This window comes from Haliotis cracherodii, unplaced genomic scaffold, assembly GCF_022045235.1.
Source record: "Haliotis cracherodii isolate W230 unplaced genomic scaffold, xgHalCrac1.p SCAF_8, whole genome shotgun sequence".
NCBI classification, from domain to species: domain Eukaryota; kingdom Metazoa; phylum Mollusca; class Gastropoda; order Lepetellida; family Haliotidae; genus Haliotis; species Haliotis cracherodii.
The window spans coordinates 46316328-46438223 of NW_027266341.1; the positions used below are offsets into that span (position 1 = coordinate 46316328).

At 39.4% G+C, this 121896-nt stretch overlaps 4 protein-coding genes across 4 annotated transcripts in view; all 4 read left to right on the plus strand.

The window, feature by feature from the left end:
* Positions 1–6053, plus strand: part of LOC139449601 (protein shisa-4-like) — a 9715-nt gene extending 3662 nt beyond the window's left edge. The window contains exons 2-4 of the mRNA XM_071231070.1: positions 1272–1386; positions 2359–2546; positions 3057–6053. Coding sequence (XP_071087171.1) covers positions 1272–1386; positions 2359–2546; positions 3057–3325 — 572 coding nt within the window. The 3' untranslated portion in view covers positions 3326–6053. The remainder of the gene's footprint in view (positions 1–1271; positions 1387–2358; positions 2547–3056) is intronic.
* A 7352-nt stretch (positions 6054–13405) lies between these two features.
* LOC139449670 (uncharacterized) lies at positions 13406–34420 on the plus strand. The gene is made up of 17 exons (XM_071231156.1): positions 13406–13485; positions 15058–15147; positions 15816–15886; positions 22600–22740; positions 23073–23186; positions 23362–23610; positions 23740–23869; positions 25574–25778; positions 25871–26017; positions 27525–27873; positions 28521–28827; positions 29074–29197; positions 29402–29605; positions 30726–30932; positions 31149–31284; positions 32794–32905; positions 34132–34420. Exons 1-17 carry the CDS (start codon positions 13406–13408, stop codon positions 34418–34420), a joined length of 2955 nt encoding a protein of 984 aa, XP_071087257.1.
* Positions 34421–60907: 26487 nt separating this feature from the next.
* LOC139449671 (uncharacterized) lies at positions 60908–89378 on the plus strand. Its single transcript, XM_071231157.1, has 18 exons — positions 60908–61006; positions 77478–77570; positions 78034–78104; positions 78421–78591; positions 78773–78913; positions 79379–79492; positions 79671–79922; positions 80319–80454; positions 81872–82076; positions 82165–82311; positions 82530–82878; positions 83065–83371; positions 83558–83684; positions 83849–84085; positions 85579–85785; positions 85987–86122; positions 87380–87491; positions 88980–89378. The coding sequence occupies exons 1-18, from the start codon at positions 60927–60929 to the stop codon at positions 89281–89283; spliced, it is 3189 nt and encodes a 1062-aa protein (XP_071087258.1). The 5' UTR covers positions 60908–60926; the 3' UTR covers positions 89284–89378.
* Positions 89379–114090: 24712 nt separating this feature from the next.
* LOC139450791 (beta-1,4-mannosyltransferase egh-like) lies at positions 114091–120675 on the plus strand. The gene is made up of 2 exons (XM_071232632.1): positions 114091–114112; positions 119276–120675. The coding sequence occupies exons 1-2, from the start codon at positions 114091–114093 to the stop codon at positions 120673–120675; spliced, it is 1422 nt and encodes a 473-aa protein (XP_071088733.1).
* Positions 120676–121896: the final 1221 nt, after the last annotated feature.

The following is a 121896-nucleotide window of genomic DNA, read 5'->3' on the forward strand; positions in this document are numbered from 1 at the left end:
CTAAATCGTTTTTCCCATGCACTATTACGCGTTGGAACCATTTGTCTGATGATGCCATTAATGCATACACTGTTGGTGAATTTTAGATATTTTAAAAATATAATAAAAAACAATTTGTATATTGATCAAAATTTTGGAAGCAGATTTTGTCTGATTGTACATTCTCGCCTCAGATTTGGTTTTAGCGATCTAAATGCCCATTGATATGAAAGACACATTTCCGACAATGCAGCTTGTTCTTGTCGATACATGTATGAAAATGTATCACACCATTTCTTTTCCTGTCCCTTTTACAGTGATGTAAGACATGACTCATTCTTCTACGCTGAGGGAGTTGATCATAACACTATATTGAATGGTAATGCTAATTTTACAAAAAAAACTACGATTCTAGATATCTTAAAATCAGTACATTCATACATACTTCGTTCCAAAAGGTTTAAACTGACGCGAGTCTATAAATCCCGCGTATATATTAATTTTTCTACTCATTACACCAAACTGTTGTCCATGACAACTTACTCTTGGTAACATATTGAGTTTATCATCATGTATTGTTTTGTTTAGCGCCTTCATGAATATAACTTCTCCTGCAGAGGTATTACCATAAGCATTTTGGCTTGTCTACAGATCCAGATTTATTGAATTTCATCTGTTTAAATCATTAAATATCGGGTTGTTCAATATCAATTCTTTACACAGGCACTGGGTGATATTGTTAGCTGGTATTATATATTACTGCCTTATCTATAGCGTTTCGTTCCAATGAGTGAGTGTGAGCGAGTTGGGTTTAACGCCGCTTTCAACAGTATTCCAGTTATATCACGGCCTGTCAGCTTAATGTGGGAGAAAGCCCGAAGTGATGCATGTCTCAGACGTTTACCACTTCGGTGAAACCCACGAGCACGGGTATAGTGCTGACAAACCTAGAAACCTAGAACCGGGATTCGAACCCACCATCAGAGGTTTCTGGCGTGCCCAAGGGACGCAACTCTGCACAGCGAATCGCGGCGCCTCAGACGACTGGGCAACCCGTGCACCCTCGTTAGCTTTTTCCCTCTTAGATCACGGTGATGACACAGACACGGTGCTGATTGTACAAAAACATATGTTGGGATAATGTTGGTCGTGAACCCATGATCATCAGGTCCTAACATTATCTCGAGAGCTTGCCCAACCTAACCTCATGTGTATAATGAAAGTAGATGAGCTTGCACTCCCCACCACTCTATGGCATGTGTAGGCTGATGGTTGTGTCACTCTGCTTCCAGACGTGCTGAGTGTGCTGTGCAGCAGAACCACCTACACCTACTACTCCAGCACCACCTACTTCCCCTGCAACTATGGCTGCTGCGGCTCCTCCAGGACCAGATACTGCTGCTCCAGGTAACACAGGGGAGACACGGTGTGTGTGTGTGTGTGTGTGTGTGTGTGTGTGTGTGTGTGTGTGTGTGTGTGTGTGTGTGTGTGTGTAAATAAAGAAACATGTCAGCTAATAGCTACTCTAAACAACACTTTGAGTATGGTGGCTTGTCACCCAAGCCCAAGAGATTACATTAATAAATTAGTATCTCAAGTCCTGATTGCCTCAGCTGAAATTGAGTATTGTTCGGGGTTCAATTAGGAATTTATTTTTTATTTTGTAGATATTTACATAAGATACCTTTATTTCGGGGGCTACATGTTAATCTATACGATGGCATGCAATGACTTCATCTGTGCCAAGTTGTGATGTGCCAATAATAATATTGTACATGTAACATTATACAACACATTCAGTTTCAGATCGATAAAGACTGAATGGACCATCTGTCGAATGCTACAATGTATATTGACATATAGAGTAAATATCATATATATCCATGTACATGTCAGCTCAACAATGTCTAGTACCCTGTTCACACGGCCAGAAATACATATATAAGTATATTTGCATGTGGAGTAAATCTTCTCATGTATGTAAAAGTAAAGATACTTTGCGTTCGCAATTATATATTAATGTCGAGTGCACGTCCATGTTTTGCTCCACTTAAAACAAGAGAATCGATCATTTCTGCCTGCAGGATATTTAGACATGATGCACATGCAACACAGCTATATTTGGATAAGATGCCATTACTTTACACGCTAAGCAAACCTGGCCGTTGACATGGCCAAAATTGCTCACCATGTAAAGTTACCCATATGTAAATATCTTTATACATGACATCATTTGCTCGTGTAAATATACTCCTCGTGCAACGTTACATACATGACTCATTTGCTTACTGTAACTAACTTTCGTGTGTATAAATATTCATGTACGAACCAGTGTCCACATGAACGGGGTGTAAGTGAGATATATTCGTTATGCTGCAGTTCTACTGTCAACGCTCGGTTCAGCGGTGGCAGCACAGCTGGCATCGTAATAGGCATCCTCTTCGTCATCTTCTGCCTCATCATCATCACCTACTTGTGTAAGAGGAAGCGGTACTATGGACGCGTGATGAGGCCAGGTGCAGTTGCACCCCAGCAAGTGCAAACTGTACACGTATCGCATACATCAGGTAGTTCATATTACTTGCCAAATGTAAACTGAAACCCAGGAGTGCAATATCATGCCATACACTTCACGACTTCCCTCCATCTGGAGAACTGAAGATGCATTGTCGTCACTCCTTAATACACAATTGCAATTGAATTGGAGGCACACGATTTTCAATCGCATAAGGCGCAGTAATTTGTTGTGCAGATATGCTTCCGTTATGTGTGTCATAAACAGGTGATAGCAGGTTCGAATCCCCGATTCCCTCTCATGTTTTTTTCTAGGTCTTATCTTTACCATATCCGTGATCTAGGCTTCATCAAAGTGGTCAACTTCTAAACCGTGCATCACTTCCGGCTTTCCACTCACATTCAGCTGTAACATAACGGAACTATTGTTAAAAGCGGCGTTAAAGCAAATGCATCAGAACATGATATGCGCAATATATATTCTTCGTCCAGAGTTCATGTTTTCTGTAGAAATGTTAATAATAACATATTCACCACGTAACAATACCAATTGCTCGTTTCAGGAACAATGATGGGCCAGCCTCCTCAGGCCTACCCGCCCATGCATCAGCCTCCTGCCTACGGACAGACACCAATGTCATACCCCCAGCCTCCACAACCTATGCGCCAACAACAACAACAACAACCCATCCATTCTGCACCCTTGGACCCAGGCTATGTGCCCCCACCCCCGTCCTACAGCGCCCCACCCCCAGGGTACAATGCACCCCCACCAGCCTACAACCAGATACAAGGTTATCCCCCTGGGTACTACCCTCCAACAAAACAATAGAACATCGCTGGCATTTCCATAAAAAAATATATACTTTGTGATAGGAAGAGGCCTAAGTATTGTGGCTAAGGTATTATTACGATTCAAAGCTTGTTACCAAGTACAAAATAACGTTTTTACAAGAGAATATTTATACTTTTCATGCACATAAAAAACGATATAAACATAACGATTGAAAAGTCTGTTAATATGGTTGTGTGTTCACTGCGTACCAAGGACTATCATATAACAGGACGCTATATAATCACATATGTTAACTCCATTTATCGTCGTTGTGCAGCGGAGCAAGTGATAATCATCACAGACTTAAAGTCACATCGTGAAATACACCGCGCTATATAACAACAAGTGAATAAAGTTCACTCCTGCGACAGAACGCGCATCGTTCACAGCGACGGTAGTGGTCGCATCGGGTTTCTAAGTATAACGTTATTTCATAATAACCTTTCCTGCTGAAATGACACTGTACAGTAAACTGTGTGGAAATATCATGTAAATACGCACGTTCTTCTATCGATAATATAGAAAACACCTAAGCACACTAAGCACACAAAGGAAAATATACATTTTTTTACAGATGAACGCTGAGTCTGTACGTGGTTGGTATATTTTGAAACGTTGAATACTAAAATTTATAGTTTTGTGCAAAATTATGATGAGAGGTTCTCCATATCTTGATTTATTAAAGTGATAATTTGCCACAGAATGCAGAGCGATCCCTTACTACTTTTCATTATAAAAATACCTAATACCTTAAAAATGTAAGTGTTTATTAATATAGAGACAAGTGGACATCTGTAGCAATGCTAACAACCATCCTCGTCCCTTCTCGATAGTTACCTGGTTTACCGTGTGGGGTAAAGTCGTTTACTTTGTACACACAACACGCCACACCAAAGCACCATGTAGGTAAGGGCTCCATGTATGTCCCCATGTGTTTATAGTTTCCATACGTCTGTCAAATACCTGTTGTACAGTGTATCTCCGACTTGTGTACTCTATTATCCGTGATGGAATGCCCCGTGGGGATTCAGATCAGGGCTGAGACTGGGTCCCCGCAACCTATGGGGGTCGTAAGACACAACAGGTCTGACTCGGTCACGTGGTTGACTGCATGTCATCGTACCTTGACGATGTGGAGGGATGTTTATCACATTACACAGGGGGTATCTTGTCCAGACTCGATTGTTTACAGGCAACAGTCACACAGTTGGAATACTGCTGAGTGCGGCGTTAAACAAGAAACAGATAAGAAGTTAATGATCATTCCGTATCATTGACATGTGATGCTTAGGAGTTCCTGAGAGTAATTTATATAGTTACGGCCATAATAATATTACGGTAAATATATCAGTGAATGCATATACATATTTCATCCAACGTGCATTGTGTAATTTGTAGTCATGTAATATAAATGGAAAATAATAGACAATTGTTTTTTTACATTTTCTAAACTTTCCCTAATACTACTGTGCCTTACAGCAGTGTCTAACGCTCAGTACAACCAGTGTACTTGTATATAGTTTCCACCACAATAGTCTTCACATCCGGTGATTTATCTTTGTACACAGTTGCACATTAGTTTGTTATCACAAGCCGTATACAGATACTGATGTCATAGTGTGTCCATAGGTAGTTACCTGTCATTGCATTACACACTGATTCACGAAGTCGGGCAACTATTGTCTTCACACAAGAGTATAGTAGGTTAATGTACATAATATGTTTTCGTACAGAGAATCAACATTCAGGCGAAACAATATTCAAAGGAACTTTTAATTTTAGCCTTTGAAACAACAATTTACCTGTTTCAATATTTACGTTTAATCATAAATTCACCATTGTTGTAAACTGTTTGACTGTCATTTGTAGAAGTTGAGTTGGAAAGTAACAGTAAAGGAAGGATATTTTACGGACGACAAGTTCCATATTCTATTATGATGCGACGTTTCGGTACATATCCTTATACCGCTGTCAAGCAAGACAACGATATAAGCATACCTATAGAAGTTGCCATCGATGAAATATCCTGACTTTACCATTGTTATAACTGGATATATTTACCTGTGGAGACAATGTACGAAGTGCACACGTGCTATATTCAATATACTCACCGACAAAAGAAACGCGAATACCATTACATGTTGGTTAATATATGAAGAATTACTCATATTTAAGAGATATTAGATTGGTTCGATGCACAAATGAACATACTGGTATGTTATGTGTACCGACGCTCTTGAACGCAACCACATGTGACGTCATAGATCCATGACTCGAGATGCACCATTTGTCTCGCGCAAGATTAGCGTGTAAAGTTTAGAAATCACATGCAGCATATCGTGATAAAAATGTAGAGACTCCGTGGTAACACTTGACTGGTTGTCAGTTTTGTCATTGATTGTCACACACTGATTACATCTCTTCTTAACGTACATACTTCTCTATATGTTTCTATGGTTCGCGTTTCTTTTGGCGATGAGTATAAAATTCCTACCCACAGACGTCACCTCCCCTACTCCGAATACAATCACCGCACCAGTGAAAGACATTGCCTTCCACAGGTGTATATAGTGTATGTGTTCGGATGATATAGGGTTTGTATATGCACACATGCTAGATTGAACCAGACTGTGATATTTGTCAAGCATGACAAAATATATGATATCAAGTTCACAGAAGCTTGACTATCACGTTGAACTGTTGACTGAACGTTGTAAATAAAGTTTTGAAAGGTACAAATAATGATATTGTCTGATGTGTTCAGTGGAAAGAACTCTGGTTTTCCGGTTTGGAAGTGGTTCCCAGCAACCAAGGTTGGTCGTAAGAGTGCGTCATCGTATCCCGGCGGGGGGTCTTGTTGCTCATAATATCAAACATTTGATTGACTTGTCCGCCGTCATATTACGAGAATATTGCTGAACAAAAACACAGACACGCACAGACACACGGACACACAGACACACACTCACACAAACACATACACATACATACGCACGCACATTGTTGGTTCAGAGTGATACCCGAGATAAAATACCCTCGAAGTTCCCGTTGAAGGACCTAGTGATCAGTTTCCTTCCCAAAAGAAGCTTTTGTAAAATGCAACAACGCCATAATGAGGGAAACCAGAAACCGGTTTGTGCGAGCTTTGATTGCCCCCATTTGATCTCAAACCAAAGTACTATAAACACCCAAAGCCATTATGACCACCAGTCAGCGGGTCTTGCAGTGGACACAAATATATCAGCCTATACTACCCTCAAGCTTATCGTCATGCCGCGAGCAAGCAAAACAAGTCTTCATCCAGAGACATATGGTTAATCGATCATTATATTTACATCAGACGAAAATGTCAACCTTACTACACAATGGTTCTTGAGGGCTACCATATGAACATGAACATGAACGTATTGTTTTCAAACGAACATGTAGATTTCCATTATATATATATATATGATTTGTTGATGCTACGTCGTGTTAGGAAGTTTGTGTTTGACCCTATTGTTTGTGGCACCAAGGTAACGAGGTCCAGTGTGATTGTGTTCCGCACGTCTCACGGGAGATGATATATTGATTAGACTCTACTTGTCAGTGCAGTGTTTTCCCTGCACCATCAGTGGGGAGATATACGTGAACAATTGTAATGACTGCGAGGTGATGCTAGTCGCACCCAGATATTAAATGAATGTATTTTACGGTTCTGTCCGTACTGGTATTGTTTATCAGAGTCGGCATCCTTGGTTAACATACATTAAGCCCCTGTATCATAATCCCATCGGTGTGTAAACTACATGTTACTTTTTGTGCATTATCGCTGGTTTCAAGCGGAACCAATAATAATCATTATCTTACCTCCATGTCAGAATGTTTGTTTGTTTAACCCCGCACTCAGCAATATTCCAGCTATATGACGGCGGTCTGTAAATAATCGAGTCTGGACCAGACAATCCAGTGATTGATATCATGAGCATCGATTCACGCAATTATGATCCTATGACATGCATCAAACAAGTCAGCGAGCCTCTTACGAGAAGCATAGACGCCTTTTACGACAAGCATGGGTTGCTGAAGACCTATTCTACCCCGGATCTTCACGTGTCCCATGTCAAAATGATGAGATCTGATCGATTTTCGTGATCTTGATCTCTTGACTCGAAGCACAAAGCCACACGCTTTTTCCGAGTCAATGAAAGTCACGTGACATAGCAAGGGTAACCTCAGCTTAATCGAACAGCTATGTTCTATCAATTTTGAATTTGTTTTAATTCTTTCACGTTAAACCATGTCGGTAAGATAAATCCGTTGTAACAGGAGCGCTCGGGTACTCGCCCCGGTTCGTGGTATGAAACCTAACGCGGGACACATAAAACCATATGTACCCCTCGTGATCCTTCTTAAAAATTGTAATATACCCCCCACTGTGGTGTATTTCGATCAATTGGGTGGTGACTAAACATGATTATACGAGTGTTGTAGAATTGTACCTGCATAATTATGTGTACGTATACATATGCAGTGCAGTCAGAGCGTGATTTGAGTCCGGGCACTTCATATTTCAATACAGCAATAATTCAAAACAGACATGTTACTTAACGCCGAGGGTTATTTAAACATCTTGAAACACGCCATCAGCCCACATTACAGGGATAAGCGAGCGTAGTGAATGAAAGTGTCACCAATATTAAATCTAGATCACGGATGCCTGGAAAACATCAAGTCAGACAAACAGCATAAGCTGTTGACATCACGAGCAGCGGTGCCTTGCCACCGGGTCCTATCAGCAAGGTCACACGTCACAACCTTCCGATCCTCATCGGCTTGTATGGCAAGTATGGTGTCTATGTCACATGTCATTAGCCAGTAATCCCCGTTAGGTCGGGCATCATTGCCACACACAGTCCACGTGTAAAATAGTGGCCCGTTATTAAACTACTCTAACTGTAGATGCAACTGCGATCGCCACGCCGTTCCAGGGAAAACAGATGCACCGTTGGTCAAAGAGCTTCCAAGAACTAAACTGTAGGTGTGTTGGTCGATAAACCGAGGAAGGTATGGGCATGACCAACTTATACCCAAAAACTGGCGTTTAGTCATATATTTATATGTTCTATTTTATATGATATTTATACTGAACAAAATACCCAAACCTGATAGTGTTGAGCAAAACATTCCTTCAAACATTAATGTCTCCGGTATTGTTTACTTCACATCTTACTGACAGAGCGGAAACGTCAGGGGCATGGGGGTTAGGAGGTTCGGTATTCGTATATACAGGTTTACACATTTTCTTGGGTACGATAACAATCGAAGCATTTATGTGTTCTTCAGTGTGGCAGTGTGGGTGTGTTACTGTGAACCTGTGTGGGGGTTGATTACTGCACATTCCTCAGGGCTGTCTTTTGTCCAGAGATCACACACACCGGCTTTTGTTACACAAATGACTCGTGGTTTTGTGGATATACTTCTATCCACAACAGCATGTAAAGTCCACAACAAAAGATTACACTGTCATGCAATTCTTTGTATATGAGGCTCAGAACGCATCAATCAACCCGCATAATGACGCACGTGTCCAGGCGAAAGGCGATACTCTCCATTGGTAGTATCTGTTCATGGACATTACAATGCTAAATATCCCAAACCAGCGCTGATTGTAGCTAGGGCCCCGTACGGTCTGTGTGTAGACTGTATGTCGATTGAGAACCGAATATGGATTGAATGTGGTAGGCTCTCTTTACATCATATACTTTAGGATATGTTGTAAATAATCGAATCTGGACCAGACAAATTAATGTGTGACTACGTCATCAGGTGTCAATCGCCTTCGATACGAAGACACAATTTATGCTGAGTCATGTCACACAATACAACCACTCGATAACTATTACACCTATTGGAAACCTTACATAGCTTGAACTGAAGGAGTAATATCTGTAAACAACTAATGTGGCCAAAGTGGGTGTCTTGAAAAACATATTTTGATCTACTTTCACCTTCCTCCACATAATTAGAACTACAGCATGTCATTTGACAATATTCAAGGAACATTTCAAAGCGAAATTGGCACATTCTCGAACAGCATAATCGTTTACGAAACCACCGAGAAGCTGTAACGGTAGCCAAAACCATCGATTGCAAACAATGGCTCGCGCGAATAGAAGCATACTCAACCAAGATGAAACGCCACAACAGATGATAAACTCCACGATCTTCATTGTAACGTCTGGTGTCCCCCGCCGTGATATTGCTGAAATATTGCTAAAAGCGGCGTAAAACCATATTCACTCACTCACTCACTCACTGTAACGTGTATCTACTTCACAGGTAGGTTGAAAACAGCTGTATGGAGACATTCAAACAATGCGGTGCGCGCCTTCAGTCAAGGAATGGAAATGTGAAGACATCGACGAGAAAGAAAATGAATTATTTTCTGTAAATATATTCCTTAAGGCAATGCATTCGATTTTCTGGGAAGTATCATTTCACGTAAGCACGCAAGGTTCAATCCCTATTGTAAAGGCTCACAAAGGTGTCACTGAAATAAATATACATAAGCGTGTCCCTTTTAACAGGCCCAATGCGGTATAGCCAGTTTGTGTATCGATTATTGGGTCGTGAATGTAATGTCGCTATACGGTTCTACCAAGCCATGATGGCACATATACCTGTTAGTGGGCGTTTTGCTACGCATGTGGCTCTGACTATATATGTTGATAATGAGCCAGCCTGTGAAATGTAACCTTTGCCGAGTCGTACAGTGCACACATACTTGATTAATATCGACATGTGCTACTGGCAGTATATGTTTATGTTCTCTGGGTTGAATTTTTTTGCAACAATGTGGAGGCTACATGTACCTAGTAATCATACCACCTCATAATTAACTTACTATAACTTATATACTGAGTAACTGTCAAAACATCTATCATATTTATGTTTGCTTTATAGTTAGCATAGCTGATGAGTACAACTTTAGAATAGACTTCAGCATAGTTTATATCACTCTTAAAATATTACTTTTGCTTTTAGTTTGTATTGGTAAATGTGGTATAAACTTTATGTCAAGAATATTGACAAAATGGAGATGTGTATTTACAGACTCGATAGTTAATTAAACCTCGAGCCAAGGTCATTTACCACACTTATTCTCGAGGAATAGATCATTTTAAGAATAACTTACTGATTGATATTTACGGAATATCTGTTCCGATTGAGTTAATGTTTTAAGTTCCGAGTCTTGGAACGAACTAGCCAAACAGCATGAAGTAAAAATATTAATTCCTAGTGAGAATTACTGGAAAACCGTATCTCCCTGCGTAGTATTCTATAAAGCAAGTCAGCTATCCTTAGTGATATATGTGAGAAAAGTCACTCCAGTAATGAAACTCATAGACGAACCCACTGTGCAAATCAAGACATGATATGATGTCATGACGTCATGTTTGTTCGATGCGAATTATACAAGGGCGAACTCCAAACTTGATAATGTAGCCTAGGGAAAACTGACATTTCTTATCCCGAGCATATTAATTATATATATCCTTGACGTTTACAAAATGTGACATCTCTCCTTTACCTGATGTATTGTGCATAAGCTGTGGGCAGATCACTGCCGGGAAACGCAGCACCATCCTCTGTGACTACGGCTGTTGTGGTTCCATCAACAGCCGCACTTGCTGTGAAAATGAAGGGTAGGTAAAAGGATACATGATGTGTGTTGTATCTTGCCGGGAACGGGAATCCATCAGCTGACCGGGTCTGGTCATATCTATATTCTTGTACTGGTGTCCATTTTAAATAACATTGACATTCGAATAAATTTATTTTATTATTGTATAACGGTGTCATTTCATCTTACATGTATAATGTAACGAATTTATCATAATTATATACTGTTTTCTGTTTTAACTTCGATTGTATGATATAAGGAACAGATCATAGCTTGTTCTGTTGTATGTGTATTCGCGCGATGCAGGGCAATAACCTATTTACGTTATTTTCACAATCCAATACTTTAACAAATTTGCCCGGTTAAACCAGCACTGTAAACGTGTTAGTCTAGATATTTAAACGTCCGAGTATTGTAGTCTGTGAAATGGAATTGAAATAATTTAATGATAGACATGAGATATTAAAGTAAACGATCATATTAAGAGCCAGTTATAAAAACACAAACCATTAAACTAGATATATCCAGTCACCGTTGTAGCATATGTATATTTTTTATGATAATACATTTGCTGAGAACACACTACAGGTGATGCTACCAGGTTTTACTTATACAGAGTCGCCTGACTCTTTAGGATATGATAATTGTCTGTACAAGCATATTTCTTTTAATTACCCTCTCTTTTTCCTTTTAAGTTTATAAAGCTGTTTGTCAACGATGTGACGTCATTTTCAGTTATTCAACTTACTGTACAGCAATTACAATGGCAGTCAACATTAGAGTGGTATTACAATATTCAATGGCAATATATAATATAATGACATTGGTCATTTTCAAATCAAATACAGTGGTTATAGCAAAAGTCAGTGATAATAGTATATTCACCCAGCGGAGACAGTGGTCAAGCTTCCGAGGTTGATCTAGGCAGGGAATTAGAGGAGATGAGTGATCCACACAGGAAAGCTGGTCTTGATGTAATGAAACGTTTGAGAGATGCGTAAACACTCTTATCCGACTATATATACAGTACCACTAGCCATTGGAAACTTCTACACAGAGCCCTCACGAGTCCAGCGACACTGGCACATTCCACGTGTCTCTATAACACACTGTCACCGTAACCGGAAGTTTACACACCGCACTAGCAAATAAATACAGTAACTTCCTGACAACTGCTAACACTGCCATACAACAAAATAAACATACATGATACCACCTGGTCGTCTTCACAATGTCAACAAAGAACACGCATGAATAACATATGTCATTAAGAGCCAGTTCAAATAATATCTAGTACATTTCATTCTACATGCATACGTCTTTGCATGCACTCATTTACGCACATACGCATACATTGTCCATACGCATAAACATATACGCAAGTACCAATATGATGAGTCTATAATTACATGGGTTTACGCCAACACAGATTATGTATCTACTGCCTAGGTTTGCATGTATACACAAGTTATTTTGATAAAAGGTTGAACTAATTTAACCTGGTCGATTCCTTACATTCAATACATGGAGTAGACCATATCATAATTGATTAATGCCAAATGAGATAAAACAACTGTATACATATATCATTGATACACTGATAAAAAAACTTCTCCTCTTAATATTAGACGAAAATGTCAAGGAAAGATTTCAATATTTTCCAAAACAAAAGCGTCTTTCAAAAACTGGTCATACGACATGACAAGAGTATCAGGTATATGAAAACTACCAGTTTGATCTAAAGTTCGATATATAAGAAAACATTATCATCTCTAAATGGTACGGCGGATGGTAGAGGCATCATGGTATACACGACGCAAGTAAACCGATCGTTAAGTAAGCATTTGAGCCTCCAGGACATGACATGTACATCCCTTTCTCCGTGTTACACCGGCCCTCACACACAGCAGTATGCAATATGCAGCAACATTGCGAGACTAGACCATTTATATTATGCTGGTCTTGTGAGTGAGTAAATGTTGCTTTAAGCCACATTAGCAATATTGCAGCTATTCGCTACTAGAATTTTCCATAGAAAAAAACCCATAAAAATCTTCAGTCAATTATCACTGTAGACAATAAAAACTGACATTCAAAACTAAAAAATAAATCTTATCGTACAGTTTAATTTCCTTGAAATATGCTAAAGTGAAGTACTTTGACACGGTATTGAAAAGGTCAGAAATAGTTTTGAATTGTTTAAAAAAGTTGACGAATCAATGCGACATTCATACATGCCATGTTTGTCATGCACCACACGCCGTCACAGGCATTGCAAATCGTTCATAAAAGGCAGGTGTTATCTCAGCCAATCTATCTGCACGTGTCACTTGTTATAACTTGAATGTTCTTCCTGGTTCTGTCCCACCTTGTTTAAGGTGACACTGTGATCAGCTCTGCCAGATTATAAAATGTCTGTTCATAGCTTCGTCGCCCTTGGTTCTTGTTTTATGCTGATATTTGGTTTTAGCACAGGACTTCGAGAAAATGCGTAAGTAGATGTTTCTAACGTATTAATTCGCTTCAGCTAAAGAATTGTGCGTTGCAAAGAAGTGACACAACGGGTGTGGCTATATATGGATCACTGAGATATAGTGTAAAATGTTTGCCTGCATGTCGTCCTGGTACGGGGTGTACACATATCACACACTGTTAACGTGTCTGTGTCATCGTGTTTATGAACAGTAAACTACGGTTATAACGAACTCAAAGGGACCACTAATTTTAGTTCGTAATTACCGTAGTTCGTTACAGGCATATAAACAACATTTATACAACAAAGGGTCGGGACTAAAAAATAAGTTCGTTATATCGATCAGCTCGTTATAAGCGTGTTCGTTATAAACGTATTTTACTGTAAATGGACATCTGTTACATAGTCAGCACATCTATGTAATCCTTAAATTACGTACACGTATCACATTATTTCAAATATTTTCTTAGTATACGTCTCGATACAAGTGTGATTATGTGTAAGCACGTATTACACATGAATGTAATCATGTTATTGTGTAGACAGGTAGTTTGGAGATATACCTAGTGTATTTTGAAATTTGACGTCTCACTGCAGAATCGATACCTTCTTATTTACATTTGGAACCTCGCGCTAAAGAGCTAAATTCTACAATGACGCTTTCATGTGCATTATGAGTACAAAGGTCAGCTATCTTAGAATGTTCCGAAAAGGGGTCACAGGTAGTGTATAATGTAACATATATCACTGAAGTTCAAGATTAATATACACACAGTCTTACACTAGTTCAAAATAACTCTTCAAAAGACAACGTTTCCCAAAGTCATGTTTCAATGTCAGCGCAACCTGTTCCATATCTCCACTGCATGGTTCGAGACTATTGTGGCACTGACACAGTGGTTCGTGTAGGTCTTGCTTAACTGACCAAGCGCCTGTGCAGTGACTCCGCAGTGGACCAGGGAGTGTCGGGAGAAATGTTTGTGAGTGCTCGGGGCTTTTGGTACATAAAGCAGTGCTTTCAGGATTAATTGTAGACAGATACAATTTCAATGAAGCAACTGGACAGGGCGGAGTGCACTTTTCTAATGATTTATGTCACCTATATTATAGTGCATTTCAGTTAGAATATTACAGAACAAGTCACTAAAAGTTTCATGAACGTAATTATCATTTGTATGTTAACGATATGCCTTCCTTAAGGGTTGTCACCGCATCATCACACCAGTCAGGGATAATGTCTTGGATGAAAAAACATCCGATATCGAACGTATGCAGTTCTGAGGACAGTTGATATTTTCATTAACACGGTTTTTGTGTCAAGAGGTTTTAATCGGAAAAATTGTGACCTCACTATAACCAATCAGAAGATTCTTCAATGTCATGTAGAATACATGTGCATGAATAAACATAGAATAGACACGTATTACAGAATAACCGCCATGTTATCCTTTTAATGTGCGGATATATATTACGTCTCCCTGAACGCGTTGTTATGTCGCTTTATATTGCCTGTTGAAGCTCTGTGTTTGTATAAGTGATTTCCTGTACTGAGTTCTTGACGTTGTTGTTTTTTTATTTCGTTATCTTTAGCACTAACGTGGTTACGAGGACAACGTATTCCCGGGTGAGATACACAGCAAATTGCGGTACATGGGGCTGGAGACGTTGCACCAGATACAGGTAGGGTAATCCATTTTCTTTTTCCTTTCTACATGTATGTGTGTGTTACCGTTTTAATGTGTACTACATAAACAATACATATTTAGACATTGAACACGTGGGAATATATGTTTATTCGATACTCAACTTTTATTTGGATTGTATACGTACTAGACATCCATATGCACATGTTTATCATAGAATCACATAATGTATATTAACATGATGATATATAAGGTAAAGAAGAAACACATCGTATGATCACGACAGTATTGGCCCTTTAAATGATTATCTGTTGAATACTTTCCAACAGTTCCTTTATACAAAACTGTTCCTGTCATTATCCCTTTTATTAAAGTTTACTGTTACAGAGATATAGATATCTGTTATAGATATTTATTTAGATACCTTTCCTGTCACTGTGATAATGTCTAATTTTCTACATGTCGTTACCTATGGTTATATTAGTAAATGATTTATTGCCTTATGTACATGTTTTTATGACATATTTCTTTTTCATATTTTAGTGCTTATCAACTGTGCAACATGGATCTTCACATGGAACAATACAGTCTTATCTCATTTGATCCTTTCTTATAACAATATGAAGTTCCGTTCCGATAGTTTCCTCCAAATACCACACACGTATTGTTGTAACTGACCACATTGTAATAATACCTACATTTCAGGCGGGGGTCGTCTAAAACATTCCACTGCAGGACTGGGTACAGATCAACTGACAATATTGGGTGTCCACACGGTGAGTCAACAATCCCATACCTGTCCTTTAGTTTACACTCTAGTAGGGTATACAGTAATTCTTGATTTAGACTTGGTCCGATGCTGACATATATTCTCTCCCAGTATTCTCCCAAAATGAATCTAACTCAAGTCTAGATTCCCTCAGCATTGTTCTGAGCTCCATTTGGATTTACTTCTTTCATTTTGTAGATGTATATTTTAGGAATAAAATAACTTTATTTTTTGGACTAATTGCTAGATGAGGCGACGTCTGTGTCTCCCAAAGCCTTTTCTTGAGTTGGTAGTCACAAAATCTCAAAATCAGAGCAAGGTTACACCTATCGATGGCTGAAGGTCAGTGATATACCCCAAAATGACTTTAATAATAACAACGACATTATCTCTGGGACAATAATAAACTAAGCGCAAAAGAAAGGTTGGTTGGCCATTTGTAGTTTTCCTAAAAACAGCGATAACTGGTGTAAAGTGGGTATTGGGAATATGACTGCCCAGGAACAGGTACCAAAAAACACCCAACCCGAATGCGCCACCTTTGACGGCGCTCGTGCGGTGACAAAAAAGGGTGAAACAGGTTTCCCGCCTATGGCATAAACTGCACGTGCATGTTAGCTGTATAAATGCGTTCGTCTGCAGGGTATAACCACACGTGATGAAAGCACACAAAAGAAATGCCACGACTGTCACAGGAGCAGAGAGAGAGAGAGAGCCATCGGTATGGCCGAAATGGGGGCAACACAGGTCCAAAATTCCAGAAGGTTTGGTTGTACACCATTGACAGTAGCCAGGCTGATCCAACGGTACAGGCAGACAGGGAGGACACAGATACGGCTCATTCACCTGCGAAACAGATTCGTAACGGCGACGGCGACGGCGACGGCGACGGCGACGGCGACGGCAGCATTAGCGTTGTGACATCCCATTAGCCAACGTACAGTACTACGACGACTTCGTGCTGCTTGAATCCGAGCGTATCGTCCTTTCCGAGGAATGGCACTGACTGCTCAACATCGACGCCTGTGACTGCGATGGGCGAGGCTGGTTCGACGCTGGCAAGGCAGAAATTGGCGTCGAGTGCTGTTTACTGATGAAAGTCGGTTAACTTGTTTCGAAATGACGGCAGAGAACGAGTTTATCGACGCAGAAGGTAATGTTTGGCTCCAGTGTGTATTTGAGAGGTCCACCCATTCGGCGTGGGAGGTGTCATGGTGTGGGGCGATATTTGTGGAGATCAGAAAACTGATTTGGTGATTATACAGGGAAACCCGAACGCTGTGCAGTCCAGAGACCAAGTGTTGCAGCCAGTTACAAAACCAACAGCGGGGGACATTGTTCAACACGACAATGCCAGGCCCCATACTGCAAGAGTGACTCGGAACTTTCTAAACCAGCAGAACTTTGACGTTTTGCCCTGGCCTGCCCACTCACCCGATATGAATCCTATTGAACATCTGTGGGACCATCTTGACAGACAGATTAGAGCACGCCTTCAGCCTCCCGTCAACAGACAAGAATTGCAACAGGCCCTGAGATACGAGTGGCAGCGGATTCCAGTCCACGTCATCAGAAGACTGACGTCATCGATGAGGCGGCGTATCACAGCATGCACTGAGGCAGCTGGAGGTGATACACGCTATTGAACTTTTGGAAATGAAATTTCTTACCACACCATTGTTTACCTTTAGCTTACATTACCTGTGATTGCACGATTTCATTCATCAAACATTTGTTACCCCTACCTAGATTATATTATAATTCACAACAAAACCTCTTCTTGTTATTTTTGTATCGATCATGGAACTCGACCTATACTTTCTTTTGCCGCCCAGTTTATATGGTTTATTTGATGTTAAACCATGAATCTGGAAAATTATCGGGTCTGACTTGTCAATCATAATAAAAATAAATATTTCAAATCACAGTAATGGGGACAAAAGTGAGCTTGAATTTTGTTCCCTTTCTGTATGCGACTGTGATGGTTACATCCAATGAGTGGTGTCCCGTCACAATGATGCAGCGTGGTGGTGAACTAAACCTTGCAAGAATTGCTTCATTGTCTTTGCCATCTTTATGTAAGTTAATGAAGTAACTACGCTATACGCTTTCAATACCTGAATTATTATCCTGACAAGGTAATATACTAAACTTAACGAATATTGAACCTTGAGCAACTCATGGTCCTTTGTGAAGCTTCACTATAAACAGTACAAACAACAAACGCATTGTGTGTGTGGAATTAAATATGGGCGCAGTTTATCACAACATTTGTAAGGTTTAATAATGATAATAAAATGACAACTGAGCGCCGATATATCAGACGTGAGCAGCTCAGATTATAGATAGGAGTGTCTCACTGGGGTCGCCAGACATGAATAACCTACCTTATTGGAGACTGTTATCTGAGAGGGACATCACATCAACAAATCCATTCTCCACTTCAGATCATAACAATAGTCCTTTATGCCTGCTAGGGTATCGCATAGACAGGTGTGAAAGCACCATAATTATGATTGCTAACCCAACAATTACCTGAATCAAGATTATGTCCCCCAGCGTCCCGCCACCGATTCCATACCGCCGCCACAAATGTAAGTCAAGTAGAACTGTTTACTTCTACTTCATGTAAGAAAATAGCTATCCCCACATCAGAAGGTGAATGTCATCATTGCGATATAAGTTGGAATCGCTTGCCGTAATATCATGCTTAATTCGACGACACCCTTTTTACTCTCTTTCTCTTCCGTTCAATAGTAGCCCCGCACTGTGCGCCATGCCAAACCGTTCAAGGTAGCATATCCGACCACACCAGTCATGTTTCAGGCATAGACTCGGTGATACAAGAAACCACCCCTTCAACTTTCTTACTTAGGTCTACACCACTATCCATCACTACATCATTTTATCCAAGATGTAATACAAGTACCTGTGTGTTGAGTCTATCTTGATGCATGGTCTCAAGTCGTCCATCTTCATTCCTCGCTTGCCAAGCCACTTCACCTGAGCTCCCAGGTGGTCTAGTCGCACATTCTTGCCAAATTCTAACCGCCGAGATTTCGTCTGGGCCCAATACACATTGGAAGATCCGACGAACCAAATGTCTTAAAAACTTAGTTGGCAGGTTTAGCATACAAATGAAATGTGACAGTTCCTTACAGTAAACGTATTCTGATATATGTTTTAAACACATCCGATTTCCACCTTCCCGAACACTTGATGACGTCAGTAGGAACACCCTGCATAGCTGCAGATGTAGCTGCACAGATGCGAAAAGAGTGAGACTTGTATTTATTGTGCTCCAGACCAACAAACCCTAACGCTTTGCAAACCATTGAAGAAAACTGGTATCTCTTTACAGGAAGACCATCAGTATGTATGAAAAGGCTCTCTTGATGAATGGGGTCTGATATCCGAATACAATCCAGGCAATGTCGCTGGGCAAATTGAAACATCATCATGGGCTCCAACTTGCTGTTGAACTGCTCTCAAATCGGTTTTGGACATGCAAATTGTCATATCAAAATTCCATGAACTTAATAGCACATCAGATCGCAACAGTCCCTGATACGCTGGGCCTCACTGGCTCACCTACGTGCAAGAATCCAAAGAATGTCATGGAGAACATACTTTGAAACAGAATAGGCTCGTACATAGACTTTGAAACAGATTGCAAGGCTTCCTTTTATTGTTTTAGCAATGGTAAGGTGGTAGAAGATCTTGCTTCTGAGCATCTCTTCTTATTCCTTGTAACTTTTTGATGTGCCATAATGATGCTAATTTATTATATAAACTGATAGCTGAGATATGCTGATAAGCTGTTGCTAGAGATTGAGATATTGATATACGTAATAGCCTGTTGCAGAGTTGCGTCCCTTGGGCACGCCAGAAACCTTTGACTGTGGGTTCGAATCCCGGTTCGCCCCGATTATTTTTCCCGGTTTGTCAGCACCATATCCGTGCTCGTGGGTTTCACCGAAGTGGTAAACGTCTGAGACCTGCATCACTTCGGGCTTTCCTCCCACATTAAACTGACACACCATGATATAACTGGAATACTGTTAAAAGCGGCGTTAAACCCAACTCACTCACTCACTAATAGCCTGTTAACTTCGCCTTCCATATCTGCCATAAAGAATCTGTCAAAACCATTACTCTCGGTGATGACGATGTTAACCTATTCAGTATATGTACTACTGCCTGATTGTCAGATTTAAACATCACTTTCTTGTTTGTGAGATGTTCCCCCTAAAAATGAGCTGCCACAAATATTGGGAAAAACACCTTGAATGTGATGTCTGAGGTGTAACCTTAGAGTCGCCATTCCTTTGGCCAAAATCCAGCTGCTCACATGCCTTTGAAGTACAAACAAAATACACAATGCTGCACAATCTGTAAATAACAGTATTGATCTGGGAACACTGTAATACCATTATGACAGCTTAAAAACTCCAGCTATCTATTAATACCATCCTCCACCTCTCTAATCAGCCTGATATGATGATTTGCATCGTTTCTGAATCAGTTTCATTTCCAAGGAATGTCAAACAAGTATATGGAAGTATTGTCTTCTCACTAGCAATAGGAACTCCCAACTCATGACATAGCAACATAAAGGTGTCAAGAGCGCCTTGGCAATGATTAGGGTTAGGTGAGCTACCAAAACGAAAGTCATCCAAATTAACGTCCCTTGTTTCAACCTGCATTGAGTAGCCCAGTGTATAAAACTTCAAACACTACACAGCTGGTGCGGCATCCCATTGGGAGGCACATACCTACATAATAGTTTTCCTGGCAAGAAATACCCGATTTAATCTTCGAATTGCTGATGGTAGGGCGATGGTGTGGAGGCGCCGCCATGAACGTTACGCCCAGTGTTGTGTACAGGAAATTGACGGATTTCGAGGCGGAAGTGTCATTGTGTGGGGTGCTTTCTGTGGCAATGCACGTTCCAGGCTTCTTGTCATCCGTGGCAACCTCAGCGCTGCTGCTTACCGCGACCAGGTACTGGCACCAGAACTTCTGCCTTTTATGGCAGCACATGTACCCGGTTTGGTCTTCCTACACGACAATGCCAGAGCCCACACAGCAATTTTGACAAGGAATTTCCTTCAGAATGCGGGAGTCAACGTTATGGACTGACCGACGAGGTCTCCCGACCTCAATCCCATCGAACACGTCTGGGATGCTCTTGGCGGAAGTCTGCGCACTCTCCAGAACGAACCACAGATTTTGCAAGATCTTGGCACCATTTTGCAGCAACAATGGCGTCGTCTTCCCAATCATGTGTTCACAAGCATCACAAGATCCATGCGGAGGCGTTGTGTGGCAGTTGTCAACGCACATGGTGGCCCTACACGCTATTGAACTTGTGTGCCATCAGATTCTCGTGCTTGGGACTTATGATTTTAACTGTTGATGTTATTACCGAATACCGTAGGTGCTTGGAACAAATTATGGTTACCACCCTTAATTAAAATCCTTCTTTGGACATTAATGATTAAAAATTACCTTCTCTGATACATTTGTCCGTTGTATATCACATATGAGATTACTTTTAAAAATGTGAAGTTTTTAATTTGACTCAGTATACATGTTCATATCTGCACAAACTTCAGCTACATTTCGAAGTCATAGCATGAATTGAAGTCATAGCATGGAAGTTGGCGTTTTATCTGTCTGTTGGGTTTAACATATTGGCCTTGGTCTTGACCTTGCTTGTAGTATGGATTGATACCAGCACTTGATGATTGGGTTGCAAACATAAGCAAACGTTCATTATTGATGACAGACCATGGTTCATGCGGATTGTGAGCATGGCGAAGTCGAAACTGCTGATCATGACTGTGTAGGCTAATGACTGTGTAGGCGTGTCAAGTTATGTGCATTAATTAAACGATCACCTGATTCATGTCACGCCACAGTATATATTCCTACACCTGGAATGTTTATCAATCTCGTCATTTTTGTCTGTTTTGATATATACAACTGTTTTTGGTTAAACTATTGTAGATAAAACATGTTTTACGTTGTTGTCGAATTTAATTATAAGCATTGACTGTGTATTTGTTTAGGTTCATTGGGGTATGAATCGAAAAACCGATATGCAAACTTTTGTAAGAATAAGCTACGCGGATTTATACAGTTTGCACATCGGTTTTTCGATTCATACCTCAATGAACCGAAAAAAATACACAGTCAATTCTTAGGTGACTGAGTGTCACCGCTATCACAAGCTCAGTAGGCCTATCACTTTCTGGGTGGAAATTTACGGCCATTAATACTATCAAGCTCATGTTTCAAAACGCTAGTTTTAGACAACAATACATTAGACTAAATATAATTATAGACTAAAATATGTGTACACATGTGCCTCTTGAGTGTTTAAATGTTTCGGTACTCTTTGGGGAACAAAGAATTTCATATTGAAGGTACGTCTCCTGGTATATGCATTCGTGTTTTTCCAAATAGCAGGAGCAGAACATTGGCTCGTGGTTTGCAGCACACCTGGTGGTCACTGCTAGGGACATCAACATTAACACAGACCATTCCGTTTGTTATATACCATCCCGATCAATAGGGTTACACTGTATTACAGGATTTTAGTAGACAACAGGTTGCACACACGCTGACACACACACGCGCACGCACAACCCCACACGCACACGCTCGCACACACACACGTATGTGTGTACTTAATCCGTTGTCCCTCAATGTCAGTGTGCACCGCCATCAGCAACTGTGACCTAGAGACGTGCACCAGCAGCAGCAACCAAGTGTGTAGTCGCTGTGATGGGGTTGTGTCGGAGCAGGCAGGACACAGGGCATATGTGGCTTCTCCAACAAGGAAATCTTGCATACGTGAGTTTGTAATGAGTATTAAAATAGAATTGTGTCGCATAATGTATAATGAAACGAATTATGTAATTATGACAAGTATACAGGTTATAGTATTCCAGATTAGTTTGTTTTGAGTCTAGATATAAAAAGTCTACTTTATACATTCAATATCAATCAAACACTGAGAGACGTACAAATATGATCCCATACCTACATATCCAGTTTAGCTGTACTATTAAAGTTCTCTCGAGTTTAAAATTCTTTTGTTCTTGAAAACCTGATTTTGGTATTAAACCAGTTTTCTTTTGTATACTTTCTTACTCAATAAATTTAATCCAAGGTTTCCTTCACAGAGGCGTGTTCCTGGCGGAGTGACAGCACCTGGTGTTATCCCGGGACCTGCAGGAACGAGTACGCCAGCAACTGTGTCTGCTCCAGTGGATTCACAGGGAAACACTGCCAGACAAGTGAGACTTATTAACAGCCAGCGAAAGAGGGCTAGAGAGCCAGGCACACGTGGCGATATCAAATATCTGCCTTTTGGTACTTCTATTCCTAAAGATGTAATGTTTCTATAGTTCACTAACCTGATCGAACCTTTTATTTTAGCAGTTCATATGGTGTGTATGATTTCGTTTCTAGTTACAGCGAAGCCCACAATAAACTCCAACCTCCTACGACTGACCGCCAGCAATGGGGACGTGGCCGAGGCACCTCCCAACATCAGCAGTGGTCCATCTCAGTCCACCAGCTGGTCCAACATCAACTCCCCATCCAGCATATACTACAAGTTCACAGCCGAATATAGAACAGCTCCTCCTGCCAGACACGCCTTCGTTGAACGTTTCACAGTGGGCATTGTCGGTGGTAATACTTCCCTCAAACTAAGAGGTACGTGAGCGTCATCATCCACATGTCATCCCCTGACTAGAAAGTATATACCATGGTTTGTTAATGGGTATATCACCTGTATGCAGGATAATGATCATGACTTATGATATGTTTTTGTTCTGTTGCCAGGTCAAATTGCCTCCTTTCCATGTGGAGGAGTCAGCAGCAGCAGCCCGAACACAGGCCCGTACACCTGTGAATTAAGCAGATCATGGTCGTCTGTGCTACATGTGCCTCTACCCTTGCAACACAGAGATGTGTAAGTAGATGGATAATAATGTATGTAAACGATTACTAATCAGTGGTAAAGTTCAGATATGATACCTTCCGAAATTGGTCCCTTGATCCCTAAATACTGACACGCAAAAGAAACGCAAGTCGAGTATGCAGTATATATGTTATTTATTTTCAAGAAATACTAATAGGGCAAGATTGACACAAATTTGACTGAAGACAGTTTAATGGATTAAAAGGAAGATGACATAATTGTTTTGTTTTTTCAAATGTTAAGGGCTTACACAGTTTCGGGTCAATACCCAAAATGTCAGTCAATACCTGGTGTGACCACCATTAGCATTGATCACTGCCACACATCTCCTGTACATTGAGTGGATCAGACGAAAGCCCTAGAGATCCTCCTGCACACATCCAGAGCAGCTGTGCGTAGTTCATCGGCAGTTGTAGGGACTGGGCGCACATTGTGCAGACGCCCACAAGTGTTCGATGGGAGTCAGGTCAGGGCTGAGGGCTGGCCACGGTAGAACACGGATGTTGTGTTGTTGCAGAAAGGCCATGGTAGCTCTGGCAACATGGGGACGAGCGTTGTCCTGCTGGAAAATGTGTTGTTGATGTTGTGAAAAATATGGAACAACGTGGGGTCTGATCACTTGGTCGATATACCGCTGAGCAGTGACGCCGTGTCCCCGACCTTGACCAACATTCAGAAAGCACATGGGTCTAAGTCTTGCATTAAGTCCAATCCCTGCCCATATCATGATGCTAGGTCCACCCCGTGGATCCCTTTCCACAACATTTCTGTCAGCGAAACGATCACCTCGACGCCGCCAAATCTGACTCTTCCGTCTGCATGGGAGACACAAAAGCGACTTTCATCAGAGAAGATGACACGCCTCCACTCACGATGACCCTGTACCCACTGAAGCCGTGCTTGTCAATGCCGTGGTTGGAGAACAGGACGACGTCGGATCACAGTGTCCCGGCTAATGTGTCGATTATGTGTTCCTATGGTCTGTCGAGCACTTTCACTTGCAGTTAGGAACGGATGTCGCTGGTATTGACGGGTAATCTGCCGATCTTGTCGAGGTGTGGTAACCCTAGTACGACCGCTCCGAGGAAGGTCATCTGTGGTCTGTGTAGCATTGTATCGATGCAGGAGACAGTAAATTGTGGTATGTTAACGTTGAAATGACGGGCAACATCTCGGACAGACTCTTCCAAACGTCCAATAGCCTGGTTTTCCTGAATTTGAGTTAGGCGTGGCATTGTTGACCAAGGAGTGGTAGGTCCAAGAATCGGCCACAGTTCTATACCCACTAAAGTTCGTGACAGTTGGTGCATTTTCGATTTCGCGAGAAATGGGTGCATGATACCCACATATTCATTGAAATGGTGCGTTTTAGAGATTCGTTTTTTATGTTGCGTTTTTACTCGGGGCCTTCAAAATGCAACCAAAAATATTGATAACACCATCAGAGATATCTGACAGAGTTTTGCCGATATCCATGCAACCAAAAATATTGATAACACCATCAGGTCTCACTACATGCTAAAACTCGTATCAATTTATGGTTCCGTGTTTGTTACCTATTTGCTTAAATCCACTTGCGTTTCTTTTGCGTGTGAGTATAGTGTGTCGATAATTACCTGTCGTGTGTAAGGAAAGGATGCTTCATCTGTTTAAAACTATCAAATTACAAAAGACAAATTTATTCATCATTGGCAGCATTGAGATATCCAACATGGCCACCAATGGAGGGTATGTAAAGATCCGGAACAAGGAGCGTAACACACTAGCAACCCACTACTACATCGGTGCTGCACAGTCCCACACCTTTACAATGACCATTGACCTGGTGGCTCCCTATCACTGTACTGGTTCTACTGCCTGTGTTGTCAGCATGTTGTCAGCTCCCAATGTGATCACAGCTGTAAGTATAGAACACACCTGTGGTTTAGGTTAGTTATATAATTTCGTCAACTTCTTGACATAATCTTAGGTTTGTTTCATCATTGTTTTCAGCCGACAGTGAACCTCCGCTGGAGTGGCTGGGTAGATGATGATGCAGGTGTTGACCACTTTGTGAGGGAGGTGTATGAACTCCACGCTGTTGGGGATGAACTCAGAGATAAACGTTTAGTCGACACTAAGACTGTCAACAGGTCAAAGGTGATTGTTTCATTTACTTTACTCTGCATAAAAAACAACGCAAAAGTGATGTATTGTTTATGTATCACATAAATAATCAACAGATGGTAATCGATTGTTCAAAATTGGCACACAATATTGTCATTGACCCAGGTTCCATATGTTGCACATGGAACATGGTGAAGGTCATCTGTTCTCATTATCTTTTATGGCCACCATTAGAGTCCAAAACGTCCCATGGAAGCAATCAGATCCCACTCTGTCTGCAGTGTTTATGCCAACTGTCGGACGTGCTCGCAGTCGTTGATCCAGTGCATCCCATACGTGTTCGAATAGGTTTAAATCTGGAGGACCATGGCAGGACCTGGATGTTGTGATTCCTCAAAAAGGCTGTTGTCAGTCTTGCCATGTGAGGTCGGGCGTTGTCCTGTTGGAAAATGACGGTCGCTTGTTGCATAAAGGGAAGGACGTGTGGTCAAAGAATCACATCCGTTTAACGTTGCAATGTGTAGTTAAATTCCCCAGAACTTTCACAAAGTTTGTTCTACCAGTGTTTGCTGCCCACATCATCACACTACTACCACACTCATCTGTCCACTTCCTGTAAGCAGTTTTGTGCATAACATTCCCCGCGACGACTGTGAACACGACGTTTACCATCCGCACGGCGAAGCATAAAACGTGACTCGTCACTTCATCGCAGTTGTGGCCATACTCTGTGACCTTGTCATCATTGACGTCGCAGGCGACGATGTAGGTACGTCAAAATGACACCGCAAAGTGGTCGCCTAGCGCGAATACTTTCAGCGCGTAAACGGTTCCTCACTGTCTGGGCTGATCTCCTTCACAATCCTGGTATTTCCGTAGTCGTAGACTTGGCCATGGTGGCTCATTCACGTAAGTGACGTAGCCGTATAAATCTAGTGACACGTGGTCAATCGGATCTGGGAAAAACCTTGCTACGGCCAAAGACGATTCTCCTGTTTGCAGTCGGCCATTAGCGTTGTAGTCCAACAAGTGATGTTGCACGTGCATGTCATGTCACGTGGTTGTGTTTTTGCAATTTTTCCATCTTAACATCAACTTTCTGCAGTCCCTACTTCTTTCCACACAAATCAATCCCAATCCATGGTATTAATTTTGCATGGATATCGGCAAAACTCTGTCAGATATTTACGTTTTTACTGCTTTTGCGTTTCGTTTTGGCAGATGGAAATGGATAAGCTAACACTTAGTTTTAGACACAGTAAAAGTATATATACTACCATGGGTTTACAGCCTTGTCAACCACAAACACACAAACACATATCAACGTTTGATTCTGACATGTGCTGAATTTGTATGCGCGCTATTTCAACTGCACTGACAGTTAAGCTTTTTATATATTTTTCCCTTATTTGTTTCGATCAGTGTATATAATTTGTTTCACTATGTCTGTGTATCGTTGTAATTGACTTCGGGGATAAGGAAACCTGGTAATAATAATCGACAAGTTCAGACTGTCTACATCCTGTGTGTATTCTTTCAGGAGACAGACATCTTCGTGTTACCTTCAGTCGGGGTGTACTCAGTTGTCCTGTCTGCCTTTGACAAGGCAGGTAATCACAGAAGTGCCAGACGGATACTGATATATGATGGTAAGTCGACTGTAACAACTCAGGATAAAAAAGAACTCCGTGTGACGACAGCATCAGCAGCAACGTCAGAGTGGCAAACGACGTCATCAGCAGTGACAGTGGACTGGACCAACAGATACATCAACACAGTACATCACAACAACAAGTGGCTCCATGGGGTGGCTTCCAGTGGTGGTGTCGGCTCGGACTATGATGACAACGAGGGTGACAGAAGTGTGGCTGCAACCAAAAATGTTCAAGGTAGGCTCGCATCAGAAGGTTGCTCAAAAAGAACATACACACGTTCCAGAATCTAATGACATATAATTCATCTGTCACACATTATGACAAAACCAGCCGTCTTTCCTACAATAGCAGTGGTGATATTAATTCATGACACGAGAAGCTCGGACCGGAGGGTATCTGGGTTACAGTTAATCCCCTGGGTCCATGTGCACAAAGCCATAGCGCTACGACGATCGTAGACTTACATGAGCCGTTTCACTGAGATCGTTTTGTACAAGTAGACCCAGAACTCCAATGTTTAAGGGGATTGGTTGGTGAGCCTCGCTTATTTGATTGGTTGCTTGTCTCCGTACCCTGATGACTGAGGACATTGCTCATGATTCCACGATTATTTACCGGCCGACGTGGTGTTCATTTGTTATCTTACTGCGGATTTTAAAGAAACATAGCTGCAATTCTAAATTTGCAAGGTAGTTGTGAGTCAGTATACGTAGTTGACATGTGGCTCACTGATTAAGTAATTGAACATAATTTCTTAAGACAACTAAAGTTTGTCACAGAAGATATATATTTGATGTATATTCCATTGTGATTATTTAAGTGGATATCACTTATGAAAACAAACACCCAGATCATGTAATGAAGTGTATGTTTGTGACTAGGTATCACCAGTTTCCGAACATCTTACAAAATCGACCATAAAGGGGGATCGTTCCTCACCAGACTACCGGCTGATCACGTTTTCACAAAACAAGGTCTGAGTCAGTCACAAACAATAACACCCTCATTAGTGGATGGGGACACCGTACGCTTCTGGGTGCGAGCCTATGACATCAAGTCGGATGTGAAGGAAGAGCACGTGACAGTCCACATCGACACATCACCTCCAGTCATAGAGTACCTGTGGCTCTCCAGAAACGACAGCCTCAACATCAGCGTATATCGGGTGGAGGAACTTAATGATGTGATGTAAACATGTTTATGGTAGTTTTGTCCATGTGCCATTTGTTAATTCAGTTCTCATCTCAACCATTTAAACGGCACAGCGGGACAACACACATTGTTATATTTTGAATGTTTTAACATTGTGTTAAAACGAATTTGAGAAATATCAAGTTAATTCAGGAAACAATTATATTCATGAAATCAAATTAAAAATTACCTTAGATTGATATTGAAACAGCTTTTCTACCTAGCAAATCTATCTCATCCTAGAATGGAATGGGACATGTCCGATGAACACAGTGGAGTGGAAATGGTGGAATGGAGAATCGTAGAAAAACGACAAGATGAAGAAATTGTGCTGGCTGTCCATGACATCTCTATTCAAAGCCATCGTGTATGTCACTATTTTCTATTGGTATCCAGAATCCAGGTTGTCAATGGTGCAATGACCTGCAGAAAAGTTTGTATTATGCAGCATTTCTGTCCCTCAACCATTAGTACTCTTAACGTTCTTATTTTGAACACTCGAAACTCAATATAAACTAATAAATATAATGAAATGATGTCATGTTTGATGTTTAAGTAACGATGATTTCAGACCATGGATGACTGCAACACCATGTATGACACAAGGGATGGTAACTGTTATTGTACTCACGACGGCAGATGTTATCATCCCCACTTCCATGTGAAACCTTCACGTGACGACATAAGGGAAGTCAGGTCAGCTGATGGAAAGAAATACTGTTTTGAAGTCACAGTTACAAATCATGCTAAACTCAAAACTGAACAAGAAGTTAAGGTAAACGGCTTACACATTTTTAACGAATTTCACCTTTTATTGTATATCACATCCCCAATAGTATTAGCGGAATAGAATGGTCTTTGTTGCAAGTAACGGTGCTGAACTTACGATTACGCCGCCTACTCTAGAGTAACGTCTCATCCACAGAGAACCGAAGGGGATTATTACTGTACGCACTCGTAATATAATAAGCAAAGCCTCAGTTGTTAAAACACTATTGTGTCTACTGTTGATTAATGTGAATGTTTGTGGCTTTATTAATAAAGCAATATTTGAACGAAGGAATCATTGTAGAAGCAGGTAAACACTGACCACATTTTCACAAATGTATGTATTGTGTTCACAAATTTATACCGCCTGTACACAACCAGTTAGACTGCAAATCAGAGTATGGGAACATGGGTTTAAACCCTAAGAACAGTAGCGAATGACAGGAACACATGAAACAAAGCATCAATTTCTGAGTGCTGATGTGGGTGGGGGTGGGGGTGGTGGGGTGTTGGGGTGGGGGGGTCGGGTAGCCTTGTGTTTAAAGCGTTAACCCGGGTTCGATTCCCGACGTGGGTACAATATGTGAAGCCCATTTCTGGTGTCCCCCTGCGTGATATTGTAGGAATATTGCTAAAAACAGAAGAAAACCATACTCACTCACTCACTGATTATTGAAAATCGAGACAGAGCTATTGGGATGCACCAGAAGAGTAACAGCCTGCACATTTTAACTCAGAGTGTGATATGGAGGCTGTGGCACTGGAACAGTTGCCTATGCACGAAGACCAGGTTGTCCCAGGGTCACAACACAGAGACAGGATAGGTATCTTGTGAACCTTTCCATGCGTGGCCGATTTCTGACGTGTAAACGGTCCCCAGAAACCATTAGCCCAATAAAGCTGAAAATTGCGTTGCTTGTTATCATCAATGGCAGCATGCATGTAGGTGCGGTATTGTGGTTGGACTAAACATATACGTTCCAAGTTTGGGTTTGATATTTTGAATTCATGTGATTTGCCCCATAACCATGCTCCTAAGTTCTTTCAAAATGTATTCATGGCTATGTAAACATACATTCCTACGAACATGATAGGCTGATGAAACAGAACTTTAACAACATATTTAGATCACAATGGACGCAAGCCCCCCTCATTCTGGCATTGTCCACGATGGTCAGTCTGGGCACCCGGAAGTGGACTACCAGGACAGCCTACAGCTCCATGCCCACTGGGACGGATTCGTTGACAAGGAGAGCGCAATCGCCTTTTATCAGTACACCTTCGGTCCAAGATGTTTACAAGGAGACCTGTTTGACCTAAATAAAACCAAAAACGTTAGTCCTTTATTGTTTAAATGTAACAATGGTAGCTATATAAATAGCATTATCATATAAAGAATTCTAAGTAATTTCGGGAAATCGTTCTTCAGAATACATTTCCTTCAGTACAGTGCATTTATTCTAATGATAATACACAGTTTTGCATTCACATGTCACCTTTGAGGACACAGAGCAGGAATTACTATGGTGCTATAATTCTTGTTACGGCAGATGGAATCAACACACTCGACCGAAGTCACATGGACAGCACCCTCTTGTGGAAAGTTTTATGTAACTGTTGTTGCTTATAATAGAGCTCAGCAGAGAAGCGATGCCGTTTGTTCTGATGGAGTTGAGACGTGTAAAGGTACGTCAGACCTGGTGTCTCTGCGGTCTATTTTCTCTTTCCTTGTTGTAAAAACGTTCATTTCATTTTTCAGTAAGTACTAATTTAGAGACGTGCAAATCCACTCACGTCCTCAGTAAACCCAGTAAATCAGAAAGTACATAAGACCTAAAGTCTCTTCAATCTATTTTCCAATTCCCTGTTGTCAAGACTTCTGTTATTATTGTGAGCATTCCGATTTGCTTTCGAAGTTCAAATCCGGTTTTCAATTTGGCCGCAAGTGTGTAAACAGTTTATGCGCAAGACGAACAAAGCTTAAAAAGGCTTAAATAACTTTTGTGTAACTGATAATGGACTTTCGTACATTCACGATTGTTGAATGCATCATGAGGTACATTCACCTTTCAGTGTCTCAGAATCTGTGGCACCATATACAGTTTAACTCAACATAGATGTCTGCATCCACAAGACGTGTATTAAGTTGAATGTGTACAAAATCAATAATTTACTCATAATCTTAACCCAATGAAATGATTTGGTTGGTTGGTTGATTTGTTGTTTAACGCCGCACTCAGCAATATTCCAGCGATATGACGGCGGTCTGTAAATAATCGAGTCTGGACCAGACAATCCAGTGATTGATATCATGAGCATCGATCCACGCAATTGGGACTGATAACATGCATCAACCAAGTCAGCGAGCCTGACCACCCGATCCAGTTAGTCGCCTTTTACGGCAGGCATAGTCGCCTTTTACGGCAAGCATGGGTTGCTGAAGACCTATTCTACCCCGGCTCTCCACGGGTCCCAATGAAATGAAGTACTTTGGGAAGGCACATTATGAAGAGAGTGGAAACTTTGAGCGAATGATAAATACTTTCGGGAAGGATGTCACGAGAAGATCAAAGGTCACATTCACTAGAATAAAGATGCTCATTCAAAGCGTTTGTAGATATGTAGATATGTCGTGTTTGGAACTATGAACTGATATTCAAAAGGAGGCTTTAACAAGCTACAGTGTGCATGTAGAGTCGACTGTTTTACTACAAATATTTTAACAGACGTGCTAAAATGTCACTGTTAGTTATGATAAAGGTTCATATCTATCGTCAGTGTCCCTACTGAAGACTTTCCGTTCAGTTCCGTGTAATCTTTGAAATACAAAAATACAACTATGAATATAAATGTTATGTAGCCAAGATGGCAGCTTCCCTCACACAGGAACAATGTATTTTAGATCCAGTGGTAGTACAGTTTACAAATATGGGTACACCATCTTCTATTAGTAGTGTTAATCTCACCCCACATAATGGTCAAAATTAAGGGGTCAGATGCATTTTGCCGAAAACATATTTAATTCCTACCAAATCAAAGATACCATCAGAAATGTACTCCCAATCATTTATCAGACAGTAACGATTGGTAATTGGACATGATATTGACTATATAAATTCGTTATAAGAATACTATGTCATAATGCTCCTGAAATACGACGTCAATGGATTCTAACGTCAGTGCATTTTCCTTCAGCTAATCCAGTGGTCGGAAAAACCCTTGTACCGATAGTGTCGGGGACTGTGTCCGCCGTGGTTGCAGGTGCTGCCATCATCATTGGCGTTGTTGTCTGGAAGAGGAAACAAAGGTCATCTGTTCTCCTGAAATGCAATAAAATTCTACTTATCATATCATGGATATTAATATCAACTTTATCAACCAATAATATAAGATACACTAAGTCTTATCACGATCCGATATGCTGCTATTGTCTTTTTGTCAAATTGCGTTTTCAGGTGATAATAATGTTTTAAATTTGTAAACATGGTTGTTGTATGCATGATTACAGAAATGATCCGGAAGAAATCGCCTGTAAAGAATATAAAAGGGACAAAGAGATATATTCATCTTAAATTTGTTGTTTTACATTTCGGTCATAGTCTTAAAAGAACAGCAGCTGTCAACCATCTTCCACCACAAATCCAATAAGACCAGACCTGAACGTTATAATTATGTATATTCCGAAATCAGTTTAATAAATGAGACAATTCAGACACAATTGTAACGTGTAGCCGTCTCAAAATGGACAACGATATGACATATTGTTTCAACCAAGTACAGGGATCTTTACACAATACTTTTATGTACATTTTAACCATGGCTCCTTTGTCCTTGGCCGCACATTAACTAATTCAGTTCTCAGTTAAACACCACTTGGCAACGAGGGAGCTGTTTTTCCCCTTTAGTTTACCTTGATAATAGAACAATTTCACGAAAAGGTGTGTCTCCAGCGGGACTTTTATCTGTTTATGAACGGTGAAATCCGTGTCTTGTGCCGTACGTTTTATGTTATTCTTTCCACTGTACGTGTGTGATGTCGTTTTTCGTCCATAGAAACAAACAGAGAGAAATGAAATACACTTATCTTGATTAGGGCTATGTTTGCTCATGATACGCCCATCAACATGGGCAAGTCATATATAGGTGACTGATAAATGTGCTCCAGTTTGGCCAATATATAATTGTATTCTTGCCCCGGTAAGTGCATTCATAACCACAGTCGCCAAAGAGTGAGGTGCACGTGCGGACGGCTCAGGGAACATTGTTGACGGGCATCACACAGGGCCGACTCACACAGTATTCTCTCAGTTGAACATTGAGTTCTTGAATGTCTTTATGAATAATATCTAAAACAAAACACAATTGTTATAACAGTTTAGGTGCTAAGGTGTTTTGAATGTTGGCCATGTTTTAATAGGTTCACCCGGACCTTGGTTTCTAATCGTTGAAATGGTTAGTTAACTAGCCAGTTAAACAATTAGACACTATGTCCTCGTGCGCTAACCTGTACGTATTGATGTTTATGTAATACAGACGTCAACCGGAAAAGACTGACCAAACTGTGTACTACAACATAAGGCTACCAACACGTGTTAAACCTAAACAGATAAAACCTCGGGCCAACAGAAGTCAACCTGAAGCCAGCTGCAGGACGTATGACACGCTTGATTTCAACGCAGGCGCTGATGAAGAAGCATATGGTTCTATACAGATTCGTGGGTCGGGTGAAACAAGCATATATGAACCCATTGAAAGTCCTATATATGTAAACTGTGGCGGTACGTCGAGGTTTACACCACGCGTGACGTTCAACAGTACATGAAATGACATATACGAAGACGTCTGAACACAGAATGTCCTGCCACACAAACATCACTCTCAATCATAATCTTTGTTAAGAAAACATATACAAACCTCTGTTAAACAAGCGTTGGGGATACCATGGGTTAAAATAGTTCCAAGCAACCTATGATTGTATTGGGCGCGACTAAATTAATCGGGTGCCCAGGCTTGTTCATTGTGTGTCTCTGTAACCCAACGACGTGGATCTCTGCTAATTATGTCAATCACTGGATTGTCTAGAGCAGATTCGAACATTGTCATACAGCGGTCAAATACATGTACATTTATCTGGATACGGTTGAGGCTTACAAGAAACAAATAGAGAAATATTAGTCTGACCACTTTAAATAACAATGTTATGTCGAGTGCCATTAAAATACACGTATCGGATGGATACAGATAAAATCATATCCCCTTGAAAGAAAACATCCAACTGCTTCACCCAAGATGCAAACCCTCAGTAAAAATATAACGATCTGTTTTGCTTAGTATCTCATTTCCCGACAGTCCTATATTACAGCATCTCTAGACAAAAATAACAAGGATTACTGTAAATACATTGATTGATGTAATTGTATCATCGCGCACTGGACAAAAGTGCCAAGAATATTCGTTTTCGTAAACGTGGTCATCTGTATTTTGTCGGTATTCGAAGAAGGGAAGCATTTCTTCCAAGGTGTTTGTATTTTTCTTTTTTGTAAGATCTCCATTTTTTTGGTCCTGCGATACAGCAACTGCTCCACAACGAATATAGCAATGGAGTGAGTTTACTGGGAAATGCACTTTTGGAAAATGCTCAAAATTACGAACCAGGTATTACACATAATCTGACATACAATAGTCGTATTCTCGACAATGAAACGGCTTTTCAAAACAAACAATATTTTCTGCTACCTGCCCACCCCTTCAACAATTGTGCATCGACGTCGACATTCACAATAATGAATCACATTAACCTTCACAACTTGCTGATTATTGTTGGAACTGCCCATTGAACGTAAGGCGATTAATATATGTTGATATGGTAATATGATATAATATGACGTTTTTATCACTTTGGGATTGCGTAATTATTAATGGAGAACCAGGGACTTTGAAATGCAAATGTAGAATACCCTAATTATATATATACGTTTTCAAAAACTAAACTTGTTAAACTTGTGTTAAATAGTGATTTTTTGGTATTTGTCACCTTAAGGATTTTCAGTATAGCTCCGTGCACCGACTCGTTAGTATTTTTAATATCTGTTAACCAAAATATTAATAGCCAGTTGTTTTTAAACGTATAATCATATCGCAATATTCTTTCTCTGCCTGGTATACACTCAGCTGTGGTGTAGACAACCGTCAATCATATTGGCACCCCTCCTCACACTGTTTTAATGTCATATTGTTTATACGAGCCATGTCTTTGTTATCACATCCATTCCAATAGCTGTATTTCCCACAGCTGACTTTACCTCCCTCTCCTTAATCCAGTTGGTTTTATCGTCATCTTGATCTTTTTTATATATGAAAACATACACTCGCGCGCACGCACATGCACACGCACACGCACTGTGTTTATATTAACTGGACATAGACATATTCAGTAGAGTATTCACTTAATGGAAGGGCAAGGGGTTGCCCAGAAAAGGCGTAACAAACAATACAGAAGTCAAATAAAATAGAATTACTAAGTCGACGTAAAGTTCACCCAGATGCAGTGGTAATCTCCATTGTATTATACAGCTACCATAAACGAGCTGTGCAACTACAATATTATGTGTTATTGGTAATAACGTCGGATTGACAGAAGTATTCATCTACCCATTGTTATGAGAATCCATTATACATGTATATTTACTATACGTATACTAGTATGTAGAATATATTAAATGTACTTTGTTATCATGAAATGTATATTCCTACCTTTTCATATATTATGTTGCTTGTGTACAGATGGCCAGTGATCAACACTGACCAATTACACACTTCACTTCACATTGTCTATATGTAAGCCCTGGTAAGCTCACAGCCAAGTTAAGGCTGATGTTATGCAATTGTGGCTTGGCTATTGCTCAACAGGTAGACAAAGTGGTCAGTTCCCAGGTCGGGTTGGAGGTGTTAACTGACATGCCACGTCGGCAAGATTTTAAACTTTAATTGTGTATGCCATGTCGGCAATTTGTGATCTATGGTGTATTATGGATTACACGAAACATTCATTGGATCTTGTTTGGAAATGATGTGATTTTTCATCATAAAGTAAGACTGTTTTTATTGTGATTGATACTTGCTTTTGCTGTTTGTAAATAATATGAATCTTGATTAGACTGCCAGTATTAAATTATTTTTAAATTGTTGTGTGATCTCTCCTTGTTATGTATGGAAACGGTTTAGTGGATCCACACGTAACACCATCTACTTGCTCAACGTCATGGTTTGTTTCAAAGGTCGAACGAATTCTTAAAGATCAATTTATTCACAAGTAGCGGGAAAATATTCCATGGAGTTCCAAAGGTATATATTACCAACATTTTAAAATGTTTCCAAAATTTGAAAATTTTCTATTACTTCCGAAATACTGTGTATTACCAATTCCATAATTTCACATATCAAATCATCATTCACAAATCATTCCCAGGGCGCTCTTATATCTTGCCTACTATGTGTGAATTACCAACATCTGTTCACCTAAACTTTTGTGTCCAGATTCACTGTACATTATTACGTAAATGTGTCTAAATCACTTTAGTATGTTTCCAATTATTATCTATATTGAATAACTATTTGTGTTGTATATATTCTCTGTACAACCGTTTTTTTGGTGCTTTTGTGAAAATAAACTGCACTGTAACACACTGCCATTTTGTATATCCAATACTAGATCCTTGTCATGACATTGGCTACGTCACCCTTGGTCCGGAGACGAGAGAACAGAGGGTCTCAGCCTTGGCCCACCTGTGGGTACAGAGTAGGGTAAGCCTGGGATAGGGGCACCGCTACCGCTCCGACCAAGAATATTACACCAAACGTATGCATAAGCGAGCAGACAAATCAACATCAGTGTGCGAGATTCATCATGAACTAGTCGTGTGAGCAAACATGAGACACTTGTTCCGATACATACCTAACGTGCCAACATTCGTTTTATAATGACAAAGATATGTTTGTATGTTATGAACTTTATATGTTGTTGTGTGTAGTTTCATGTAAGTATCATAGATGATATGTTCATCCTATGATGACATGAGGTGGTCTTTTAAAAATACTGCACACTTATTAGTCAATCAAAGGTATCAAATCAAACAAGATTCCACTAGACAAAGTATTTCATTAACATTTCCATATTTAGTGCATTTATCAACATTCAACATTAAAACAGCACATGTCATTACTACTCTACCTCACTGCTAACACACTAACACATTAACACACCACTATACAACACACTAACACATTAACACACCACTATACAACACACTCACACATTAACACACCACTATACAACACTCACACATTAACACACCACTATACAACACACGAACACATTAACACACCACTATACAACACACGAACACATTAACACACCACTATACAACACACGAACACATTAACACACCACTATACAACACACGAACACATTAACACACCACTATACAACACACTCACACATTAACACACTACTATACAACACACGAACACATTAACACACCACTATACAACACACGAACACATTAACACACCACTATACAACACACGAACACATTAACACACCACTATACAACACACGAACACATTAACACACCACTATACAACACACTAACACATTAACACACCACTATACAACACACTAACACATCACCACAATATCAAACAACACACTCACACATTACCACACTAACACACTTACGCATTACCACACTATCACACAACACACTAACACATCACCACAATATCACACAACACACTAACACATTAACACACCACTATACAACACACTAACACATCACCACAAAATCACACAACACACTAACACATTATCACACTAACGCACTTACGCATTACCACACTAACACATTACCACTATAACACACTAAAACATTACCACACTAATGTACAACACATTACCACACTAACACACTAACACATTACCACACGAACATATTAACAAACTAACACTTTACCACACAACAAACTGACACATTACCAAACTAACACACACACATAGTAAAACACTGACACACTGAAAGGTCTCCGTTTCTTAGTAAATATTACAACGAGAAAGTCTTAACTTTCCAGCTACCTTTTCAAGAATGTTGTCAGTACGTCGCGGAAGGATCATATCACTATCGGTCTCGGAAAACACATTCAGGCTGTTTTAGAGTGTAAACCAGAGAGACCCATGGTTCTTGGTACCAGGTACTTCAGATTTGGACGTTGTCACTTCCGGTTTGAAAGAGCATCGGTTCCTGCATTCAAACTAAATGACATAAATACTATCATTCTACGTTAATTTACAACTAAGTTTGTCGTAATGAAAATCGATTTTTTTCTTCGAAATTCCTAAACAGTACTTGAAAAAGATTACATTTTAAAGCATTGTAAAATACTAAAAAGGCACCAGTTCATTTATTGAACTAGGACTTCCGCCACCGTGGTCTAGCTGATACAGCTTTACCCTGGAAACCGGATCATGTCATACCAAAAAGTCATTAAAGATTTTACTTGTTGCCCAACCGGGCCTGGGGCTCGGCATTCATTCTTTCATGAAATGGTGAAATTCCATTTAATGATGATCATTCTCGGTTTTATATCCGGACTAAAGAATCCACCCCGACTGCGTTCCAAAAGGTTCAATGGCATTCCTAATGAATTCCACGGCTACGGTATATAAACAAAGGCCACGTTCCTAACAGTCTTGACCTGTAACATCATGCATGAAATTGCCTATCCAAGGCTCCTTAACTCGAAACTCGTTAATATTCATAGAGCTCCTTCAACAGGAGCGATGGATATATACTATTTATGCCGACAGATCAATGTATTCAACCAGCACGAAGTAGATGTGCGAAGTTGACTAAGTTCCAACATATATGTATTACGTAAGTCATAGACTGGAGCAAGGCCACTGAAGTCCGTGAAATACATCTCATTTAACTATTGGGGTGTTCATATTGTGTCCATACTAACGACCTAATTATCACCAGTACCACGAGACGAATCAAGACGAACTTCATTGTTCGACGCCATTAGCCATTCTTCCCCAAGGGAAGCAACTCTCATCAGTACTTCCATCATCGGTATAAACCAATGGGATTATCTCCCCGAGACCGTTCCCAAAATTACTTATACAAGCGTTGAAACAACTATAAGCATCAGGACAAAGTGACATCATTATTACTTCTTCTCACAACATTCTTTACGACACTAGTTCTCTCACAAACGGAGCTTGCAATCATCCATCTTCTGTGAGACCAAGGTAAATACCGGGACATATTTCCCTAATTATAATCAAGTCAAGATTTAAGCCAACATGAAATGTAAACCTCATTCTCTATGCTACTTGTTGAACAGCAATGTGCAGCTACAGTCTGAGACAAGATGACTTCATTTACGTTCGTTGCGTACAACACGCCCTTAAAAGCATTGTACGTCACATATGAAAGGACAATGTAATCACTAACCATGAATCTGTACATGTGTGTCTAAATATACTTGAAATGTATTTCCTGGTCCACCTCAGTACTTGTTGCCTGCATGCAACTCGTGACATGGATTTGTAGTTTTAGGTATGCTCTGCCATGACAGTAGATAAAATGTATGGGGATAGCTTCGTCGTCTGTGGCTCTTTTTTAATACTGACATTTGGTTTTAGCACAGGACTTCAAGCAAATGCTTTAGTAGATATTTTCCGCGTATCAGTTCGCTTAGGCTAAAATATATTTTTATTGTAAACAAATGAATGACACACACTGTTGTGGATATATATGCATCTGAGAGATGGGTGCCACACGTCTCACACAATTTATGTTTGTATGTAGTCCTTGTTGATTGACGTCATTCGCGTATCCGTTGCTGTCGTGTTTATGTACGGACACCTCTCACACAGTCAGCACATCTATGTAATAGTTACAGTTTGTACACGCATTACTTAATCATAAATATTACATAATATACGTCTCTATACAACCGTGGTTATCTGTACACGTATTACATAGTCAACATGTATATTGACATGACGTTGCTTTATTCATTACGGTATCTTTGGCATTAACGTGGATACAAGAATGACGTATTCCAAGACGAGATACACATCAAGTTGTTGATTATTTGGCTGGGGCCGTTGCGGCAGATACAGGTAGTGTAATTGATGTTATTTCTGCATGTATAGGAATGTTACCGTACTACAGTAACACTACATATTTAGGCTTTGGTAATGCGGAAAAGGATTTTTTTCTCAGATTGCCACATTGTTCTCAGACTTGCAGTTTTGTCATTGAGATATTTCGGAGAAGATGATACATTGTCATGAATATTAATAACATTCCAAATATGTTAATATATTTACATTACAATAACCAAATAGTGCTCCACGACAAATTGTCCAACAACAAAATGTCATTGCACTATTGACCTCATATACGAAATAAATGAATTTGTCTGTCTGTAATAATACCTACATTATAGGAAAGTGTCGTTTAAAACATACCACTGCAGGACAGGGTACAGATCAACTGACAACATAGTGTCCACGCGGTGAGTCAACACTCCAATACCTGACCTCTGCTTTGCACTGCAGTAAGGAATAAGCAATTCTTGTTCTAATCTTGGTTCGATACTGACATATATTCTCTCTTAATAGTTAAATTGATGTCATTGTAGCCCTCAACCAATGTCTTGAGTTGGTAGTCACAATTTCTGAAAATCAATGAAAAGTTACACAATTCTATATAATAGCTAAAGGTCAGTGATATACCAAGGGTCATGACGACTTCAAAGCTATTTTGATATTCTACTATGAATTTGGAGAGTAATCGAGTTAATCATATAATACGTAAATATAAAAAAAAAATTAAATCACAAATCGCTCTTTGCACAACCGCGAGGAAGCTAATATTTATAAGAAAAAAAACATATTCAATCATTGTAGGTAGGCGTTTTGAAATAATGATATGTATAATTATAGGTTACAAAAGTAGAGTATCAGTTACCTCAATATTCAATGTATGCAGGATGCTCTAGTATTGGGGACATCAGTGACCTTGACATGTGCCGCTATCCAGTGTGACGTCATAATGATGACGTGTGGTGCAGAACTTAACCTTTCAGGACTTGTTTTTTTTCTCAATGCGTTCCAAATTACGTTAGCTTACGATGTAGGTATGCCACGCAATTTCAATACCTGAAATATACGCAAGTAAATTACAAAGATGTGAGTAAGAAGCGACTATCGGGATCGGGTGGTTGATGCATGACTTGGTTGATGCATGTCATAGTATTCCAATAACATGCATCGATGCTCATGATGTCAATCACTGGATTGTCTGGTCCACACTCGATTATATACAGACCGCCGTCATATAGCTGGAATATTGCTGAGTGCGGCTTTACATAACATACAAACAAACAAACAATGATGTTAAACAACATAAAAAACATATACGGCGCATTACATAGTGTAAAGACTAGCATCGGTGTTTCCTTTATTCATTTCGTCTTTCTGTCAATTGTGGGTTGTTTAATCTACAGATAACCTAGCTCTACATTGAAAACACAATTTATCTATCTCTTATGTAATCAGTGTATTGACAATGTCACAGTGAATATATTTGACAAAAGTTTAGCTCACTGCTATGTTCAATAATTCAAACGTTGCAAGTCTAGGTTACTTCCTTGTACGCGTGTTTGTGATTCTATCACAAAATAAGACCAGCGCTGTACGACTTAAATATTGCTGGTTTACTTTCAGCCATATGTGAGAATGACATTAACCCATCCGCTTGCAACATCAACTACAGAACGTCCCACATCATCTACAGTAACGGCATAACTGAGTACAGGAGTGGAGGAAGTTGTGCCTCGCCGGGAAACTGTGTTAACTGTAACACGGGATTCTACCCAAACAACGAACGATGTAGAAGTATGTTGTTAGTCAAGGAGAACCAACTTTTTCTAGGAATTACTTAAGATTGTAAACCCTGACAGGTGGGAACATACGGAGGGGGCTGTAGGCACGTCATGTATCGATATACATTATAGTGAAACAATACAATTCGATCAAAGCGTGCGAAAGAAAAAAACATGTGCAGCATGAACCAACTGGATTCATGACATGTCAAATTGAACAACTTTTCAGTCGGCTCAGTTGGAAAAAAGTGGGTTACAAAACTAAACACGATATGTGAGGTTGCAGGTTCGATTCCCGTAATTCATAAAGAAAACTTTCATTTCTTGTTTTCGACGTTTGAAAAACCAAGTACAAATTTCATCTACTACTCATCTCATCAGAGGGTTTACCGATACAAGCAATCATTGTAAGCCCGCATAGGAGGGCTCACCATCAGTGTAAACCAGACTGGAAGGGATTATATTCAAACTCTCTGGGGAAATTCAACCAATATTTTTTTTTAAAACACAGGAGGTTTATAATTCTGACTTAACACCATATTGGAAACCATGGCGAGGTGTTTCTTTTCCCCTATATTATTTCCCTGCAATAAAGCTATGTGTGCCTTCGAAAACACCTTGGAACAAGTTTGGCCTGGTGGGCCAAGTTGTATATGTTTTACATTCTTTAGGCTATGCTCTTTGCTTCTGAGTTCTAAATCTCGTTCTAATGATACTTCTTGATCTTTTATCACCATACCTCGTGGGTAGGTGTTGTCAAAGGTAAACGTCACTTTGGGCACAAGCCCATACAACTGAAACACTATTTAAAGTTTTAATGATCCGGGTTCAAGTTTTGCGTCATTTTATCAAATGTAGATAAAAAAAAGTGCTCCTTTCAATTAAGATACTTCATCAAGGTACTGTAGTTCACTTTAAGCTAACATATTAGTATACGTGTGCAACTTCTGTGTATAATGATTTGCGGTTATCTTAGAAGAACACACTGAAGGATTAATGTTTCCATTACTCTGTTGTTATTCTAGTAATCCGTGGAAAACCAACCTGACAAGGCGCTTAGTGACTAGTGTTTCCATTACTCTGTTGTTATTCTAGTAATCCGTGGTTAACCAACCTGACAAGGCGCTTAGTGACTAGTGTTTCCATTACTCTGTTGTTATTCTAGTAATCCGTGGTTAACCAACCTGACAAGGCGCTTAGTGACTAGTGTTTCCATTACTATGTTGTTATTCTAGTAATCCGTGGATAACCAACCTGACAAGGCGCTTAGTGAATAATGTCTCCATTACTCGTTGTTATTCAAGTAATCCGTGGATAACCAACCTGACTAGGCGCTTAGTGACTAGTGTTTCCGTTACTCTGTTGTTATTCTAGAAATCCGTGGATTACCAACCTGACTTGTCGCTTAGTGACTAGTGTTTCCATTACTATGTTGTTATTCTAGTAATCCGTGGATAACCAACCTGACTAGGCGCTTAGTGACTAATGTTTCCATTACTCTGTTGTTATTCTAGAAATCCGTGGATTACCAACCTGACTTGTCGCTTAGTGACTAATGTTTCCATTACTCTGTTGTTATTCAAGTAATCCGTGGATAACCAACCTGACTAGGCGCTTAGTGACTAGTGTTTCCATTACTCTGTTGTTATTCAAGTAATCCGTGGATAACCAACCTGACTTGTCGCTTAGTGACTAATGTTTCCATTACTCTGTTGTTATTCTAGAAATCCGTGGATTACCAACCTGACTTGTCGCTTAGTGACTAATGTTTCCATTACTCTGTTGTTATTCTAGTAATCCGTGGATTACCAACCTGACAAGGCGCTTAGTGACTAATGTTTCAATTACTCTGTTGTTATTCTAGTAATCCGTGGAAAACCAACCTGACTAGGCGCTTAGTGACTAATGTTTCCATTACTCTGTTGTTATTCTAGTAATCCGTGGATAACCAACCTGACTAGGCGCTTAGTGACTAGCTTCAAAGGGAACCACTGTCAGACAAGTTAGACCTTGCTGACACTCCATGGAATGACTAACGTGCTTCATACGATTTCATCTCTATCGTTTCGCTTGTGTCCTTGTTTATGTCAAAGACATTGGAATTTAATAGCAATGTAGCTTATTAGATTTAGTGTCGATATAGATGAGGGAAGATGTTCCCATATTTGCACATGTACGTACATTTACAGTAACAGCAAAGCCCATTATCAGCTTTAATATTCTAAGACTGGCCGCCAGCGATGGAGACTTGATAGAGGCACCTCCCAACATCAACAGTGGTCCATCTTAGTCCACCAGCTGGTCCAACATCAACTCCCCATCCAGCATATACTACAGGTTCGCAGCCGAATATAGAACAGCTCCTCCTGCCAGACATGCCTACATGGAAAGTTTCACAGTGGGCATTGTCAGTGCTTCTACAACATTCAAACTGAGAAGAGGTACGCCAGTATCATCATTCACATGTTATTCTCCTTAGCGTGTATTTTAAATGGTTTACTCATGGTATATCAGACTTATGCAGGTAAATGATCATGACCAATGTTTATGTTTTTGTTCTGATGCTGAGACGGGGGTGTCAACTCCACTAAAGTCGTAACCTGTGGAGGAGTCAGCAGAAGCAGCCCGGACACACACCTGTACACCTGTGAAGGAACCTCATCAGGGGCGTCTGTACTTCCTCTACCCTTCCAACACAGAGACGTGTGAGTAGGGGGAGAGGAATTCATTTAGAAATCGGTTTTGTACATAATGGCATACATTTTTTACTGTGAATCATCACAAGGTTTTTACATGAAATGTTGATAGATTTATCTTTGGAATAATACTCAGAACAATCAAATAAAGATTTCGTGAAACAACATTTCTTATCATTCGTTTTTCTGTTTTTTGGGTGTGCTCACAATAATGCTAGAGGTATGTTTGTAGGTGGTGTCTTCGCATGTACGTGTACATGGATTTGTGTTTTCATTTAAACCATCTCTCCTGCTCAATAATCAAATTTTGACTGACAGATTAACAACACTTGGTGTATAAGCTCTCAACTTTTGTGCTCTGTGGTGTTTACATGATCTGTGTGCATAGGTAGAGTATGTGTGTGTTGGGGTTATACAAGTTATACAAATCATTCACAATGCAATCAGTCAATCACACATGAGAGAGTGTATTTGTTTACTGATTTGATTGTGACTGACAAGTGAGTGATAGTTTAGTTGTTCACCTTCTGTGAAAATACGTATACATATAGCACTGTCAACAATCAACCTGGAAATATAGACAACGAAAATGATAATATATTCTGATCTGTTGATCATGAAATACAATATACATGCAATGAATATCAACGTAATCAAATTAACCACATTATTACTAACTGGGCCTCTGGTGTTCACCATCCAATGATGTATTAAAAGTCGCATACACTACAGAAAATGGGGATGAACTGATACAAATATATTATACTCTTGACAAAGAAAATGAAAACATGTGCATGGCGCCAAGTGATTATTTTTGGTGAATAACGCGACCCCACATGTTTTGCAATTGCACATGGCAATGTGCTCTGTCAAGGGAGTCTCAGTATAATAAACAGGAATATTAAACAGCAAAGTTGCTTTCCACCTGCATCGGTGTTTCTGATGCCTTGTGTTGACTTGTCACTGACAAATCGCATTCAAAGTTGTTTTTCTAATTAAAGCGAAACATGTACAGAGAGCTACTACTGTCACACATTCATGACAAGATGACAATTTCCTTTTGATTTGCGATGTATTCGTGAAACTTGACTCAAGAAGGTCCCCGAAAATATAGTTTTAAGAATGATATCCTTTTGAAAATATTCTGTAGCATTTGCTATAGGAAAATACGTTCATTATACTTCTGAATACCATACTATGACGGCTGGAAATGTTTGATGGGATGACATGTTTATGTTTTCTTTTTTGAGGGTCGAGGATCGATTTTCTCATAAATATGTAATAAAAAAACAGTACAAATATGGAAATATATAATCGAAATGCATGTGAACTAGCGGGCATTTGAAGAAAATGGAAACCTGTAATCAGGTTACATGTACTTCGATTTCTGAATCGCTGGAGTCAGATCCCAACTCACTGGAATGGCGTTACTGGTATCCCCTTTATATGCCAAGGACATGGTCTCAGACATTATTCTGGTAAAAGCTGCATCGATGAACTTCTTCCCATCTGAGAGTTTGACTGAGGTGTTGTGACTGGCAACAGACCCTTTACAATTAGCTCAGATCAGCTCGATCAGGTTCAGTTCGACTTGGGTGTGAAGAACGACGTGACAGCAGTGAGACGCCAGACTGTGAGACAAACCTGCTCTGTATGGGAAAAACGTTCTTATCGTGTATTTTTGTGTTGCAAATCGTTATCTATGTGTTATAAACATCCACCCCACCCCCTACACACATACACAAAGACACACAATGCAACTAAAAGCCCGAGGGAATTTAACAATGAGCGATAACAACACAAAAGGGAGGTCCTTCAGACTGGTCACATTCACCTTGCATTTGCTAACACTCGTTTTCCTATCATATGCCAACACTTCCTGGTACAGCTCAACTCTATCGGTAGCCTCATTGGTAGTAAGGCCAGTTTAATACCCAGGGTAGTTTCCCTGAATGGAACACTGCATTCGTTGGGGCGCAGTAAAGTGGTGGGATATTTCGTCCAGTCCAAGATATTATTTGGAAGCATATCAAAAGCAAGAACAAGTAGGTTACAGTCGGAAACGTAAGTATATATGCATTCATATGTATCCTTCTATATTTATGAATATATATCAGCACTTTACAGATGTACGTGTCTGTTATCCATGATTAGTAATCTTTATAGATATTTATCTTTTGATTGGAACAAGTTATGAATTGTATGAAGGTGTCTTCACACTGCAAACACGAAAACGTCGTTTTTTTCATTGGACGGAAAAACGACTAAACATTCATTAAAATTGATTAATTGGTGAGCGTCTAGAAAGTGTCCAGAAAAGGGTCGAGTTTTTCAAGCGTAAAATGGATGGAAAAACGATGCCTTTTTGCTCCGCCTTTTACAACTGTTAACGGACAATCAGATGGCGCTGGTCCCCCGACGCACGTGATTCCTAAGGCTTCCTTTCGGAAGCTTTAGGTTTCGTAGTTCTGGCATGCCTTGCTCTAGTATCTGTCGCGCGCAGTGCAGCGAGATTTGCAGATAAGCCAGTTTTAGGATATGTAACATGTTAATGGAATTCAGATACGCGCCAAGAAGTCAAACCAAACAATGTTACCAAGTTTATTGTGGTAACATATCCCTCGGCTATGAACAGTTACCCCCATCGGATAATGGGTTGTGTTTCATTCGGTTATAACAATAACTAATTTTTTAATGTGAAGTTTACAAGATATACGGCTTGGACGAGAGGTCGGTCACATGACGTTCTTCACGTGACTGTATTCTTGAAATGGCGTAAACACTGACTACTTCCACATTCCTGGGGAAAACCCTTGGAATTCCCTGGTACGGATTCATACAGATGCGTGGTTGCATGCCCGTTTAAGGATACCCTCGCTACAACCCATCCCAGAGAAAAAAAAACGGAAAAAAATACAAACTATAGTAGTGACAATCTACAGCAATCTATGAATTTACCTGAGAATCTTTTTGACACATCTTATAATCACCTTTCAACGATCGGCCAATTGATCAGTGATGACAAAGGCTTGAAATAGCCACAGGTTAATTAACACGTTTATCGTGTCGGCCATTTTGAGGTATTGTACTTGATGTAAATGTATTACGACGCTCTGTCATTGTAATTGACTTACTGAGGTAGTTCTGTAAAAGATCTTCTCATCTAATGAGGATATTGTTTGGAATATATTTCTTGTAAACATACTAAAACATATGTTCCTCGCTTTGGGGGGAACTATTTTATTCCGGGATGGCCTATTAAAGCTAGTAGTAAGTCAAGGCACCATGCGTGTATATGATCTGTTAATATATGTGTTTAAATTACGGTTTGGGGCGTTAAAAAATACACTGACGGGAGTATATTCTATTCAAATCAATTGGATAATTGAATATGCTTTCTCGCATTGACGCATTGACGCCCTTACAAAAACAAGCAAAACGTGTCAAAATTAACAAAAGCGCGACAATTGGCCATTTGTCGCATTGTCGCGTGATCACATTGTCGCTCTTTGAATAATCCTTTTCTTTATTTTACAAAAGGGCGACGATGCCGTAACGCGACATTTTCAAGGTCAAAATATGTCGCATTGTCGCCCCACAAATGTGTATTAAAGGCGTAAAGTTCAGTTAATGTTACAGAAGAAGAAGAAGAAGAAGAAAATTATTTTATTATAGTGCCACCTGGTGTTTAAAAACAGTAAAAAACATTACACGTTTACATACGTATGATAAATAAAAACATCAGCCGACCCATGAAGGATCTATGAGGCACTTAAACTCATTAAATTATCCATTATATAAATTGGCATGAATAATACACGAACATAATCGAAAGTACACACACACCCACGCACGCACGCACGAACACACACACACACACACCCATAAATATTACACACATTTCATTTTCAATCACACATGCAGTTCACCACATCCACTCAATATCACGTGCGCATACATCACATACAAACACTACCCACATACTCATCTATCACTCACAAAAACATACACATTATATACATCACTGCCCGGCACGTTGTCGCCGGAGAAACATTGACGTCACTGTTACAGTTAGGAAGCGGTAACCAAGTTACATCTGTCGTAGAAGTTCAACCTGATACATGTACTTCTTGAAATGAAAACACAAGTCCGTCCGCGAGTCCATAACGTTTCATTGTGAGCTCTTCTCTAAAAGTGCTTAGTGTTCAACTCCCAGTTCTAAACACGTAGTACCTCATCAACAATCCACATACCTCTAGTGCAGCGGTCTTCCGGAAGATCTTACTCTTGACCGTATGAGACAACTGACGAGTGCACGCCTGACCTGTGACCTCGTTGCAAACTTCATGAGGTGTTTGCCGAAGGGAGAGGGGTAGGAAATGTGTGCTCCAGCCCAGCGCAGAGCTCGCGACACACTGTATGCAGAATGTTGTATACAGTATATTGCAGTTGATATACTGTATACTGCATGTGATACCTATTTGCGGAAATGTTACAACTTTCAAGATTCAAGATTCAATTTGCATTTATTTCATATACAACAGACCGCCGTCATATATCATTTGAATACTGCTGAGAGCAGCGTTAAAACAATTTGTTTTCATAGTGGAGCGCTGCAGTCATTTAAAATAGAACCGTTTACATATGTAGTACCAACTCACTCCCTCTGTTTCGAATATTCAGCAGAAAATATATTATTAACCATGTCTTTGTGAAGAGATATCAGATTTTTATAAGCAGTCACATAGGGATGATAAAGGACCCCTCGTGATTAGTTTTTTGTTTACTTAAGAGCAGAGTTGGCCATGTTAGATGATATAACCAAAATCCAGGAGCTCTGGCTGGGGGCAAGCTGGTCTTGTTAGTGTATGGTATGAGCTGTGACGTTGACCCAAGAGAATAATGTAAAAAATGAGACTAACTCAAGTCTATAATGATTGGGAAAGTCTAGATTTCCACAGCTCTAGCCTGAAATTAAGAATTGTTCTATGCTCCATTTTATATATATTATTTTTATTTTGGAGACATGGATGGACCAACCAGGAAAGAAATTGATGGAATATTAATATCACATGTTACCACTGATCCAGTTAAATTCATCACACAATAATATATTAGTATTTGACATTACGGCATTTGATTAATAGAGCAGGATCATGTACATGTTCACTGTAGTAATGTACACACCAGTCAACTTGATTATAATTTTTATTATAGTGTAGCGCGGCATCAACGATTACTTTATGATATCCTCACTTGTCATCGATGTATTGACATCGAACAATGGACGACAATTCGAAATTCTTATTAATAGCTTCTATAGGGACAGCGCCGGTGTCAGTACAATTTTCCTGGTTAAAAATATGTATGTACAAAAAATATAATCTGAAGCAGACAAGAACAATATTTTTTTTATTAATGCTTACTTTCATGGATAGAATTGAGGCAATCTAGGCTTGCCAAATCGTTCTAGATTTGAGCTGGATTCCTTTTAAATTTATTCTGTATGGTCAGGGAGACGAACGGGCGTCAGTATCGCATCGAGAACTGGGACAGCCTTAATCAGTGTAATCGGATATGTTGTGGAGTTTCGGTTTGGGGCTGTTTGCTGAATAGTCAAGGGCTCATGAACAAGGGCACAATGTAGAGATTAAATCATTACCACCTCTCTTTATATCAGATATATTATTGTTATTTGAAATCTCTTTTGGAGAATTGCGAGTTATGTATACTCTGTATTCTTTCGTCATGGTAGCATATATATTTTCTATGTTGCTTTTTGAATTATCCACAAAAAATGAGAACTACAATGTAATAATTAAATTATGAATCAAATTATGTTATAAATATAACAGAATATATAGAAAATATAAGTTTAATTTCTCATTGTTGGAAGGTGTTTAATAATAGATTTTGTTTCATTGTTGTTGTTTAACGCCGCACTCAGCAATATACCAGCTATATGATGGTGGTTCGTAAATAATCCAGTCTGGACCAGACAATCCAGTTATTATCACCACGAGCACCGATCTACGCAATTGGGATACGATGACATGCATCAACCAAGTCAGCGAGCCTAACCACCTGATCATGTTAGTCGCCTTCGTACAAGCATGGGTTGTTGAAGGCCTATTCTAACCCGGATCTTCACGGGTATTTTTTTTAATAATAAGGTACAATGAAATTCAGTATATGTCCATAATAAGTGTGTATTAGTAGATGGATAATATGTCCATACGCGCCAATTAAATGGGTTAGACTGCATATGATGAGTTCTTTCACAAGTCCATATTTCAAGACATGTATTTGATATTCACACTAACTCCACAAAAGCTACACAATGGCGATAAAACGGTACCAACATCACAGATACCAATAATACATGAGATCCATATAATTACTTTAAAGTTAAAACATGTATCTAAATAGAAAATTAGAAGGATACACTGCCGACATTTTTCGTATTTTGTTTTTGTTAGGAGAGAGAAGTTGTGATTGGTATCTGATGGGTGCAAACAGGTGTTCCCTTCCGGCCAGGCCTTACACGGCAATGCTAAAGCCCAAAATGAAACAAGCCTAGATGTTCAACAGGTTCAGGCTGAAATTTCCATCCCACTTGGGCTCCTTTTAAATTTAGATATAGTTTCTCGTGTCGATATGTGTCAAAAGAAATGAATTAAATATTACAGCACTGGTGGATAGGTTATATGCGCATGTCAGCGTCGTTCCTACAATATCCTTTTATGCAAAATACATATATACTGATGAATTAACGTAGTAATACAACGCAAATATATGTCCAGATGTATACATCAGTATCATCTCGTCATTTTTATTCGTGCTTTAAGCTCTTTTTCTACCGGAGATTCTGGGGTGTTACATCACACTAGAAAGCAAGGTCCAAATTCAAGTCATAATTTCATGGTCCGTCTTGTATGTTGGAAACCAATATCGCAATATGGCTGAATATTGCTAAACGTGGTATTAACCCGATTACTCAAATAATTATTCCATTTTCTACAGTCATCTACGAACACTATCTTTAAGGAGGTATATCTATCATCCAAATGTCCATACATATATGTCCACATATATATGTATAAAGCAAGTCGTCCTGCACTCTTCCTTAAAAGATAAATGCTAAGCATTTCCTCTGTATGTATTTATATATGTAAATATCGTTTTAATGTAATGCTGATGCAGTGGACGTACCACAAACCTGATGCTAGAATAACATCTAATTTCTGAAATGAACATATTTTACAGAAAAAAACAGTTGTTAAACAATAGTTATAAAATATAATAACAAGGAGCCAAGAGACTTTCTTCATTTTGCCAAATATTGGGCTGTGTTGGACATATTTGTTTCGGGGTCTGTATGACAGACAAACCTGATGCCTTTAAGTATAAAGATAAGTAAGTCTAGCTGTTGTATATTTTCAAATGTGTTTGTGATTAACCCAACCTTGAAAAATATTGAAAGATGAGGGGTAACTATTTATGTCATTATTTCAAATTAGAATGATAGCACATCAGGAAAGCATGGCACTTTAATATACGTATCTTGTTAACCCAATAGTCTTTTTTAAGTAAGAGCAACATGTATATCGAGAGTATATGTTTGGTGCGTGACTTATCACACAGTACTTTCAGAAAGTGTGCATATTCTGTTTATCGGCAATAAATAACATAAGACGATTCATACGGTGTAAATACGATTTACTTCAGAACTAGTATAGATTACCTAAGGTTAGGGGGAAATGTATGTAATTAACAGAACTTTGGCCGGGTTTAAAGGATTAGGGTCCTGGCTTGGGCTTTGCGTTGGACGTGTAGACCGCATTTCCAGGTTTGACGTATCAATGACCAAAATGATGTCTGATGCAATTATCTGCCTTTTCGGGTGAACAATTGGCTTGCCTTTGCATGTGTTTGTGGCGGGTGCCACTAGTGGATCGGAATGAGCTCGCGTTTTTGCGAGCACCAAGTGTCATCATTTATTATGATGAATCATGAAACATGCTCCTGATGTTGTCGTAATCGTGCAGTTGGCGCTACTTTTGGCAAGGGTTTCTCATGATAATGGAAATGCTAATGTCGCTTTTGTTGACTGATAAACATGAAAAGATATAATGTTAGTGTATATGGTCAGGTAATTAAGAAACAAACGACGAGTGAGAGTTGTTTATTGTACGATAAACAACGACCACGACTCGTTTATTTCTATATGAGATATCAACATTACTTACAGCCTCTTTGAGGGTGTTAAATTAGGAAAAAATACACGCTTAAAAATATTTACCCGTACTTAAATAATGATGACTCCTTGAATAGAATCCGACAGCGGCTATGCTAGATAAATCCATTTTAGGATTTGAGTTTGGTCTTTCCCGCATATTCTCACAATTTTCTCGTCGATTATCTGTACATGCGAGTGCATGTTCGAATCTCCATAAATGACGTCATGATAGAACAATGTTTTATCGTGAAATAAATATCGCTTCCTTCTTTGTTCTTTGCGATTTATCGCGTAGCTATCTTATATCATCAAATGTCAATTTCTCATTGCTTTATCATGACGTATCCGTGTCATAATCAGTCATGTAGCAATAACATACACGAATATCCATGACTTCGACGTAGAATAGTGTCATGAAATATGATTATCCTTTGGTGTGCAATATTTCTGGTTGATAAATCTAACATATTCTTACTTTTAAGAATAGCGACTATACATTATTATATCCCTTATAAGGTCTCTGTAACATTTGCAAAATGATAAAAATTTCAAAATACAACTTAACCTAAATGTATGTATGTTGTAATATCCTTACGCTGCTGAGTGCGGCATTAAACAACAAGCAAACAAAACCTAATATCTTTAAGAATTATGTTAACATTTCCGATGCTAAGAATAATCTCACAATCTCCATACCCCTTTCTCTCTGTTTATTATGAAAACATAATAACTTTTTTTTAATAATCTGAAGGAATAATAATAGCAATACTATCATAATTATCATCATTATTTATGTTACTTATCCTCAAGTGAAGTAGTCCTCCACACTATACATTCAGTGAAGACGCCCATGAACATATTAACTGTGTAACATACATTAATGGAAATTAGATGAACAGTTGAAGTTAGCAAATGATATTATTCGGTCGAACGTCTATCAGCCATCTATTCTATTCATGAAGAACATTTCACGTGGGACCAACGGAGGGAATTATGACTATCGACTTGCTAATTATTTTTTTATATTCATGCTGGCTCAAACGATCTATTGGTTTGGTTTATTGTTATGGTATCCACAAAATAAGTGGGATCCGATTTTTTCCTTTTTTGTTGAAATAAAACTTAATTATATTTGCTGTTCATATAGCACTTACATATTCCTAACATATTGTGCTAGGCACAGTATAACTGGACTGAGGGAGGGCGGTATTCCTCCTTGTGGGTCACCTGCTTGGCAATATGGGACGGGAAAACTGCAGGGGGTGAGGGCAGTTAAGTTGATGGTACAGACAGATAAGAGAGATCGGTTTACGAATATGAAACCTTACTCCACAAAGGAAGAGGCGAAAGCTGAAACTTGGTGAGGTTTACAGAACAAAGGCAGTTGTTTCTAGTTTCATACTGACTCTCGAGGCTACATTTACTAAAACCAATTAATGTGTGTGTGTATATATGTGTGTGTATATATGTGTGTGTATATATGTGTGTGTATATATGTGTGTGAGAGTGTGTGAGAGTGTGTGAGTGTGTGTGTGTGTGTGTGTGTGTGTGTGTGTGTGTGTGTGTGTGTGTGTGTGTGTGTGTGTGTGAGGAAGAAGAAGAATTGTACAGCCTAAAAATGGCTACGTAGTTCTGGTAGATATGTAGAATGCCCGACCTTTGAGTCACTACAGTTTACAGTTTCAAATGAGTGAAACAGTATTTGAGTGAAAGAAAACACTATAAGTGAGTGAGACCTCAGTACAGGCACACCCAGTCCCCCAACCCACGGACGAATATTCTATATACGTCTTTGCCCAACCCAAAGTCTGCATGTATCAATACTCATACCTGCCACATCCTCAACCACTTAACTTACTCACACATTCATCTCACAACATGTTCGCCAACCCTCGTATCAAAACGCATGCACGCATGCACGCACGCACGCACACACACATCACATTCTTCTTTCCCCACCATTATGTCTACGTCAGCCATCATGGATCCATGCGCATGCTTTCATACATACAGACCTTAGGAGAAATCTGATGGCACTGGTAGAAATAGGCGACCCTTCCCAGACCGATAAAACCAACCTCTTAAAAATCACTTTATGAATCCACCAAAAGAATGGTCAAGTCTTGTTGCCCGGACTATATACCACATGTTCAAGCTGAGGCCATAAGAAAATTCTATTATATTCAATTCAATTAAGTGTACGCTGCCAGCAATAACCTAATATACATAAATGTTTATATGATGTAAATGAAATAATGCCTCTATACATGATGTACATCATATACATATACCTGTCATATCTATGATTATATACATGTTCATACGTAGATAGTCTGTACCCTGCCCTATGAGGGTGTTCAGTACAATAAAAATTCTATTATATTCTATTCTACATAATCCATCCTCCCACCATTCCCCAACATCCATCGAACTGTAACTATATCCGCCGTGATGTGTCGGTATTCGTGCTTACACACATACACCCTCCTACCATTCCCCTACATCCATCGCACTATAACTATGACTACAACCGCCTTCGTGCATCCGCTCTTATGTTCACATTACATTGCATATGCATCGAATTACACGTTTAAAATATCGTAAATATTTTACAACATGTACATATTAAATATCAGCAAACAGAGATTATTATAACGCAATAGATTTCATCCGTCAAAACATCACAGAAAGAGGGGCAGCCTGGAATTTTACAATGGCATCAGAATGCACTAAGAAGGTCAACTGGTCAGGAGGTGAGAGTTGCGGAAGATTACGATAAACTTCACTTACAGATCTCCATTACGAATATCTAAAGTATGAATAAAGATCACAGCTTGCTATGGCGTGTACTGCATTCCTGCAGAATTAGCAAGGTCCTTAGCTCAAAATTTTATGTCTAAATGTTCATGTAGACAAAGACCCAAATGTATATAGGCATGACCATATTATATTCTACGCAAATATCACCTCATTTAAAAACAAAGCTAGATTTGAAGCTTTGAAGGGCATTAAGAACTGATACACATAAGGAAAAATATTTATGGATTTCAACGGAGGAACACAGCGTTTCGGAGTATATACTTACTCCTTCATCAGGTGAATATTATTAAATGCTATGAGGCAGAGAACATATATATGTACCTGTAAGAACAACAAAAGTAAAACGATAGCAAAGAAGGAAACGCAACAAGGGAAGTCAACAGATAACTGGGGCTGATTACCCCGCCTCCCGTTTGCCCATTGTCGATTTCCCATTACAAATCATTCATAAGTTAAGTTTTGGCTTTAATTTGTCCATCGATAATCAACCATCAACGTCTATTATCTCAACCCTTAAAAGAACGAGAATATGTAGTTTACTGAGAAAGTGTTATCCAAATATAATATGTGTTACTGTTGACCACTTCTTAATGGCATTGTGGCTTTCAAAGCTTTCGGCCATAGAAGCCGTGCCATTTTTCACTTGTCAGAGGAGTACACAAAGTATGTCATCTGGACTAACATTTTTGGTTCGGTGGCTGGGTTAGATCGCTGACTTTGTGTGCTGGCGATTGGGTGCCTCACTCACAGAGTGGGTTCAAACCCCGGACGGGACTCAACCCAAAACAGTACGAGAATCTGTACTTTACTCAGAAAGTGTTATTCCAATTATAACATTTGTTGTCAAGAAAGCACAATAAATGTATATTCGGCTTTGGATGGGTAATAATATCACAGGCATTTACGGATATTGATGATGACTTGGAAGAGTTTCGTAACGCACGTCTTCTCAATTCAGGGATTGGTAAATCAAAATGTGTGCGTGTGTGCGCGTGCGTGCGTGCGTGCGTGCGTGCGTGCGTGTGTAAATGTCGGCCTGTTGGAATTTACATAAAACATTCATCTTGAGCGGGATGGTAGTTCGAGTTGGATTAGCATGTTAACTATATGATCTTCTTGAGGTAGAGAATGCCGCGCATGAATGTATTAATGAGATTCCTAGGTACATGGGGCCTTTTCGTCACCAGGAATACCCACAGTGGAGACTTCAATGGGGTTAGGGTGTACACAATGTTCTACCTGGTACCTGAGAGTGGGGGGATAGATGATAGATTTAGCAACAAGTAAGGTCATCTTGAGTGGGACGGTATTCGCAGATGGTATAGCATATGAACTATGATTCTCTTAAGGTAGAAAATGCGGACTCACGATGTTCGACCTGGTAGAAGTGTGAAATCAAACCTAGCAGCATTGGTTTTTGACTGATTGTGGCGTCAAAACAAACTCATTCATTTACTTGAACTGAATGTTCATCTTAATTGTTATGGATAGTCACGGAGCCATGATCCAGAGAACAGGGTGTCATTAGATAGAAATAAAGTAATAATACGATTACCAGAAAAACGGGATATAACACCCAAGCCAATAAACTTCGCTCATTAACACCAGAATAAGTCAGGACAAAATTGAAAACTGCCCCATAATTATGTATGACATGCTTGTCGGGTATTGCAACATGTATATGTGAAAACAAAGTTATTAAAATGAAGAGCAAAACTGATGAAAGTTACCAATAAACGTGTATACATGTAAGTGTTATATCGTCACTGCAAAAATAATGAGTGTTTGTCTTTAGTATTAACATTCAGAAACGTTATATCTGTATTAGCGATATTGTACTTCTGAAGAGATCACGATACAGTTTTTACGATGTATCACGTCTGCACTAGCGCTTGATAACAGCCTTGTGTTTGGGTGTTTCAGTGGTTTAAATCGCTGCTCTTGATATTGTTGATTAAACTTTGATACTATGAACAACATAATGTTATATGAGAGGATGACTTATATATATATATATATATATATATATATATATATATATATATATATATATATATATATATATATATATATATATAGTATGTTACCGTTCTAAAGTCATCCTCTCATATATATATATATAGGATGACACAAATCAATGAGTAGTACGTCCAGATTAGTGTATAGGCAACATTTAATAATTAAAATAATTTAATTCAACAGCTCCCCTTTTAAGTAATTTTTCCTGACTTATAAGTAAATGCAAGAACACAATCGGCCGGAATACAATGTATAATTCTTGTCCACTTCCATATGAATGAATGAATGAATGAATGAATGTCTTTATTTCCTCCAGATAAATCCGAAGATTCTCAAAACATCAAGATTATGTAATTAAATAATCAAATAGCACAATAATCAAACATATATACACATATATATATACATTTCAATGTCCCGCATATTTACAGGCTATAAACAGTGAGAAATATTGGTAAGGTTACCACAAGTTGTTTAGAATATGTTTAATTTGATATAAATATTTTGAAAATTCAATAATTGTGAAATGCCACGTTTTTTCATCAATGTCATTGTTGTCTGCACCAAGAAAGAATGCTAACATATCGTGGTCTTCCATCATCTCTATTTTAACATACATTTCAACATCAAGATTATCAATTAGAGTTGAAAAGAATAAATCTCTCTCTGAAAGTAGACATTCAGTTTAAGATGACATGGTGATAAAAATCATGAGCAAAAGTATTACATTTTGTACATTCTTTTGATATTTGCTTCTGGAACCAATCCTTATTACATACTGTATTTCTTCTCTCAATTCTGGATATAACATTACAATGCTGTATAACACATGAGGAGTAAGTGTTGTGTGAATTTTAGAATATCGAGATAGGTCAGCTCTACATGATAGTTTATATTTCCATACTTCTTCCTCGTGGGTAGATATTTCATTTAACACAATCTTTCTCCACTTAGTCTTTGCGGGGAATTCCCCTGTTCGAACGTAGTGAAATACATGATGAAGTAGGTTATATTTCTTGGCTGTTGAAAGCAACACTCCACACAAACTGTGTAAATCATTGTTATGAAAGAAATAGAGTGAAGTTGATGCACAGAAAACAGTTTTACAAATTGAGACACATGAGTTATTGCAGAGACGCCCCAGCAGCTGTAGTCTACATTTATATATATAGCCAACCATGCTCCAAAGTCCTAGATTAGCAATAGTGGCATCGGTGGGGAAATGTTTGTCAAAACCTTGTACAATCCTTGCAATGTAACGCTGGGTGCTTTCAGCTAATTCAAGATCTTTACCATGCAGAGGAGGTAGTAATTCACATCCATAAAAACTTGTTGTTAAAATCATTCTTTTCCATAGACTATATAACATACAATAAGCTTTCGGGTCCCGTTTAGATCGGTTTGGGTGGCAGCCTAGATACCCATAGAATAGTTTCATCTCGGAATCTCCCATATCACTGGGGCTCCTCTTCAATTTAAATGGAGTTACTTGTTACGATTCCGAACCTTCACGAGACTGAATTTATGAATCATTGTCAAATAGTGGTGACATTAAATCAAGGAAACAATATGCGAAATCGCGCATGCACAGAACGGATAATTTGGGCAAGTGATTTAGTAATCCGCATTCGCAGAACGATTGATTTCAGTACTTCCGCTAAGCGCTTCGAGTGCAGCGTCAAACGCGGGCCTGTAATTTAACACGCGAGGACTGACCAATGAAATCAGAGAAGGTAGAAATACCGGTAGACGCTGTTGCTTGATTGACAATGTCAATCAAGAAAGGGAGGAGCTTAACGGTATCGTTCTCTCCCAGTAAATTCCGATGTCAAATAACGACGTTATTTGGACGGAAAAACGATGGTTTGAAAACGTCCAAATAACGTCGTTTTTCCGTCCAATGACCATATACGGGAAAAAACGACGTTTTCGTGTTTGCAGTGTCATATAATAACGCTGAAGTGACAATGAAAACCTACTGGCGGGAGTGTTACACTGTTTGAACGGTTTGAAAAGAGTGGGAAGAAGGGCAGTAAGTAACTTTTGAAAACTAGAAGAAGTTAATTTTTGGCAGACGATATTCCAGAAAGGCTGTACTTGCACCTTTACAGCACATTTTTAAATTACTGACAATCATGACCTTCGTGTCCAGCATCCGGCGGCGGCGTCTGTTAACATCTCCTCAGAGAACCATAGGACCGATATTGTATTACTGAAGCTGAAATATCACATGCCCCCCACCCCAACAAGTACTTTCTTTTAACGTTTTTGTTATTTATCTGAGCACGAACATTTCCATGCCCTAGACTCTAAAATGAACATCCAATGCCTCAAAATATTCCCAGGTCCTGAGAGAGATAACTTTCATATCATATCCTTCAGATATTCAAACACCTAGTGGTTTGAAAAGGTAAAACGCGGCGGCGCTCAAGTTTTGACAATATTTCAAGTTTCACCACTGGATTCCTTCTGTTCAATAAACAGTTTCGTGGTTGTGTGAGGAGGCAGTATGTATTTGTTTACTGCCATATGCAAGAGGATATGAATGCACTAACATGTTCTTGTTATCATTCAGTGAACGTCAGCAGAAAAGAGGTGTGATGTCTGTACAATGCCTTATAATGTTCTGGCTCTGTACATGTGCCGTGTGGGAGCTTAGCATAGGGTTGGTAGAAGATGGGTAAGTACACACTTCTTTTTTATCCCTAAAACCATTTATTTTTGGCATATGTTGTACCTGCATCTGAACCACCATTTCAAATGATATATGATTATTAGATATATACTGATGTTTTTTTTAATTTGCAATGTACTTCTTATATTCAGTCATTATTGTATTCTGATGAGCAAAGGCATCTTATTTAGCCATATGTTAGTTATTATAGTATACAAGATAGGAGAATACACTGCATGGTGGCGGATCGAGTGAAGCCGTGTCGAAAATGCTCGCTTAGAAAATAGAGATACATGGCCTAGTACCAGTACCAACTATAGATATACTGATCATCTCCTGAAGACTCGGCTGAGTGTATTTGCAACTGATTAGTGAAGGAAAAGTGAATTTCACTTGTTATCGATGATTGATAGTATCAACAACAACAGCACGACTATCATACTGTTCAGCATACTGTACAAAGAGTTACACATATTAAAACTGCTCTGAATAAATCTTCACACAAGATACATAATTTTAAGTCAGCAGGAGAAGAAAACACTTACACTATAGACATACTGGTGCCTACACGCGATGACTGTTATGAGGAAATAGACTTTTTATCTGGTGGACTCCATGAAGTAAGTGATCAGAACTGCTTGACTTACAAAGCTGTAGCATGGAAAGTAATCTGCTTTTCACTGGTTTGTGTGAATCAGAGGATGGGAATTCGGATTTAAAAGTGAAACAGCTTATTTAGAGCAATCTAGAGATAGAGAATGATGTACATTGTGAAAAAATGAGATAAAGAAAGAAGAGAAGTGACTAGCCCGAAGTTAGACCTCTTCTAGTTATGTTTTCATCAAAGAAAGACAGAGATGTAGTGAAAAGCCAATGATATAAACTGAACGGCTCTCCTGTGGGTATACATTTTCATATGAAATTCATCAACAGAGAAAATAGCTTTGGGCACAGATTTTACAAGCTAAAAGCAAGGGACATGAAACAGCATTTATCAGGGCTACACGGCGATGGAAAGAGAATCTATCTAGACTCCTCACCTGGTAGAGACCAGCCGGGACTTTCCCGTCTCCACTAGTAGATCTAGAGATCCTCCCTCAACTCTCACTCCTACCCATAGCAGACTACAGAAAAAGGCCAGGCACAACCCTTACAACATCCGTACTACTGAAGATATACCAGATGAATTTGATTTACCAGCTGCAGCCTCGTCATCACGTGGTCTAGACTGTAGAAGATATTCATCAGATACTGGAAAAATATACAACCATGGTGATAAATTAATAGATTTGTGTAGAAATAATGATCGTTTTGTTAAGTAGTATAGGTAATGGGGGTTCTGCCGCAACGCCACTGGAGCCAGATTTATATACCTATACCACCACTACAGGGGGAATTATTTATGCAAAAATGCTGATGCTATTCAACGATCGTCATAAGTCGTATTAAAACAAACATCAATATTAATTAATAATGAATGAATAGCCCATGCGGATATTGGAAAGGTATAGGAGCAATAAAAAAATTAGCCACTGTGGCAAATATATTTACCGGCACCGCGTTATATACCGAGGAAGAAGTTTGATATTTTTACAACGAATGAAGTTCATCAGGCTGACCTCTTGTTTCTTCCCCATGATAAGGTAAGACGCAAAACGTATAAATACGCTTTAACCGTAGTGGATGTGGCTAGTCGATACAAAGGGCCTGAGCCATTAACCTCGAAAGATTCAACAGAAGTAGCTAATGCACTAAGCCACATATATAAACGCGGACCACTAAAATGACCTAAGTTATTTCAAGTAGATCCTGGTTGCGAGTTTATGGGATCAGGAACTAAACTGTTAACAAATCACGATGTCAAAATCAGCCGTGGTGAAAAAGAGGCCCACCGTAGTCAAGCTATCGTCGAAAGATTTATGCGGACATTAGCGGAACGTTTGTTTGGCTATCAGTATGGGATCGAAATGAAATCGGAACGATTGAGATCAACCGAATGGGTGACACGATTATCAGCTGTTATATCAGCGCTGAATAATGAAGTAACGAGATTAATCGGGAAGAAACCATCCGATGCAATTAAAAAGAAATCTGTGACTTCCGAATCTTCAGCACCGTGGAGAGGCAAAGAACAAAAATTTCAGGATAGAGTAAGCGTAAGATATTTGTACCAGCCCGGTGATCTCGAAGGAGACCAACGTCATGCAACCGATCCGATTTGGTCTCTTAAGACATATAACATTAGTCGATTGGTTATGAAAGAAGGAGAGCCTATTCTTTATTATCTTAAAGATGGACCCGGCAGGGAATTTGTACGAGAAGAGTTGCTCATAGTTCCCAACGATACAGTATTACCGCCATAACCATAAGCATAGGTAGTTACACCATCCTTATCAATCCACCTCTTTGTATCTAAGGGGGATAATGATGTCTTGTTCATTCTTAATCCATATATCCTGTGATTGTAACTTCTGAAAGAGTTCATCTCGTGTTTGAATGATCTACCATTGAATAATGCTTCTTTATACTGTTCGTGTTTGATACGCTTTTTCCTCACATACTTCTTAACACCCTTAGCTTTTCTTATCTCTCAATTATCGGACTTCTTTATAGAATACATCTTAGGTCTTGATCCGACATACTCCGCTATAGGGGTACCCGCACATTCATCCTTCATCTTACTTAACACATTTTTATTTACTACACTGTGCAGTGGATTATCTTTTGAGTTATCCCTGGTGTCGTACATATCTATTTTTTCTGCCATATCTTTATACACATCCTCGGTTTGTATTTCCATCAACAAAGAATCTGTGTCGGTATATAACACCTCGCATCTATCGCCGTATTGCTTCTTAGGTTCGTTGTTATAAAAGTCATACATTGAGTGTTTTGATAAGTCAAGAATACTCATACCAACGTACACCGGTCTGTTGAATTCTATATTACTTTTCTGCATATGCAACGCGGCTAAGTCGTTATCAAATATCTTGCTTATGTTAAAAGCCGGACTGGCTATAAGTCCTGAGTCTTTCTTCCTCATTAGATCTGACCAATTTAACATCAACACGCTTCCTTAGATTCTCCATAGTTTTACCAAATACCGAGTTATTCATGAGCATATATAGCTTCTTTTCGAAATCGCTGGTAGCTATCTTTCTTAAATCTGTGTTCAGCCTTATATAGAGCTCCATCCAAGGGCTTTGATCAAACTTTAGAACTCTGTGTATTTTCTTTAGTTTCATACCTGATGATTGATATAACTGGAGATTTCTGTTGTGAACCATATATTTTGTTTTATCCATTAAATTTGGTATGAGTTTTTCTACGTTACCTAACCTAGTATTACCCTTCAAGGAGTGTTGATATTCCGACATCTCATCTTTATTCACCATTAATCCTTCGGGAGCTAGCGGATAACTGTTATGATCTTTATGTAACTTTAAGTCAACTCCTAGTATGTACCCATTTATCGGAATCTGAGGGGATATCACTCACTTCAATATCATCAACCCACTCAAAACCACCCGTGGGTAAAGGTTGACTCATAGCCCATCCGTACAAATTATTGGCGTCGATATATAATATATGCGTATCGGGTTTACTCAGATCATATCCTTCCACTAATATATTATTAGCCTTAGAATACCTTTTAGCCGCCATCGATATTCCACCTCTTAATCCTTTCTCAATAAACAAGTGCATATCGTAATCGGTGAGTAATTTTAGTTCTACACTGGTCTTCTTCAACAATGTGTCCTACGATAGTCCGGGACTGGAATAGTACCATGCCGGGTCCAAGCCGTATTGTTTTAAACATGTATTTCTAAATATCTCGAATACATCGGCAAGTAACAGAACATCTGTTTTTAAGTACAGATCATGATAATCGGCTAAATTCTTACAACCTAATTTATCCCACACCGTCAGAGAGTGTTCATAATTGGCATCTTTTTTTTTAGATTCTGTTAAGTTACTATAGAATTATTCAAGAGGTGGTAATTTAGTTTCGTCGAATCTAGACCAATCATCCATATATTCGTAATCATATACACCTTTTCTCAACAACAAATGACTAGTTAACCGATCGGTATATTGATTTGTTATTGCAAAGTCATCGGGATTGTTAGCATTAGCTAAATTGTCCAGGGAAGATAACAGAAACTGTACAGAGTCTATGAATCTAAGCCCATTACTTTGCTAGATTCTGGCTTTCCCATCCTGGTCCATATAATGTATAGTTTTAGTCATCGAGAACGATATGTATTTTTCCATATTATTAGGAATGCATGTTAAGCCGCCGTTGGTCTTTGAGATAGCTTGCATGATGAGATGTGAATCATATCCTCTAAGGTTATGAAACACAACCGGGATGGGTATTGTTTGAGAATTCATTTTTAGTTTCAAGTTACACTCGTTATGAGCGTCTCCCCGATAATTACCCGTGACGTGGCAATGATCTCTTACGGAATCCCAATTCAGGGGTTTATTACAAACATGACAACTCGTTGACTTCTTATAGGCCCTCCAATCATACATTGGTTTCTTACGCTATAAATTTTCCCTGATTATTCTCTCTTCATTATGTAGATATTCTAGGAACTTTCCCACTGCATCGGGACCTCTGTAAATCACGGGCGGGTTTGTTTTCCCATCATACCTTACAACTATATATCCAAACCCACAAGGAATATGTTCTTGAGTTTTGTACGTAAAACTATCTTGATTATCGTGATTGCTTCTGTTGGTATTTTCAATAGGTTTGATAAGTGCTTCGAAGTCAGCGTAAATTACGTAAGGTACTGGCATTTGATTACAATAATGTTCAAATTTTAATATATTCTTTCCCTCTTTAGGCATATCGATCCTGATAGCATTCTGTCCAACACCGTCTTCTTTATGCGCTTCTAATAGATCTCATCTGCAGTACCCATGCAGGCATCTTTCGCAGAAATATTTCTTTTCCTTATGGGTTGTTTGATCGTACAATAGCCTGCTTAAACTCTCTATCCACGTAAAATGATATTTTCCATCTTTTTCGATCAGAAATGAATTGATTCTGGGAATATGTTCTGGAGTATAGCTTGTCTATAAACATTTATAGCTAAATTATTTTGCTTTTCCGCCTTATCAATTTGTGAGATTGGTGTAGGTTCGTCTATGCCATCAAAGTTGAGTCCATCGTTTTGAGGATAGCTAGAAGATCTATTTGCAATTTCAGAATCTACGGGGAGCAATGCAGATCTTATCATCATTCTGAAACAGTCATTGGATTTATATTTTACATTAATTATGGCTTTTTTCTTTTTATAATACGGGGGTAAATCTATATAAGATCCACCTTTGAAAGGCATATAATTTGCGATATCTAAATATAAACTATCGATTTTATCCACACCCCAACCCGAACCTCTATTAGTCCAGCGTTCTAATTGATGTATATAATTATGTGCTTATAGTATCGGATTCATGATCAGTTATAACTTCTTGATTTCTCCGGAAATAAGGTTTGGTATATTCAGTGATATTGTCTGTGCGACTTTTACTCAATAACATTTTAATCGTCAGCTGGTATTTTATACTATGTAAATCATCTAATTCCTTGTTAATTTTACTCGATATGATAGGCTTAACATCAATAACATTTGGAATTAATATCCATCTTCCAATGCCGCTGTTGGTACAAATTTTAACTTAACATCATCGGATTTATTATTTTTATCAAAGGGGTTGAAGATTATCTAGTAAAGCAATCAATTCAGCTTTTCTCATTCGAGAATAACCTCTCAGCCCACTGTTTTTTTGCTTGAGCTTTGAGTTCTCTAACAGTCTGGGGTTTGTTGTATTCCAAAAGGAGTAAATCAGTCAATTCAGCTTTTCTCATTCGAGAATATCCATGTAGACCATGTTGTTTTGCCAAAGCCTTCAACTCTCTCACAAAAAACATTGTGGTTTAATGGTATATGCAAAATGGGTCAAATCTCTAAATGGTTGTTTTTCATATATCTAAATACGTATTCTCCCCAACCTATTCCTCTCATTGATGTAATCTCTCTTCCTAGCGTAAATAATCTGGTTCCTGACCCTATCAGCACTGTGTTTTTTACATAAACAATAACGACCTTTGACCCCTATCCCGCACACAGAACATGTATAGTTAATGTTTCCCTGTCTGAGTGGATACCACAGTAAATACCCACAGAACGTCAGTTGCATTGAATTTCTTTTCCCATGAGTGTAAATCTGCACAGATTCATGGTTATACATCTATCATATCATTTGTCCAAATGCAAATCACATTTCCACTGGTGAGTCATAGCTGTCCTTGCTATTTATAGATTAGTTGATATGTAAAAGATCATAGCTTATGTGTAGCTAAAAATAGACAATAGTCAGCCTGACATAACTTAACAGCCAGTCAGGGCTATTTATAGATTAGCAGTCAGGGTGACATAGTATGTTTACAGGTCATGGTTTATGCGTAGTTATTGTATAACCTAAAATAGCCACACCAGTCAATCCCAAAGCTATAAATGCTATCTCTCTGCTTTTTTGTTCCTCGGATGGTGTATAAAAACTGACTTATTGTTGGTCTCTGTATTGGGTCAAGTTTTTTTCCATAAACGAGGATGTATTCGTGCATGGCAGATTCAACATCCTTAAACGTTTCAATTGAATGTCCTTGCTTACACTGTTCTTCATTAATAAAATATAATCCTAATATCCATTGTGACTGGGCTGCTTTGAGTTGTTCTAATGCTTTATTATGTCGTTTACGCTCCTCTTCAACTTCTTAAGCGTTTGATTCCCTAAGAGTAGAAAATAAATAATTACTCCCCGAAAAAGCTGGAGCATTAACAATAGCCCCAACGACCATCATCGCAATTGTTGCCATGTTCAATAATATAATATTCAAATGTTTAATTACTTCATTATGTCTTCTGGGATAAGCCCTTGTTTGATGAGCATATCTTTTGTAGCCATAGCCAATCCAATATCAAGAATTACCATACCGATATCATAACCATTAAAATCTAGCTTGGGTGGTGTGGCTTTAGTAATCATTTTAGCTATATGGGCATAACCAATGGCCAAGCCGCTGACCACTGCTGAATGATACGTTGCGTTTACCAACATTTTACCGTCTGTAACTGGAGTAGTCATGCTTCTTATAGCATTATATGAGGGCTAACCTCTAATTGAACTTGTTGTGTAATTGTGGGTGACGTTTTCTCTTCTCGGGTCTTATAAAACAACCATACCACCGCTATAGCAACAACACCTAATGCCCAAGTTTTAATCGGACGACTATGTTCAATATTTGAATTATGCATTAGTTTCCCCTTTCTCGCTAACGCACCCTTCCTACCAGCAGCGATTTTTCTGGCGTTCCTAGTAACTCTGGCTTGACTTCATCTCATTCGAGCTTGGTATAAATAACATCCTCTTCGCGTAGACATTCCTCAAATGAATCTCGGTCTTTGCAATGAAACAGGCCTACCCATTCTGTCTGCTCTCTAAGATCTTTCAGGACAGAGTTGTATTTTTGAGTAAGTACCCAAACGCTGTCCTGAGTATGTTGAATGGAGAATGCTAAATATGAAAGCGTATCTTTCTTTTTGGTTAGCTCTTAACTCGCACTGCAATCATCTATTATGAAAAGGGTTGATTCTCCTTTGTATTTTTGGTGACATACTCGTAAACAGTCTTGTAAACGATCGCCCGGATCAACTTTATACATCCCGGGATAATTCATTACCCAATCTCTCGATAGGTATGTTTTATTAAAGCTTATAGTTAAAACAACCCGATAATGACTTTCTAAAATATCTAGAATAAAATCTGTTTTTCCACAACCCATTTGCCCGCAGATGATAGCACAGTGCGGTTCTTTAAGTAAAAGATTATCAATAGATTGCTTGCATGAATCGTCCATTCTGTATATTAAGTTGCGCATCCATAATTACGTACAAATATATGTTTAATAATACCAGCCAATTCCTGGAGCTTCGTTATCTGTATAGTGACACCCTCGCTAGCATTTTCTATTCTCCTCCCACTGCCATGTAGTTGGTCATCGTCCGTGGTTCGCATGTCAAGCCATAGCGCATAATTCGTGGTGAGGTATTCACCCACCGATACATCCCCGAGAGACAGATCTTTCACGACCGCGTTAACTTTTGGGCTTCGTTTTATTGAAGGGACTTTTTTAAGTCCGTATTGCGAAGACATTGTTATATTGAAATTATGTAACCTTATGTTTAATATAAAAATGGATGATATTAATCTAGATAACATAACTGATACTAGTACAATCGAAGAGGGTACTGATGAAACCAGCTTTGGTGGCATGAATCTTAGCGATGAACTTTTACAATCAACCGTTAATGATTATGACGATACCTTTAAAGATGTTAGCCCAATTGGTCGTGACTATTCAACGTTTGAATTAGATGGTAAAGGAACATTGCGAGTGTGTGGCGCTCCAGATATTGATCTTATGAATTCTCGTACTCGTAAGCCCCTAGCCTTGTCTAAGATAGCTGCTAAACATGGTATCAGCACTGTTCATGATGAATTAGGTTTTGTGGACTACTCCCGAGAAAAAATTTCCGTGAAGACTACTAAGGTTCTTTGGACTGTGCGTGCTGAACTTGGTAACATAGATAATTTGGAAGAAAGCTCGAAGCTGGCCTCGGATGGGCTCGGAGAAATCTTGGATACCTACTACGATAATTCCATGGCCAGTGTACCATCCATAGAGTTCAGTATTAGGGAATTACGAGGTCTTGACCAGGCAATGCAAACAATGCGGGGAGAACTCATCAATAATATAGCCAAGCTATCCGAACTCAACAAGCATATAGCTTATGAGAAAACAAAACTTGAACAGGCGGGTGATGAATTCAGAAGACGACGCGTCGCAGAAAGATTGCGTAACTTAGAAGACGAAAGATCGGCCCGCCTCGAAGCTGCTTCCAGTAATTGAAAGGCACTTCATTCACAAATCAGTCGAATTCGAGAAACTATTGATCCAGTCCTCAACGATGATACTACACTGGCCGATAAAATTAAAACATTGTTCAGAGAACAGGGGATAACCATTGCCAGTATTTTAACCGCATTGGGTTTTAGTATATTGACTTTGACTCTCGCATTAACCGGTGGTACAGGAGGTGGTACACCACCCAGTGATAAAAAGGGTGTAAAAGAGTGGATAAAAAGTATTTAAAAGCATTAGGTTCAGCACTGGGAAAGCCCTCTGGGAAAGTCGCGTCTGCACTTTCCGGCATAATAGGGAGTATTGTTTCCTGGCTCTTGAATTTATTAGCTAAAACCACCACTTGGCTTAGTCAAAACTTGTGGGCACTGTTCGTAGCAATTGCATATATTGTTCATATCAAATTTTGTTTCGTCACGATATGGCTGAAATATTGCCGATGTGACGTTAAACTTGAACTCACTCACTCACTCACTCACTCACACGTAGCAATTGCAGGGCTGTTGTATGTATCCGCTAAAGACAATTTAACCAAATCATGAGTAAACCAGCTGCTACCCCACCTAGTATAAGTGCTGTTTTTTCATCAATATGTTGTTGATTTTTAGCTGCAATATGTGGTGGCACTTGTGGTTGTGCGTCAGTAGATGGTTGTGAAACATGTGGTGACTGTGGCTTGACTTTTCCAGTTTCGCCTGTGTTTGTTTGCGTTATTAATTCGGTATTTATATCTGAATTTATACCTGTTTTTTGTTGATCGGTAGCAATAACAATGTTATTATCATAACTGATCACTTGACCGATCTTAAGTTCCATATTACTCGGAGACATGTATAGTCCCGCGCATAAACATAGTCTACTTTGGATTGAGCGTACTGTAATACATCTTGATACCGTTTTATAGAAGATGGTATGTCAACTGGTGAATTAATACCATCCTCTACGTTTGCAACAAACTGTTTTTGTGCATCGAGTGCTGTCCCAGAACCAATAATGGACGTTCGTGTTTGCGATTGTGCACCAAGAATTGCCCATACATAAGTTCTTATTGATTCATTAACTCTTATAACTCCTGGGTTAGTAAATTTATTTTCTGTTTTATCATTTAGAAATTCATTCCAAGCATTTCCAGGTGGTTGCTCAACCTTTTGGACGGTGACATCTTCCCGAGGCAAGGGAGTTAACTGACTTTAAAAGTCCAGTTTCAACCCTTGCCGAACTAGGCTGGAATTCTGGGCTCGATCATAGAGCCACCAGTGGCTATTACGTGTTATGTCCTTTCTATGCCTCTCCTATTGACCAATCAGATTCAACCACTCGTATCACTTGCATTTGCTTCAAACAAAACGGTGGCGCCCAGTCAAGACGATCTGATCGATAATCAAGATCTATATTGTGATAAAACGAGTCTTTCATCACGAAGTGCATCAAATCACGTGAGCACCTTGATTAAAAACATGAAAAGATTTAGAAAATATCTGTTGACAACGAGTTAGCGATGCACATGCTTTGCAAATCCTGCAGTCGACCGAAATCTGCATGACAGTTTACGAACCGGATTTCGATTTCGGTGCGCGATTTTGATTGGACTATGTATAGACTCGTTAGCCCAGCCAAAATGTAACTCCATAATACCAGCCTAGTTCAGCAAGGGTGGAAACTGGACTTTTATAGTCAGTTAACCCACCTGCCTCGGGAGGATGGGACGGTGAAAGCAACACCACCCTTAAAGTTCATATGATCGTCTCTCCACTCCTTACTCGAGAGAGCAAAGCTCGGAAGAAGCCGACCACTTTTCAGTAAATCATCACTTGCTTCTTTAACAGAGTGTGCACCTGCGTACAGAATACCTAGACCATAGTTAACTCTACTCAGACGCCAAGCTTTACTCGTAGAAACATTAAATTCCTGACAAATACATTCAAATGCCCACCTATTGTATGGATTATTTGATGCATTCCATGCTCGATCCTGCCGTAATGGGGCACTAATTTCTTTAAGTATACGTCTAATCTGAAAGTACACGTGAAATGATAAAACAGACTTATTTAGTTCAAATCCTGGGGCATAAAGAGATACACCACATCCTGTTGTTGCACACCATATGGCAAAGTTTAACTGATTCTGCCAAAATTGCATCGGATTGTGAAACCAATCAAGCACCATTTTATCGCTAGTTGCCGTGACCTGGTAGATATCAGGGAATTTAACAAAAATAATAGTACCAGAGGCACTTACTAAAATCGACTGATTAGTAATGTAAGTTGATTTCATATTTAAGTTATGATATAGTATCTTTGTATATTTATTATGTATGTAACACTCCCAGGAATAACAAATGATCAGTCTATTCAACTGCTTCATACTATCGATAACTCGGATGGTCAACTTGAAGTCGCCCTCTGCGATGTAACGTATTACGCACGGTGGATCAATATAGGTGATGTAAGAAGAAATAATGAGATATTTATAACTGAAAACAGTGCTATTGACAAATACCTTATTATACCTGATGGGTATTACAGCGTATGCTCACTCAATGATGAATTTTTTAAGCCTTTGGGAGCTAGTCTCACACAAAATGAGTCGGATGGAATGCTGAGTTTAAGCGCTGGAGAAAAGGAAATACTTTTGGGATGGGGCTTAGCATATACACTTTGATTACTAACGATGACAATACAACCCAACACAACATTGGAGGATTTAAATTGCCTGATTTAGTTCCCTATAAAGAGTTGTGCATCCATCTTGATCAGATCAGTACGACAAATAATATTCAACTCGAAAGTCCTTCTACTCTGCTTAGAGCTATTCCAGTCAAAGATGAAAAATACAATAGCAGTAGAACGGAATCTTTCTCATCATTACAATATAAAAAATTAAAGCCGGGTATTATTTCAAATCTCCAAATTTCTGCATTAGATGTAAAACATCAACCTGTACAAATAGGATACTTGAGTGTAACACTCCATATTATAAATAATGGTTGATTCATCAGGCCCTGGAACACTCAGACAATGTAATACAATTGTGCTTTCCGATCTCGGAGACACAGAAGGATTCCGTAACCCCGGTACCAGTGGTAAGTTATACGCTTTACACTTACAAGATAATGTATACAAGCGGAAAGAAGAAACATTCACAGGTAATCTAGGAGATTTAAGTGATTTCGACGTTAGTAGACTCAATAAAAACACTTCGTACAATCTTACTTGCAACGATGATAATAAATGGACTATGATCGAAGCAAAAATCGAGTGGCTACTGAATATCGTCATTACCCCACCGTATGTGATGACAGGTAAGGCACATAATTTAATTAAGATAATAAATAATGGGGTCGTACTCGGGGCTTATATCCCATCAAAACGAAAAAGTGTGTTAGTCTCTCCCCTGACAGAAAACCCAGGTCATATGTTATGTAGTCGTCCAGCAGTAAAAAATGTTAGTTTTAATTTGGTAACTGAATTCAATGATATTAAAGATAACTTGAGTGCAATACCCGATTTTTCTACTCTTATTATTGAAGTCATGTTTCGAAATATTACCAGGTCTATCAATTAAATGGCCAAAGAAACGTTGCAGTATTATTTATATGGGAGTATCACCCATTGCAACCTTTGAGGGGGTCCAAATTATTAAAAGTGACAGCATTTCTCTTACTAAGATATTCATGCCGTATAATATACATTTAATAAGGTTGATGTATACTCTCAAAACATTGAAGCAAGACCAATTAAAGACTATTATATGATATAATAATATACACTATGGGTTTATATCCAGCGCTCGATGACAAGATGGATACTGTTGATGAATTTCGATTACATCAAATAAGCTAGGAATCAAATAGAGAAGGAGAGGGAGTTGAAACTTGGATTGTATAAAAAGTATCGCAGGAGATTCGATCAAATTCTCGTAAGACCAGTGGTATTAGCGAAGATGAGAAAAAAAAGTTCATAGAACAGGGGAGACAACAAGAGCGTCAATTATTCCGTGCCAAAACCAAAGAACTAGCTGGAGATTAAAAATAGATTGCTTACTATCATTAGATCACATTTAGATGAATGCTTACATAAGTAAATAATAATGGAGAATTACAAACCAACAAAGGAAGAACTCGAAAAAGCTATCGAAGCATTTATGCTCAGGGACAAAATTATCAAATGGAGAGAATTACCACATGGTATATATTATATCAGTGATGTCAAACCAACCAAATACAGTCATTAATTGTTTCTTTCCAATTACCAAGAAGAGTATATAGTCTGGTATCCTAGTAAAATGAACGAAGAACTTAGTAAAAATGTTCAGTATCACTTTGTTAAAAATAATGGTATACGTATGAATAAAAATAATAGAGAATATTTTCATTACAATTTAGTTTAATCTTCTGACGATCGTTGAATCGCAACATCATTTTTGCATAAAAGAATCCCCCTGTAGTGGTGGTATAGGTATATAAATCTGGCCCCAGTGGAGTTGCGGCAGAACCCCCATTACCTATACTACTTGTTATAAATGGTCGCTTTGGTGATAATAAATATATTGACTAGGCTTTGAGCTCAATGAAAGTACTCAAAACAGTAATACATTTTAGTACATGTATACTAGATGTTCATCCTGTACTCTCAAATGCCCATTGTGTTCTGAAATTTACTGTCAACAGCTGTGATACAAGCATTATCAACTGTCAATCAGGATCTGAAATTGACACCAGTACGAACTACACGTGCTCTCACCGCCGCTGGGACATGTACAAACATCAGTTTCACAGTGCTATTGACTCTCATCAAAATGTAATAGACGATATTGTGTCTGACTTCGAGACTTCAATCGGAGACCATCATACACTTACAAATATCCTTGATGATATTTATAATGTATTTATTGAAAGTGTTGAGGCAGTAACACTACAATGAAATATGAACATGTTACTCAACGCCCCAAACCCTTGTTTGGTCGTGATTGTAAGATCCGCCGTGGAAAATATCAGCAGGCTATTACTATTTTCCAGAGGAATGAAACAACAGAAAATCCTTGCAAGTAAAACCTGTGAAAAAAACTTTGATAAAAAGTCATGATTTTAACTGAAAGAACAAATTATCTAAATTACGGATTGATGATATTGTTTAGAAAAAGATACAAAAGATTTGGACCTTCCGTCACCTGAAAAACTATTTTCACACTTCAAATCCTTAAATAATGACACGGTTATTGAAGAACCTGATGATCTCTCTGATCAGCTAGATATAGACACTGACGATTGTAATGATATTTTAAACAGTGTAATTACACGTGAAGAAATATTGGTAGCTGTTTGTAATCTAAAAAACAGTAAGGCTTGCGGTCCTGATCTGATAAATAATGAAAAAATCAAAACCGCCAGAGACACTGTCTTACCTTTATATGTAAAGTTATTTAACACAACTTTAGATGATGGTATATACTAAGAGCAGTGGCTTAATGACATTATACGACAAGGGTAAAGGGGATAAACACAATCCAGAAAATATTAGACCAATAAGTTTGAATAGCTGTTTTGAAAAGTTATGTTCCAGCATTCTTAGTAACACAATTGGAAGTGAGTCAAACATATCCAGAAACCAATGTAACCACTTGACAGGAAAAAAGCACAGATGCAAAATTATCTCGCCTAATGATAGCAATCATTAGCTAACGCCGACAAATCAAATGCAATCAAAATGCCAAGCAACAGTTCATCGAATGTTTACTGCCATAAACAATCACTGCATCCAACAAAATCCTTCACATTTAGAACTATTTTTATCAAAGCTGATAAGATCATTCGTTGCATAGATTTTTTAAAATCATATTTTAATATTGTATTAAATCTTCACGGTATTATACTTACCCAGTGTTCAGAATGCAACATAATTATTCATATTATGCGATTGCAATTCTAAGTCCTTTGTAAGATATCTGCGGTTTTCAGTTGATGACTGGGGAATAGGGTTTATTAGCTCTCTGCTCCAACTATCATTGTTTAACAAATACTACTCCCACTTTTTACCATTTTCTCAAAAACTTGTTCTTGATCATATTAACCACATTAATCTCCCAACACTTTTGAAACAGGTTTTACATGAAACCGCCTGGTGTTCTTACGTTCTTTGTTATACTGCTTCCAAATTCCTTCACATAACGTTACTAAAACAACTAACTCTGTAGTTATTATCACTTGTGGGCATTTGTCACTGTTGACATTAGTAGACCTTACATATCTTTGACTTCATGCTTCGCAATACGCATTCAATAAACACACCTATCTAACCACAGAGCCCTTGAAAGAGAACTTCTCAGCTGCATATCACTCAATCATTTATTACACTCTACGTGTCACTAAAGATGACATTTAGACATGTAGGCATGTAGACTCTGTATATCTAAGACAAATGATATTCGTAACATAATCTCAATCATGTATTTTACTCTACGTGTCACTAAAGATGACATTCAGACATGTAGACATTTAGACATGTAGGCATGTAGACTCTGTATCACACAAGATGTCATGAACATCTACATGTAGACATTAAGACATGTACCAAGTTGCATTTATCTACAGTAAACCCTTCTCGAATATGTCGGTAAACAAAACAAATTCAGGCTACGACCTTGATGGTGACCTTTACCCATGACAAGTCAAAGTGCGCCATAATAATTTACCATGGAAATAAAGGAGATGTATATGATATGATATCCCTGAGATGCCCAAGCTCGCATGGTTTTGTATTGCGGCACCGGTCTAAAACTTTAGAAGGAAAACATAAAGCATTATTTATAAATTAACCAACTCTACCTTACATAAATCCTTCCCTTGTCGAAACTGTTGTTTTCGAGGTAATCTAAACGGTTAGTAAACTCAAGTTATACCGATAATTGCATTGTTAACATAAACATTAATTTATGACGTGTTATGATGGTCCATGCTTGAAGATTACAATTTCTTGAACTAAGTGAACGTGTTCTGAAAACAAGAACTTATATAATATCCTGCCATAAAAAAACACTAACAAAGAATACATCGTTGAGAACATAAATACCATCTGTCACCTGACCGCTTGATTCACTGGGTCAACGTCGCATAGGGGGAATCTACTTCTATTTATCTTGGAGAGCCAGACACAGGTCACGTGGTGGTTATCATGGTTGTACATGTCTGCCAAGAACAACTCATACGTGTTCTATGACGGAAGCGATTTCAAAGACATCTGTTCTTTGCAGGTGGTCCAGAAAAAATTAAATGTTTTTTCATGCCGTTAAGTTCGTTTTTTATGCAGATGTTGTATACGTGAACTCGAATTGCACATGGACAGTACGAACGTTGTTCTTAGACAAATCGAACTATTTACTTGATTGCTCACGTATTAGTGGGAAATTCACAACAAAGATAGTGAATGTATGTTTCAGGCGAGGGTTTATAGATAACATCAAGTCTCACTTTCCTTTCAGTAAAAATGTAGAAACGATGACAACTTACAGATCAACGCGTTACACAGTGAGGTGTGGTTTTCTTTTTAACTGGAGTCGGTGCACAAGATACAGGTAAACAACTTCATTGCTAAGATCTATTATTATTATTATTATTATTATACAGTGTTTTCTGAATATCTAAATGACTAAGCCTTATCTTCCAAATCTGACTGGTTCTCCTTGTTTAATGTTTGAAAGTTCTTCGTGGCATAAAATATTAATCACAGCACACCTCTATGACACACGGAAATCTTCAAACAGATTTGTAGTTACTAAACCAGATTCTAAACAATTACTACAGTCCGTTTGACTCCAAATGAGAACGATGAATTGCAAAAAAACTCGAAATCCAGAAAAGTGTATGAAACATCAATACGGTACTTGACCATGAATACCCTGTACCCAACAAAATCTGAATTTTGTTTATTTTAAGACCCATGACGGATGAAGTTCTTTAAGAAACTATCATGTAATTTTGTATAGAAATGTGTACACATTTACACATACATCTAAATATACACGTTTTTACATCCAGAGGAAGATCAGACAAGAGTTTTAAGTGCCGGGCTGGGTACAGATCAACAGATGGCATAGGTTGTCCCCATGGTGAGTGAATCATACTACTTGGACCAAGCTGCGCGAAATAAATGTAACTACAATCTCTTCTGATGAATTGTCTAGGCTAGGGAACAGTGTTTGGACTTGTCGCGTGTATTTTGAACACAATGCCGATGTTTGTGCTAGGTGCTAGCACATGATTGTGCTAGGTCTCACAAATGGAATATAGGCAAGTAACATGAATTCACTTCTTCTGATCCTCGCTAACCACATATTACTAAACATCCTATCTCATATTTCTGATGAACATACATCAACATATTCAACAAAAAATTTACAATTAACCTCCAATTGCATATTGCAGCTATATGTGACAATCGGATCGACCCCGATGCTTGCGACATCATCTACAGGGCATCGCACATTGTCAACAGAAACGGCAGGACACAGTACAGGAGTGGAGGGACCTGTATTTCCCCTCGGATCTGTGGCAACTGTAATGATGGCTTTTTCCCAAGTAATGAACGATGCAGAAGTAAGTATGTACAGGTTTACCCTATCCATTCATAAAGGATCTTCCGATCAGTTTAACTATCTGGCATATTTGAAGAACCGTTTAAGAATTACATTTCCTAAAATGCAAAGTCATAGCATGTCCCCTTACCATTGTCTAAACAGCACCACACATGTGATGAATATGCTATTCTTGTCTCCAGTGTGCACGAAAATCAATAACTGCCCACTTGAGACGTGCACCAGCAGCAGCAACCAGGTGTGTAGTCGTTGTGAGGGGGTCGTGTCGGAGCAGGCAGGACACAGGGCATATGTGGCTTCTTCGGACAACAAAAAATGCATACGTAAGTTGCAGTCGACGAATAACGAGTAAACAATACGTACACTGTTATAAGAAACCAGTTTTTAGAAACAGAAACAAATTTTAGGGATTTACTGTTTAATTTTAGGATCTATTTGTTGATATAATGAAACATGTCCAAAATCTGTTGATCTGCACAGCGCGAATTCTCATGAATCGATCATTTAAAATCAAACTGAATAACCTGTATATACTTTTATCTATGTGGTATTGTATCCTGTAATTATAATGTGCAGTGCCTGTCATCCTACCCAATTAATGTAAGTGACTCACTAAAAATGGTTTTATGCCGCTGGATATCAGGCAAATGTGGCTTCCTGTGACCCGAAATCTTGATTCAGGGAGTATATGCTATGCCGTGGCTTCAATGCATCACAGGAAGCACATTTACGAGGCTGTTTGTGAAACATGCTAAAGTCAGTCATAAATCCTACATGTTTATGTACAGAGGCGTGTTCCTGGCGGAGTGACAGCACCTGGTGTTATCCCGGGACCTGCAGGAACGAGTACGCCAGCAACTGTGCCTGCTCCAGTGGATTCACAGCGAAACACTGCCAGACAAGTAAGACCTTGCTGACACTCCATGGGAAGATTTATGTGCTTCATATGATTTCATATCGTTTCGCTAGTGGCCTTGTAAATACTAAAGAAATTGGAGGTTGGTAGCAATATAGCTTATTACATTAGTGTCCTTATAGATGAGGGAAGATGTTCCCATATTTGCACATGTATATTTACAGTAACAACAAAGCCCATGATCAACTTTAACATTCTAAGACTGACCGCTAGCAACGGAGACGCGACAGAGGCACCTCCCAACATCAACAGTGGTCCATCTCAGTCCACCAGCTGGTCCAACATCAACTCTCCATCCAGCATGTACTACAAGTTTACAGCCGCGTACAGAACTGTTCCTCCTGCCAGCCATGGTTTCATTGAAGACTTTAGAGTGGGCATCGTCAGTGCTTCAGCTACATTCAAACTAAAGAGAGGTTTGTCGGAGATCACAAAACATAGGATCATTTCTCTCCAGTATTCATTACAGAGTGAAAACATCTGTTCATTCGTAGATTAACTACTACTTGTCCAACAATAGAGACGATGCAATGGAAAATATGTAACCGCTTATGAATTTTAACAGTAATGAAAATCAGGATAGCAATCTGTAAGAAACATATTGCTTATTGGACGTCTTTCTCGATGAATACAGTGACGTAACTGACCACTATTTCAGCTGCCCCCTCACTTCGTCCACCTCTCGCCGTCCTCCCACTTTCCCCTCCCCGATATATTTTTGGGGTTTATCTCCTGCTCTGGGAAGTCCCAACGCACACATTTCTGAATTGTATTATTGTCTCCTTCTCTGACTCATCTGTTGTTGTACCTAGGCGGAGGTGTTGTTTCCACTAAAGTAGTAACCTGTGGAGGAGTCAGCAGAAGCAGCCCGGACACAGACCTGTACACCTGTGAAGGAACCTCACCAGGGGCGTCTGTACTTCCTCTACCCTTCCAACACAGAGACGTGTGAGTAGGGGGAGAGGAATTCATTCGGAAATCGGTTTTGTACATAATCTGTGTCACAAGGTTTTTACATGAAATGTTGATAGAATGACGTTGGCTTTATATTCCGAACAGATGGCTAATCAAATGAAAAATTCGTGAAACGACTTTCTTATAATATAAATTTCTGAATATCATCAATAATGATAACTGAAACCTGGTGTTTACAGAAATGTTTACTGCCTGTAGACTTTCAACACAGAGCCCTGCGAGTTGGGGAGATGCAACAAAACGTTTGTACATTACGGGAAACTGTTTAGAGTTTGATGCCAACCACTGTGTTGGAAAACGAACATACTTCTGTGTGGTGTCAGGCAACATACAAACCTTTGCCTTACCAGTAGAGGAGGATATGCTTACCCTTTGGGCGAACACCTGGTGTCCTCACTGATTTTACGTCCAACCGAATCTGTTTCATCCGATAATCGAGACTGGTTATTCTATGGTGTTGACGTTTTATGTTTAAGATTAAATCATATGTTTATAGAATGACGTAATAATACTCAAACTGCACGGTTGATAAAATTAAAAATCGGTGAAAAAATAACATTCTAATGGTTTCGTTTTTTCGAATGTTTTGGAAGCCCTGATGCATTGCACTTGTTCTGTCTTCCATGACAACAATATTACTAAAAGTACGGTTGCCTTAACGTGTGTGTTTGTAGATGGTATATCTGCAGCTTTTAATATAGTGAAAGTTAAGAATATAAAATGTGTGCATAAATAACAGCTAAATGTTTTGTCATTGAATCACAAGAAAATGTTCACCATGCTACATAAGTAATGCACAAGGGGCTTTCTCGAAGGGACTTCCCCTGAAGGAGTACTTTGAAATTTATCAGTTTGAGTTTGTAAAACATTATATATCCAAATAGACACATGCTGTGAAGGTGTAGGTGCTTTTAAGTGGCTACAGCTGTTAGCATTATCAATTGCTGAAGTAAATGCCGTATATGCTTAAATGGGTTACAATGCTCACACTATTTGTTCATTGAATATTTGAGATATTGAGTATTTCATCATTATTGTTTACACATTATCCACACCATGTTCACTTATTACCAATATCATTAACATAAGCATCATAATGTATATCTTCTATGTTGAGGGTTCAGCTATGAAGAGACCCCAGTTACTTATCCTTGTTTCAGGAGTCGACACTAAATGGGTGCTTTGTCCAGGTTCTGCGATTTGGCTGGTCGCATGTCATCGATTATACCAATGTCGTGGCATCTTTGCTCACTGGTTTGTCTGATTGAGACTCGATGTTTACTGGCGGCCGTGATAGTACTTGTCTATTGCAGATGGAGGTGATTACAACATTCATCCGTATAATTACCTCAATCCGTTTTATTATAATAACTGGTATTTTGTATTTCAGTATCGATTTCTCTTACGCAACAAGTAATGGCGGGTATGTTAATGTCCGGAACAAGGAGACTAAGACCCTGGCAACCCACTACTACATCGGTGCTACACAGACCCACACCTTTAGTATGACCATTGACCTCTTGGACCCCTATCACTGTACTGGTTCTACTGCCTGTGTTGGCAGCATGTTGACTGCTCCCAATGTTATAAAGACTGTAAGTACATGTGTATAAGGGACAAGGTTTCCTCAGCATGTAGATGTGTTTACATCTTACAAAAGTGTAATTCCGCCAATTGTTTCAGCCAACTGTGAACCTCCGCTGGAGTGGCTGGGTAGATGATGATGCGGGTGTTGACCACTTCGTGAGGGAGGTGTATGAACTCCACGCTGTTGGGGATGAACTCAGAGATAAACGTCAGGTTGACACTACCACTTTGACCAGCTCATCGGTGAGGGATGTATCTTTTATGATGCATTTATTTAAAGCAGCAAAAGATTGGCGGAATCAACATAAATCCCTATAATAATAGCAATACAAATGCAAAGAAGATTCACAAGATAAGTTGTCGTTGTGGTATGGTGCTTACATGTGATGTGATAAATACATTTATGAGTAAGTATTTTGTTTTCGAAGCACAGTGTAGACTGAATGAAACCTATATTTCAGACATCCGACAACTACACACTAACGACGGCGGGCGTGTACTCAGTTGTCCTGTCTGCCTATGACAAGGCAGGTAATCACAGAAGTGCCAGACGGATCCTGATATATGATGGTACGTCGACTGTCACAACTCAGGCCAATAGAAACCTCCGTGTGACAACAGCATCTTCAGCAACGTCAGAGTGGCAAACGACATCATCAGCAGTGACAGTAGACTGGACCAACAGATACATCAACACAGTACATCACAACAACAAGTGGCTCCATGGGGTGGCTTCCAGTGGTGGTGTCGGCTCGGACTATGATGACAACGAGGGTGACAGAAGTGTGGCTGCCATCAACAATGTTCAGGGTAAGTTCATATTACAAGCAAGAACAGATGGGTTCTATTGAAATGTTTCCAACACAGCTATGGTACCCTATATTTGTCCCTAGAGGTTTATCATACGCATTATTTCATTATTATACTGACAGCCATGAATTCATGCTGATTCTGCCAGTTTATATTTAATGGTAAAATAAATCACATTTTTAACAGGTGTAACACGGTTCTTGTCGTCATACAAAGTTGACCATAAAGGAGGATGGTCCATCACCAGTCCCCCAGTTAATAACGAGTTCGTCAGTCAAGGTCTGAGTCAGTCACAAACTATAACACCCTCACTTGCCGATGGTGACACTGTGCGCTTCTGGATTCGAGCCTATGACATCAAGTCGGACTTGAAAGAAGAGAATGTGACAGTCCATATCGACACATCACCTCCAGTCATAGAGAACCTGTGGCTCACCAGAGGAGACGGACTCAACATCAGCGTTCACAGAGTGGAGGAATTCACCGAAATGACGCATGTTTCTTTTCTTATTATTACAGCATTCGCTATTTAATATCATCTTATTTTTTACATATAAAAGTCCCCTCCCACATCAATCTGGCATGTCATAGTATCTATAAATTAATATTCAACATGGTAAACATGCTTCCAACTCACTCGTGCACAAACAATCATGAAGTGTTTTCATGGTAATTACAGAATGGAGTGGGTCGCATACGATGAGCACAGCGGCCTGGAGGCGGTGTCATGGCGGATTGTAGATAAATACCGGGGTCGAGACATCGTGCATGGAGTGCAGCACATCACGGCGCAAGGGGAAACAAGCGTAAGGCAATTTTTGACTACCTAGATGTGTCGCCCGAGGACTGCATATAGTTGTTAACTCATATTTAACATTGCAGGCTAACTTGAATTTTGAAACATACACATCTATACGTTTCAAAATGATAATTACAAACGTATTATTAATATCTTTATTTTATCAATCAGTCAGTTTCTGACTGCAAGAACACCTACGCTAGTGCCGCCAGGGGAGCTAACTGTTACTGCACGCCAGCCAAAGGCTGCTACCATCGTCACTTCCAAGTAAAACCCACCATAGTAGACAGAAGTCTCACACATGGAGGAATATTTAGTGACAAGAACAAGGGCTCTCATGGCTCCGACTACCACCTTGAAGTCACTGTGTCAAACCACGCTAAACTTACAACAAAGATGGAGTTTAAAGTAAGTGGAAGGTTTGGATGACTCATACGTATCAGTTATGTATATTACATTCATTCATAGATGGATACTACTTTGCTGAAACCAAACTGGAGGTGGCATTGCCACGAAACTGAGTTTCATACTATGAGTGAGTGAGTGAGTGGGGTTTAACGCCGCTTTTAACAGTATTCCAGTTATATCACGGCGTGTCAGCTTAATGTGGGAGGAAAGCCCGAAGTGATGCAGGTCTCAGTCGTCTACGATTTCGGTGAAACCCACGAGCACGGGTATGGTGCTGAAAAACCCAGAAACATAATCGGGGCGAACCGGGATTCGAACCCACAATCAAAGGTTTCTGGCGTGCCCAAGGGACGCAACTCTGCACAGCGAATTGCGGCGCCTTAGACGACTGGGCCACCCGTTCCCCCTTCATACTATGAGCATAAACCATTCATTTTGAAACGCTTTGTATGTTCATTTCCGATTTTAATCTTTTATTCAAGTAATTTGCACACAAAATGTGTTGAGCTTTTGACTGCATCTTTGTGAAAGAATAAGTTCGCAACGACCAATCAAGGTGGGGAAAACTAGTACAAAGTAAATGATCGACTCAAACCGAGACTGACAATCAACAGCATTCTGCCGTTATCTGTGGACGTATTTCACTATAGACCAATCTTCATATATCACATTTAATTGATAAATTCAGCAATGATGACTGATATCTAAACGTAATAGGTTAGGAGACAAAATTTTGGAAACCTCGCCCATTTACCTATCAGAAGGAAATCGTCCGGTCATTGACTTGATTTCGTTGGTGAGACGTTCGTACAGTTTGTCCCTTCCTCAAAAACGGTTCAAACTCTGATGAACTAACATAAAGACAAAGTCAGTTATTACGAGGGGCGTTCAATCACTTTTATTTTTCAATATAATCTCCATTTATCTCAATACACTTATTTGATTTGTCCTTCAAGCGTTTACTACCACTTTTATAGAAATCCGCAATGTTGCCCTCCAACCACGCCTCTGTGGCAGCCTTTATGTCCTCGTCGTCCTGGAAGCGTCTTCTACGTACGGCAGATTACATTTGCCGGAACAGGAAATAGTCACTATGGGCTAAGTCTAAGTCTGGGCTGTAAGGTGGGTGATTTAACTGTACAGCCCAGACTTACAGCCCGTCATGATATGGCTGAAATACTGCCGATGTGACGTTTGATATTAACTCACTCACTCACTCACAGTGAATAGGAAAGTGGCATTCCAACTATGTGTTCCCGACTGTTTTCGTGCTGGCAAATTTGTTGATATGATTTATGGACATGACACTGTTTTCAAAAAGATTAATACAATTCGGCATACATATAGCTGTTCTATAGTATATTTTGAACGTATGTGATTTGCCCTTAGACCATGCACATAAGTTCTCTCTAAATGCATTCTTGGCTATGTAAACAATATTCCTTTGCAAATCATGATAAGCTGATGAAACAGAACTTTAACGATATATTTAGATCACACTAAACGTGAGCCCCCCTCATTCTGGCATTGTCCACGATGGTCAGTCTGGGCACCCGGAAATGGACTACCAGGACAGCCTACAGCTCCATGCCCACTGGGACGGATTCTTTGACAACGAGAGCGCAATCGCCTTTTATCAGTACACCTTCGGTCCCAGATGTTTACAGGGAGACGCGTTTGACCTAAATAAAACCAAAAACGTCAGTACTTTATTGTTTGATTGTAACAATGGTAGCTGTATAGATAACGTTGATTTCTCAGTAATTTCGGAAAATCTGTTTTCAGTATACATATCCTCCATTACAGTGCATTTTATAATCTTAACATACAGTTTTGCATTCACGTGTCAGCTATGAGGACACAGAGCAGGAATTACTATGATGTTATTCTTCTAACGGCAGATGGAATCAACACACTCGACCGAAGTCACATGGACAGCACCTTCTTGTGGAAAGTTTTATGTAACTGTTGTTGCTTATAATGGAGCTCAGCAGAGAAGCGATGCCGTTTGTTCTGATGGAGTTGAGACGTGTAAAGGTACATCAGACCTGGTATCTCTGTGGCCGATTTCCTATTTTTTGTTGTAAAAACGTTCATTTCATTTTTCAACTGGTACAAATTTACACCAGATTTACAAAATATAGATACTTTGTCCTCAAATGTGTGTAAACGTGTGTAAAGTAGCTGTCAATGTAGATATTTCTTGTTTGGAACTGTGAATCGTTTTTGAAAAGAGACTTGAATGACCTAAACTTTATATGTAAGGTCAAAGGTGAAATGGTTTCAATCAGACGTGAACCTTACAAAGCTATTATTCATAATATTGGTTGAGCTTTCATGGAAAATGTCGGCTTTCTTGAATCTATATATTGGTGGCAGACGTAAGCGTATCTCTGTGTTGCTCCCTATAAAGGATTGTGATATGACCTTGTAACAATACAGGGCTACGGACTGTCCCGTAGTGTTTTCCTAATATATACATTCCCGAGGCGAAACATACCGCACTAACATCCATGCCATAATGCACGTTCTAACATATTAGTATTCCTACTTGAAGGCAAGGTCTCAGGAAGTGAATCATGTGGGATCTGTCGTCATATCCTAACACATGCATTTGGCTAAATCATAGAAAGTGCGATGCAGATTTGCAAGGGAATCTAAAAGGAAAACATTTGGTATAGTGTATAGTGTACAGCTCAGTGTAACGACATTCATTGTCAAAATCTAGTATAGGGAGCAGCATAGAGATACGGTTACCGCAGCTATCTTACTGGAGATGTTCCGCTCAATTAAGTGTACTCTTTACAATATTTTATTCATATAAGTGAGGTGATCGGAGGGGGAATAGGTTCGATGTATCGGTACATTCGAGATAAAGGACTGCGAGATAACGAGGCTCGAATGTACATAAATACAACCATGAATCAAAATGTGTTGTAGCCAAGATCGCATCTGCCCTCTCACAAGGACAATGTATTTAAAACCCAGTGGCAGTACAGTTTACGAATATTGGTACAACATGTGTATTTGCAGTGTTAATCTCATCCCACAATGGTAAAAATGTAGGCTTAAGATCAGCTGCAGTATAAAAACAGATATCCTTACCAACCACTGACACTATCAGAAATGTTATCCCGATCTTTTATCAGACAGAAAGTTCACTGGTAAAAAGGCATGGAAGAATAATTGTTGTGATTTTGAAAACATGAATTTGTAATTAGAATATCATGTCACAATGCACATGAACGTGTTGTATCACGTCACGGAATTCTAATGTCAGTCATGTCCTTTCAGGTAATCCAGTGGTCGGAAACACCCTTGTACTGGTGGTGTCAGGGACTGTGTCTGCTGTAGTTGCAGTTGTTATGATCATCGTTGGAGTTGTTGTCTGGAAGAGGAAACAAAGGTCCTTCTGAACTGCATATTATAAACCTTTGCCGGTCTATTTATCACATTTATCGTAATTCGGTAGCCTTACCGATGTGATGAACTAATTCCATAAAATTGGTATCACGATCAGATAAAAATGCAAATGACGTCACTTCGTGGGGTCTCTTTAAATCCACATACATGTTTGATTGCTGAATAAATCCACTGACAAACGCTCCATTACGTTTGGATAGGGGTTTAGTGATTCAGTCGACAGGCGAGACTGCAAATCATTGGCCAATTTATTATAAAAGGGACCGTTTCCCTAATTTAAAACAGTTGTATCTGGCCGAAATATGTCAGAATTGTTACTGTGTTTCATTTTATCGTTGTTCGTTACATGTGACGCTGCTCTTCTTAACGTTATGACAGGGCAGGCACACAAAACAAACCTGACGTCTCATAGTCTAAGGTGAAAATAACTTCCCTTTGATAAAGGGCAGTTACTCTTGCAGGCCGGCCGATGGATTGCCGCGAAAGCCAAGTAGAAACAATATCTGTAGGCAATTGTTATTTGTATGTGTACGCACACCACTCTTAAAGAGACATGTTTCAGTTGCAACTATATTGACTTTTGTCACTTCCCGACTGACGAGACACTGACTTTCTGACTTTTAATATATGTTTTTCGACGACAGAATTTCAGAATGACATTAAATGATAAAGAGGTTAAATACAATGTTTATTCCTAATACAGGATATTCACCATCTCAAAACGCACTCGGGTTATAACCTCAATGATTGTGTGCCCCTACCGTAAATACTATACAGTAGAGATAACACAATACTAATATCTTTCAAAGATTTTTTTAAGGTATCTGCCGCATACACAAGTGCACGTTTCGGTTCACTTACAATCATTATGTAAGTTATGTAATGATAATACATGTATATAAAATAAGCTGACTGCTTTAACATGGTTCGTGATGAGCATGATATGAAAATAGTGCGATAATAATAGTGTCAAATTGGAGTTTACAGGCGATAATAATGTTTTAAATTTGTACTTATTATAGTGACATTATAACAGAATGATCTGGAAGAAATCACTTTTAAAGAGGACAAAGAAAGACAAAGAGATATATTCATCTTAAATTTGTTGTATTACAAATTGGACATAGTCGTAAATGAATAGCAGTTGTCAACCATCTGTACCGTCGTTAATCTAAGAAGACCCGACCTGAATTTTATTGGTATATTCCGAAATCAGTGTCATATGTTAGACAATTCAGATACATTTCTAGCATGTACAAAATACACACCGATTTGGCATACTGTTTCAAACAAGTTCAATACCATGTACAGGGATCTTTACACAGCAATGACGAGGAAAACAATATATCCCGGATGCTTTTCGCTTCATTTCTGAAATATAGTTTGACTGGCTCCAGTCTGTTGATGTATATACTGTAATATTTGTTTGAGTGATTCCTTTAATGTTCATATTGGTGTTTACTTATTACAGACGTCAACCGGAAAGCCCTGACCAAGCTGTGTACGAAAACACAGAGCTACCGAAAAATGTTAAAGCTGAAAAGACAAAACCTCAGGCCAACAGAAATGAACCTGAAGACAAGACGTATGAAATGCTTGATGTCAACTCGCGCAACACAGGCCCTGGGGAAGGAGCATATTGTTCTTTCCAGACTCGCGGGTCGGAAGAGAAAAGCATGTATGAATCCATTGAAAGTCAGATGTACGTAAACAGGGTCGTGCCATCACGCGGGACATCCGACAGTACATCAAATGAGATATACGAAGAAATCTAAACACAGAATACACTACCACACAAACATCCTCTCATGCATAGTCTTTGTTAAGAGAACATATACTAACCACTGTTTGTTGCCAAACATGCGTTGCCACTGTAACCCGAGGGATTGGATCTCTGCTCATTATGTCAATCACTGGATTGTCTGGGGCTGTCAGATACATGTACATGCACCTAATGTTTACAACAAACAAATAGAGATTAGTTTGATAACTGAATATTACAATGTTATGTCGAGTGCCATTACATATATGTAGTTGCCACGGATTTGTACAGACAAAAGTCACAAGTAATTCACCACAGATCCAGGCATTCAGCTAAAGTAGTGCTCTGTATTCTTTAGTGTCTGCCGCCAGTCCTGAATTGCACTATCGCCCAAAACATATAACAAGGGATTACCATACAGTCATTCGCCCACTTGATTTAATAGAATCATCATGGATCACGCCATGGAAAAAAGTGAGAGAAAAATTATTTTCATAACATATGTCCCCTGTATTTTGTCGATATTCGAATTAGGGAAGCAACTCTCCCAACATGTTCGTTTGTTTCTGTTTTATAAGTTCTCCATTTGTGAGGCCAAGATTCAAATTGTGAAACATTTTTGCACACAATTTGGCATGCAATAGTATTCTAACAATAGGTGTTTTTTTCTTCAGCCCACGCTAAAACTGTCCAACACTCACAATAATTTAGAGTAAATCTCACAGCTTGCTGATTATTGTTGGTTTGACGTTTTTTTCTTTTCTGAGATTGCATTATTCTCAGTGAAACAAATAGAATACATTAATTGTTCAGATACGTTTTCACATTAAACGTGCTTAACTAGTAATGATCAGAGAAATTTTAACACGTCCAATTTTTTATTCTGGAAACCCATTTGTCCACAAACTTTCCATGCTGTGGTCAAGTCTCTGTCAAAGGTATTTACAACATTGAAGATAAAATGTTTAAAGTATCGAAAACTCAAAATTTAAACTATGTCGCAATATTTTCCGTTGCTCAAAATTCATGTTTTTCTTTTGCAAATACATAAAGGTGTGTCTACAAGCATCATGGCACATAATTCAGCTCATTTTAACTTAAATAACCTAATATAGGCCTTATTAAAATATTTCGCCCATGTTTTGGTCAGTCCCTTTCACGCATTAACTAATTGTGTGCAAAGTATATTCTATCATGTGAAATATACTTTATATGATATAATTACATTACTGTTTAAAATGGGCCTTTGGTTGGATGTTACCTTTATAGAAGTTTTACCTTTTGTACATATTGTAAGGTTCTTTAATGACTCCGGATATTTATAGTTGATCATACGAATTTATACCAGTGTACTCCAATTCACTGGCGTTGTAATTATCGTTCACAGCAATAAAGTTTAGTTGGTTTCTTACTCATTTCCCATTTTATGTCTGGTTGTTACTTTTCTATTCGTTACATTGTTTATGATGACTTACAATAATGAGGCCACAAAGCTGAAGAACCCGGCCTGCCGCATCTTTGGTCTGGTGTATTGAAGTAAAATGTTAACGGCCTATGCTTTTAAGTAGATTTTGCGTTCCATATACGTTCCATTAATCACACTGGGCAATTAGCTGACACTAAGTGTGCGATATACAGGTACACGTGCGCGTATTTTAATGAAAAAGACCGATTCGTCTTTCATTGCAGAACGTTTGGCTGAAAATCTCACATTCTAACGAAATCTCAAAATATTTATTTTTTATATGAGGTGTCGAACTGACAAATAGGAATTATGTTTGAAGCCGATTGAGGAAAACTTGAGTGAATAAACTGTTTAATGTATTGCCACTTTTGATACGAAAAAAAGTCCTAAAAAAAAAACAACAGCTTTCTTGTGATAATTCCCATATTCTCATTAGTACGTTTCATGATATCAATCACTGGATTGTCTGGTACAGACCGCCGTCATATAGCTAGAATATTGCTGAGTGTGGCTTAAACCAACCAGTAGTACGTTGTATCTAATTACAGTGTCCGCCTTATTTACAGGTGAGTCTACAATACCTGCTCTTACTGAAATGTGGTGACAACATGAAAATATTAAACTTCAAGCATTGAATCTAAACTAAACTCCTGTTTTTCGAAAGGCCACTGTATTTACTGGTATTGATATCAACGTTTAAATCACGTTTTTCAATGTTATTTATTCATGATTCAGGTCGATCTCTCAGCAGTTCAGATATACCTGACCTCAAAGGTGACATTTGTCTTACTTTTGTTGTTACATAAGTGTTTAAGAGGTTGCCTTCTGCCTAAGCAATTTCTGCTGACCTATCCCTCTTTGGGACTCCTGTGTGTGAGTAGGGTACACATATCTATTGTGAGTTTGGTATTCACAGAATTTCTGTTTTTGTATTGATATGATTTCTATTCTCGTATATTGATATAATTTCATTTTTATCTTTGGCTGCTGTTTATATACGTTCGAGTAGCTGTCGATGTCTCAGAAATAGAGTTAGTTTGGCCTTCGCTATTGCATCTCTTGGCTTTAGGAGATCTATGACAGATAGCGGATCTAACTGCAATTCTTGTTTTAACCGAGCCCGGGCTGGGGCGTGGTCTTGACATTCCAGTAACACGTGAGCAATGGATTCAGCCTGATTGCAAGATGAACAAACCTTGTCATAGTGCATTTTGTGACCGAGTCTGAGGCGTGAGATGGCAATTTCAATTTTCCTTTCATTTGAGTATGAGTTTGGTTTTTGTTGGATCTTGGGTTGAATTGTGCATAGCCATCTGCCGATCTTACATGCGTCCCATTGGGCTTGCCATCCTTCTGCTATAGAGGCTTTGATTTTGCTTTCTATCTCTAGTTTACTGAAGGGAATACTGACTGACCGTCAGGCAGGCGAAACGAATGTGCTTGGGGATTGGAGCTGTGGATATGGATCATGTAACCAGCACTGTTGCTGATAGGATTCTTGGATCCATTAGTGTATGTATGGGCCCAGCTGTCCCAGCGTCTGATCGTAGAAGAGTTGGTTTTCCTCTTTGGTGACTTCTGATGCTAAAGTGGGATTTTTACGAGGTTGGGTTTCATCTCGAGTGTTTTTGTCTTGCCATATCTTTTTAACCAGGGGGTTTGATGTTCGTCCCCAAGTGAAGTGCCTGTTGCTGCGACTGTGGCCAGCATTAGGGCTTTGTGTTGTATTCTGTCGAGGCGACTCAAGACAATAGTTGATGCTGAGAGAAAGGCCTCACAACCATAGACTAATTTCCGTCTGATAAGTGATTTGTAGACTTTCAGCTGAGTGTCCCTCAATGTGCCTGAAATTGCCCGTAATACGTTCAGGTCTTTTTTACATCTGTTTTCCATATATTCTATAAGTTTGCCCCAAGTGAGGTGTTGATGAAGGATCACCAAAAGAAATAGTGCTGATTTTTCGAAATTGGTTGGTTTGCGTTTTAAGGATACACCGGGTATCATAGCATTTTTCCCCCGGCGTTTGAATAGAACTCCAACAGGTGTGTTTCACTTGAAAGGGTAAATCCCCATTTATTCCACCATTTATCTACTCTGCCCAAGGCTGACTGTTTTTTTCTTCTGATTTGTGAAATATATCCGTGCTTTACCCATATTGCTCTGTCATCAGCGAATTTAGAATTTTGGGTAGGAGAGTTGACATAATCAAAAGATCATTGATCATGATATTTAATAGGGTTGGGCTAATAATGCTGCCTTGTGGCGTGCCATTGTCCAGTGACATAGGATCAGATTGATTGTTCCCTGTTTTAACTGATAGCGACCTGTCTTGAAGGAAGCTGTCTATAAAGTTTGCCATGTTCCCTTTGACTCCATTTGTGCTAGTTTTGTGAGGAATATGTCATGCCATACCATGTCGAAGGCTTTGCTGAAGTCCAGAAATACTGCGGCTAGGTATAGCTGTATAAGTGAGCGTTTTTTATTTCATTTTCCAGTCTTAGAATATGATCTTGACACGTGTGTCTCTTCCTGAAGCCGCTTTGGTCAGGTTTGATGTGATTGCCAGTTTCAAGATGATGCATGTGCCTTTTCATAACCATGGCTTCCATAGCTTTTCACATGTTTGAGGTGAGTGAGATCGGTCGATAAGAGTTTGGTAGGGCTTCATCTTTCCCTTGCTTTAGAAGAGAGATAACTGCATTATGTTTCCATGCTTTGGGGACTTCTCCTTTCGACCATATCCTGTTATACAACTCAGTGAGTAATCTTTTGGTTTGATCAGGTTTTTCAATATCTCGTAACTGGTTGTGTCAAGATCAGGTGCTGTGCCTTTTCTATGTTGTATCGCATCATCAAACTCTGTCACAGTAAATGGTATATTGTATACCAGATGCTTGCTTTGCGCCTGTTTTGATATCTTAAGCAAAAGCCGTTCTTCCTGTTTGAATTCTTTGCTGCAATTTATATTGCTGCTGACGGATGGGAAGTGCTCGGCTAGAATGTTGGCCTTTTCTTTGACTGTATGGGCGTTGGCCAACTTGGGATGTTTTCTGGGTTTACCCTTGGTTGCGTGTATTTTGCTCCAGACCATTTTCGCATTTGTTTTCTTCATATTGAGATTTGCAGAAGCTTCGCTATGACTCATTTTTAGAATCGTCTATGAGCTGTCTTACTTTTGTCCTGGCTGCTCAGACTTGGGCGAAGGCTGATTTATCCCTTTTTGACCTATTTAGGCCTTTTTTCTCACTCTTCTAGCTTTTGCTATTTCCCAGTTCCACCATGGTACCGGAGTTTTGCAAGTTTTGTGGTCATTTTGGAATTGATTTTTCAGCTGTGGCAATAATTGCTGAGGTGAGGTATTGGCCAAAAAGATCAGGATTATCCGAGGCAATTTCTGAGGATTTGAATGATATACATTCCTTCCTGAAGTTAGGCCAATCAACCTTTGCATAGTCCCATGTGGGCTGAGGATTGGTGAATATAGGAAGGTGGTCGCTTCCCCAAATGGCATCATGGACTTGCCATTGACAATGTGTGGCGAGGTTGTTGGTGGCAATTGTGAGGTCATTGAACTCCACGTGTTGTGGACTTGGTCATAACGTGTGTGACTGCCGTTGTTCGGAGTCGTCCTCAATCAATTTCTCTATCATTTTGCCGTATTTGCATGAATCATTCTTGTCTTTCCAAAGAGGGATGTGGGCATTAAAGTCACCAAGGATTATCCCATTTTTGCCCACTGTTTGAGCTAGTCTTGTTAGCTCTTCCATGTTTGTGTCATGGGTAACCCTTTGGTATATGTTAGCTGTGCGTAATTCATTGCCATTTGCCAGTTTTAGGGAGATCACTTGGGTTTCAAGGTTTCCTACGTTTGATTCGATTTTGTTTTAGGTACAGCTGTCGTGGACAAGGCTGATTATTCCTCCTCCCTTGTTGCCAGGTCTTTTTCTGTCTTTCCTATTTTGGGTGTACCCAGGTAGTGTGAATTTGGCTTTTTCACCGAGTTTAGTCTCCTGTATTAGAATGACATGCGTTTTTAACGCCTGATTTTTACGAGTGCATTCAGTTCATTGCCATGGCTGTTAAGGCTATTTGCATTCTACTGTAATAAAAGAAAGTCTATGATTGTTTATAGATGAGCGCTTATTGAATTTTTGGGGCATACCTTAGAGAGAGAGAGTTTATTGCAGTAAAGGGGCCACCGGCCCATTATTCAATACATATTTCACTGATTTTTTTCAATTCAATTGAGTGCCATACAATATTATACATTGGTCAATCAAAGTGACAATTAATTAATATTGAGTTGTTTACATCTTTTTTTCATTGACAGGAAAATATATTTCGCTAAGACATTTACAGTGTAGGCATTTTGTGATGACAGTAGTTGTTGGAATTTAAGAAGAGTTGGTTTTTGTACATAGTATTTCGGTAATAGACTTCTTATATCATTATAGAATGGGCATATCATACAAAAATGGTATTCAGTTTCGACACAAGGTACGATACACAATGGACAGAATCTTTCATTCGCACTTATACCAAGTGTACGTCCGTATTCAATCATAAGTTTATGGTTTGAACATCTAAATTTAATCAGAGCATTTCTATAAGGATGTACAATGACAAGTGATAGGTATTCTTCGAATTTAAAGACAGTCTTAACAGACTGGTACATTTTCAATCTAGAATATTTTGACAAATCCTCAAACCACATTTGGCAATCAATCTCTTTACAACGCTCTTCAAACTCTGACAAAAGGGAAGTGATACAATTAACATTTTGGTTTTTCCAAACAAATCCAAAACCGTACTTAAATAAAAGCATTTTAACATTATATGCCCAACAACTCTTATCTTATTCAGCTAACCTATATTGAAAAGAATATGCCTGCTGTAAAATCACATTATCTTGTTGATAAATTAATCTCAGCCAATACTTAATTATTTTGATGTACATCTTAGCTTTTAATGAACAATATCCAACTTCACCTCTAGCAACAACACTTGGTGTGTTTCTACCAAGACAGAGTAATTGCTTAAAGTAAGTATCATAAACACGGGTTGCGTCTGGCGATGGATGAAAACCCCAAATTTCAGATCCATAAGTCAACACTGGAAACAATTTAACATCAAAAATATACAGCAATACTGGCAATGATAAATTTCTAGAATTATTACATTGGGAGCGCATTGTATTCAAAACCTTGGACATTTGAAAAGACAGAGTTTTCTGTGTTTTATACCAGGAACCACTGCTAGAGAACTGAACACCTAAATATTTATAGGAAGGAACTATTTCTAATGATCTATGGTCAAATTCATATTTCCTAAGTCTACCACCTTTTCTAAAAACAACTACTTTTGTTTTCTCAACATTAACACAGAGGCTCCATTTTTTACAATAAACAGATAGTTTGTCAAGTCTTTTTTGTAGACCCTTTACTGTACTATCGAAGAGTGCCATGTCATCTGCAAACAGTAACATAAAAATATTACAAATACCCAGTTCTATACATCTGTCCTCATCTACATGTAAAAAATCTATAATATCATTAATATACAATGAAAAAAGTAATGGAGATAGTTGGCATCCCTGTTTCACACCGTTTAAGCAGTTGAAAAAATCAGTAAAACCACCCTGCAGTGAAATACATGACTGAACATTGGAATACATATTTCTAATAAGGCGAAAAACACTCCCTTTTATGTTGTACAACCAAATCTTATATAACATACTTTTTCTATTAATTGAATCAAATGCAGTATAAGGTCAATAAAACAACAATATAATCTACCTTTATACAAAGCAAAGTATTTAGCGATCAATGTATCTAAAACAAAGATGATGTCCAGTGTTTGAAATCCATGTCTAAAACCAGCTTGTTCAGGGATAAGAATATCATTAGTTTCAACAAATTTGGTCAGTCTTTCACATATAAAGATATGGGGCGATAATTTTTAGGATTGTTAACATTTCCTTTTTTTATGAATTGGAAGTATTGCACCAAGTGACCACTGTTTTGGATAGATGCCAGTTCTCAATACTGCATTGTATAAAGTCAGTAATAGGTTAACGCAAGCAAATGGAGCATTTTTGAAAAAGTCGATTGGTAAACCACTATATCCTGGAGCTTTGCCCTTTTTCATACCTGGAATAGCAGCAGTAATTTCATCATAACTAATATCTCTATCTAAATCATTCGTATTTACAGTTGTATCTATCAAATCATCGGTGATTGAGTCAATAAAGTCCATTATGCTTTCAATAAAGGATTGTTCATCGGGTTAAATGCTTATACTATTAAAGTGACTTTCAAAATGTCTTATCCACTCAGCAGGTGTAATATCTGGGTTAGTGAATTGTCGTTTTCCCTTTAGAATTGACCAGAATAGTTTGTTGTCCCTATTAAGAAGGCTCTCCTGAAGTTTTTCCTTTTTCATATTGAGAGCACGTGTATATTTCAGGTGACATAAATGTTTGTATGATTTCCATGCTTCGATATAGGTGAGGCGGTCGCGTGTACAGTTAGTTGCATGAAATGCACGAAGTTTACGGCATGCGTCACACCTGGCTTGGTAGCATTCCGCATCCCACCAGTTATGTCCCTTGTTGACTGTGGATACTGACGATTTCTTGAAGTCCTTTGAACATGACAGTAGCAAATCGTGGAATGTTCAAGCAACTTCCTCGACACGCCCACATGCTGCTACTGTTGTTATTTCTTGGATAGAATGTTCCGATATTAAATTCCAATTTTCAGTGTATTTTACCATTTTGTTCTCGTTCCAGACATATCTTGACTTTTTAGATAATGTATCGTTGGTCAACTTAGGTGATCTATATCCCTTGAACAAGACAGAGTATGTGATAGGAAAGTGTGTGGATTCAACTTCGTTACAAATATCGAAACTGGTAAACTGGTGAAATATGTTATTTGAGCACAAAACATAATCTACAACGCTTTGGCCCTCATTCACAACCCAAGTTATTTTCCCAATGTCTTTATCTTGAAACAAACGACCATTGCAGATACGGAGTTCATTTTTCTTGCAAAAGTCTAACAATGACTTTCCCCTTTTGTTTACATTTTTGTCTTGAGATATTCTTGGGGCGAGTTCATCCATTATATAGTTTATATTTTCGTCAATTGGCAAATAGGTGGTACCATCATTTTCTAAATAGTCTGCTAAATTCCCAGTTCTGGCGTTAAAGTCACCATGTAGAATGAATTCACAATTAGGAAAAGAACTTCGAAACGTATCAATATCCTCTTCTAGAATATCAAACAATTGTTCCTTTGAGTGTGGGCTGGTTGATCCTTCTGGAGAGTAATACACTGTGCCTATCACCACAGTAATGTTTAACTGCAGTTTTATCCACTGGACATTATCTGTTTTAGTACAGCCATGTAATTCACAGACGTTAGATGAAATGTCTTGATTCACGAATGTGAGTATCCCGCCTGAGTTTCTGATAGCATCACTTGCTTTAGTTCTGGTTTTGCTGTATGTATTATATCCATTAAAGTCTACTTTATCTTCTTTATTCAACCAGGATTCAACGAAACATGCTATATGATGTTTATTGATAAAATCTAAAGAAAGACTCTTTTGTAGTAATCTCTTGAAACCTTCACAGTTCCACACTGACAGTTTTAGGCTGATATCTGTGCATAATGGACGTTGGCCACACCCCTAATCATCATCATTCGTATCTGTTGCTTCCGCTGATTCCGTCACTGCTGCCGCGTTGTTTATACCACTTCTAGTGACTGGTGAGAATGTCTTTATGTGTATTAGGTTTTCATTTATGTGATCAAATCTGTACAGTTTGTTATCAATTTGAATCTTATCATATCTCAGTACTGCATACTTCATTTCATCTCTTGCTTTATCTAGAAACGTTTTCAACTTACGTCGGGTTTGTCGTACTTTTTCTGGAAAATCCTGAGAGATACCAAACTTCGATCCTTTCAGTTTGCTTGATCCTTTCAATATCGATTTTCTGTCAAGCGAATTTCTAATAGTCACGAGTACAGGTCTGGGTCCCAGTGATTTGGTAGGAAGTCGTCTGATGTCATCATATACAAAGTCTGTGGGTCTCAGTTCCATTTTGGTGATAACTTCTTTAAGTTTATTTTCGATTTCGCTTGTGGTTTCGCCAGTAGATTCTTCAATATTATAGAATATCAGATTATCTCTCTTGCTAAGTCCCTCCAGATATTCCACTTTATTTGATAGATTATTCACAGTGTCTTTCAGTTCTTTGTTTTCCTCCATCACCAATTGCATATCCCTTTCAACAGATTCAATTTTTCGATTAAGTTTATCAAAGTTCCCATTTATTTCCTGGCGCATTTCTTTCAGTTCTTTTAGGACTTCAGAAGCAGAAAACTCTCCCTCAATCGTCAGTTGGCGGGCCTGGGTTGGACTCAACATCGTTGCTAAGTGTCAACGTCAACACAGACACAAACAAACAGAGACGCAGAAGTAACCTGGTGTTCTTCGGCACGCGCAGCACGTGCGGCCTCGTGGCTGCTCGTCTAGCTCTTTTGAACATGAAGTTGATAAAGATTGAGTGAAAACAGCCGATTCTGGCTGTATAATCTGCATTTTCACAGCTCATCTTCTAGACGTTGTTGATATGAGGAACTTCTCAAAATGTTACCTTTGGTGGTAGATTGGTTGTGACGTTATTTCATTTTTTTCTCAGAGCGACATTTCTCTGCTGCTGCACTACACACCGCTAGGTGGCGTACCTTATTTAGGGACTGTTTCTTTGTTCCTTTGTATTTCATTATTTTTGAAGCCAGTTTGAAGATGCGGGTGGCTTTGGCTTTGACACTCATTTTTCTGCTTGTGATTTGGATCAATGCCGTGGCAATGAACTCGGTTTGTGTTCTGAGCCTTTTGTTTACCAAGAGCTGGTGTATTCTTTGCCTGACTGAATCGTTGGCTATGTGCCTCAGTTTGAGAATTAGAAGGCATGGGGTTTGATAGGTGTGCTTAGGTTTTTGCAGTGGCTTTGTGCCTGTGAGCAGGCGGATCAGTGTTCAGCAGAGTGATCAGTAGTCACTTGGGATTTTTCGACCTCAGTGTGTTGAAAAGATTTGGATTCAGATTGCTGAGTAGGTATTGTATTTTGCGTTTACTGATGAGCTAGCGTTTAGGACATTTCGGCGCCAAGGACCCTCTTTCCTGCAGTTTGAAACTCGGGAGCAGTTTTGCACTTGGGTGGCTGGTTGCATGATGTTTTTGTATGTCCATAGGGCATACAGTTTGTGCTTTGGGTTGGCCTTTTCCTGTATGGCATGTTTCAATGTCCTTACCGCCTAGATTAAGGTGGCCGGGGACTGACTGGCGTAGTAATGTGAGTATTACTACTCGCGTATTGGTTGTGCCATTTGATTTGATCCTGAACGCCGACAGGATTGTAGGTTGAGTGACGTTCTTTTGGGCTTGACAGACAATTTGATAAAGCTCATCGTCATTAATTTTTGTCCAGATGTACAGCGCATCTGACATTGCTAAGTCACTTGCAATGTCAACTGTTAGGTTGTCCCCGACAGCAACATATACTCTTCCACACCTATTTATTCTAATCATATTTTTGTGCTTTAGCTCTTTGGCAATATCTTGAGCTGTTGGGGTCTTATTAAGATCTTGGGAGAAGTCTGCGCTAAAGACTACTTTTTCCCGTTTGGTTTGTGGTCTTCTATTCTGTTCTGTCTTCGACTCCGATGAGACCATGTCTGTCTTTTCGGTACTACTTCAGCCTTGGGTGGGCTAGATTGAAGTTGTTTGCGTTTTAGCATGCCATGAGCCCATAGGGCACTTTAATCAATATTTTCTTTGTATTTAGTTCCTGAGAACTTGAATCTGTCATGCAAACGGTCAGGGACATTTAGCGCGACTTGACTATAAGTCATGTTGGCTGTTTTTTTGGCAGTTTTTCTCGTGACCAGAGTGAAGGGATTCCCTTCATTTGGGTTGGGCTGACCCTTTCGAGAACTGGGCTGGTTCTCTTGAGAGTTGGGCGGACTCTTAACAATTGTAATTTCTGGATATAAGTCCGCTCACCATTTCCATTTCCAAGTTCATATTTGTCGGTCCAAGGGGCCTATGTGATTGACGACTGTGCAGCTCAAGCTGGTGAGCGAACTGATCTTTGTGGGCGCGGAGGGTTATGTACAGTACGGAACCTGTGACACAACTCAGTGAGTCTGACTTAGACTATAATATAGTAATACTGTAATATAGTACGGTACCCATAGTACATGTGAGATTAAAATCAGGTTATGGATAAGTTAAATCCATTTAATGTGTTCTTATTCTACCTAACATTGTATTTAACATTGTTTGTAAATCTTCACTGAGTTAACTGTATTCTATATCATTGGAAAAACTTCTCTAATTCTGTGCTAATAAAACACACTCAATCCGACACAGATCAAAAGCAACTTATAAACACAATCACAATATGCTTAATCTGTATCACTTAACGAGTTGGAGTGGCATACTCTGCCCACAGTTAGGAGCAGCTCATTAATTAGAAGGTAAGACCAGGCAATTACACTGGTCACACTAGACTGGTCTGTCTGGCAACTAAGACGTCTGACAAATGGGATGTCTGGCCATTGGGAGTGAACCATCTGAAATACTGGTCAAAGCGGAAATACTACTGGTAAACAAGTATGCTTTGTAACGTCAGTTGAGTGGAATAATATTGCCAAGTAAATCAAGTATCAATGACAGGAATACTTGATTGTAAACCGATATTCAAGACTGATTCTATACCGATAATAAATTATATATCCGCCACGGGGACAAAAAAACCGTGGATATTGACTGAAGCATGTGATGAGTCTAGTATACACGTGGGAAGTCGATGACACATGGCCACATATAGCTGTGGCAATGTTGTGTGAGAAGGCTAGGAATCAGTGAAATAAAATAAAGTTCAAATGGCACCAAACGCATTTGATTTTTCATAAACATTCCTATCGTGCTAGAAAACAATAATATTATTATCATATAATTGTTATTCATTATAACATTACACTGAAAAGGATTAGGACCATTACACTTCACTAAGACTATCGTTAATTGGTAATTTGGTCAATCAATACTAAAGACAACGATCTAGTTTATAGAAAGGACCCTGAAGAGATATACGAGGTCTTTTATCAGTTTCAAATATTCGATTGTAAACTGGTGAAAACTGATAAATGATTCATGTACAAGTGAGGAGTAAAGATTTCCGAAAGTCAAAACGTTTCGAGTTTTCAACCCTAAGTCTAACAGTAGACCATTTCCATCCGCAGGCGAAGCATCACATCTCACACAGGTGAGTTACAAGTCTTATACAACTGTTGTGTTACTGAACGCATACATGTAAGAAATATGGCATAAACTAAATGTTACATCAATCATGCACGCTCGCTGCTCGTTGAATGTCCCTCCAAAGATACACTATCCAACTGTGTAAGGAGCGTCGTTTCCTGTGATAGCCTTCCCATATCATTTTCAGATATCTCCATTGACGTTTGGATGACATGACGTTTTGGTGCGGTGTTGTCCTGGTGTGCCTGCATGTAGCCTGTCCCGTCGCAGACCTACAGCACCATGTGAGACAGCCATTTGGTCCAGCAATGTGTGAGATGCTCTGTAGGCAGGTTGTTGGATGTTCCGCTTTCTCTTTCTCAGCATCCAGTCTCACTTGTCAGATTAACAATAAGACAATACCTGGGCACTATACACAACTTCATGACGTGACTTCAACACAGGTAAGACCCAACCAATCCTTCTATGCATTCCCCTCTATCACCCTTCACCTATAGTCCCTTTACCCTTCCCCTCACCCTCCTTCTTCTACCTCCCCCTCATTCTCCCTACTTTCTCGCCCTCTCTCCAATCCTCTCCACCCCTCTTTCGCCCCACTTCCTCGCCCTCTCCCCCTTCCCCTCCATCCACCTCCTTCGCCAAACTCTATCGCCCTCTCTTCCTACCAGTCCACCCACCTCCTTCGACACAATTCCTTGCCGTCAACTTTCTTCCTCACCATCACCCTCCTTCGCCCCACTTCCTCGTCCACACCAGCCTTCTTCTTCACCCACTTCCTTCGCCCCACTTCCTCACCCTCGTCTTTCTTCTTCTCCAAGCATCCTCCTTCGCCACACTTCATTGCCCTCTCCCCTTCCTCTTATCACCATCCTTCGCCACAAGTCCTCGCCCTCTCCCCTTCTTCTCAATCACCCGCCTTCACCACACTTCTTTGCCCTCACCCCTTCTTCTCAATCACCCGCCTTCACCACACTTCATCGCCCTCACCCCTCTCTTCTCTATCACCTGCCTTCACCACACTTCCTTGCCCTCTACTCCTTCTTCTCAATCACCCTCCGTCGCCCCACTTACTCGCCGTCAACTTCCTTCCTCTCCACCTACTTCCTTCGCCCCACTTCCTTGACCTCGCTTTCCTTCCTCTCAATCACTCTCCTTCGCCCCATTTCCTTGCCCTCGCTTTCCTTCCTCTCAATCACTCTCCTTCGCTCCACTTCCTTGCCCTCGCTTTCCTTCCTCTCAATCACACTCCTTCGCCCAACTTCCTTGCCCTTGCTTTCCTTCCTCTCAATCACCCTCCTTCGCTCCACTTCCTTGCCCTCGCTTTCCTTCCTCTCAATCACACTCCTTCGTCCAACTTCCTTGCCCTTGCTTTCCTTCCTCTCAATCACCCTCCTTCGCTCCACTTCCTTGCCCTCGCTTTCCTTCCTCTCAATCACACTCCTTCGCCCAACTTCCTTGCCCTTGCTTTCCTTCCTCTAAATCACCCTCCTTCGCCCCACTTCTTTGAATACATACTACCACTCAACTACACTACAAGATTAACACACTACCATGTGTATACACACTACCACTCAACTACATTACCACATTAACACACTACTACATGTATACACACTACCACTCAACTACACTACAACATGAACCCACTACCACATATATAGACACTACCACTCAACTATACTACAACATTAACACACTACCACATATATACACACTACCACTCAACTACACTACCACATTAACCCACTACCACATTTTTAAACACTACCACTCAACTACACTACAACATTAAAACACTACCAAGTGTATACACACTACCACTCAATTACACTGCGATACTATCACATTAACACACTACCACGTGTATACACACTACCACTCAACTACACCTAGACACTACCACATTAACACACTACCACGTGTATACACACTACCACTCAACTACACTACAACATTAACACACTACCACGTGTATACATGTAGCGTCCATAATATTTCCGAGTTCCGTGATGGGATTCGAACCACGCACCTTCTGAACCGAGGTCGGACGCCTTGTCCACATGACAAAGAGGTTAACCCCGTCAGCAAGCTGACAAGGTAAGGATGTCATCTGTGGGATGACTCCACGCCCTGCTACATACTCCCCCGTCAACAGAAGGCACGTCTCGGGCCGCATGGTAGGGTACTGAGGCTTATTTTGCTCAAATTCAATATGAACGTGCTCAGCCCCACGTTGGGCGCCAATTTAGCGGCCATAAAATTTCCGAGTCCCGTGATGGGATTCGAACCACGGACCTTCTGAACCGAGGTCGGACGCCTTGTCCACATGACCAAAGAGGTTAACCCCGTCAGCAAGCTGACAAGGTAAGGATGTCACCTGTGGGATGACTCCACGCCCTGCTACATACACACTACCACTGAACTACACTACGACACTACCACATTAACACACTACCACTTGTATACACACTACCACTGAACTACACTACCACATTAACACATTATATACTACAACACTACACACTACCAAACTACTACCTTACACACTCATGGTCTGTTTTAAAAAAATGTGAGCTGTGACAATCTCATTAAAATCAGAACTGAGTGCTCGCTACCGGTGCATCAAAGATCTGAAGAAATGCCATTACAAGTCACGTCAGAACAATCTTTCGCGAATATCAACTAAGCAATAAAATGAAAGGAAGTAGACATTAGCCAATCAGAAAGCAACTTTCTCGAGTATTATGGCACTTGTTTCAAAATGGCGATTCCTATTACAGACTAGCTTGAAAAATATTTGGACAAAGTTCTCGATTCAAAATTTGAAAACAAAACAAAAGAACATTCTTTCCAGCTGCAGTGACTGAAATCAACTCCCCTGTAATGTCATCCAAAAAGAATTTGTATGTATATATAGAAATTCTGTTTTTAAGACAGCTGTTTTCCCCTCGTCCCTAGCTCTCTTGAGATGTGGCCATAGCTTTTTCCTCCCTTCCCTAGTTTTATTAGAAAAATCTTCTGAAATTCGGAAGATCGAAGAACGCTTGAGTTTATCCCTTGCTTGAGAAAACACACTGACCTTGTCATCTCTTGCAACAAATTTAATGGTTGGAGGTGGATCTCCATGGTTACGTTTTGTGCCAAGCCTGTGAGTTGTGTCCAACTGAATGTCATCATAGTGTTCCATATCAAGTTCTACCTTCAAAAACCTTCACCTTTGTTTCGCTCTGTTCTTCTTTCTCCTCCATGTCCATTCCGAATAGGATCAAGTTATTTCGTCTTGAATAATTCTCACTTCTAACAAGTGTATCTTCAAGAGCACTAATGGTGATCACCTGAGTTGTGACAAGAATCTTCAGATCGCTGTTCTCTCTGTGTATGCTCTCTAACTTCCTGTTTATACTGGCGTTGTTTTGGTCTACTGTGTTCTTTAATGCAGTCAGTGTTTCACTCATTGTAAAGATATTAGAGCTCACTAAATCTAGTTGACTGGACAGTGCTTTCACACTTATGTCTGGTAGCGACTGGCCAACATGGTCCCTAGTTTTCCCTCGTGTATCAGGTCGGGGTTGAGTTCCACGTCGCCTGACATACATGTGTAGTGGTAGCGAGCACTAAGATCTGATTTTAAAGAGATTGAATCTGTGAGAATGTTTGCCAGGGAAAGAGCAAATGGACAGGAACTAGTGGTCAGGAATGCCCGCCATTCTCACGCCTCATCCTTACTCGGACCAAAGATGTCCGATGTGTTCTGAGTAAGTACAGCCTCGGTACTAGCGGCATTACTATTAATACAGGTATATAATTTTTAATACAAGTATATAATTTTTGTTAGATAGTTAATATTTCCGTTTCTTAGAGCAAAGTATATCAGCAACAAATATAGTACTAATAGTACCTGTGTTGTGTTAAGTGTGTCTAATGGTTTCAAAATGACGCGCTTATGTCCACACTCACATTTTAAACGTTTCAGGGACAGACAATCAGGAACAAATACATTTGTTCAAGGAGGGTGGAAAACGAGTACTGTTCTTTCCCGTCACCCCTGACAAATCTGACCTGTATGTGCTGCTGCCCCACAACAAATCCGTCAGGACATACAAGGAGATACAGCTGCAGTCTGTACGAGACATAGCCTATGTGGAAATACCAGGGAGGTTGCTGGTGTCCACGCACAGACAGGTACTCTCCTACACCAAGGATAAAAGAAGCCCCACTATTGTTCGAAATGTTCCTGCACAGATGGTGGTCGATCAAAAGAGAACACTTGTCTTTATGACAGGTCGATTAGTAAACAAGTATGTTGTGTACCGTGTTAACGAAAATGGGGCAGCACCGAAGATACTTTTCATGAGCATCACTCGTCATAGATCAGTTACCGTTAGTCCTCGATTTATAACAGTTTATGTAAGTTTCGATGATGAGTTGATATCTTTCAGCTACTATGGAACGAATGTGACACCGGTCACTAAAGGTGCGATCGTTGATAACTTGACATGGGATCCCCTGGGTGAGGTATTGTATTATTTCTCTGATCAATACCTCTATGAACATTCTGTCGCCAAGAACAACGTGACCAAACTAAAATATGTCAGAGAGAAAGTCCACAAGTTCCGTCTTTATGGCAGCAGTGTATATCTCCTTACTATAAAAGGAAGTAATACAATCTTCGCATTGGACCTTCTGAATCTTGACACAAAACTTCAGAAGTTGGCGGTAGCTGAGGGTAAAACTAACGACATATTAATGTGTCTTATTCCATGACTTCCACAGACATCGGCAGTGGAGGATTGGCAATAGGCCTCACAGCATTAAGCAACAAAACATTATTTATCCCACTGTAGTGTATGCATGTATATGCAGCGACGTGGTAAGATAATCATTTTGTTCGTTGAATGTGAGCTGTACTGTACGATTTTTTAACTGTTGTATTTCGAAATTTGTCCGATGTGTTTTGTTATAATCGACATGTTTCATCACACTAAGATAATAAGTAGGATATTCTTGCATTGTCAATAGTAAGGTAACACTTTCAAACACTACGAAATTGCATTTTGAGCAATGTAACAGTAAATGAAATTAAATCTACTCCTCAAGTCAAATGCAGATCCTTTGTCAGCAAACAAGTCATGACACTCTTTGAGTCACCCGTGAAGATCCGGGTTAGAATAGGTCTTCAGTAACTGGATTGTCTGGTCCAGACTCGATTATTTACAGACCGCCGTCATAAAGCTAGACTATTACTGAGTGAGGCCTTAAACAACAAACAAACACTATTTGAGTGAGAGGTGAAATAACTTATGATAATCTTCGTTGTGTCGCAATTAATTGTAATGAGATTTATCCCTCGCCCTACAGGGAAATGAACAGATTTTACAGAAAACAGTTTGTTAAATCATAGTAATAAAATATAATAAAAAGTAACCAAGAGACGTTCTTTATTTTCACACTGCAGTAATCGAGACATGTTCACTATTATAGACCTGTAAGTTTATTTGTTTCGGGGTCTTTGTGACAGAGAAGAGCTATGCAGACGGAAAAAAACTAACTGTGCTTCATATAAAGTTCAGTAAAAAATAAATGTATTCTGAAATTAAATAATGCATGTTTCAAAGTACATATGCATGAAGAAATCTCGACTTTAAGGTCGTGATTCACAATTTGCACGTCATGCACGGCGGACAAGTTGGATGTTTGCGTGTTGTGAGCATGATACGAACAATATATAATGATGTAAATAACGCTGACGCACTGCCACCGCTTGCTGAAAATCTACGTCTACGCGCCTTGGGTATGCTGCAAACAGGAGTGGCGCAAAACGATGTTGCCAGACATTTTAATGTTCATAGAGACACAATATCACGTTTTTGGAGACGTTGTCTACATCAGGGTAACACTCAGGACTCTCCACGGGCCGGTCGTCCACGTGTGTCAACAAGACATCCATATTCGCTCGGTGCATCTACGAAATGGATTCCAAACTGCCAAAATTTCTGGGTTGAGAACAACTAGTGGTAGAACCATACTCAATCAGGTGAAGAATCACAACACCCGGCCCCGATGTCCAGCGATACGCTGTTTTTTTGCCTCCATATCATCGTCAGACACGCTTAACTTTATGTTGATAGAATCTCAGGTTCTGAAGACAAGAATGGCCCCGTGCACTGAGTCCAGGTTTCATCTTGACAGCTCTGATGGCCGTGCAAGGCGTCAAAGAGAACGTTTTGCCAACGATTGCGTCACCCCACGTCGTCCGTTTTAGAGTGAAGGTACAATGGTATGGGGAGAACACAACTCATCATTGTTAATGAATGGCAATTGAATGGCGTACGCTACCGGAACGACATCGTTCGAGGCCATGTTCTTTCCTTTGTGCAGGGACGTAACGTCTGACCATGGGAAGAGATTGAGTGACGCCTACGACAGGACAAGAGGCAACAGGAAACGCTAGTTCAGATGGGCCATTCTTTGGTTGACATCTGCAACAATATCCCACAGGCTGTTTTCAATCAATTGGTGTCCTCATTGCGTTGCCGTTGCCGTTGCCTCGTTTGTCTCAACGCCAATGGTGGTCACAACCGACACTGACATTGTTAATTGAGTTGTTACATCACCCCCTTCTAGTGGTGTCGCACTGTCTCCAGTTACCAAGTTGAAGTTCAACTTGAAAATAAAGGTCCGTGATGATTCCATGCCAGTTTCTACTGTTTACCAAGAGGCGACTAACGGGATCGGGTGGTCAGGCTCGCTGACTTGGTTTTGATGCATGTCATCGACCCCAATTGCGTGGATCGATAGTCATGATATTAATCACGGAATTGTCTGGTCCAGACTCTGTTATTTACAGACCGCCGTCATATAGCTGGAATATTGCTGAGTGGGGCGTTAAACAACCAACCAACCAACTATTTACCAGAAATGCATACTAAGTATGTAATAAAACTAAATGCAAGAAAAATATATATTGGTTAAATGCCATGAACGTAAAATAAAAAAAACCTACATTTAAACGCATTATTTTATTTTAACCATGTTTTATTTGTTTTAGAATGCCACTGAAATGACAATTATTCAAATTAAAGCTGGTGGCAAACTAAGACCAAAAAGAAGAAATATGAACTTGACCATGACCATGACCTTGAAATTATGAAGAGAAACGTGTGCACTCCAATATGCGGACTCCGTCTTTTATAGCCACTACCACGAGTTACGAATGCCATAACTTACAAATGCATTTTGCTTTGCTGTTTTCCTCCATAACATTCTTGAACAAGGATGAAAACAATGCCGTTTAAGACATTGCAAATTGACAATGGCTTCGTTTGACGCACCGTTTGTCGAATATCATGCCACCAACATTTGACAATAACATGTGCCAATTTATATACCGGCTTTTTTGTGTAGTCAGGTTCAATGAACAACAGACTACCTGTGGGTTTGTTTTGTTTCTTTGAAGAGTGTATGTATATGGATGTGTCTATGAAATAAATTGATGTACATATGTATTTCGGTGTTTCGTTACTGCCGTCACGCCGAACACCCGGGTTCGATTCCTTACATGGGTACAATGTGTGAAGCCCATTTCTGGTATCGCCTGCTGTGATATTGATGGAATATTGGCGGCGTAAAGCAACACTCATTCGTTATGTTATACAATTCAGATATGGACTATAGCATTTAACAAACCCACCAGGTGCTGTTTTAGAGATTATCACACTGCCTCCATACCTTAAACAATAAGAGCCGGCATTGAGAGAACCCCACGAGTGAATGCACATGCTTTCCATTTAGTCGTGAGTAAAACACCCATAGGGGTGTAATTTGTTCAAGAGCGTTTTTGATTGAAGTTCCATGTAAAGTAGTCTTATTATAGAATTGTAGCCAGCTTTGTAAGTATACGATTGTATGTATTGTTTAACAGGAGAAACCCCAGTCGTCATTTCTTGGTGATGAATATCCTTACCCATATGGCAGATTCAGTTGTGAAGCAGGTTTCATTTTTGCGACATAATTGACCGAGGATATATTTGGAATGTGAACTTGTATATACAAGACCATATCAAACTTTTTCGGATACCTGGAAAATGATAAAACTGTTAATGTGGTTCCTGCAATATTAATGGTTGAGTGACCATAAACAAGCACAGAACTGTTTAATGATTATACTAGATGCTTTGGGGATAGACACAGCGGAACAGAATAACACAAGGTGAGACGATATACAATTAGTATACAGGATAGTGCTAATACAACGACGTGATACACCACAAGATCAGTAGTCGTGGCGGGGATGTAAATACAAATATTATAACTACAAATACATTCGTAACAGAGCTACAGATAAGCAGAGTATTTGCGTAAAATACCCCCAAAAATATTCAAAACCAAGCACTTTCAATTAACCTGCGTACAGAAACGCATGCATTAAATGAAAACATCAAATGTATAAAAAACTGCATGCGTGAATATCCAATTAAGCTTTTTCAGCGTGCTTACAAAGGAGCTAATTTACGAGCTAATTTACTTTCCGAGTCAAGCCTATATGTTTATAACAGTTATCATGGTTATGTACATCTACTAAAACATTAATTCATTTTTTTTAAATCTTATAATGTTCACTCTTTTGGGGAAATACCCAATAGTGTGATGAATATTTGAGTAAAAAGATATTAGTGACACTAGGAGAAAGATGTAATAACCCAATTGAAATAGAAACCCTAGAGTAAAAACTCAATTGCTCAAAAAGGTATCTGGAGTTCTCCATTCGTAGTAACTGTGCATGTTTGAGATTGGATTTATATAATTGCTAACGAATCAGATGCATAGGCACTTCAAACGTATGATTATAATATAAGTATACTCTTAAAAAACAACAACCGCAATACGGATATTTTGGGCCATGAAAGCAAAATTAGCGGGGTTTAATGTGTTATAGTGTCAGTGATAAATTTCCCGGATCAAAATGATCACAACATGGACATGCAAGCCATTAGTCAGGAAACACGTACGATTCGGAAAAACGCACCCATTGCATTCAAAAGAGGCGCCATGGAGCTGCACGTACTGCACGCGCAGCAGCATTATAAGAGGTATTAACGTGCAGGGTTTTTGATTGCCTGGCATCTGCGTCAATCGAACAGTGACAGTTCAACAACATGCCAAGATTAACAGAAGTACAAAGAAACAACGTCATAGGCCGCTTAAAGGCAGGGGAATCTCGATCAGAGTTTTCAATGTAGCGCCCAGCACCACCACAAGGCTATGGGATTGGTTTCTTCAGCTTGGGTCAGCACGTGATCGGCCCAAGTTCGGGATGACCAAGAGTAACGATCCCCGCCCAAGATCGATACATCCGACTGCGCCACCTGCGTGAAAGGACGATCACAGCCACCCCAACCGCATTTCAAATACCCGGATTTCTCCTCCGTCGAGGGGATGAAAGAGCACGGGTCTACAGACGTCGAGGAGAACGCAACTGCGTACAGGAAATGGACAGGTTTGGTGGGTGTAGCGTTATGATGTGGGCGGCTATCTTCCATCATGGTAGGACAGGTTTGGGCCATATCCAGGAAATCTTATGTACTGCTCCACGATACATCAACGATGCATTCCAGCAGGACAACGCTAGGCCGCATACAGCACGGATCACAAGAGCCTGTCTACACAACAACAACGTTGATGTTCTCCCCTGGCCCTCCAGATCACCGGATTTTAACCCGATAGAGAGAGTGTGGGATGAATTGGTTGGACGGCTATGCCGACGTGAACCACAGCCCCAGACGTTGCAGCAGTTCGCCGAGTGGGCTACCATTTTCCAGGATGTGATTCGCAAACTCGTCTCTTCCATGGACAGGAGATTCCAAGCCGCTACCGATTCCAACGGGGGAAATACGCGTTATTGATGGTAGCTAACCTTCACCTTGGACTTTTCCTATGTACCGATAACTGAGATGACTACAATCACCAAGTGTTCTCTTCACAACATTTTGGCTCAATATCTTGAACGGTTCCTCGTGATTTCCTACCTTACACAAATCTGGCTTTGCGTTTCTTTTTTTAAAGAGTATATGTTAATGAACAGTTGTGAGTTTTAAATATCATGCAAAGTAGAATACGACTCAGATATTTTAATTTAGCACGTGTCAGTTATATTTTCTGAGGTCTGATTCATACTCAGTGACGCAAATGGCTCATTCTGGCTGTTCACACATGTGGAGTATTTTGATACTGAGCCAAAGTTCCCATGTAACTTACACAATTACGTAAAAAAAAGTATGTGCACCTTTTCACTCTTGCCATGTAATTTTGAAAAACGGTTTCTCTACAAAATAATTTTAAACAATGAGGAAGAACGTGTCTTACCTTTTTGGTTTATGAGCTGGACAAACAGATATATTGTGAAATTGTCCACGATGTCCATGAAACATGTCAATGCTTCTTTTCTCCTTTGGTATATGTAACAAGTTACTTTACATATACATTATAATAAGAAGGTTGTCTCTGAATTCAGTAGCATATATATGAACAGAAGTTAAATCATCAGTGAATAAAACTACATGTGGATACTATGTAACTTACGCAAATTTATTAGGCGTGGTCTACAAAATGCCCCGTTTTCTCTGGAGAAGGGACACACTGTTTGTGCAGATTTCAGAGTTATAGGTGAATGGATATCTATGTTTGGTCAGAACAGTTTAAGGAGCCTTTCAATATACTTTTATTTTGGGATACCATCGCCACACGTTTGTGGCTCAGTATTAAAATAGTGCAGATATGTGAATCCTGCTATTATACCGGCATGTCGCTTTGATTTTCTCTATGTTTCAAGTCGCGAGTCTTCTCAAATAACTTGATTCTATGTTGTGTCATGGCCTCCTTGAGGACAGTGGATACAGCATCTGCCCGGAGAGCGGAAGATCGTGGGTTCGATCCCCGCCAGCCTCGTGCTTAACGTCGCGTTCAAGATGTGTGTGTGTGTGTGTGTGTGTGTGTGTGTGTGTGTGCGGGCGTGCGTGTGTGTGTGCGGGCGTGCGTGTGTGGATGCTTGTGCAGATTTTATAGTGCTATATCCCATTGACATACCCAGACTGATACTATTTTAACGAATCTTGCCGGCGTGTTTCAATCTACCATAAAACAATTAAAACACATTGAAAACATATAATATTATTCAACTGAGCTAAGATTAACTTGTGACTATCAATGACTCGTAAACTTCATGAGAATTTTGCTTCGTAGCGGGGTGCAAAAGATTTATCATCTCGCTCGGAAATCCACGTGCAGTCTGTTTTCTACACTGGGGCATTAAGAGTCCTACTCAGAAATGAATTTCCCTCCCAGGTGTAGTATTTTATTTAGATCACATAAAAGATAGAACTTTAGAAGATAGATAGGAACCCAACAATTTGTTTTTAACCACACCACCTTATTTTTCAAAACACCTTGAGTGAGTGAGTATGGTTTTACGCCGCTTTTAGCAATATTCCAGCAATATCACGGTGGGGAACAACAGAAATGGGCTTCACACATTTTACCCATGTCGGGAATCGAACCCAGGTCTTCGGCGCGACGAGCTAACGCTACCCGACCGCCCAAAGAACACCTTAAGCATGATCCAGTTACCAGTACTGATTCAATGATCAGCCCAGGCGATCATCTATATACACAACATTTACACATTCTGTCAGAAAATGGTAAATCGACTTGGTGCCTCTGCCTTATTAACGAACCACTGCCTCCGGAGCGTCCAAACACAGGCACAGGATGCTGATTATTTTTAATACTTTACATATATATAGTAGGTCTTACATCCACATCTCATCACTGGAAGCCTGACACAGATTCAATACAAGAAGTACGCCAGAAATAATATTCCTGTGGTTTTACTCTTAATTGTTGTTATTTAAAGCTTGGCGATCGTCTTTATGTACACATCGAACTCTATCGTTCTCCATTCTGGGTTACTTCCCCTGTTCTACCGAAGGTCAAGGTCACAACTAATCGCATTGAAACATGACAACGAAAAATAGAAAATGTAAGTACAGACCGAAAATTACAAAAAAAAGAATACATTGGTACACATCAATTTGTGACTAGACCTCTTATATAAGACCTAACTAGATATCAAGATTCGCTGTTCCGCCCCCGTCAGGGAATTTGGTGGAAGGCTTCAGGCCCGGAATGGATATAAATATTCCCCGTGTTATGGGTTTTCTATTCCCTAAGAAGAATTTCTAATTTCGTGTCTAATAACAATCACAATATACTCATATTAAGTCTCACATTTGAGAACAGTTATTTCTGTTAACACATAGATGGTCAAATGATCTTGATTTGTTAATTTTATAGTGATAATGGCGGAATGCCTCGCCAAGCGAAACGAGTCGATAAGGCGCCATCTTGTTACCGTCACATGATTTCGAGCCCCATCCATAAGGCCTACTAATGTACTAACTTAGTAAGAAAATAAATTTTGAGGTATGTTTTCATAACATATTGAATATCTTACCTCTTGAAGCTTAATTCTTAACATAACGTCAGCGACTAGTAGCCAACACTTGATGTCTTCAGCGGGTGTTGAAGCGTCTATCTTGATTAGGCCTACCTTATTGCTTGTGGGCTCGAAAACATGTGACGTGGAGATATGTAACCTTCGCCCTGTCAAACGCATACAGTAGCAGTCTTTATCAACGACATCATTCTATCCGAATTACGTTTAGTAGCAAATGACCATGACAGATCTACCGTACACGTATTTCAAAGAATTTTCATGTAAAAGTGCATTTCTCATACATTTTCATCGGCAAACAAGGACCAAGGATCAGATCTTTTTCATAACTATTCACTTCTGGGCCCTTTTTTTTTCTACACAGATCATGATCAAGGCGGTAGGTGTGACATCGTGAGATCAGAACTACACGATGTGAGCTTGTCTTGTTTGGTTCACCAGCAACGAGCTTCACATATGATAATGCACCAAGGGGAGTTGGGTAATGGAAGCTGGGTAACAATGGATGAGACTACCCAACCCTGCCATAATTTTGTTTTGAAGGGACATAGCAAACACAACATTTCAAGTACAACACTGTGACCACAACATAGCAAGTACAGCAATGGACAGCAACCACAACATAGCAAGTACAGCAATGGACAGCAAACACAACATAGCAAGTACAGTATAACACAGCAAGTACAACACAGCTAACACAACACAGCAAGTTAAACACAGCAAGTTTAACTCAGCAAGTACAACACAACAAACACAACACAGCAAGTACAACTCAGCAAATACAACACAGCAAGTATAACACAGCAAGTACAACACAGCAAGTATAACACAACAATCACAACACAGCAAGTATAACACAACAAACACAACAGCCAGTACAACACAACAAACACAACACAGCAAGTATAACACATCATTGACAGCAAGTACAACATATCAAACACAGCACAGCAAGTACAACACAGCAAGTATAATACAGCAAGTATAACACAACAAACACAACACAGCAAGTATAACACAACAAACACAACACAGCAAGTATAACACAACAAACACAACACAGCAAGTATAACACAGCAAGTACAACACAGCAAGTATAACACAACAAACACAGCACAGCAAGTACAACACAACAAACACAACACAGCAAGTATAACACAACAAACACAACACAGCAAGTATAACACAACAAACACAACACAGCAAGTACAACACAACACAGCAAGTATAACACAGCAAACACAACACAACAAGTATAATACAGCAAGTACAACACAGCAAGTATAACACAGCAAGTACAACACAACAAACACAACACAGCAAGTATAACACAGCAAGTACAACACAGCAAGTATAATACAGCAAGTACAACACAGCAAGTATAACACAGCAAGTACAACACAACAAACACAACACAGCAAGTATAACACAGCAAGTATAACACATCATTGACAGCAATAACAACATAGCAAACACAACACAGCCAGTGCAACACAGCAAGTATAATACAGCAAACACAACATAGCAATTACAACACAGCACAGCAAACAACAGCAATTACAACACAGCACAGCAAACAGAACATAGCAAGTACAACACAGCAAGTAAGACATAGCAAACACAGCACAGCAAACATAGCAGCAAGTACAACATAGCAAGTACAACATAGCAAACGCTACACAGCAAGTACAACATAGCAAACGCAACACAGCAAGTACAACATAGCAAACGCTACACAGCAAACATAGCAGCAAGTACAACACAGCAAGTACAACACAACAAACACAACACAGCAAGTACAACACAGCAAGTACAACATAGCAAACACAGCACAGCAAGTACAACACAGCAAACGCTACACAGCAAACATAGCAGCAAGTACAACACAGCAAGTACAACACAACAAACACAACACAGCAAGTACAACATAGCAAACACAGCACAGCAAGTACAACATAGCAAACGCTACACAGCAAACATAGCAGCAAGTACAACACAGCAAGTACAACACAACAAACACAACACAGCAAGTACAACACAGCAAGTACAACATAGCAAACACAGCACAGCAAGTACACCACAGCAAACGCTACACAGCAAACATAGCAGCAAGTACAACACAGCAAGTACAACACAACAAACACAACACAGCAAGTACAACACAGCAAGTACAACACAGCAAACGCTACACAGCAAGTACAACACAGCAAACGCTACACAGCAAACATAGCAGCAAGTACAACACAGCAAACACGTCATAGCAAGTACAACACAACAAACACAACATTTCAAGTACATCACATGCAACACAACACAGTATGTCCACCACATGCAACACAGCAAAACAAGCACATAAAATACTAAAGCTAATCTTAGAGTGACATTGGTTAACTTTGGAGGAATTTGATATTTACAAAGTCCCTGGTTTTTAATTTAGGACTTTGTAAATATCAAATTCCTTCAAAGTTAACCAATGTCAATCTAAGATCTGTATTCCAAATCTAAATATAGCTAGATAGAAATGTGCTAGTTTCCAAAAGATGTTCAACAGATATTGACTGACTTTTAAACTTATAATGAATAAAAGAACTTTTTCAATATTACATTTGTGTGATTAGGGAACAATTCTATAACTAGAATTAAACAATCGAAAATATGGAGCATCAATAAGCTTTAATTACTGCTCACTCCATCATTGTACGGGGTAGACGAGTTCCAATGCACTGACAGAAATAGATTGTAAAGTTTGCTAACTTAGTTAGTGAAATTCACTTTCCACTAACATTTAGTAGACTTTACTAATAACTTAGTATACTACTATACTTTGAGGCCTCTCATCACTAACTAAAAAAGGCTAAGTAGCGATCAAATATACTTTCATTGTCACCACTGTTAGCTTGGATTATTTAAATTTTGTACATCTTTATGTTAATATTGTGCCAAGTTCGTTGTAAGTCCTGGTGGTATATATATATTATGCAAGTACCCGTGAATCTGATGTGCACATCTAATTTCAATATAATATACGTCTCAACCATATTTGACTTATAGCTTTATGAAAATACACATCATTATTAAACATATTTAAAGGTATTTAAATTCTAAATACGTTTAGAATTGAAACACATTCCTGAACATGTATGGTATGTGTTTACATATTAACACATTTTAGTGTGGTTTAAGTAGTGCGGCTTTACTAATTATCAAGGGATATTTACTAATCTTCTGGCCTCTGTGGCTGATTAAGTTAGCAGTAAGTAACGGTGAGTTGTGTGATCTACCGATCACTACACACACTTCACCAACAATATTAAATGAAATTACGAATAAAATTGATAAAATAAATTACAGACATAATTTGTTTGTTTGTTGTTTAACGCCGAACTCAACAATATTCCAGCTGGTCTGTAAATAATCGAATCTGGACCAGACAATCCACGCAATTGGGATACGGTGACATGCATAAGCCAAGTCAGCGAGTCTGACCACCTGATCCCGTTAGTCGCCTCTTACGACAAGCATAGTCGCCTTTGGGTCTTGTCCAGATATACAATGAACACTTTTTATAACCAGACAGTGTAATTACATGATGAAATTGCGTACTTCAGTTCAGATTTATGACATGCTATTTCAGGGGGTACGTCACGGTTAGAGAATAAACATTACAAGTCATTATATCGTGTATGATGCGCAAATTAATTGCACATTATACACAAGAAAATAGGTAAACATTACGTTGTACCAGCAACTTGTTTTTGTTTCATATGAACTTTAATTCATACACTGGTGTTTCAAATTGCTCCCAATTCAAAATTTAGAATTATACAATATATCGTGATACGGCATTGTGCATCGTAAAATAGTATGATACACTTTAAACCTCCAATACCCAAACCTAGTATTCACTCGACTTTTGTCTCAGTGTGGTGCCAGTACGTCCATGCTTGTGACAGCTAACTGTAAACTAGGTACAGTGGTTACAGTAGGTGACACCCGCTGTTATAGTATCATCCGAATGTTTGGATGTTGTCTACCACTAATCGCCTTGGAGGTAGGATTTCTGGACAAACGGAGTTTCACTATGCAAGCTCATATACAACCTAAAATAGGGGTTAAAATAGGTCCTCAGCAATCAAGCTTATCGTAAGAGGCGAGTCAGGTCATGTGAGTTGCTTAATTGCATGTCAGTTTAGACAGACGTCGTGGGTCATTGCTCAAACTATCAATCACTGGTTTGTCTGGTCCAGGCTTGATACTTTGCATATCGCCGTCACATGGCTGGAATGTTCCTGACTGCAGCAGTTAACAACAAACAAATGACGTACAAATGCAACGTTTTACAGATGGTGTATGTCACATAAGATTGCATTGTAAGTTTTTCGTTTTGTATGCAGAAAATAACCTTCCTCCATGCATGTATTATCTATCGCTTACACTTATCAACCCGTGAAGATCTAGGTTAACATTTTTAACCGTGCTTGTCGTAAGAGGCGACCAAGGGGATCGGGTTGTCAAGCTTGCTGTTGTTGATTGGTGTCAGATATCGCAATTGCGTGGATAAATGCTCATGACGTCAATCACTTGATTGTCTGATCTTTACAGGCCGCCGTCATATAGCTGGAATAATGCTATGTGCGGCGTTAAACAAACAAACAAACAAACAAAAAACCTGTCACTTATTTTTTGCAGATTCTTTGGAATCCTGGATGAAGACAACGAAAAGTCGGCTGAAACACTTTCTCACACTGGCTCTACTCCTTATTGTTCTGGTCATCGTGTTTTCGGCATCGGGTGCTCTCCCCTTCACAAGGACACCCCTGAATAATGTTGACCCATATTCACAGTATGGCAAGGTACCAACAATACTTATGTATATTCTACGGACCCTGACATTGATTCCACTACCAATAATGCTAAGTAACTTCTTTGGGATAATATTTTGCAACACATATCCAGTTCCTTCGAGGTTTGTGACCTCACTGACACACGGGTCAATATGCTTCCGGGTTGTCACACGAGGCACGTACCCAGATTTAGTGAAGAGAAACCTCAGAAGAAATATCGAACTGTGTTCAAAGGCAGGACTTCAGAATTATACCTTTGAAGTTGTGACGGATAACCCAATACCCATCACTGGATTACTGAATGTGAGAGAACTGCTTGTGCCAATGTGGTACAAGACATCACGGGGGAGCTTATTCAAAGCACGTGCATTGCAGTACTCGCTAGAAGATAACGTCACTGTTTTGAAAGACAGTGATTGGATAGTCCATTTAGACGAGGAGACTCTGCTCACTGAGTCTTCACTCGCAGGAGTGTTGAACTTTATCCGTTCAGGGGAGTATGAGTTTGGACAAGGAGTTATCACATACGCAAGCGATTCGGTCGTATGTTGGATTACGACTTTAGCCGATCTAATCCGAGTGGGTGGAGATTATGGCAATTTGAGATTCACCCTTGGCCTGCTTCACAAACCTGTTTTCAGCTGGAAGGGTTCGTTTATTGTAGCGAATGCCAGCGCTGAGAAAAAGGTGTCCTTTGACTTTGGCCCAGAAGGAAGCCTAGCTGAAGACTGTTTCTTTGCCCTCATGGCGTGGAAGGAAGGGTACAAATTTGGATACGTCGAAGGTGAAATGTGGGAAAAGTCTACGTTTTCAGTCATGGATTTTATTCAACAGCGGAAGCGATGGATTCAGGGCGTATCCCTCGCATTCCTAAGCAAACAGATTCCTATAAGATACAAACTCGGTATCGGTGTCATGGTGTTGGCGTGGGCTTTCATGCCAGTGACGTCACTGAATATTCTTCTTGTTCCGATGTGCCCCATGTCAGTACATCCAGTGGTCAATACGCTAAGTGCATTTTCAGGAGGCGTTGCCATATTTTTATTCATGTTTGGGGCTATTAAGTCATTCACCATCCGAACTCATGGGTTATTCAGATTTATACTGTTATGTACCTTAACAGTAGGTATCGCGCCCATATCTCTGATATTGGAAAGCACGGGGGTAATTCTAGCAGCCGTGTCAAAACAAGGGAGGGAATTCCACATTGTAAAGAAAGATTCAGAGAGAACTATCACGGTGTAATTGTTTTTGCGGTTGTGATGACAGTGTATTCTAAGCCGACTGATATGAGCGTCTGTCTCGGGTATTTGATGCATAGACCTGTAATTTGAGGCAGGTGATAACGGTTTTAGCCACACCTGTAGCCAGATCTATTCCTCACAAACATCTGGAAAACTATGGCAAATCTCCTTTAATGGGACAGTGGAACAGTAAAATATGCCCTCACTTAATGGCTCAGATAGTAATTTCCTAACCCAAACGAATTTGTACCCCTAAAGCTGGAAACTTCTAAATGCTAAATGTCTTCAGCAACCCATGCTTGTCGTAAGGGGCGACTTACGGGATCGGGTGGTCAGGCTCGCGGACTTGATTGTTGTTGCTTGTAATTGTATTCTTAAATGCGTGGATCGATGCTCATGATGTGTATAACTGGTTTGTCTGGTCAAGACTCATACAGGTGGAATATTGCTGAGTGTGACGGCATTAAACAACAATCAAACAAATATAAAAATGCCTTGTTTAGACATTATCGTTGGATAGGTGTCCAAACACACTTTTCAGACATGTTTATCGCGATTCTCTCGCTATAATGTGTTGTGTGATGTCACGGTGGAGCAGTTCATTCATCACATAGGAATAGAGGACAAAACAGAGGCTGTTATGATTTCAGGAAACAGATTTATCACCTCGCAATCATTACATTCAGACACCCACAGTAAAACCGTAAATACACAAAACCTCAATCAACTTATAAAACAAAAAGATATCAGTAAAACAAGAAATTATGGTTCAGTCATTATTGTCGGTTGTGGATTTTGAATGTTTGCTAAGTGTCACTTAGGCTGTCTGCCCCTGTTGTATAATGATGGGAAGTATTACTTTGGACTCTGTCACCAAATGTCTGCCCCTGTTGTATAATAATGGGAAGTATTACTTTGGCTGGCTGTCACCAAATGTCTGCCCCTGTTGTATAATGATGGGAAGAATTACTTTGGCCTCTGTAACCAAATGTCTGCCCCTGTTGTATAATGATGGGAAGTATTACTTTGGCTGGCTGTCACCAAATGTCTGCCCCTGTTGTATAATGATGGGAAGTATAACTCTGGCCTCTGTCATCAAATGTCTGCCCCTGTTGTATAATGATGGGAAGTATTACTTTGGCTGGCTGTCACCAAATGTCTGCCCCTGTTGTATAATGATGGGAAGTATTGCTTTGGCCTCTGTAACCTAATGTCTGCTCAT

Excerpts from the sequence above, each read along its gene's own strand:
- LOC139449670 (XM_071231156.1), top strand. The coding sequence starts at position 13,406 with ATGTCTGTTCATAGCTTCGTCGCCCTTGGTTCTTGTTTTATGCTGATA. Across the intron at positions 29,198-29,401 it reads TCTCTATTCAAAGCCATCGT|ACCATGGATGACTGCAACAC; the intron begins GTATGTCACTAT and ends CGATGATTTCAG. Across the intron at positions 30,933-31,148 it reads ACCTAAATAAAACCAAAAAC|ATGGAATCAACACACTCGAC; the intron begins GTTAGTCCTTTA and ends TTGTTACGGCAG.
- LOC139449671 (XM_071231157.1), top strand. The coding sequence starts at position 60,927 with ATGTCTGTACAATGCCTTATAATGTTCTGGCTCTGTACATGTGCCGTG. Across the intron at positions 78,914-79,378 it reads GGACAACAAAAAATGCATAC|AGGCGTGTTCCTGGCGGAGT; the intron begins GTAAGTTGCAGT and ends GTTTATGTACAG. Across the intron at positions 83,685-83,848 it reads CGGCGCAAGGGGAAACAAGC|TCAGTTTCTGACTGCAAGAA; the intron begins GTAAGGCAATTT and ends TTTATCAATCAG.
- LOC139450791 (XM_071232632.1), top strand. The coding sequence starts at position 114,091 with ATGACAACGAAAAATAGAAAAT. Across the intron at positions 114,113-119,275 it reads GACAACGAAAAATAGAAAAT|ATTCTTTGGAATCCTGGATG; the intron begins GTAAGTACAGAC and ends TATTTTTTGCAG.